At 46.1% G+C, this 144179-nt stretch overlaps 2 protein-coding genes, 1 non-coding gene and 1 pseudogene across 14 annotated transcripts; 1 reads left to right on the top strand and 3 right to left on the bottom strand.

Annotated features, from left to right (window-relative positions):
- Positions 1 to 57278: 57278 nt before the first annotated feature.
- FAU (FAU ubiquitin like and ribosomal protein S30 fusion) lies at positions 57279 to 68706 on the bottom strand. Its single transcript, XM_069208735.1, has 5 exons — positions 68550 to 68706; positions 59670 to 59751; positions 58616 to 58760; positions 57786 to 57841; positions 57279 to 57457 (listed from the first exon to the last, which is right to left on the bottom strand). Exons 2-5 carry the CDS (start codon positions 59742 to 59744, stop codon positions 57332 to 57334), a joined length of 402 nt encoding a protein of 133 aa, XP_069064836.1. The 5' UTR covers positions 59745 to 59751; positions 68550 to 68706; the 3' UTR covers positions 57279 to 57331.
- On the bottom strand, positions 58191 to 58318 carry LOC138260614 (small nucleolar RNA U109). Its single transcript, XR_011198919.1, has one exon. It is a non-coding gene; the product is annotated as a small nucleolar RNA U109 (small nucleolar RNA).
- A 70-nt stretch (positions 68707 to 68776) lies between the features above and the next one.
- On the top strand, positions 68777 to 127587 carry LOC138260331 (uncharacterized). Of its 12 annotated transcripts, none has more exons than XM_069208734.1 (5): positions 69136 to 69337; positions 89986 to 90174; positions 90977 to 91191; positions 116375 to 116538; positions 125284 to 127587. In XM_069208734.1, exons 4-5 carry the CDS (start codon positions 116426 to 116428, stop codon positions 126836 to 126838), a joined length of 1668 nt encoding a protein of 555 aa, XP_069064835.1. In that variant the 5' UTR covers positions 69136 to 69337; positions 89986 to 90174; positions 90977 to 91191; positions 116375 to 116425; the 3' UTR covers positions 126839 to 127587. The 12 variants fall into 12 exon arrangements, with proteins under 12 accessions (XP_069064828.1, XP_069064833.1, XP_069064830.1 ...); XM_069208733.1 differs by lacking the exon at positions 69136 to 69337 and adding an exon at positions 71137 to 71284; XM_069208727.1 differs by lacking the exons at positions 69136 to 69337; positions 90977 to 91191 and adding an exon at positions 68777 to 68900.
- On the bottom strand, positions 70481 to 83211 carry LOC138259789 (cyclin-A1-like; annotated as a pseudogene).
- Positions 127588 to 144179: the final 16592 nt, after the last annotated feature.

Below are 144179 nucleotides of genomic sequence, written 5' to 3'. Positions count from 1 at the left end.
TACCTGAAAAGAGTGCAAAGGGTGAACTTTGCTGTGTGTCCTGCTTCAGAAAGTTCTCAGAGGGCTTGGAGTAGAGCTTGCCTCCTGTTGGAAGTATCAGGGACACCAAAGACTTCAGTTTCCTCGACCTGCGGCACTGGGAACTGTGTTTTGTGCTGTTCAAGAGGAGAAGCCACTGCGGTGCCGCCAACGACGCTGCTGGCCTCAACCGTGAGCTGCCAATGCCGCACGGAGCAGCACTGCCCTGCTGTGCATCATAACCCTGGTCTCACCGATGCCGTCATCGGATGACTTCACTGAGCCGCTGCTCGCACCACGACCTGTGGGCCCCGCACTCTGGCATTGCCTGCGCACACCGCAGCCTGGGCATCCCTGACAACGCTGCTCCTGCTGACACCAGCGTCGCTGCCTGCACCGTGGCCTGTGGACACCGCTCATGAGGTACATGAGGAACCATCCCGTCCCGCACAGCAGCCCCAGTCCACCAACACCAGCATCATCGACTCCAGTGTCGTTAGCAGGCATCTTTCCCGCACTGTGGCCTGTGGACGCTGCTTGTGAGGGTTACGAAACACCGTCCTGTCCCGCACTGCTGGCTTGGGCCTACCGACTACAGCTCTTCAGCAAGAACGACACGCTGCCTGCACCATGACCTGGTGACACCGAACGTCACACCACCCCGCTTCACACCGCAGTCCTGGTCTCACCAATGCTGCTGGGTGCCGTCACGAGCCGCTGCCTGCACCGTGACTTGTGGGCACCTCACGTCGCATCATCTCGCTTCGCACGGCAGCCCTGACACCATCCACGCCAGCGCTCCTGACTTCATCAGCCTGGAGCTCGATCCGCAATGCATGTGACTTTAAAGGGCAGGACGATCCATGCACTGACTCCGGAACAGACACCGTGACACCACTCTGCGGAGTGCACCGAGAGGATCACGACAGCCTTCAAATCCAGGGTACTGTTTGCGGGTCTTCCCGACACCGTACCTTGCCCACAATGCCGCGGCCGGACTGAACTCTTGGTTTTGTTGATCACAACGCCGTAATAGCCCCAGGTGGAGCTATCGACTTCAAGGTACTGTATTTTTGAGTAAATCTTGCAGAATTAATATATCTATCACTGTTTGGTGGATTTTTTGGCGTATTTGGTCTCGTCTTATATATAGATAAATATTGGCTATTTTTCTGGTGTGGTGTCCTTTTGTAGTGTTTTCATTTATTACTGTGTGTTATGCGTAAATGCTTTACACATTGCTTCTGAGATAAGCCTGACTGCTCGTGCCAAGGGGGTGAGCATGGGTTATCTGAGCGGGTATCTCCCTTATCCTGAATAGAGTGAGGATCCCTACTTGGACAGAGTTCAAACTGACTGCCAACTAGAGACCCCATTTCTAACAATCTCCGTTCAGAGGAAATTGGCTTGCAGGATTTCTTGCTAGGTCCCAGAAAGCCCTGCTCTAAAAGATTCCTTATGCCATATACAATGAGATATGGAAGCTTTCGCAAATGGAAGCAGCTGCACATTTAAGGCACATAAAGAAAATTTAGAAAAGGCTTCAGGTGTTGTCGATAATGTCATGAATACTCTGTCCAACAGAACATACACCCTACATAACAGTGTCACCTACGATTGACATCATTCAGAATAACATGGCCTCGTCCCATGGAAATACGGTAACAGTAGTGACTTCTATGCTGCTTTTACTTTATCCAGGAAACAACAGATAATGGCTAAAAAGGAAGCAAGTTACACCATGCACAGCATAGAAAAGTTAGAAAAGCTGCCTTTCACCGTAGCAGAGACACCATCAACAGTATGGCTCGTTCATGGCATTATAATCTGCCAGTTTCCACCTTTTGTTTCACAAAATGCTTGAAACATCTTGCTGTGGGCAGATACGAGCCGCTAAGAGATAGCTATATTAAAGAAGAGTTGGAGTTGCCTTTCGAGTTCAAATGTCTGAACAGTAAAACAGAGGTCTTTCTGAGCACAAGCGAATGTGAGACTACTGTTAGTCATTCAGTGATCTGCAAGCAGGTGTCCCTTAATGGCCTTTGCAATGCGGGGGTCACAAACTTGGCCTGTTTTCTGAAGGGTACTCCTGTCCCTTTGATTCGTCTGGCATTTCATATATTTTGAATGGAAGTTATGTGGTTCTGAACGAACAGAGGTGTTGTGGGATGAGACCAGGAATTGCCTACGCAATTTCAGTCCCTCAAATTGTAGCTTGTTGTGGACATAGTCTATATGCTCCCCAAATAAGAGATAAGAGTAGCAGAATTGTGGCCTCAGATTGATACTACTAATGTAAATGATGACAAGGTGAGCAGACTAAGGCCCATATTTATACTTTTTTAGCGCCGCATTTTTACGCAAAAACGCCGCAAACTTACAAAATAATTGTATGTTGTAAGTTTGTGCCATTTTTGCTGAATGCAAAAATGCGGCGCTAAAAAAGTATAAATATGGGCCTAAATGTGCTACTGTTCCAAAAACAAATGGGGTTGACATCGGCTAGAGAGACGTATGCTCTCCAGATAGAATGATCATCAACTGAGATGCAATCCCTATTAGATAACAACTTCCCCAAGCACTTTGGAGAGCTGGTTTCCAGAATATTTAATGCATCAAGCACTACAGGGGATTGTGTACTTCTTTTAGGCTGTTGGGTCTGGATTCGTTTCCATCTTCCAGACTGTCTTTGGAGTCATTCCATCAGCTATCCATTCACTCTTTTCAAGTGTGTTTGGCAGCTTTCCTGCAACTTTCGCACTGATTGGTGGGATACTGCTGCTGCTGTTCCTAATATGAATGGGTTGTGCCTTTTGCAGCTGGTGCCTCTTCAAGTGTCTACCATTGGTGTGCCTTGCTGTTCTGCCAGTGCCTGCTATGGACCAGGAACTGATGATGTTCCCAATGAGGGTTCATTCACTGTCGTGCCCCATGAGACTGAGGCTGATTCACAAAACCACTTACGAGCCACCACTCGTCAACTATCTGCCTCCACTAGGCAACATGGATGATACTGCCTTCACGGGTGATCCTGCGCTTGGGGCTTCTACGCATTTCTGCCCCGTGGATCTGTCTGCCAATTCAGTCATCAATCTGACATCAATCTGACATCTGGCGATGTGGAGTAATTCCTGGATGCACTTCTTTTCGATGATTTCAGAGACATTCTTTAAGATCACGACTATTGTTAACTGATTTGACCATTGGCCTTATTCAAAAGTTAAAAGGTATTATGCCAAATTGCCTTATTAGTAAGATTAACTTTGGCCTGCTGTGCTTGTCATGGTCGTCATTTTCTTTCTTTCTATGTTTTAACTAGGTTTAATAAGATTTTAGCACGTTTTTAGCTTAGAGCATTTTAGCTGGGGCTCGTGCACCTTCCATGATGTCATCATTATGTCGTCATCCTTGTTCCGGCAATGGGGAGGGTTAGTGGATCCTACTTAGTTTTAATGGCAATCAGGAGTTTAGCTTAGCCTTCTGGCTTGCAGGCTTGTGCCTCTGTCACCCAGTGACTTTTAACCTACTTATCCTGCTCTGTTTTAGCTTATTTATTTTATTATTTCTTTTAAGATGGCTGCCTTTGTTTACAGTTTAGAGCAATGTTTTGATTTGCACTATCAGTGCCACTCTGTGAAGGCATCACTATCAGCGTCATAATCAAGTAATGTATGCAGGTAGGCACATCATGTCCCTTTCTCACTTATGGGTGACAGTAACATAATGTACACTTGTTGATGATTGTTTACATAACCTCCGTCACAAGTATGCCTCATTATTTATTCTTTTGGAACATGCCTGCATCAGGGGTCCTACATGGCCTGTATAAATACACCTCACACAGAGTTATCAGAGGGATTCGTACCAGATGACGTTGATGCTATCTATGCTGCACGTCGCTTTGATGCAGACCGAGCCTTTGTGTCACCACGAAATCTGATCGAGAGACCTCATTCTAAGGTAACGAGGGTTGGGGGGCTTCTCATGGACATGGTGCTGGCAGATTAGATTTATCACACCTAGCTCTCGCTAGGTTAGAGATTAGGTTCTCCATGCTAAGGTTTTTACATCTCATGTTCATTGCAAGATGGTGGGGGCTTTGTAGTCACCACTCTCCTCTTCACATTTCTGCTTCTTTCATTATTCATTATCCTAATAATTGCAGTTCAAGCATTTTACCGTAGATTGCAGTCATTTCAATAAATATATTGAAAACCTTCCTGCATCTTCTTCATTGCCTGTGTGTGACAGAGACTTATTGCTAGTGTGAGACTGAGACTTATTTCTAGAGTGAGAAAAGGGTACTCTCCGTTCCGCCACGAGTTCCCTGAGATGTTGCATGCTAGGGTCCAAACGTAAATGCTGCCAGAAATCACCTTTTACTGTTTGGGTTTTTGGTGAGGTACTGCTTGTGTACCACTCCAAGCCACTTCACTAGGCACAAATCCACTTTTCACCACTCTATGCCACTGCACTCTGCGCCAACCACTCCAGGCCACTGCAGTCTGCGTCACTGCAATCTACTCCACTCTACACCTTTCTACTCTACACCAGTGCATTTTACACCCCCCTATTCTACACCACCGCACTCCGCTACTGCACTCTACACCACTCCAGTCTAGGCCACTCGACTCTGTTCTGCACAACTCCACTCTACTCTACACCACTCTGTGCCTCTGCACTCTACTCTGTACCACTCAACTCTATGACCCTGCACACTAACGCCAACCCACTGTATGCCACGCTGATCTACACTACACTCTATCCCACTGCACTCCTCACCACTTTACTCTGTGCCATTACACTGTACACAACTCTACGCCACTGGAATCTACCCTGCACCACTCCACTCTGAACCAATCTACTCTATGCCACTCTACTTTACGCCACTGCATTCTATGCCACTGCATTCTACTCTGCACGACTGAACTCTGCCATTTCTCTCTATGCCACTCGACTGTGCACCATTACACTTTATGCAGCTCTACTCCACTGCTCTACTCTGCAACACTGCACTCTACACTACTGAACTCTATGCCATTCTACTCTGCACTACTGCATTCTATGCCAATGCACTCTACTCCACGCCACTCTAATCTGCATCACTCCACTCTACACCACTGTATTCTGCAGCACTCCATTCTACGCCACTGCACTGTGCACCAATCTACGACAATGTGCTCTCTGCCATTCCACTCTACTCTAATCTGCACCACTGCACTCTGTCACTGTACTCCAAGCCACTGCATTCTGACACTCTACTCTGCACCACTGCATTCTACGCCACTGTACTCTACTATGCACCACTCTCATCTATGCCACGACATTCTACAATGTAGCATTGCACACTGTTGAATTCTATACCACTGCATTGTGTTACCACACTCTACACCACTATACTTTGCAACACTCCACACCAATGCACTCTACACCCATCCACTCTACGCCAGACCACTGTATGCCACTGTACTCTACTCTGCACCACTCTACTGTATAACACCCGCTGCACTCTACTTTGCAGCACTGTATTCTATGCCGCTCAACTCAACACCACTCTTCTGTATTCCACCACACTCTACGCCAATGACTCTACATCACTGCACTCTACTCTGCAACACTGCAATCTACGTCACAAAACTCAACACCACTCTACTCTGCACTACTGCATTCTATGCCACTGAACTATACAGCACTCTACTCTGCATCTCTCCAATCTGTGCCACTGCTGTCTGCAGCACTCCACTCTATGCTACTGCACTCTGCAGCACTCTACTCAACCCTGCACCATTCTATGCCACGCTACTCTGCACCACTGCACTCTACACCACTGCACGCTACACTCCTGTACTCCACACCACTGTACTCTACGATGCAGCACTCTAATCTACAATACTGCATTCTACGATGCTGTACTGTACACCAATGAATTCTGTACCGCTGCACTCTACACCACTATACTCTGCCACACTCTATGCCAAAGCACTCTACACCAGTCCACTCTTCCCTATGCGACTCCACTGTACGCAACTGCACTCTGTGCCACTCCACCCTACCACACTCTACTCCTCTCTTCGCCATTCCACTCTATGCCATCCCATGCCAATCTCCTGTACGCCATTAACATTTAGCTATGCTGAACAACAGGCACGCTGGTGTACAACATGGTTGAAGCACATTGGCAAAGCCAATAGCTCTTGCATTGGTGAGACCTTTTGGCTTTGCCAATGCTTGTTTGAAGGGCTATCAGACCTCCTTTTGCTCAAGTATAATTCTGGATGGCAGCTAACTGGAGCCAACACCTAGATGACAAGACAATAGAAAAAAACAATGTGCGCTCCATCTTATCATTTCACAATTACTTAAGCGAAACTGATTTGGAGGCAGTTTTTTTTTTTACTTTTTCAACTCCCTATGTAAGAGATGTGCCCCCACTGCGATGTAATATATATAAATGGCACCAACTATTTATTTTTTTATTCTTTCATAGCACTATTCATCCGGGTGTAGAGTGTCTGGGCACTTTACATCACACAAACAGCCACAAAAAAATCATAAATGTGTGTAATTCAGTGTAGAGAAAATGTTACATAAGACAGTCGGGTTATAACTTATAAGGTGTAGAAATAACACGTCATCCATACTTGTAGGTATTATATGTTAAGATGAGACGGTTGGGAGAAACAAAAAAGTCAGGATATAAAAACTAATGTAATGATTGTGGTTGTCTATGCTAATAATAATTTATTAATTCCCAAAGGAACCATTGTTTGCAATCTTAGAATAACAAAAGATTAAGAAAAAAAAGGATCTCATTGCATGAATTACAGTTTGCATGCAGCTCCTTGACGCTGGTAAATAAAGCAATGTGCTATATTAGAAGGCTTGCAACGTATGAACTGGAAGTAACAAACTGATCTCAGTGCCACGCAGTAGCTCATTTACCTATCTAAATAAAAAACAGATCTTTGATCTGCATGTTACATAATGTGCTTTGCAGCAGGCACATGTATGCTACTTTTTGAGTCAAAACTGTGACTAGAAAAAACACAGAACTCTCCCAGAACTATGTTAACCACAAGTGTTATCTTACTGCTTTTACTGCTCTTACCACTATTATTGTCCTCTCAAAATGGCTGGGTAGACAATGATCTCTGCAGCAGGTGTCTTAACTCAGTAAGATATTTTAACATGTAGACTCCTTTTGACCAAATAAGTAGCCTAGAACAGATTTACTGTCACATTTATCCTTGCGGTCAATTTCTTTGCAGCAGATCTTTTTAAAAATAAAAGTAAAAATTGGCGGCCAGACTCTACTTTTCAAGCTCTACATTTCATGACTCCACCCTCTTTTTTCCGCCACACCTTAACCCCCAATTTATGGGTTCCATATTTTTTTTTTCAATTCCAGCACTGCTTGAAACGACCGACTAATGTGGCTAGTGGTCAGCCTTTAGCAGCTGGCACACAGGTTACGTGATTCTATTTCTTCAAACTAGAAATTAATGTTATATCAGCGAAGCTCTGCAATACAATGATCCCTCTCTAACTGCTACCTGTAAAATATTCAAGGTACAGACTCTGTACCTCTAACAAAAGTAACATATATCTTAATGAGTTTCTGTCACTTTCACTTTTCTTTATTTAACTATGCTTAGCTTACAAATATATTATCTATCAAGGGAGCACATCACAATGTTACCCCTTTGGATTCATGCTAAGCCACACAAGGTTAGTCACAAAACAAAGCCTCAATTAGATAACCCTCAACTGAATGCATTTGTTGGCACTTATGTGAAAACAGTAACCATCCTTCTTTTAATGAAAATCAATTTTCCTCACAAAAGATCATATTATTAGTTACAAACAACGCACCCTCTATGCGTCAACAACATGTAATACTTAGATATGCTACCCCTTGAGTGAAAGCATTTCTAACAAATTAAATATGATTCATTGAAATGAACTAGGCTAACAAACTGGTATTCAAAGAGACCAGCCCTGTACAATATCCATGTGAGCGTGGGCCAAGCAAGATGGGTTATAAAGCATGTCACTAAATATGCCACTCTGAACTCCATGCTTTCCTACAGAGTTATTTCCAAATGAGCCCACTCCTTTTTTGAAAAGTTATATGGCTCTCGAATTTTCATATTGTTATTTTCGTAGCAAAATACAAGTCTACAAATTTCATACAGATTTCACTTGAGCCAAAAACTGATTGTCAATAAATATGGTACCTAATGTACAAAACGTTATTAAATTTATTAGCACACATTTACATTTTAATGTGAAACTTTACAGCCCAAATTTACAAATATTTTGTGCCAGGTTTGTGGTACTTTTGTAATGTAAATTAAATGCAGTGTTGGGTGTGGTATTTACTAGGGGTAGGCAGAGTGCTGCAGAATTCCGTAATCGGGCAGAATTGCTAAACACACCTGTTCGCACTCCGTTTTTCACATTCAGGAGCGTGATGGGCATTCTCACGCTGAAAATATCATGCAAACAGCACCATGCAGTTCACATGGGCATGGCCATTTTGTTTTCTCTGTCTCGCTGTGCATGGTGCTAGGCCTAACTTTAATCCCCCCTTAATCCTTTCAATCCCATCCTTTTCTGAATTATTCACCTCTCAATTTCCTTTATTTCATTAGTGTGTGTCTTTGTGTATTTTACCTTTCTGTCATTTTTTTGTGTTTTTGTGACTTTTTTGCTTTTCCCTTTGCTTCATTAGTTTTTCTTTCTTCCTTCCTTCCTTCTATTTCTTTCCCTTTCTTTTTTCCACCTAGCACCATGGCCCAGCAGAGTGCAGAGGGTGTGGCAGCGCCGGTACAGCTGCTAGTCGCTTACCTTGTAGACATCAGTGCCTCCACTAGGTGCAACTCCACCCCATTTTTACTGAGGCAGAGGTGGCAGCAGTTGTGTTTTTTGTGCAGCGTTGCCTCCCCTTCATGCTGGCATGAGGCAGAAAGGTTGGGAGCAGTTACACCCTTCAGGAGCATCGACTGCTGTGGGTGAAGGTATGTCAGTGCGTGCATCGCAACACTGGGGTCCAGCGCACCCAGCAGCTGTTGATGTACCATTGGGCGGCCATAGAGGACCGCAAGCAAGACCTGCTCGGTGTTGAGGTGTTGGGGCTTGGTGAGTAAATAGTGTTGTGTGTGTTCCACAATGCTAATTTCTTTCCTGACAGCAGTGCTGACTCTCAGAGTTAAGTTAAGTTTACGTTACAACGAATATTATGTGATCCAGTTTTGGCTAGCCAGGTGCTAAGTCAGCGCTTCCTAATTGTACTTATCAGCATACATTTGGGCTGATTATTTAAAAAGTCATGCAGAATGAGAGTCCACCTGTCACCAAGAATAAGATAGTGGTAGTCAGTCATAGTAAGTAATATCAGTGACTTAGCGTTCCCTTCCCTGTGCCTCTCTTTTTGTAGCTTATGCAGTCCCTCACAATCGCAATCTTCTGGTGATGTGTAGTATCATAGAATGCATCTATGCATTGAACTAAAAGGAGACTGAGTTGGCCCATCGAAGGTGGTTGAAAAGCAAAGGTCATTTGTTGTAGTATGAATGCATTAGTAGTGGCATATAGTTGCAAATGTAGTTTAGGAAATTTGGAGTAGTGCTTAGGTGTAAAAAATTAATAGGTCAACTCGGGTCGATAAAAGTACTATAGGCAATCTTAATTAGAAAAGTACAATGTTACTGTGTTTGCCTTCGCCTGTGAACATATTTTTGGGAGATTAACTGTACAACCAATCTATTTTTTATCTTCTTTATTTCTTACTTCAGCACCCAAGGGGAGAAGAGGGCAGCATCGAGGTGGGTCCAGGAGAGAAGGGTGCCACTGCCACCACCAGTGCTGCATGATGCAGCCGGCGGATCTACTGGCCCCAGTAAGTCTTTCTGTTCTATTATTATTATTTCCCTAACTTTCAACTCTCTTCATTTAGAATAATTTTTCTTTTATTTTGACTGTGCCTCTCTACCTTTTTTTTTTTTACTTATTTCTGTTCTCTCTCAGCTTTTTTTTAAATGTTTGTTATCCCTGCAATGTTCTACTTTTCATGTTTCTGTACCTGGCTTCCTCTTGTCTGTACTAGTATGTAGATTTCTTCTGCTTTGTTACTAAGTTTAGCTTTGCTTACTCCCCTTACATATCTTGCGGACTTGCACTGCAATATTAAGAGGACAGATTTTTAGGACAAGTACTCTACTGACAAGATTACATGCTCAAGTCAGCTTTTTTACCCATGTTTGTGAAGATTTTCTTTTCCGTGCTCATGTCCATTACTTCAACATAGACTTCAACATAGGTCCTCCTGTATTGACCAAAATATTCCACCCTCATTGTGCTTAAGTGACTTAGCTCTGCCCCTCAATTACGAAACGTTTGCGGTTGATTGGACTACCTAGCTTTTCTAACATAGTTAACCAACAAAATTCCTAAAGAGAATGATAGAAGAAGATAGAAGAGATGGTTGTATTTTGTTAAATTAGTTCTTAAAAAATAACAAAGCCAGGTGTAAACTGGCATCTAAAAAGTGTAACTTTTTTCCAGCTACACCAACAACCAGTGCAGGGGCCAGCAGCAGCACCAGTGCAACTCATCAGACAAAAGTTTATAATGAACGGGCACTACAAATGATGGGTTGATGGAAAAGCGAATGAAGGATGGACGGTTAAAAGAAAGAATGGGTGAAATGGTATATAAGTGAAAGAGTGGGTGGGTGAAGGGATGCATAGGTGAGTGATAGGAGATGCATGGGTGGGTGAAAGGATAGATGAAAGGGTATATGGGTGAAAGGATGCCCTGGTGGGTGAAGGGTGGATTGGTAAAAGGATGCTCAGGTGGGTTAAAGGATGGGTGGATGGTAACAAACAATGCATGGGTAAATGGATGGAGAGGTTAAAGGATGGTTGATAGAGTGGATACTGGATAGGTGAGTGTATGGATGAATGGTTGGAAATATGGATGGATGGGTTGGAATGGTGAAAGACTGGGTGAGAGAGAATGTAAAGCTTAAATGGTGGGTATCAAAGAGTGAATAGATGAATGAAAAGATGAATGGATAATTGCTTGGATCAAGAAATAAAGGAGCTCTCTGGACAGGGAGGGTCTGGTCTCTTACTTTGATTGGTTTTAATGATTAGCAAAGCTTTGGTTCAAAGTGGGGCTATTTTCATTTTCTGTCTACTCCCTTAACTCACTGTAGTTGTTAAGCAAGGCAGATATGTATCCTCCTAGCCATCATTATACGTCCCTCTCCATTAGTCGCCCGTACTACTATGACGTAACTGCAGTGTGGTTCAATTCGGTAGTACAATAGTGTTGTCTGTGTAGTGTGCATCTGCTTCAGTTAATGCAGCGTTTACAAAGTTGTCAGTGCACTGTAAACTAAAAACAAAAGTGTGTTTCTCTTCCCTCTCGTGCCCACTCTTTCACCTCCTAGTACTTCAGCCCTTTATTCTTTCCAAAGTTCTGTCCCAGCCACCTAAATGGAAAAAAAAAGAAAAATTCCTTTTTGGCATGTGTCACATTTATGTATAAGTGATTAATATTTCATGGCTTTCCTAACAGATTTATGCCAGTTCAAATTTTATCCTTTTATCATTCGTCAACTAAAGTGAGGCATGTGTGGGTAAAAAAATGGCCCTGTGACTTGTAATCAGCTACATCAAATTCCAATGGCCCTAGGGGACCGGCAATGTACTGCTACCATGCCACTCTACTTTTTTTAAAAATTGTCTGCACACAGCACTGTTTATAATTTGGCATTTTCCTTTTTATTTCTTGCTATAGCTGTTCCTGGTGGACATCCCCCTACTCGCCAGGAGATAGCAGCCCGGATGAGGCTGGAGGCCATCCGCACAGACTAAAAGCAGCTTGTGGCTCCTGAAGAGGAGGAGGATAAGGCCCAGGCAACTGCCAACAAGCCTACCAGTCCGAGCTCCTCCAACCGGCTGCCAGCGCCTCCAGCCTCACAGCAGCACCGTCCACGCCGCCGCCAGCTGGCATCAGCCTGTCCGTGTCCCATCACTGCTGCCCCCTTCACGCTCGCACCGTATTTACCAGCACCGCGTCCTGCAACACTTTTCTTGCCAGGACCGCTGGGTGGCACGTATAGAGGCAACCCTCAATGATCTCTGGACCCGTGTGGATTCACACGGCATTCCCCTCTTTTGACCCCTTGTTAAATTTTGTTTTTTGGGTGAGAGGGATACTTGTTGTCAGTGGAGAGGGTGGGAAAAGGAGGTGGAACATGGTTATTTTCACTTTGGACGTTTTCTTTGGACTTTGGTTGAGGACGGGGCAATGTGTTTTGGGAGGAGTGTGGCCTGTTATGGGTGGAAAGGGTGGGTTTTCTATTTGTAAATTAAAAAAAAGGGAAATGATTTATTTTACTTTATTTATGTGTCAAATCTTTATTTTGTTATGCACTGCTGTCTCTAATTACCAGGCTAGAGCGCTAAGAGTGAAGACACGAGGTGTCACTCCCACCTATGTGAACTCTAACTGTAGGATTAATCAAAGAGTATATATTACTGTCCACTAAAGAAAGCAGAGCGTTATGGGGTTATATTATATCATTACTTTAGAAAGACAAAGACTACCACTATCACAGTAAGAAACACAACAAAGAAGACTTCATATGATAGTAAAAACTAGCAATATCAACTTCTTGTGAGCAATGGGGAGCTAGTATTTAATAAAAACTAAATTTAAGAAATTAAGGCCCGTATTTATACTTTTTTTGCGGCGCATTTACAACATTTTTTGACGCAAAATCGGCGCAAACTTACAAAATACAATTGTATTTTGTAAGTTTGCGCTGCTTTTGCGTCAAAAAACGACGCAAATGCGGCGCTAAAAAAGTATAAATACGGGCCTAAATCTTCAAGTCCGGGGAATTGGGCTCAGAGTCAGGAATGGTGTAGACAAAGTTGTGTTTATCCAACACACATGCCTGAATGATAATGTTGACGAATGATGCATGGGTGGGTAAATTGGAGCGGTGCGGGCTATTGCTCAGGTAATACAAGATCATGCAGTGAGTTGGTGTTGCTTTCACCCCATCCACCCCACCAGGAGTGTGTGATCCATGTATGGTGTAAAATTAAGTCACACCTCAATAAAAATCATGCAGCCCTGGGGAATAGAGTTAGGGGCTTGACAACTGGGGGGGGGGGAAGGTGTGACAAAGACAAACACTACACAAACAAAACAACAACAATATTCATTGGGGCACTGAGCAGCACACCATCATCAATCTGCTGTGGAAGGAAATGAAGGAATGACCATGAACAGTTCAGTTAAATGCATTGCAAACAGTCTTTTATCCCCAGAGAGACCCAAGATAGTATGGGGGTCATTCTGACCCCGGCGGTCTTAGACCGCCGGGGCCAGGGTCGGCGGGAGCACCGCCGACAGGCCGGCGGTGCCCCGCAGGGCATTCTGACCGCGGTGGTAAAGCCGCGGTCAGACCGGCAACACTGGCGGTCTCCCGCCAGTGTACCGCCGCCCTTCTGAATCCTCCAAGGCAGCGCAGCTAGCTGCGCCGCCGAGGGGATTCCGACCCCCCCTACCGCCATCCAGTTCCCGGCGGTCCGCCCGCCGGGAACCGGATGGCGGTAGGGGGGGTCGCGGGGTCCCTGGGGGCCCCTTCAGTGCCCATGGCACTGGCATGGGCACTGCAGGGGCCCCCGTAAGAGGGCCCCTACAAGTATTTCACTGTCTGCTTGGCAGACAGTGAAATACGCGACGGGTGCAACAGCACCCGTCGCACCTTCCCACTCCGCCGGCTCGATTACGAGCCGGCATCCTCGTGGGAAGGGAGTTTTTCCCTGGGCTGGCGGGCGGTCTTTTGGCGACCGCCCGCCAGCCCAGGGAAAAACTTAGAATACCCTCCGCGGTCTTTCGACCGCGGAGCGGTATTTCGGAGGGGGAAGTCTGGCGGGCGGCCTCCGCCGCCCGCCAGACTTAGAATGACCCCCTATATCTCTAAATGTTCTGTCTTCTAGGTTTGAAAATTACAAATTATGGAGGCGTGAAGTTAACCCACCAAGTTCTAAAATTTATGATTGTTAAAAGGAAAATGATACTGTATTGCAAACCTGGGCAGTGCATCTCCATTCTTCTCGGATTGTCCGTCACTCTTGGATGCCTGGCTGAACCTATCAGGTAGGTAAGCTGGAGTGTTGAGCTTTCATCATGTTTTGTTTGTGCAGGAGAAGACTAGGAAAAGGCCTGCATATTGAAAAACAGTAACTGTATTACAGAGTAAAGGAGAAGGACAGAAGGAAGCAAGGTGAGCTTCATGAGGAGTCAGGTGTATACCAAGAAGACTCGAACTCAGAGCAAGAATATAAAGAGGAGTTTCACTTTTGAGCCAGCAATGCAGCAAACACACACTCAGCATTTCCCACATCAACGCACCTCTCTACAGTCCACAGAGCTCAGTGAGTACTAGGCCTCAGAGTCATCATCATCATGCTTTCTCTTTGAAATCAATAACTTTCTTCTTCTATCTATTGAGATAGTCCTGGCCTGAGTCCTTCTATCCTCCTCCTGATTCCGAGTAACACCGTCCCAGTCACAAACTGAGCACGTTAGACCTGTGTAGTGCACTGCTGTTGAAGAACAAACAGAGAAACAGAATTGGAGTATTTTGTGTTTGATAACTAAAGTGACTGGTCTGGGCTCTGAAGAACCAGAAGAAAGGAGTGGACCCTGCAGGTAAATTTCGCCAGGTTTGAAAGGCCAATCCCATTCAGGAACAAATGATCAACCTCCAGCCCCCAAACATTGCAGATCATCGAAATGAAGTTTAGAAATTTGCTAAAGTCCCTCCCTCAATGTCTGCCACCACATACATCATCAATCATCACTAACAATCACTCAATATATCATCAGTCATTGGTGCAATAGTTAGTAGTTACTTCTTCCAATCCAAGCACACTTGTAGATACAAAATTGTATCTCCTCTTTGATGTTAGCAACACTGGAATTTGGCATTGGCACGGGAAGTCTTTTAATTAATGATCTTCTGGGGAAACCCTGCTGGTGATGCAAAAAAAAAGATAGGCATATGGCATGGGAGGGAGGCAGGCATTGTTGCCAATGTTCTGAAGGGAATGTGGAGGCTTCATCACTGGTCAAATTGCTGTCCCGCCATATATGTGACTAAACAAATGGTGAGTCAGCACAAATCTGACAAAAACATAGTGTCTCACTTGCTATTTTTTTTTTTTTTGCAAAGAAAGAAGTTCAATGAGAAATAATTACAAGGTTATTTGTTGGCACTGGCATACTCAGCCTGGGAAGTAGAGTTTATCCTCAAACTCAGGAGGTTCACCCAGACGTTGGACAGCTAACACACTTGAGTTTGACCAATCATCCTCTTCCTCCTCCTGTGGTGTTTCGGAGTGGTCTAATAAGGTGATATGAAATGTTGGTCCATTTTGATCATGGGCAATGGTCCTTCTCACTGTAGCAACTGCGCCAGCTGCACTAAGCACACATTCAGCAGACACACTGCCTACAGGATAAGCCAAATACTTTATTGCCAGCCTGCTGAGCTGTGGTCATCGGTACATCTTCCCACATCAATACACCAATGGGTTTTTATCCATTTATACCTCCTTTGGGTCATCTAGATATTCCTGGAACATCCTCTGAATGGTTATTGGTGCTGCCACTTGTTCGACCTGTTCTGCCTTTGCCTCTGCACTGGACTTAAGACCTGTCACCTGAAACTAAGCCAATGCAGAGGTTGGGTCTGATCTTTCTTCTGCTGTTGTTGCTGGTGTTGGCTGCGATGAGACAAGCCTGCCCTCTCTGGAAGTTGAAGGTGGCACCCCAGAACTGCAGTGTGGAACTCTAAGTTCCAGCTGTTCTTCTTCCAGGTCTTAGGCTTGCTCCACAATCCACCTCATGTATTTTGAAACATCCCCTTCAGAAAAAGTAATGAAAGTGGTAAGACTTTTTTTTGTAGTGTGGATCAATTAGGGTGGCACAGATGTACTCTTTGGATGAGATAATGTAATTTTGCGGCCTTGGATTACAAGTCAAGTGATAGCTAAACCTCTCAAACAAGGAATATGCTTTTGTGTTTTCGTTCACATGTCCAAGTGTGAACCTTTCAGAAACCTTCTTCAGCTGGTCCTGTAAGTAGATCCAACAACAGGATAGCTTGGCCCATCGTGTTGTCCTCCTTGCTAACTTCCTGTTTGAAAACCTCAAAAGGGAGAAGCATCTGTGTCAGGCATTTGACTAAGCCCCCTTTGTCCGCATCCATGATCATAGCTTTCCCAATTGCATCCCCTCCTCTTTGAACGACATAGTCATTGATCCGCTTGTACTGCTGAAACAGACATTGCAACATGTAATAGGTTGAGTTCCAACGTTTTGGCACCTTCTGTATCAGGGCTTTAACTGCTACTCTATTAGCACACTGAATAATCCGCAACTGCTTCTCGGCTTTAAAAGAATGGGATAAAATTAATGCAGATTCATCTGCAGGTGGTCAGTATGTTGCGGACTATGTCTTCATTCTGGAGAAAGCATTGCACAACCAGGTTGATGGAATACACCAAAAGCAGGACCCTGAAATAGCCACTGTCAGCCAAGGCCTTGATTATTCTACTACCATTGTCTGAGGCCACAAATCCTATTCAGAGACCTCTGGGTCGCAGTCACTCAGACACCTTGCTGTTAAATTTGGCTAAGTTGTTTGCAGCTGTATGTGATTTCACCACAGCGAACATGGCTACTGTTGCATGCAGCCAAACGTTCTTAAACCTTTCTTCAGGCCAAGACCTGTAGATAGATTTTGCTTTACCCCCGCAAAAGAGATCCAGTGTGCAGTGATGCACATGTAATCCGTGAGTCATCTGACAACTGGTCCACATGTCTGTTGTCAGGTGGATAGGGTGGCCAACACTTTGCTGCAAAGCTTGTCCAACCAATTGCAGCACATTGGAATGCAGCGCTGGAATAGCAGCTCTGGCAAAATAAGTCCGACTTGGAATCTTCCATTTTGAGCAGATGGCTGTGACAAATTCTCAGAATCCCACTCCTTCCACAAAAAAAAAGGGAGGAGGTTCTGCGCTAACATTTTTGCAAGCTTCCCATTGTATAAGTGTGCCGTTGGGAGGTTGCAGTTGTACGGTACCCTTCTGCCTAAAATGGCCATAATATTAACCTGGATTTTCTTCTTTTCAGTGACCACTGATGCAGGCAACTTTCAAGAAGTAGGTGGTGGGAGACACAATGTGCGTTGTGGGACAGTCACTGTATGCCGTGGTGGCTGCATCTGACTCTGAGTCTTCTTGTGCTACTATGAGGATGCTGAAGTGGGTGATTCTGGTGCACTGCTGGGGACACGGCTACACTGCGTGAAAATGTCACCCTCTTCTTCATCATCTGCCACCGTGATTGGAAATGTAGCCGATGTTTCCCAGCTCTCCTCACCACTACCATGGTAAGCAGTTTTTTCTAAGGTGCTCCTCCCACCAGATTTCGTGATCTTTTTTCATGTGAGTCATTTAGCCTCCAGTATTACAATGTGAACCAGGCTTACTTCGACAAACACTCGTGGACCATATTGCAATGTTTTCCTCCTGTTTGCTAATCGTAAAAAAATCTCAAACAGGGGAGAGGTTCTTTCTTAGTGGGCCACTGCCAATGCCTGAAGAAAAACTGGAGGTAGGTGCGTGTGTTGTCAATTGCCTCTCTGCAGTGCATACTTCTGAGGTAGGGGCTGGTGCAGGTCTCAGCTGGGGCTTTACAAATATGAGTGCTGGCTAAGCTACCTGTGCCACATCCCTCGGAGCAGATTCAATAGTAATGCCAGACTTCTCTGTGCCAGCCTGCACAATGACATCATTCCATTCATTCTCTTCATCATCCCCTTCCATGATTCTAAGGCCCATATTTATACTTTTTTAGCGCCACATTTGCGCCACTTTTTGATGCAAAAACGGCACAAACTTACAAAAAACAATTGTATTTTGTAAGTTTGTGCCGTTTTTGCGTCAAAAAGCGGCGCAAATGTGGCGCAAAAAAAGTATAAATATGGGCCTAAGTCTTTCAGGAACTTTTCTTTTCCCTTGCCTCTCCTGGCATTTCCTGTATTTTGCCAGGGTCCACTCCATGTCCTTATCATCAGATGCTCGGAGAAGATGGTGGAGGAGTACCCTTCATTTTCCTTGCTGGAGAGCTGGGAGCCAATGGTTCTAAAAGAGGAAGGTCTTGCTCTGCAGGAAGCTCAAACTTCTGTTCTATTCCAACTTAAGAAATAGCTACTATTGCCGGCTGCTGTCCACTTTGCGCTATTTCCTGAAACGATTGGGTACTAATTAGTGAAAAGGGACAAATCCAATTCAACATCACTACTCGTCGGCGTTGCCAAGATTTTAGTGGCTACCTCACTGACAGATATGGTCTTGGGCTTAGGTTAGGGTGGTGCTGTTTGTGCAGGAGTGCTGCTCCCAGGTTCCTCCCTTGAGGCAGTTGCGGTCGTCACACCAGTGGTGGAAAGCTGCTTCTTCCCACTGACCGCTTTATTCAGAGCAACTTTCTTTTGAGCCATCTTAAAGCTCTCAGTTGGCAGTGGCACTAAGCCATACAAGCAGAAGAGATTGGAGGACTAAAATTACTGTACGGGAATTCTCTTTAGTAGTACTGCGGGTGATGTATCTTCTTCTCTGGTGCACCTAAAAGCAACCAAGCAAGAAAAACATATAGTTAGTGAAACATGGCATTTTTGCAGGTTGAAATAGTACAGACAAATGCATTGTTAGTGTGGTTGGTTACTTATGTAATAAATAACAATGTCTCCAAACACTGTAAGGTCAAACCACACTACCACCATACAATAACATTGCATTACAAATCAGGCAACACAACATACAGATATACCTCTTTGTTTTATCTTCATCTTAGGAGACACCTTTGGTAGTCAGGCGGTGCATGGGTAAATAGAATAATATTTAAAAGATCTATGACTGCAAGGTGGTCCAGGGGAAATGAAACAATCATTCAAAAAATGAATGATGCTTCTGATGTGTCTGCAAAGACACACTGGCTGGATGCACAAAATGGCCGCCAGCCACATGCTTAAACAACAGCAGCGAGCAAGGAGGCGTGGAGAACAAAGAACACAGACACATGGTCAAACAACAGCAGAGAGCAAGAAGGCGTGGAGAACAAAGCCCACATGCAAACCTATGGCAAAGTCACACTCGCTGGATGCACAAAATGGCTGCCAGCCACATGGTCAAACAACTGCAGCAAGCAAAGAGGTGTGGAGAACAAAAAACACATGGAAGCCTATGACAAAGGCACACTGGGTGAATGCACAAAATGGCTGCCAGCCACATGGTCAAACAACAACAGTGAGCAAGGATGCATTGTGAACAAAGAACACATTCAGGCCTATGGACACAGACTACACAAAATGGCCCCTGGCCACATGGCATGGAGAACAAAGACAAATGGTGGCTGATGACAAACACACACTGGCCAGAAAAAGGAAGTATGGTAGTAACGCTGAAGAAAACACTAACATTAATTCAGCAATAAAAAACACGAAAACTAACTGAGCTATGACAATTTTGCAACAACACACATTACATTAAATATTACCCCACACATATACCTTTTGCTGAAAATAATGAAATGCAAACAATAGCCAACAATTTTTATTTAATCCAATGCCATCCCTGCCCTGAATGAAGTTTTAAAACCATACACCACAGAAACATTTCTTTCATGCACTGATGACTAGTACTGGGCCTACTGGCTAGTTGGCCCACTGGAAGTCTAGGCCACATAGTAAAATAAATGACTATTGCAAATGTACCAAAAGTGGAGAAAAGGTACTGAGCTGTGCAACAATCTTCCTTTACAAAAGATGAAAAATCAATGAAATGCAAAAAAATAACTAGGCCCCTACTTAAACTCCAGGCCAACCTCCACAATGAAATTTAAAAATCAAATAAAAGTACAAAGAAATACTGGTGCATGCCCTAGCAAGCAAACACCCCCCTTATACAATAGTTTTTTTAAACTTACTTTTGTGATATCACAAAAACAAAGTCCTTAAATCCAAACAGATATATCCAGAAGACAAAGAAAGTAAATCCTTTCACCTCAAAATTGAAGTGAAAAGTGGCCACAAGATGGACAAAGCACTGGAAGGAGCATGCTGGACAAGAACAGGAGTCTTTGAGGCACTTTCTTCCTGTTGGAAAAAAAGTGAAAAAAGGCTTCTCACGCTAAAAAACAACTTGAATGGTCCATTAGAGAAGAAAATCCACTCGAAAACCTATTTATGAGTAGATTTAGCTGCTTCTCGAGTTGAAAATTTACTCGAGGTGCATTCGCGAGAAGCACCATATAGGTGCCGTTGCGGCCAGAAAATGTGTGGACGGGCACGAAATCACACGTGCTCGCTAGTGGCCAAAGAATATTGTGGTGCACGCTCGCGCAACAAAAAAAAACTCTGTTTCGTCCTGGATGATGGAATTCTGGAATTCTACGCCACTCCATGTAGTGCGAAGTGTCCAAATGTTGAAAACTCCACGAACGGAGCAGATTTTTTTGCCCGGGTCTATTATTTACTTTCCAATGCAAATCAGGATTTGAATTGGAAAGTTGCCCAAAATCATGCAAAGTAGTGATATTCACTACTTTGTGTCCAGGAGGTAATCCATGAGTAGTACATAGCCATTTTCATGCACCCACCAACAGGATTTGAACTAACATTGGTCCACAGGGATTTGTGCCAAAAACCTATGCCTCCTTGAATCAGGTGTAACTGTGGAGCAAGTTCTGAAACTCTCAAAATGTTTCCAACTTCGCACGAGTGTGCACTGTATAGCACACTTACAAAGTGGGAAAAGTGTAAAAGCTTTTGCACTGGAAGGGTCCCTTCCAGTACAACAAAACCTAAGCTTGATAAAATGCACATACCCTTCCACTACAGTGCAAGGGATGTGTGGGTGCATGACAGCCTAAGGAGTGGATAGATGTGGCACTGCTGTCTTCTCTTCCTTTCACACATCACAGTGAATGTGGTTACTGCGCTGCATGAAAAGTTAGTCAATTTGCCCATACCTTCCTTCTATGTGTTAATCACCTTCATGAGCAAATCTTGATGTTTTTTTTTATAGTAGCTACATCTAACCACAAGACCCATCTGAACTTACCCTGAATTAAGCACAATTTGTAAAGATACACAGCACCATATGTTTGGACCTCAAGTCAATGTATTCATAGTGAGTTAAATTCAAATCAGTACCCATGTTTGTCCTTTGTGAAAATCAGTTGTTGGCACACACCACTCCATAATGCAAATGAGATGGGACTTGCCTGAGTGTATAAACTGTCAGAACATCAAATATGTATTCAGTGCATCTTCACTACTTTCATACATGCAAACCAACGTTGCTATCAAGGTTTTCATTGACAGTTAAATACAATGGACTGTTCTACGTGATCTTCTAGATTAAGCCCGAACTCAGCTAAATTTATTCCAAAATATGGCACCATATATGCGGGTGGGAGTTGGGCCATATGATAGTTTTTTGTAGCCATGTTTCTTTATTGGGTTTCAAACAATATCAAGTGGCATCATATTTAGATGCTAAGTCTGTGCAAATGAGCATGTCGAGCATTATATTAATAAACATCCACCAAGCAAGATAACTCAATAAAATTAAGAGCAAACTCGAAAAAGCTTTCACCATGATGCCCCACCCCCACGCCTAGTTACACTAATGAAAAAGATTTCAGAGCTTTCAAGCTAACTGGACAAGACACCTCAGGTATACCTCTGTACCAGTATGACATCAATGGTTCCCATTTCAGTTCCAAAGAGTTCTTTGGGGGCAGATAAACTCGCCGACATATAATCTATAGCAAGATTATTCTAAAGTCTTAAGTAATAGGCTACTATGGAGGGCAACTCTTTTTTTTTTTTTTTTAAATAGGAAACAAGACCACATCAGAAGATGATCCCGCTTTGTTCGATGTTGTCGGACAGGGAATCGTAGGCCCAGCACCACAAAAGAAAAGTTCAGGGGTAGCAGGTAGTCCAAGATCGTTTTCATCACAGCCAAGATTTCAGCCCATAAAACTTTGATTAATGTGCAGTCGTATTAAAAGAGTTTAAAATCCTCCAGATGTCCACTTTCTCTCCAGTAAAGTGCTCTGGGCCCCAGGAAGAACGATGCTAGTTTGGTGGCACAGTAGTATCAGCCTAAAATCACTTTACAACGAGCCCTCTGCAGATATACTGTGGGAGGTCTTGCTAATAGCATTACACAGAGCATTTTAGGTAGCTTCGGTTATGTCTATGTCTAGTAGCGTAATCCAACGCAAATGAGTGAATGGCGGCACACAATGGCTCCCTCCAAAAAGTGGTGCGCCCTCTAAAACCATCCTCTGTGGATGGTATGAGGACATGTAAGAGCCAATGTCTGGAATGTGTTTGTTCCCTGATATGAAATGTTTGCTATACAAAGACAAGGTAGCAGTGGTGCAACAAATGTTTCACCTCCCTTATGGCAGGCAAAGTTAATTGTGATAGATTAGGGTAAATTGCTCGGCAGGTGAAAGCACTATGCTACCAATTTAGGTGCATATTTGTACTTTTTTAAACAAAACTGCACTAACGCAGTTTTGCATCAAAAAGTTTAGAACGGGCTTGCGCCATCCCCGAGCACCAGCAGGGCGCCATATTTATGGAATGGTGCAAAGGGTGGACAAGCATTAAAAAAAAATGATGTTAACCAGGTGGGGGTGGTGGTATGGAAGAAGGGGGTTTTGCACAAAAAAATGATGTTAGGTTGGTTAGAGGCAAAAAAAATGCCTCTAACCAGCCTAGTGTCATTTTCTGATGCAAAACCATCAATACGACTTGACTCCTGTCTTAGAAAAGACAGGAGTCAAGGGTGCCCACCACCCCAATGGCCAGCACAGGGGACTACTGTCCCCTGGGCATGGCCACTGCACCCTGTGCCATGCAGGGGGCCCAAAGTTGGGCCCCCAATGGCATTTTAATGTAAAAAAAAAGAATACTTGCCTATACTTACCCTACTTACCTGGGATAGGGTCCCCCAACCGCTGGTGTCTTTCTGGTGGGGGTGTTCCTGGTGCTTGGGTAGGGCACCTGTGGACCCATTCCCTGGTGTTTAACAATGGAAATGGGTCCACAGGTCCCCTAACGCCTGGTCTGATTCAGGCATTAAATAATGATGCAAAGCAAGCTTTGCATCATTATTTAGCCCCTCCTCCCACCTGTGTGTCATTTTAGCACGTGGGATAAATATGGGGCTATGGGGTTAGCACCATTTTTTAGATGGGAACACCTACCTTGCATCTCATTGTCGCAAGGTAGGTTCATGCATCTAAAAAATGGTGCAAACCCAATATTTTGACGTTAGACGTGTCTACTGTCAAAATATAAATATGGAGTTAGTTTTGCACCGAATTTGCATTAAAAAATGACGCAAATTTCAAATGAAGTATAAATATGCCCCTTAGTGCCACAAACAGTGGGAGGAACTCCCACATGAACATAAATAATACAACACCCAGAGCAGCGCAGTATTATTCAGAAGTCACTCAGAAGAGTCCAATGAATCCAGTCCAAACAGCAAGTCAGTAGATAAACACGATGTTTAATCCATAATGAGAAAGCAACTCATTATGGATTAAACATCACATTTATCATTTTTGTTTCCAGGCTTCAGATAACAGGATATTGCTACTTCTAAACATATCCAAAACAGTGAAGCACTCCCCAGCCTTTCTACTGTCAAAGGGTCCCAGATGTTAAGGAGGAAGGTAAGACCTGTCCCTCGGAGTATCTAAGAAGGATATCCCAGACATCTAGCATGATATTCATTGGGATGCTACGATAAACGTGGTATGTATGTATTTTTGGGTTTCTATATAAAATATTACAAAGCTGTGCTATTATGACACATTCCATGTGTACCCACAGTTTTACGTATACATAACCAATCTGCTATAACCGTTAGCTGTGGTGCCTTACAAGAAAAGAGAAAAATCAGGAAGGGCCAAGTCACCCTCCATTTTATGGCTTGGAAAAGTTTGTAGTTTAACCTCGGGCTTTCTCCTCTCCTTACAAAGCAAAGCTTAAAGATTTTAGATCCCGGAGGAACGTGTCTTGGAACGTGTCAGGTGTATTGCCATCTTGATTGCATTAATTGTACCTAAGAGAGAAACAGTGAGGACCATCTTCCATAGTTGTCGTGCATGCATGTTAACAATTTGGGATAGTTAGCTAGGTAGAGGGCTTCTAATTAAGTGTAATGTAGATGCCTGAGTACTTGATGTGTTTCCAGACCTAACCGCACAGAGACAATGTTGGGATCCGATTACCCACTGTCAGGGACTAACATTAGATTGTGAATCTTAGATTTATCAAGCTACTAAACCCACCCTTGATGGGCTAAACAAAAAAAAAAAACTGTTGTGGTATGTTTGTTGTGATACCTGGTCTGTTTCTATAGAGGCAGAATTTCAAAGCAGGTATATCCCGCAACTTAGAAGAGTGACTTGGACAGCATTAATATGCATCTGAGGAACCTGGTATCTCCAAGACGCAAAGGTCCAGTAAGACAACTTACTGCGCTGTGTGAAAGGGAGAGGGCAGGAATGTGTCGTATTTACTAACATATGGCACATTTTTGCTCTCTGCCTGTGCTGGCGCACAATCTGCTGCCTAGTGCCAACGCAGGCACTCTTACGCAATGGTGCAGATAGGATTGTTTTTGGGAAGGAAGGGATATTTACCTGCACAAACACAGTCCTCTGAGGGTTTTTCCTCTTTTTAAGTGTGCTGCATTCTGCTTGTTCTCCTTGTTGCTCCTCCCCCTGAAAGGCAAAGCGTTTTGATGCATTCCTGGTTTTACCAGTCTTAGTAAATCTGGGTTTGCAAAAAAGTCCATGGCTGGATGCATAGGAACACCCATGCTCCACCCATGGAATGCCTTTCCAGGGCAGAGTAATGAAAGGCACTGCCCTGCGCTGCCTTGCGTTACTCCAGATTTACCAAGCAACGCAGGGTCATACAAGGTGGCCTTGCGTTGCTTGACAAATCTGACTTTAGTATTGCATTGCCTTTGCAACACCACATGTGATGCAAGGGAAACGCAATGCTATGATAAATCTGGCCCGAGTGCCCACACCCCGCCGTCAACACATACCAAGAATATTAACTTGACAATTGTACCAGGAAACATAGTGTTGTGAATAAAAACATTAAACAGAGTTTAGGGTGCAAGCCTGGAGCCTACTGTGAGTTTCCTTATGTATCTAACTCAATGGGTCCAGCAGCTTAAGTAGTGACCTGTCAAGCTTTGAGTGTGGCAGTATTTCACCACTGTCATTGAATGCGGGATTGCTTCCAAGTGAACACCTGGCTGCAGTCCAGAATAAATCATTGGCAGTGTCCTACTCTTCCAGAATATCATCTGCGTCTGAAAGCTGTAAGCTCAGGAGTTGAGACACATAAGCTCTAATCATGAGAGTGATAGTTCTACTCTACTAATCAAATGAGATGCCAAATGGAAATGACCATTGATACTTTGCCTTGCCTTGTCGCAGCCTTCCAGGAATGGGTCTGAATGTCTGTCATGTGAGGGCAGCATCTTGATATAGTTCACGTGTGGTCCTGGAAGGCGAATTTGTCCAGTGTCCTGGCTGTTGCCTTGGTTTTGGAGCTTGGAACCTTTGCTAGAACATCGTGGGATCCAATGGATTCTCCTGTTTGTCTTGGTTTGTTTTGTTTCAAAGCTGTGCAATTGTCTCTTCCAGGAGTTGTGCAAAGGTACTGTTAGACCTGACAACCTTAGGGTGGTCTTTCCCCAACTTTGTGCCTGCTGAACAGTGCTAAAGTGCTTGTGTTCTCTCCCCTAAACATGGTAACATTGGCTCCTACTCAGTTGGCATGTTTAATTTACCTGTAAGTCCCTAGTAAAGTGCACTAGATGTGCCCAGGGTCTGTAAATTAAATGCTATTAGTGCGCCTGCAGCACTGCTTGTGCCACCCACATCAGTAGCCCCTTAACCAGGTCTCAGGCCTGCCACTTTAAGGACTGTGTCTGCAGTTTCACTGACACTTAGACTTGAGATTTAAAACTACTTGCCAAGCCTTAAACTCCCCTTTTATTACATATAAGTCACCCCTAAGGTAGCCCCTAGGTCAGGCTGCTGTGTAAGTAAAAGGTAGGACTTGTACTTGAAAGTTTTTCATGTCCTGGTAGTGAAAAACACCCAAAGTTGTTTTTCACTATTGTGAAACCTGCTCCTCTCATAGGCCAGCATTAGAAATTGCCTTATATACTTTTAAGTGGTAATTTCTGATCTGAAAGGAGTGGCATTTTCATGTTCTGTATGGTTGGAATGGTAGTGAGAAATCCTGCTTGCTAGTGAAGTTGGATTCAACATTGCCATTTCAGAAATGCCAACTTTAGAAAGTAGACGTTTCTCTGCACTTACTGCTCTCTGTGGTTTATAGCCTGTCTCCAATCCACGTCTGGTCTGTGCTGGTTGACAGCTCCCCTTGTGCATTCCACCCAGACAGCCATAAACACAGGACACTCAGCCACATCTCCATTCATCTGCATACTGATGGGCCTTCCTGAGTAGGTAGGGTGGAGGGGCTCTCACCTTTCAAAGGCTAGTGACCTGACGCCACATAAAGGACCGATAACCCCCACAGATCTCCTGGCACACAGGACTGGCTGAAAGGGAACTGGTGCACTTCAAAACCACTCTTTGAAGTCTCCTCCACTTCAAAGCACATTTGGATACATATCCAGGGTCTGTGACCCCCCTACAATCAGACACTTCCGGACCTACAACTGACCTCTGTCAGAAGGACTGCAGTGCTGCCCAAAAGACTCATCAGGACTGCTTTTCTGGAAGGACTGCTCCCTTGCTGCCTGATGCTCCCTGACTCTGCTGGAAGGACTTTGCCTTACCACCACAAGTGATCTCCAAGGGCTTGTCAGCTTGCCTCTTTTTAAGAAGTCTTAGGTCCATCAAAGACTTCACATAAGAGAAAATCCACTGCACCTGAAAAATCAGTGCAACGCCTGCAGAACTGACACAGCTCCTGTCTCGTGGCTGTAAATCGACACAGCACCTGCAGAACTGAGGCAGCACCTGTTTCACCATCACATTGCGTTTGGATTTTCCGTGCATCATCTCTGGGCGTCAATTTGTCATCACACTCCGCCCGCAGTAAGAAACCAAGGCTGCATATCTGGAAATCGGCACATCACCTTGCCTGTGAGAAAATAATCAACGCATCACCTCCGCCGCACCAAAAAATAAATGCATTTCTTTAAGACGCCTCATCTCTACAGCCCGCAGCGTCTTTCTTTTTTGACGCATCCCAGGCACTTTGTGCTAAAGAGACACATCCATTGATTCTTAGGGATTAAGACTTACTTAAACCTCTAAAATATATCTTGACTTGTGCATATTGGATTTTTGTCGTTTTGGTCCTGTTTCATTCAGATAAATATCTATTTTTCTAAACTGGTGTGGAGTACTTCTTGTGGTGTTTTCACGGTGTTACTGTATAAGTTATTGAACAAATACTTTACACATTGCCTTCTGAGTTAAGCCTACCTGCTCTGTGTCAAGCTACCGGAGGGTGAGCACAGGATAAGCACACACCCTCTATTCCCCCTCACATCACCACAAATTGCCTAATGTGTATGTTTAATCCTAAGTGGTTCTCCAAATGTATGCACCTCAGGAGTAAAACATCAGAGTGCACTTTTAAGCAGGTAGGTTTCCCTTCCAGGGCCTCCACTTTGCCCTTCAGTGAAGTCACTTCAGAATCCACTACGTGCTTGCCCACTGAGTCAACATCAGTCCTGTCTATTTTACAGCATAGTTCAGATCTGAAGTTCTGAAGACTCTTAGATAAGGCTGCACATAATTCTTCCTAAATTTCTCTTTTAAAAGTCGCTAGACTCTCCAGCAAGTCGCGTTTGTAAGATTTATTTCTGCTTGTGTGGCTGGTTATGGTTGCTGCTGTATGTCTTCTCAGAGCGTTTCGGCATTGCGGAACAGGTGGATATGGCGGTCACACTCTTCTGTATCTAGTTCTTAGGTTGCACAGATATTTTCTAAAAGGGTAGATCCATTACTGTGCATTTGTATCCATAGCAGTGTATGGCTCCCAGGCCAATCAGCACCCCGAAATGCTGCTCAGTCTCACAAGCTAACCACAACTTGCCTGGGAGAAGCACCAACCATCCTCGGGTAATGGTCTCGGAAACGCCAATCCATATGTTTGTACCCACAGAGAAATAAAAGCAGTGTCAATGCCCTTCAGCTTAATAGATATAGGCTCTGAAGGGCCCGCTGCCTCACACAGCTCAGGAGTCTGCCAGGACTTCTCCCATTCCCTATGACTCACTAGCTGTGCAGAGGGTGATTAAGAATGCACTGCGCAGATCTGCATATCTTAAGCTGTGGGTCCTTACCAGATGTCTACACTTGGAATACTCCCAAGGCCCCAGATGTCAGATGTGCCTGTTATATGGAGGTGCTGCCTCTCTCAAACAGCTCTGTTCTCCTCCATTTGGCCTACAGTACCATGTCAGCAGGTCCAGGAGCAGACCGCACTTCTTCAATCACCTGAAAACTGATCCCCCCTAACAGACACCCCTCTTCACCCAAGCAGGGGAGCCGTTTCAACCATCAACAGTGGTATAGGGATGCATTATGTCAACTATCATAGCCGGGTCTTGCCAGAGTTGCCATGGAACGTGCGTAGTCAGATATCTTGGCAAGCTATACCTCCTGGCACTCATTTTATCATTGTGGCAGCCCTGTTTTTTTCCTGGCAGGATAGTGTCCAAGTCTCCATATGTTCTACAGTGATTGTGTGTGTTGCTCACATAAAGAGCACAAGCCTGATATGGGTACAACCCAAAGTGGTGTCGTCTCCTTTTGACATAATGGGTAGGTCCCCAGTAGCCATGACACTACTAAATATTTGGTGGCAGTTAATTATAGTGGTGACACAGCTTACAGTCAGTATAGCATGTCCAGCCAGGACCACTTGATGCCCCCTGACTGTATGCTGTGTGAATGAGTATACCTTCCCAGGAACGCACTGGTTTGAAGACAAATTTGACACTATTGCACATTGTGTAAATGAGGCTGAATCCACCTATAATTCTTATATGTATTGAACTTAAAGTGGCATAGTTAGTGCTATGTATAACATCAAATTATATCTGGTTCTGGGTAAATCCAATAGAGTACATTGGTGCTGCATTTATGAAAGTATCTAAATTTGAGACTAAACTTGATTTTCATTCCAGACAGCAACAGTTCTCTTCCCGGTAGCTCCTCATCAATAGTCATAAGCACTGAAATGGCCCTCCCACATGCGAGATCCCAGAGCACTCTGCCAAACATATACAAAAAGTTTACGTATGTATGTATATATCAACAACATTCATGAAATACTTCACAAACGACCGCACTCCGGGATCTCATATTTCACAAAATTCATTTATTCAGGCTCCGTTAACTTCGTTTACAGCTCAACAATCACCCGCCCATATATATATATATATATATATCCACAGAAACCAAACGCTGCATATAGGCCCAAAGCTTTTCAGTAGAAAAATGTGCTTACATATAAGAAACAATTGTTTGAGCAGCCTATTAAAGGCAAACAATAGGCACATTTAATTGATTTCTCCTTTCAAGAATGTATTCAGTTACTATAGTCACTATATTAAGAAAAGTGACCAGAAAACATCTTTCATAAACTGTGCTGAAAAGAATATAGAGGAATGAAGAACAATGCAAGCATTTAGGCTGCAACAAGTAAGGAGTAAAAAACAGTCACTTTGCCTTTAAGGGCATCACCTTTCCTCCAATGTCCCATCACGCCTCAGAGGTGGCAATTAGGTCAGTTCTTTTTCCCAGCTCCTAGTAACAGGATATTGGGGGCATTGAGCTCAACCTTTTTTATTTTTTTAGCTGAAGTAAAAACTTTTTCAAACTTCTGAAATCCTTCTCTCTCAAAGTCCTGTAGGGCTAAGCGTGTTGTCAATTATTTTCTGACAGGAATCTTTTTATTTTCCAGTGAGGATGCATTCACTATTTGAGCCCCGCCAGTGGGAAGAAAAAACCCAGACAGACCCACATAACGTCTCTATTGTCTGCCTCCTAGAGGATTACCACCTTGAAGACTGCTGCCACTGCTAGATGTCCACAAGGACCCTAAAGCACAGGAGGAATGGCCTGGGAAGCCAAAAAGGTGGGCGTCTCTTTATGAGCTCCTGGGCTGACGCCTGACTTGACAATCATCCTGACGCTGGCTGCTTTGTCAGCCCCCTTGAAGGTGCTCTGGCAGGTTATTTACTGAATGCGCATCCCAGGTAGCTGACAGAGGGGATGCAGGAAGTCAGGAGACTGGACGGCCTGTCCCTCAAAAGTGTCAGCTGCCAGCGCACAAGATAGCAGCGGCCATAAAGTAAAGCTGGGAGCTGCTCTCTGGGAGTGGTTGCTTCCTAAGAGGTAGCTGTCAGGGCATTATGGCGGTGAAGACCTTGTGGTACACCTCAATGCCCGCATGAAGAGCATCCGCCGGACCCAGCAGAGATGCTGAGGGGTAGGCAGTGGCTCCGCCGGTCAGCCTAGCCACATGCGTGCCAGAAGAAGTGGCTTCTCCTCGTGGGACCAGGCAGCACTGTCTGCTCTACTGAGGGTGCTGTGGAGGAGAACTGTATTGTGGTACTTCCCAAAGACCTGACAGGGCATCCTTAGTGGTCCTTGAGGCCAGCTGACCTAGGCCCTGAGATCGACCAGTGGCCCACATGCAGGTAGGCAGCAGCCGCAAAACCTGTCCCTTGAGAGCTAACATTGCCACTGGAGCACTCGCATGGAGACAGCAGGAATAAAAGACTTGTTGACTCTAGCTATCATGCAGAGAGCTTCCCTGAGGACCAAGCATTGGTGCTGAGGGACGGTGGGAGAACCTAGTGGTCGTCCTGGCTGCGCAGCCACCTGCATGGGGGCGAGTTTGCCTCGTGGGCCCAAAGACCCAAAATCAGAGCTGAACAATCTGGATCCTGCAGGTGCCCTCACCTCGGCACCCCTGTTAGATGTATTAAATTATTAATATCATCTAGAGGGAAGGATTTTTAACTCACCAAGACCCCACCACTCCTATCCCTTTTAGCATTCACATTGTTGAAACCAACAGTGCTACTATGTATTACGTCGGTCGCAGAACGCCTCTTTCTGTAGCAGAACGGGAGGAAACCCAATGATGAAGCATGCCACCAAGGAGTAACCCTGGTGGGTGAGGGTTTTTCATAAAAAACTGTGGAAGTTCCTTCGGACCGGCTTTTTTGTACAATTACCGAAGTTCTAAGGAGGACAGTCCCAGTCCCATCAAACCCTCCTTCTCCCCTTCTGTTAGCACACTAAATGCCCCTGCCTGCCCCAATATGGTTATGATATGGTCTATCACGGGCTACATGCAGTGATCCAGAGGTGTGGTGATTATATTCCACACGAACTTCCCATTCACGGTCTCCTGAGTGGTCACAGATTCCACAGGTAGGTAGGTGACAATAGAGGGATGCTGGAAGGTCAGGTATATAATCTATTTAAGGCCAAAGTGACAAAGATTTGGCGTACGGCAGCACCACAAGTCTGTTAGCTGCGCTGCCCTATGCCAAATCAAAAGGGCAGAACTGAGCCATATCTATGAGATACGTTGTATTCCGGTCCTTTCAGCCACTGCAATAATTGCTGCCTACCTCCAACGCAGACACCCTTGCACTGTGTGCAAGGGTGTCTGCGTTGTTGGCAGCATTGTCTTTGTGCAGCACACATAGGAAGAGGATAAAACAAGGAGAAATTAAAACATTTCTCCATGTTCCACCTGCTCTGGGGGGGACGTAAGGATTTGGCGCTGCTCCAGGTTTAAATGTTTTTGTGCATCTGGGGCAGCATCAAAGTCCATGGGTGTTGCATGGGAACACACATAACATTATATGGCACAGTCCTGCTCTGCCTGCACAAAATGCTGCCTAGCGCCAATGAGGCATCCTTGCACCATAGTGCAAGAGTGCATGTGTTGTAGGCAGGATTGTTTTTGTACAGTAAGGGACACCTTCCTGCACAAAATCAATCCTAAGAGGCATTTTGCTCTTTCTATGTGTGCTGCAGAATGCAGTACATGTAGAAAGAGGAGAAAACGAGGAGAAATAAACAATTTTCTCCTGGTTACGTTTCACCTGGGGAGGTGTATTATTCCGGCACATTAACAGGTCTACCACTAATCGTAAATCTGGGGATGCGTGGAAACACCCACTCTTCACCCATGTAATGCCTCACTGGGTATGAGTAACGCAAAGCACCAACCTGCTCTTCACTGCGTTACTCCACATCCACTCAGGGCTACGCAAAGAGGCCTTGGTAAATATTATTCAAGGTTTGCGTAGCCCAAGAGAGACGCAAACCCATGATAAATATGGGCCCTGGTGCCAATTCAATAAGGAGTGTTCACGCTTCTTTGCACAGGAGATACAAGCATATTTTAAACTGAACTTACATTCTGCCCAGTTTTACTGTGAGCAGCAATGAAGGTCTATATTATAGAGGTTGGTAGGTTGCAACCCAGGGTGATTCCAAGGGTGGTTGCACTCAGCTGATAAACCGTTGTGAAGACGGTTTCTATTGCCTATATGTTCTACTATCAAACCCTTTACACCCAGGGCTCTGGACCCAAAAGGGAATCCATCCCACCCCTCATCACAGAAATCCCCCTGCTGGTTCTCTTCACTATTGACAGACATTCCCTGAAACGCTCTCTGGGCTAGAAGAGACACTGAGGGACATAAATCTAGGCAAGACCCTAGGCCCGGACGGCTTCCCTCAGAGTATTACCGAAAAGTTCCATAGACACATCTTGCTGCCCGCTCTCAATGGTCAATTAAGCCATTCAAAAGGGGAGCTTCACTCCGGACATAGATCTGGCCACGAATGAAGTATTACGTAAGGCGACGAAACCCCGTTAGAACTGCTTCTCCTACTCGCCAATCTCCTTGCTAAATACTGAACTGAAACTCAATACCAGAGTGCTAGCTAATAGGTTCCTCAAAGTCCTGACGGTGCGCACCCACTCTGATCAATACAGGTTTATCCCTCATCACAGCCCAAGACATTGTATACTGAGAGTGTAGGCAGACTGGCATACTGCCTCTGGCTGCCTGATCGAAATGACTCATACTTATTGACTTCAAGGAAGCATTTAACTCCTCTGACTGTGATTTTCTCACCATTTTGGATTCAGGCCACGATTTATCTCCTATGTCTGAGTACATTACGCCCACCTAACAGCACAGGTGAGGGTAAAACAGGGCACTCTGTGCCCTCTTCTAGCTTCAAAGAGGCACCCAAAAGTGATGCTTGCTCGTGCCCCTATCATTTTCTCTGTCGCCTACATGCCACCACCGAGGTGGAAGGCAAAGAGGTGAACTTCACCCACATGCTTTTGGTGTCCTGAGCCTTAAGGAGACTTTCTTCCATATAGTGGAGACCTGTTCAGCGACTGTGACCTACTAGTTAGCTATTTTTGCCATTCTATCCCACATGTTGGAGACACCTGTCGATCCTACACCCCACATGGCACTGCTGGGACTCTAGGAGGACGCGGGGGGCTCCTGGGGGGATCAAACACTGGTTGGCCTGGGTACCCTGCTTGCAAAGAGATACAGCATGCCACCGGAGCTCCCCAAACCCACCCTCACTGACAGAATGGCTCAAGGCCATGGATTGGTGTGCTAAACTGGAGGGCTCGGTCTGTGAAGCAAGAGGATGACCCCAAAAGCATAGTAAGATCTGGGGTAAATGGTGGAGTCATTACGGACAGGAGGGGCAGCAATATGAATTGGACAGCTGGAGTACGCGTGCTGTTAATATAGCACATTATTACATTACATTATGCATGTGTATGGCTTGCATGCTTGTTTGCTGTAAAAGTTGTAAAATTAATAAATGTGTTCTATTAAAAAAAAAGCACAGGCAGAAGATCATGCTGCGTGGCTTACAGAACGGACTAAGAGGCGGCTTCAGGGCACTCTCTCTGCTCCCTCTCCAAACTCTAAGGACACCCAAATGGGTACAAGCAAAGAGGTGTAAGCAGGAGAAAAGGCAGCATTTCTGTTTGCATCGGGCCACCAATGGCGAGAACCCTTACAGTACCAAGCTGTTTACCACCAAAACATGGGCCTCCCTCAATGTAGAGGCATTTGGTGTAAAAAACAAAACACATGCACGATCAATGTTGAGATCTTTTGCCGTCAATACATCTTTCGACCTTGCCACCTAAAGGGAAGACCCCCCCCCCACCCCCCCCCCCATCAGCCTCAAGAGCACCTCTAAGTGGAAGACATTATTTTCTTTCAGTGTCAAAGCACAGGGGACCACTACACCCTCTGGTACATCGCCTTAGAGATAAAATATTTCACCACAGTGGTTTCATCTTCTCAAGAGGAGAAACGTGCTGAGGCCTTCTGGCTCAGAATGTTCTCCCCACCCGAGAGATCTCCCATGTGGTCAGTATGTCACCTAACCAGTCCCCACAGAGATCAGTTCATCTGCACTTCTCTCCAGCACCACCTGCATCTCCAGTGCCCTTGATGTCTCTATACCTTCCAAAGTCTCCAGCAGTGCCCCATATAACACCTCTGCTATCAAACCCACCATTAGCCTGAGACTCCATGCAGAAGCGCAAGATTTCAATCTAAGTCAAAATCCTAAAGGTGGTCTCTCATTCAAGGTGCTCCAGACATTATATTGGATAATCTAGCTCTCACAAGACCAGTAGACAGCAAGGACACTATTTCTTGGTCTTTGCATACATCTGACTGCTTCTCCATCAGGCTACTTGCCAACATTAGCTTATTCCCCACCTTCCCGTGTGACAAAAATTAAAGATACCCATTCTGACTCCCACTTTGTTGAATATTTTTGAAACTTTACGTTAGGGAACCTTTTCTAGGCCCTTCTTACTATTGGTCCCAAGCCTTACAAAACCGACAATGCAGTTGTTCTTGACTCTCGCTTCTGCAACATCTGCCCCATCTAGGCTGCAGTAAAAATACAAGGCGCCAGACCAGGATCTGCTGTTTCGAAGGATGGACCCACCATCAAACTTTGACATTATCAGCACTAAGGAAGTCTCATGCTGTTGCACTTGACTCTACTGTCTCCCTTGATAAGGAGAGCAAATGGATAGGCTCATTTGCAAGGAAAAAAGCATATCACTGCAGCCACAGGCATGAACAGCAATTGCCACAGAGTTATTGACATAACCCTCTGGGATTCTTTACAAAGATAGTCTGGAACTTGCAGAGCAAGTTTTTCAGGAGTTACCACAACGGGGGGTACTGGTGTCCAATCAGCTAACATGCACAACAGCAGACTCTTCAGACCTGTTTGCTCATGGTTACAGCCATCTGTTTCAGGGGCTGATCCTGGTTACAGCTTACTGTATTGAAGTCAGGAGCTCAACAGAGAATTCTCAACCAACCCTTAGTGGATCTTCTTGTTTATATTTCATGCTGATGACAAGATGTCCTGCATGCATTTTGAAAAAGAACCGTAGAAGACACTAGAGGCATAAAACAGAAGGTCTTTCCAGCAGAGGGTTCAAACCGCTTTGTGGCAGCAGCAACAAACATAGATAACCATCAAAGGAGAACATTAAAGGGTAAACGAGGCCAGCAACTATCAGCAGCCACAGGAAAAACCCTAAAAAACAATGGGTTGTTCCTTCACTCTTTTCCATTAGTCGTTCCGGTGGTGGAAGTATCTCCAATTATCTGCTAGGGTGGCAAAATATAACAAAAGACAAGCTGGTCTTTAACATTGTTCAGAATAGATATTATTTCAAGGTCAAACACCCTCCACCAGTGATACCACCAAAGAAATCCTACCATCATCCAAATTTGCTTCAGAAAGAAACAAACACCTTGCAGTGGAAGGAAGGCCCCACGCAAAAAAACGAAAGAGAAATGTATTCCCGTTACTTTGTGGTTTGAAAGAAAAGGTCATAGATTTCAGACCCTTTCTTGACCTCGGATTGACAAACAAATGGATCAAGAGAGATTCATGATGAACAAGTTACTTACCTTCAGTAATGCATCATCTGGTAGAGTCTCTAGCTGCAGATTTCTTACCTTTGATTTTCCAGGCGTCAGGCTGGATGCTGAAACTTTTGCTAAGCAATACTCCTTGAGCGCACTGGTGTTGCTTCGTTGGCACCAGATGTGATGTTGCAGCGACCTATATTGGCGCCTCCCAGGCACGCGGGCTACAGTTACTTTTACCTTAACTTTCCACACCAGAAGGGCAGAGCCATAAGAACTGCTGCAATGTGTGTCAAAAATAGGGCCTTGAAAAAGGGATCATCTTAGTAACAAGTCCGCAGAACATAGAGGCATAGGTGGGTTTTATGAATCTACAACTAGATAAAGTCTCTACCAGATAATGTGTAACTTGTTCATCTGATGGAGACTTCTAGCTGCAGATTCCTTACTTTGATTAAATATCCAAGCCATATCCTCCTGGCGGTAGGCTGCCAATAATATTTCAGACTAAAATCCTGCATGACAAACATGTGAAATGCCAGTCACTACAGACCTGATCGACCAGGCAGTAGTGTTTGGCAAATGTGTGCAGGGATGCCCACGTTGCTGCCTGGCAGATGGCCAGGACTGGGACTCCATGTTCTAACGCCATGGTTGCAGCTTTTCACCTGGTGGAATGGGCCCTTAAGCCCTGTGGAGGATGCTTCTTAGCCAAGTCGTAGCAGATCTTGATACAGAGAACGACTCAGCGAATATGGTCCACTTCTGTACTGCCCATCCCTTCTTTGCTCCCACATACCACACAAAGAGTTGATCGTCCACCTGGAACTTTTGTGCAGTCAAAGTAGAACAACAACGCTCTTCTTGAGTCCAGCCTGTGGAGTCACTCCTCTTCCTCTGCGGGATGTGGGGGAGCAAACAAAGTGGGCAAGGTGATAGTTTGACCCATATGGAATGGGGTCACCACTTTGAGGATGAAAGAGGCGCAGGTGTGTAGTACCACTTTTATTTTTAAACACACTGAGCTTTTGTAGTTTAGACGATTAAGGCCTGTGTCTCACTCACCCTCCAGGCAGATGTTATGGTCACTAAGGCTGTCTTGATGGTGAGCTGCCGGGGAGGACAGTTGTGCAATAGCTCGGAAAGAGAGCACATGAGGTATGTGAGAACGAGATTGAGATCCCATTAAGGCTTTACAAAGGGCTTAGGGGGAAACAGTTACAAGCCTTTTAAGGAACCTATTTACAATAGGGTATTTGAAAAGAGAGGTTTGATCAGGCAGCCGCTAAAAGGCTGACAGAGTAAAGATAGCCCTTCAGTGCCCTCAGAGAGGAACCCTGTTGGGCCAGAGAAAGAATGAAAATAAGAATATCAGATAAAGAAGCTGAGAGAGGATCTTTAGACTTCTCTTTACAGTCTTACAAATTTTTGTCAAGAGCAGGCGTGTACCGTTTTTGTGAAGGAAAGCCTGGCTGCCAAGATAACATTACGGACTTCGGGAGGAAGGCTGAAAGCGGTCAACTGCCACCACTCAATCTCCACGCATGAAGGTGCAGAATTGACAGGTTTGGGTGGAGGATCCTCGCCTGCTGCTGCAACAGGATATCCTCCCGAAGGGACAGCCTGATCAGAGGATCAATGCTCATTGTCAGTAGCTCGGCGTACCAGACTTTTCGTGCCCAATCCGGGGCCAGAAGGACTACTTAGGCCTGGCCGTTCTTGAGAACTCTGGGCAGCAGTGGTATGGGCAGAAAGACATACAGGAGGAGTCCGCTCCACTTGCAACAAAAAGTGTCACCGAGTGCTGCCTTGAAACTGCAACCGCAATACTGCTGACATTGCACGTTCTCTTCAGAGGCGAATAGATCTAACCAAGGCTCTCCCCACTTTTGAAAGAGTCCTTGTGCCACCTCCAAATGGAGACACCACTCGTGATCCGCTAGACATCAGTGGCTGAGTTAGTCCGCTCTGGCATTCAGAGATCCTGCCATGTGTTAAACCACCAGGGTTATGCCCTGCTATTGCAGACATGTCCAGAGACGCAGGGCTTCTTGACAAAGGGTCCATGACTCCACCCTGCCCTGCTTGTTGCAGTACCACATGGCGCTGTGTGTTGTCCGTGAAAACCTGCACCAACTTCCTGTTGACAGAGTGAAGAAATGCTTTCCACGCTAGTCGGATCGCTGCCAGCTCTAACATGTTGACGTGGAGCTTGGATTCCACCGAAGACCAGAGTCCGCTGGTCTCCACCTTTCCCAAATGGCCGCCCCTTCCCAGAAATGACACGTGTCACTACTGTGAAGTATTTTTCGAGCAGGAACAGAGGTCTGCCTCAGACCCAATCACAGTTCGTAAACACCCACTGCAGGTCTTTCGCAGTTCTCTCTAAGATCTGGGCCATGTTGGAGAGATTTCACCGATGCTGCGCCCACTGGAACTTCAGGTCCCACTGCAAAGTCCGCATATGCCACCTGGCATATTTTACCAGCAGGATACAGGAGGCCATAAGGGCCCATCAGCCTCTGTAATTCTGATCGAAATCCAGGACAGAGGCAGAAACATAGGTATCATTGCCTGAAATTCCTGGACTCGCTGCACGGGAGGATAAGCCCGAAACTGAACTGTGTACAGAACAGCTACGATGAAAGGGCGCGTCTGAGAGTGAGTCAGGTGTGACAATTATAGTGAACTCCAGTGAATGCTGTAGTCTGGAAGTGGGAGACGACTGCCTGGGAAACTTGCCTTCAACAGCCAGTCATTGAGGTAAGGAAAGACAAAGCCATGTGCAGATGAGCTGCAACCACCACCATCACCTTGGTGAACACTCAAGGGTCACTGGTAAGGCCAAATAGCAGAATGGTGAACTGAAAGTATTTGTGGCCTACCTTGAACCACAGGTAACGACTATGGGCCAGCAGGATTGAGATATGGAAATACACATTCTGCAAGTCTAGCGCTACCAACCTTGGGTCTAGGGCAGACAAGACCTGAGCCAACATGAGCATCTTGAGCTTCTCCTTCTTGAGGAAGAGATTTACAGTCTAAGTCTAGAATAGGCTGAAGATCTTTGTTCCTTTTGGGTATAAGGAAGTAGCGGGAATAACAACCGCAGCCTACTTCTGATATCAGGAAACTTTCTATGGCTCTCTTGGCCAAGAGGCCGAAATGTACCCTCAGAGCAGACACAAATGATCCTCCGCCAGCCGCTCTAACGTAGGTGGGATAGGAGCAAAGGATTGAAAAGGCAGGGCACAGCCCTTCCTGGTGATCTGCAGTACCCATGTGTAGGAAGTTGGCTCTGTATGTGCTATTTCAAAGTAAGGAATAGCATGCACAGAGTCCAAGGGTTCCCCTTAGAGGTAAAATAGTGGTAAAAAGAGATAATACTAATGCTCTATTTTGTGGTAGTGTGGTCGAGCAGTAGGCTTATCCAAGGAGTAGTGTTAAGCATTTGCTGTACATACACATAGACAATAAATGAGGTACACACACTCAGAGACAAATCCAGCCAATAGGTTTTGTTATAGAAAAATATCTTTTCTTAGTTTATTTTAAGAACCACAGGTTCAAATTTAACATGTAATATCTTGTTTGAAAGGTATTGCAGGTAAGTACATTAGGAACTTTGAATCATTTCAATTGCATGTATACTTTTCAAGTTATTCACAAATAGCTACTTTAAAAGTGGACACAGTGCAATTTTCACAGTTCCTGGGGGAGGTAAGTTTTTGTTAGTTTTACCAGGTAAGTAAGACACTTACAGGGTTCAGTTCTTGGTCCAAGGTAGCCCACCGTTGGGGGTTCAGAGCAACCCCAAAGTCACCACACCAGCAGCTCAGGGCCGGTCAGGTGCAGAGTTCAAAGTGGTGCCCAAAACGCATAGGCTAGAATGGAGAGAAGGGGGTGCCCCGGTTCCGGTCTGCTTGCAGGTAAGTACCCGCGTCTTCGGAGGGCAGACCAGGGGGGTTTTGTAGGGCACCGGGGGGGACACAAGCCCACACAGAAATTTCACCCTCAGCGGCGCGGGGGCGGCCGGGTGCAGTGTTAGAACAAGCGTCGGGTTCGCAATGTAAGTCAATGAGAGATCGAGGGATCTCTTCAGCGCTGCAGGCAGGCAAGGGGGGGCTTCCTCGGGGAAACCTCCACTTGGGCAAGGGAGAGGGACTCCTGGGGGTCACTTCTGCAGTGAAAGTCCGGTCCTTCAGGTCCTGGGGGCTGCGGGTGCAGGGTCTTTTCCAGGCGTCGGGACTTAGGTTTCAGAGAGTCGCGGTCAGGGGAAGCCTCGGGATTCCCTCTGCAGGCGGCGCTGTGGGGGCTCAGGGGGGACAGGTTTTGGTACTCACAGTCGTAGAGTAGTCCGGGGGTCCTCCCTGAGGTGTTGGTTCTCCACCAGCCGAGTCGGGGTCGCCGGGTGCAGTGTTGCAAGTCTCACGCTTCTTGCGGGGAGATTGCAGGGGTCTTTAAAGCTGCTCCTTTGGATAAAGTTGCAGTCTTTTTGGAGCAGGTCCGCTGTCCTCGGGAGTTTCTTGTCGTCGTCGAAGTAGGGCAGTCCTCAGAGGATTCAGAGGTCGCTGGTCCCTTTGGAAGGCGTCGCTGGAGCAGAGTTCTTTGGAAGGCAGGAGACAGGCCGGTGAGTTTCTGGAGCCAAAGCAGTTGTTGTCTTCAGGTCTTCCTCTGCAGGGGTTTTCAGCTAGGCAGTCCTTCTTCTTGTTGTTGCAGGAATCTAATTTCTAGGTTCAGGGAGAGCCCTTAAATACTAAATTTAAGGGCGTGTTTAGGTCTGGGGGGTTAGTAGCCAATGGCTACTAGCCCTGAGGGTGAGTACACCCTCTTTGTGCCTCCTCCCAAGGGGAGGGGGTCACATTCCTATCCCTATTGGGGGAATCCTCCTTCTGCAAGATGGAGGATTTCTAAAAGTTAGAGTCACCTCAGCTCAGGACACCTTAGGGGCTGTCCTGATTGGCCAGTGACTCCTCCTTGTTATTCTCATTATTTTCTCCGGCCTTGCCGCCAAAAGTGGGGGCCGGGGCCGGAGGGGGCGGGCAACTCCACTAGCTGGAGTGTCCTGCGGTGCTGTGACAAAGGGGTGAGCCTTTGAGGCTCACCGCCAGGTGTTACAGCTCCTGCCTGGGGGAGGTGTTAGCATCTCCACCCAGTGCAGGCTTTGTTACTGGCCTCAGAGTGACAAAGGCACTCTCCCCATGGGGCCAGCAACATGTCTCTAGTGTGGCAGGCTGCTGGAACTAGTCAGCCTACACAGACAGTCGGTTAAGTTTCAGGGGGCACCTCTAAGGTGCCCTCAGGGGTGTATTTTGCAATAAAATGTACACTGGCATCAGTGTGCATTTATTGTGCTGAGAAGTTTGATACCAAACTTCCCAGTTTTCAGTGTAGCCATTATGGTGCTGTGGAGTTCGTGTTTGACAAACTCCCAGACCATATACTCTTATGGCTACCCTGCACTTACAATGTCTAAGGTTTTGTTTAGACACTGTAGGGGTACCATGCTCATGCACTGGTACCCTCACCTATGGTATAGTGCACCCTGCCTTAGGGCTGTAAGGCCTGCTAGAGGGGTGACTGACCTATACTTGCATAGGCAGTGAGAGGCTGGCATGGCACCCTGAGGGGAGTGCCATGTCGACTTACTCGTTTTGTTCTCACTAGCACATACAAGCTGGTAAGCAGTGTGTCTGTGCTGAGTGAGAGGTCTCCAGGGTGGCATAAGACATGCTGCAGCCCTTAGAGACCTTCCTTGGCATCAGGGCCCTTGGTACTAGAAGTACCAGTTACAAGGGACTTATCTGGATGCCAGGGTCTGCCAATTGGGGATACAAAAGTACAGGTTAGGGAAAGAACACTGGTGCTGGGGCCTGGTTAGCAGGCCTCAGCACACTTTCAATTGTAAACATAGCATCAGCAAAGGCAAAAAGTCAGGGGGCAACCATGCCAAGGAGGCATTTCCTTACACAACCCCCCCCCAAACGAAAGAGGATGAGACTAACCTTTCCCAAGAGAGTCTTCATTTTCTAAGTGGAAGAACCTGGAAAGGCCATCTGCATTGGCATGGGCAGTCCCAGGTCTGTGTTCCACTATAAAGTCCATTCCCTGTAGGGAGATGGACCACCTCAACAGTTTAAGATTTTCACCTTTCATTTGCATCAGCCATTTGAGAGGTCTGTGGTCAGTTTGAACTAGGAAGTGAGTCCCAAAGAGGTATGGTCTCAGCTTCTTCAGGGACCAAACCACAGCAAAGGCCTCCCTCTCAATGGCACTCCAACGCTGCTCCCTGGGGAGTAACCTCCTGCTAATGAAAGCAACAGGCTGGTCAAGGCCATCATCATTTGTTTGGGACAAAACTGCCCCTATCCCATGTTCAGAGGCATCTGTCTGCACAATGAACTGCTTAGAATAATCTGGAGCTTTTAGAACTGGTGCTGAGCATATTGCTTGTTTCAGGGTGTCAAAGGCCTGTTGGCATTCCACAGTCCAGTTCACTTTCTTGGGCATTTTCTTGGAGGTGAGTTCAGTGAGGGCTGTCACAATGGATCCATATCCCTTCACAAACCTCCTGTAATACCCAGTCAAGCCAAGGAATGCCCTGACTTGAGTCTGGGTTTTTGGAGCTACCCAGTCCAGAATAGTCTGGATCTTGGGTTGGAGTGGCTGAACTTGGCCTCCACCTACAAGGTGGCCCAAGTAAACCACAGTTCCCTGCCCTATCTGGCATTTGGATGCCTTGATAGAGAGGCCTGCAGATTGCAGAGCCTTCAAAACCTTCTTCAGGTGGACCAGGTGATCCTGCCAGGTGGAGCTAAAGACAGCAATATCATCAAGATAAGCTGTGCTAAAGGACTCCAAACCAGCAAGGACTTGATTCACCAACCTTTGGAAGGTGGCAGGGGCATTCTTTAAACCAAAGGGCATAACAGTAAACTGATAATGCCCATCAGGTGTGGAGAATGCTGTTTTCTCTTTTGCTCCAGGTGCCATTTTTATTTGCCAGTACCCTGCTGTCAAGTCAAAGGTACTTAAGAATTTGGCAGCACCTAATTTATCTATGAGCTCATCAGCTCTAGGAATCGGATGAGCATCTGTCTTGGTGACAGAGTTGAGCCCTCTGTAGTCCACACAAAACCTCATCTCTTTCTTTCCTTCTTTGGTGTGAGGTTTGGGGACTAAGACCACTGGGCTAGCCCAGGGGCTGTCAGAGCGCTCAATTACTCCCAATTCCAGCATCTTGTGGACTTCCACCTTGATGCTTTCCTTAACATGGTCAGACTGTCTAAAGATTTTGTTCTTGACAGGCATGCTGTCTCCTGTGTCCACATCATGGGTACACAGGTGTGTCTGACCAGGGGTTAGGGAGAAGAGTTCAGGAAACTGTTGTAGGACTCTCCTACAATCAGCTTGCTGCTGGCCAGAGAGGGTGTCTGAGTAGATCACTCCATCTACTGAGCCATCTTTTGGGTCTGATGACAGAAGATCAGGGAGAGGTTCACTCTCTGCCTCCTGATCCTCATCTGTTACCATCAACAGATTTACATCAGCCCTGTCATGGAAGAGCTTAAGGCGGTTCACATGGATCACCCTCTTGGGGCTCCTGCTTGTGCCCAGGTCCACCAGGTAGGTGACCTGACTCTTCCTTTCTAGCACTGGGTAAGGGCCACTCCATTTGTCCTGGAGTGCCCTGGGAGCCACAGGCTCCAGAACCCAGACTTTCTGCCCTGGTTGGAACTCAACCATTGCAGCCTTTTGGTCATACCAAAACTTCTGGAGCTGTTGGCTGGCCTCAAGGTTTTTGGTTGCCTTTTCCATGTACTCTGCCATTCTAGAGCGAAGGCCCAGTACATAGTCCACTATGTCTTGTTTAGGCTCATGAAGAGGTCTCTCCCAGCCTTCTTTAACAAGAGCAAGTGGTCCCCTTACAGGGTGACCAAACAGAAGTTCAAAGGGTGAGAATCCTACTCCCTTCTGTGGCACTTCTCTGTAAGCAAAAAGCAGACATGGCAAGAGGACATCCCATCTCCTTTTGAGTTTTTCTGGGAGCCCCATGATCATGCCTTTTAATGTCTTGTTGAATCTCTCAACTAAGCCATTAGTTTGTGGATGGTATGGTGTAGTGAATTTGTAAGTCACCCCACACTCATTCCACGTGTGTTTTAGGTATGCTGACATGAAGTTGGTACCTCTGTCAGACACCACCTCCTTAGGGAAACCCACTCTGGTAAAGATACCAATGAGGGCCTTGGCTACTGCAGGGGCAGTAGTCGACCTAAGGGGAATAGCTTCAGGATACCTAGTAGCATGATCCACTACTACTAGGATGTACATATTTCCTGAGGCTGTGGGAGGTTCTAGTGGACCAACTATGTCCACACCCACTCTTTCAAAGGGGACCCCCACCACTGGAAGTGGAATGAGGGGGGCCTTTGGGTGCCCACCTGTCTTACCACTGGATTGACAGGTGGGGCAGGAGAGGCAAAACTCCTTAACATTCTGGGACATATTGGGCCAGTAGAAGTGGTTGACTAACCTCTCCCACGTCTTGGTTTGTCCCAAATGCCCAGCAAGGGGAATATCATGGGCTAAGGTCAGAATAAACTCTCTGAACGACTGAGGCACTACCACTCTCCTAGTGGCACCAGGTTTGGGGTCTCTGGCCTCAGTGTACAGGAGTCCATCTTCCCAATAGACCCTATGTGTTCCATTTTTCTTGCCCTTGGACTCTTCAGCAGCTTGCTGCCTAAGGCCTTCAAGAGAGGGACAGGTTTGTTGTCCCTTACACAGCTCCTCCCTTGAGGGTCCCCCTGGGCCTAAGAGCTCAACCTGATAAGGTTCAAGCTCCAAAGGCTCAGTTCCCTCAGAGGGCAGAACTTCTTCCTGAGAAGAGAGGTTCTCTTTTTCTGACTGTGTTGCAGTTGGTTTCCCAACTGACTTTCCTTTTCTCTTGGTAGGCTGGGCCATTTTTCCAGACTCCAGCTCTACTTTTTCACCCTGTGCCTTGCACTGTGCTCTTGTTTTTACACACACCAGTTCAGGGATACCCAGCATGGCTGCATGGGTTTTTAGTTCTACCTCAGCCCATGCTGAGGACTCCAGGTCATTTCCAAGCAGACAGTCTACTGGGATGTTTGAGGAGACCACCACCTGTTTCAGGCCATTGACCCCTCCCCATTCTAAAGTTACCATTGCCATGGGATGTGCTTTAGTCTGATTGTCAGCGTTGGTGACTGTATAAGTTTTTCCAGTCAGGTATTGGCCAGGGGAAACCAGTTTCTCTGTCACCATGGTGACACTGGCACCTGTATCCCTCAGGCCCTCTACATTTGTCCCATTAATAAAGAGCTGCTGCCTGTATTTTTGCATGTTAGGCGGCCAGGCAGCTAGTGTGGCTAAATCCACCCCACCCTCAGAGACTAGAGTAGCTTCAGTGTGGACCCTGATTTGCTCTGGGCACACTGTTGATCCCACTTGGAGACTAGCCATTCCAGTGTTACCTGGATTGGAGTTTGGAGTGGAACCTTTCTTGGGACAGGCCTTGTCTCCAGTTTGGTGTCCAGACCGACTACAGTTTCGACACCAGGCCTTTTTGGGATCAAAGTTTTTACCCTTGTACCCAGGATTGTTTTGTGAAGAGGCTCTGGGCCCACCCTCCTGTGCAGGTTTTTGGGGGCCTGTAGAAGACTCTTGACTATTTTTATTTTTGGCTGTCTCACCACCTTTCCCCTGGGGAGGTTTTGTGACCCCTTTCTTTTGGTCACCCCCTGTGGAAGTTTTGGACACCCTTGTCTTGACCCAATGGTCCGCCTTCTTTCCCAATTTTTGGGGAGAAATTGGTCCTAGGTCTACCAGATGCTGATGCAGTTTATCATTGAAACAATTACTTAACAGGTGTTCTTTCACAAATAAATTGTACAGCCCATCATAATTACTTACACCACTGCCTTGAATCCAACCATCTAGTGTTTTTACTGAGTAGTCTACAAAGTCAACCCAGGTCTGGCTCGAGGATTTTTGAGCCCCCCTGAATCTAATCCTATACTCCTCAGTGGAGAATCCAAAGCCCTCAATCAGGGTACCCTTCATGAGGTCATAAGATTCTGCATCTTTTCCAGAGAGTGTGAGGAGTCTATCCCTACACTTTCCTGTGAACATTTCCCAAAGGAGAGCACCCCAGTGAGATTTGTTCACTTTTCTGGTTACACAAGCCCTCTCAAAAGCTGTGAACCATTTGGTGATGTCATCACCATCTTCATATTTAGTTACAATCCCTTTGGGGATTTTCAACATGTCAGGAGAATCTCTGACCCTATTTATGTTGCTGCCACCATTGATGGGTCCTAGGCCCATCTCTTGTCTTTCCCTCTCTATGGCTAGGATCTGTCTTTCCAAAGCCAATCTTTTGGCCATCCTGGCTAACTGGATGTCCTCTTCACTGGAGTTATCCTCAGTGATTTCAGAGTTGTTGGTCCCTCCTGTGAGGGAACCTGCATCTCTGACTATTATTTGTGGAGTCAGGGCTTGAGAAGCCCTGCTCTCCCTAAGTAGTACTGGAGGGGGGGAATTTCCCTCCAAGTCACTATCTTCATCCTCTGAGTTGCCATCCTCAGAGGGGTTGGCCTTTTCAAACTCTGCCAAAAGCTCCTGGAGCTGTACTTTGGTAGGTTTGGGGCCCATTGCTATTTTCTTTAGTTTACAGAGTGACCTTAGCTCTCTCATCTGTAGATGGAGGTAAGGTGTGATGTCGAGTTCCACCACAGTCACATCTGTGCTAGACATTTTGCTTCTAAAAGTTGGAATAATTTTTAAGAATCTAAAACTGGTTCTAGAATCTAATTCAAACTTTTACAAACTTTTAAACTCTAAAAGAAATGCTAAACAGGATCTAACACAAGACCCTAGCAGGTCTTTTAAGAATTTAGAAAACTTTTCAAATTGCAAAAATCAATTTCTAATGACAAATTTGGAATTTGTCGTGTGATCAGGTATTGGCTGAGTAGTCCAGCAAATGCAAAGTCTTGTACCCCACCGCTGATCCACCAATGTAGGAAGTTGGCTCTGTATGTGCTATTTCAAAGTAAGGAATAGCATGCACAGAGTCCAAGGGTTCCCCTTAGAGGTAAAATAGTGGTAAAAAGAGATAATACTAATGCTCTATTTTGTGGTAGTGTGGTCGAGCAGTAGGCTTATCCAAGGAGTAGTGTTAAGCATTTGCTGTACATACACATAGACAATAAATGAGGTACACACACTCAGAGACAAATCCAGCCAATAGGTTTTGTTATAGAAAAATATATTTTCTTAGTTTATTTTAAGAACCACAGGTTCAAATTTAACATGTAATATCTTGTTTGAAAGGTATTGCAGGTAAGTACATTAGGAACTTTGAATCATTTCAATTGCATGTATACTTTTCAAGTTATTCACAAATAGCTACTTTAAAAGTGGACACAGTGCAATTTTCACAGTTCCTGGGGGAGGTAAGTTTTTGTTAGTTTTACCAGGTAAGACAGACACTTACAGGGTTCAGTTCTTGGTCCAAGGTAGCCCACCGTTGGGGGTTCAGAGCAACCCCAAAGTCACCACACCAGCAGCTCAGGGCCGGTCAGGTGCAGAGTTCAAAGTGGTGCCCAAAACGCATAGGCTAGAATGGAGAGAAGGGGGTGCCCCGGTTCCGGTCTGCTTGCAGGTAAGTACCCGCGTCTTCGGAGGGCAGACCAGGGGGGTTTTGTAGGGCACCGGGGGGGACACAAGCCCACACAGAAATGTCACCCTCAGCGGCGCGGGGGCGGCCGGGTGCAGTGTTAGAACAAGCGTCGGGTTCGCAATGTAAGTCAATGAGAGATCGAGGGATCTCTTCAGCGCTGCAGGCAGGCAAGGGGGGGCTTCCTCGGGGAAACCTCCACTTGGGCAAGGGAGAGGGACTCCTGGGGGTCACTTCTGCAGTGAAAGTCCGGTCCTTCAGGTCCTGGGGGCTGCGGGTGCAGGGTCTTTTCCAGGCGTCGGGACTTAGGTTTCAGAGAGTCGCGGTCAGGGGAAGCCTCGGGATTCCCTCTGCAGGCGGCGCTGTGGGGGCTCAGGGGGGACAGGTTATGGTACTCACAGTCGTAGAGTAGTCCGGGGGTCCTCCCTGAGGTGTTGGTTCTCCACCAGCCGAGTCGGGGTCGCCGGGTGCAGTGTTGCAAGTCTCACGCTTCTTGCGGGGAGATTGCAGGGGTCTTTAAAGCTGCTCCTTTGGATAAAGTTGCAGTCTTTTTGGAGCAGGTCCGCTGTCCTCGGGAGTTTCTTGTCGTCGTCGAAGTAGGGCAGTCCTCAGAGGATTCAGAGGTCGCTGGTCCCTTTGGAAGGCGTCGCTGGAGCAGAGTTCTTTGGAAGGCAGGAGACAGGCCGGTGAGTTTCTGGAGCCAAAGCAGTTGTTGTCTTCAGGTCTTCCTCTGCAGGGGTTTTCAGCTAGGCAGTCCTTCTTCTTGTTGTTGCAGGAATCTAATTTCTAGGTTCAGGGAGAGCCCTTAAATACTAAATTTAAGGGCGTGTTTAGGTCTGGGGGGTTAGTAGCCAATGGCTACTAGCCCTGAGGGTGAGTACACCCTCTTTGTGCCTCCTCCCAAGGGGAGGGGGTCACATTCCTATCCCTATTGGGGGAATCCTCCTTCTGCAAGATGGAGGATTTCTAAAAGTTAGAGTCACCTCAGCTCAGGACACCTTAGGGGCTGTCCTGACTGGCCAGTGACTCCTCCTTGTTATTCTCATTATTTTCTCCGGCCTTGCCGCCAAAAGTGGGGACCGGGGCCTGAGGGGGCGGGCAACTCCACTAGCTGGAGTGTCCTGCGGTGCTGTGACAAAGGGGTGAGCCTTTGAGGCTCACCGCCAGGTGTTACAGCTCCTGCCTGGGGGAGGTGTTAGCATCTCCACCCAGTGCAGGCTTTGTTACTGGCCTCAGAGTGACAAAGGCACTCTCCCCATGGGGCCAGCAACATGTCTCTAGTGTGGCAGGCTGCTGGAACTAGTCAGCCTACACAGACAGTCGGTTAAGTTTCAGGGGGCACCTCTAAGGTGCCCTCTGGGGTGTATTTTGCAATAAAATGTACACTGGCATCAGTGTGCATTTATTGTGCTGAGAAGTTTGATACCAAACTTCCCAGTTTTCAGTGTAGCCATTATGGTGCTGTGGAGTTCGTGTTTGACAAACTCCCAGACCATATACTCTTATGGCTACCCTGCACTTACAATGTCTAAGGTTTTGTTTAGACACTGTAGGGGGACCATGCTCATGCACTGGTACCCTCACCTATGGTATAGTGCACCCTGCCTTAGGGCTGTAAGGCCTGCTAGAGGGGTGACTGACCTATACTTGCATAGGCAGTGAGAGGCTGGCATGGCACCCTGAGGGGAGTGCCATGTCGACTTACTCGTTTTGTTCTCACTAGCACATACAAGCTGGTAAGCAGTGTGTCTGTGCTGAGTGAGAGGTCTCCAGGGTGGCATAAGACATGCTGCAGCCCTTAGAGACCTTCCTTGGCATCAGGGCCCTTGGTACTAGAAGTACCAGTTACAAGGGACTTATCTGGATGCCAGGGTCTGCCAATTGGGGATACAAAAGTACAGGTTAGGGAAAGAACACTGGTGCTGGGGCCTGGTTAGCAGGCCTCAGCACACTTTCAATTGTAAACATAGCATCAGCAAAGGCAAAAAGTCAGGGGGCAACCATGCCAAGGAGGCATTTCCTTACACCATGTGTCTGATGTTATGAACTTCCAGTGGAGATGATGGTATATTCTCCATCCCACTGGGCAAGCATGGTCTTGCAGGTATTATCTAGAAGGGCTTAGAGGCTGCAGCTGCCCGGGGTGTGTGGTAGACTACTTCTGGCCGGCGGATCCTCTAGATCTAAAGACAACGCGCCCATGTCCTTGCATATCTTGGGTTGGTTGCAGTAGCTGGCATAGGGCTGGCGTGGTGCCACACTCCTTCTGTAGCCACAGAGGGCAGACTATGCACAAGGGGTCGCAGAGAGCCCAAGGACTTAGCCGTAGCACGAGTAGCCTTAAAGCGCTCCAGCACAGAGTCTGCCTTCTCAACAAACGAGTGCCCTCGGAGGGCATCTCCATCAGATCTGCTTGGACATCCCCCAAAAAAACAAATGTCCTCAGCCAGACGTGGTGCCTTAAGGCCACTGTTGACGCAACCGCTCTGCCCAGCGAGTCAGTCGTGACTAGTCCACACTATATGGTGAACTTAGCTGCATCTAGTCTTTCTTCTTTGGGTAAGTATGGCCTAAGTCTCCTCCGAGACCTGAGGCAGCACTTGCGCAACTGTGTCCCAAATGGTATGGGAGAAACAGCCCACTAAGCATGAGGTGTTCCCCGACGTCAAGGCCAGGCTGCAGAAAAAAACTTCTTCCCAAGATGGTCCAGTCTCTTGGATTCCCTATCCGGGGAAAGGAATGCACTGTGGGACGTAGAGGCTTGGACAACCAAGATCTCAGGGGTGGCGTGTTGGCTGAGAAAGCTAAGGTCACACAGAGAGGGCCGATGGTGGTGAGCAATTGCCCTATTATCAAGAAACCTGATGCTGGACTTGACCAAGTTTCCAGCAGGACGTCTGTAAGTGCCTCATTGGAGGTCAAAAGGGGTTCAAATGTGGAAGCCCCATGTTGGAGTTCAGTCAAGATGTTGGTCTTTGACCTCCACTGCCCTATGCACCACCATCACATAGGATGCTCCCTCCCCCGTGGCCACACAGGGGGGGAGATAGCAAACCAATGTCTGGAGAGGTGTCCAGACCACTGGCTTGACCTAGATCCCCATACCAGTCCATGGATCCTTCCAGCTGGTGTTTTAAAGCATCCAGCGACCCCTCACACTCTTTTCCCCATGCCTAGCATCCTAAAATAAGGGTCAGGCAATGATCTAACACCTGTGGGCGCCATCAGTGTTGTGTGATACAATTCCGACTCATTGGGTATAAGAATGGGACTGGCACTGACAGAAGCCTCAGCCACTTCAGTAGTAGGCAACAACCATTACCAAGTCAATGTCCCACCTCCTGGCATGAAGTTGACCTGTTGCTCTTTCTCAAAGTTGATGGCAAAAGTGGCGGGTTACTTGAGAAAGCAACCGATTTTAGTCTATACTTACTTAGACTGACTGTTAAAGGATGTGCCCCAAGAACGAATAATGAAAGACTTCGAACAAACAGCCTGCGACACCTGGGTTTGCATATCAGTATGCTAAGGTTGAGTGCTACTCCTGTGCAAAGAATTCACTACTTAGGAGCAACCGTAGATTCCCAGTCCACTAAAGTGTATCCTTCAGAGAAGAGGCTCATTTCTATCAGAAAAGCTGCAGCCTATTACACACTCCACTGAAATGCTCAACAGATTTATTCATTACAGAGGGCGGGGGAAAGAGAGTGGGAAGGAGCGGTTGGTTCTCACTCAGTTAACAGGGTCATACATCTTTCTAGGTTTGAAAAACCAGCTTTTACATGAGCCCTTTACAACAGTGCCTATTAGACCATTGGAACCAGACTTCAGGCAGCTGGGAGAACAAGTTGAAGGTAACTCAAGAAGTGATTCAATCATTCCCATGGTGATACCAGTTTATTGAAAGGTATCCCTTTACGTCGCGACATTCCAACACATACCATAGTGACAAATGTGTCCCTCCTAGACTGAAATGCTCACGCAAGAACGATCTGCAAATACAAGGGAGAAGGAAAGATATTTTAACTTGCAGAAGCTGAGAGCTGTCCATCTGACTCAGATACCATTCCTTCCATCAGTCTGATCAAAATCCCTCTTTGTTCAGACAGTCAATACAGCTCCAGTGCAAGCGCAAAGATCATTGGAAACAATGGGCAACCCTACTCGTGCCCTTACCAAAGCTAAAGATCTGTGACAGAATTTTGTTAACCTTCACCCTCGCCACCGGTCTTGTATGCAAGGCTGAACCCAAGCCGTCAACTTAGGACCAAAACGTAGGCAGTCAAGGACCACAGAGATAGTTCAGTTCTATATTATTAAACACCATCCTGCCGGGTCAGCAGATTTCTCCTGGATCATGTAAAGTACCCCATACAAACATCTCGGATTGAGATGAGTTCCTCTACGTGACAAAGCCCAATTGATCAGAGTGGATTACTGTGGTTATCACCCTGCGACACCACATTGCCAGCACTTTGGCTAGAACATTCTCTTCTCCATCCTTAACCTCTATGTAAATCCCACAGTAACCAAAAATAAGAAAGTGAGGTGAAAAGCAGCATTTGGCAGTGGCAGCTTAGGCAAAAAGGTTTTGCAGAACTTCCTGGCCAAAGTTTGCTTCAAATGTGGGGTACCTCCAGCATAGTGATGAATACCTGTGAGGCAGCTCAAGTAGCCAGTAGACACGTACCTCTCACAGGTACAGACCTAGAGAAGTCCTGATTCACTGCGGACACCAGATAGAGATCTCCATGCAGGCTGGAGCCAGGGGTTATGCATGAAGTTATACGTCTGGCAATGGTAGCCTTTAGAATCGCTTGGCTGCGATCATTGCCTTCAAACATACAGTCTGAGAATGTAGGCTAGTTACACAAAAAAAACTGGCAGCTAAGCAAGGAGAGCAAGGTGTAATGGAGCAGACATGAAAGGTAAATGACTCATCTTGTAGTCCTTCTTAGTCCTCCTCCTGCTCAAACACCTAGGTGAATATGCCAAATACCCCACAATACTCTCTTCATCCAAAGTACTGTCAACTCTGCTGGTTCCAACGAATAGCCATCGCTGCATGTGCACATCAAAATAAACCTGCTACATTCAGAACGAATTGGGGTAGACTGATAAGGCAGATGGGCTGGAGACCTTCAGCTTCAAACAAACTCATCATTGTGATAAGGCAGATATTGAGGGGAAAAGGCATCTTGAAGAGCAGAGAGAAGGGATCACACAAGGCAAGTTGGAAGGAGGAGAAAAACAACTCCCTCTTCACAAGACCAGTAAATGACATGCATTGGGCAACATGGCCCACAAACCTACAAGCCCCACCTCCCCAGAGGCACTAAACATACTAAGTAGTAGAGTGGTAGAAAACAAAAAGTAAACTTTCACTCATCACTTCTTCCTCCCCAGTTTCTACCATATCCTCATATGTCCCTGTTCCTACTCTTAGTACAGTAAATATCCCTGAACCAATAAGACTCATTGCGTTAGTGAATAGGCAGTTCTAAATTGTTAGGACCTGATGCGCTTCAGCCTCTAAATGTCAGAATACTGGGAGCAATGCATTTAAAAAGGATGGTAGCCCTTTCCTAGAATGCACATATCTCTAGACGCTCCAAAAACACTCAATTACACGCATTTTCCACTGGTCTCCATACTAAAGTCTGTTTTGACTTGCTTCAGAAATTGCAGAACCTCGCTATTCCTTAGCACTATCATGTCACCCATTTGGAACTTTCTAGAACACCTACCAGGAGAAGAAGGGGGGTCTCTATCCTCACCACTGTCTGAACTAGATGTGCCTCTCCACCACCCGTGTGTCAAGTATGACCACTGCGATGCTCAATACTTTTGGTGGTGAGACACTGGACCTTTTCTAGCTGCACACAGTTTCAGCTGTTTGGACCTGTATGCTCGATGGTGGAACTTCAATACTCAAACAGAGCTGGTGCATTACCAGAGACTAACCGACCTCTAGCCCGAGGGAGAAATGCTTGCCACTTGCAGTCCAAAAGCCGTAGCCAACTTCAAATGCTTAGCAGTCACCCAACCAAACCAATGGCCGACTTATGATTCGCTTGGATGACTGAGCATTTTGCAACAGAACAATCAACAACAAAATTTACCTGTTCCATATTAATATCTTTAATGATGGTATACCTCTGTCCTTTCCTTGATTTCATTCAAGATGTGTGATTTCTCCAGACCACCACCATCCTGTTTCACACCTTCTGCATCTGCAGATTCAAACATGCAATTCCCCTGCCAATCTAGTCTGGTCGTCATTTCCTTACCTTCAACATACATACACAAGAGGTGGCCACTGCACATTTTGATAACTAAGGCACAACAGGTAAGTAGCATTGGGCAACATGTACAATACTTCCAAGTATGGCCTTGTTTGAGTCTCTTAAAAACCACCGTGCTGATCTACGTGACCAGCCATCTGTCAAATGGATGAATTTTCAATAATTCTGTGCTGCCCCCCAGTAAGGCAGGATGTAAACCATCACTGTAAAGTATAACCTAAAAGACCACTGCTGTGCTGGAAGAGTGCTTTTGTCTCATTCATTGGAAAGAAAAAGGGGTCTTTGGAAGCCTTACGAACCCCACCCCTATGTTTCCAGTGATTACATGCATGTCATTGTAGACAGCCAGCTTTGAGCATCATAGGTGATCCCTATTTTGCTATACTATTCCGTTTGTTGGTTCAGTCACCTTGGTTTCGAGACAGCTTGCCTGTGTGCAGTTATTTCTGTGGAATGTACTATCCGTTTGAACCGTCAGTTAATCTCTAGCTCGTTGCTGGAGATACAGTTGACCAGTATCGTTCTTTCCACGGTGTTATAAAAACAAAAGGGGATCATTCTTTTGGTGCCAGAATAGGAAGTTGTGATGGAGGCAGTTTCTGGTTCAGCGGCGAGTGTCTGACTAAATGGTTGAACAGGGATTATGCTGCACCCGTGAGACTTTGTGACACAACCTAGTTTGATTTGCCTCTACAATTTTGCAGTCCCTAGTTTTTGAACCCCTATACCTCAACCTAGGATGTTTTGACCTAGTGTACACACCCTTTTGGCTTAATTTCTTTGTTTTGTTTGTTCGAACCTACCACGTTTTTTTATAACACAATTTGTCTATATTATTATAAGCTCTTTTGTTACCTTTACATTAGGCTTATCATAGCCCTTGTTGCTGCTACCTGTACTTGCACTTGATTGGCTCATCAGGAGCCATTCTTCTTGCATATGAACTTTCGGGACTCCAATGCATTTATCTTCATCCTAACATGTCCACATAGCTAAAGGTATTTGACCTTTTACTTTCGGTTATGTCTTCACTTATCCACCCATGCACTTTCTTTGTGGCAGAAACTTAATTAGCAATACTCTGCACAATTAAAGCATGGTGCACGCACCGGGTAGGTCTTCCGTTCTGGCTACAATCACTACTCCTAACGCCAATTTGTTTTGGGCTTTTCCCACTCTTATTTTGCATACGCATTATTCTCATACTGTGCACTTCACCTCAAATATAATTCTTCAGTTTGTGTGCGCAACCCGCTAAGCACGATGTTCTAGTGATTTTCAGGCTATATATATATACTAACCCTTATGTGACTACTCTTTGTCACACGGAGCACTGGTGGTTGCGCATTTTACCCCATCGCTTGTTTTTTTTCTGTATGTTGGTCATCCCTGTGTTCACGTTCCACTTCATACATTGGCATTTATGTTCATCTATTTCACAGCCTTGACAAAGTCTGGAAGACGAAACACGTGTCGGCTGTCTTGGACCTGTATCATACACGGTCATCTGACTGGAACTGTGACCATTTGCTTTCACCTTCAATAAATGTGTGTCACCTACTTACCTGGACTTCGACTGAATTCTTGAATCACCACTTGGATATACTACATGAAAATCATACGTTTAGTGTGCCCTGGCCTTTGTTTTCTTTTTGATTAAGTTTACACTCACTGCCTTCAGTGCGCGAGCCTGTTGACACCTGAGGTGGCAGGTGTTTGGCTAGCCTGGCACCAACTACTAACATTTGCTCAAGTAAAGGACTACTACTGATGGACATTTGTTTAACATTTGTTGATGTGCAAGCACCTTCGGCATTATCCACCTTTTTCTCACTTTCATTTCAATACATCGTTAGATGCCGGACCTGTGTGGCACGGGGAACAGGCGTAGAAACATTTGATCAAGACGTCCGGCAGTGGGTCTACATTGAGAAAGTCATCCCGGTAATTCTAGAAGAATGCATTTTGTGCGGGGACGTGTCTGCAGCAATCAGTTTACAGAAATTAGATGTGAGTGATGTGTACAGGAGAAGTTCTTGTTTGAGCTGGAAGTTAGACACAGGAAATAAGAGGGAACAAATAGGCTAAAAATGTATTATTAGCCCATATGAATCTTAAGTAATGGTAAAGGGGAGGAAACTCAGAAGTTTCCACACCGCTGAACAAGTTCAAACTTTAAAAACATTTGCTTCTTAGTGCATGCATATCCATCCATCGGCCCACAAGCGGCAAAAACTTTTTTTTTTTTTAATCCCACCATCGGAAGACCAAGAAAACATTCACATTCCTGAGCTACCAACAAACCCAGACTTTGATGGCACTGGTATTTAAGTATATTCTGAGGCATGCAACAAAAAGGTCATACATTCCAAAGTAGTGGAAAGAGATTGCCCTCAAATTCTGCACAACTTAACTTGATGGTAGCCTATTTGAGAATGGCAATGTCTCTTCATTTTAAGGCACGAAAGTGAAGACTGTTCTGGCCATTGGTGCAAGACTGAAGATCTAACCTTTTATTACAGTTTTATCTAACCTATTTAAAAAATGCCTGGGCTGAACAGTGACAGCGCAAGAAATCGTTTTTTTTATTAGGGCCAAGAGGACACCCCCCGGAGGTGATGGGGGCACTTTCAGATAATATTCAACACAAAATAAGAACGGGAATTTGACGGCACAACGCCAGTAATGTTCATGCAAGAATTCAGGCAATATCACAAATTCCCAGTAACTAGTCCCTTCGAGGGCAAAGTATCAGGCGCTATCAAGGAAGGGCTGAAAGTAATTACAAGCATAACAATTGCCCAGAGTAAAATGAAGCTATTAACTCGCTTCAAATGGGATGACTGAGTGCCTAGACCTTTCAACTTGCATAAAGCACCCGTTTAGCACCGATATCCATGCATTTACCGAAGAAATGCTTTAGAACAAACATACTTACTCCAAAAAGGATGGAGTATTTACCCACTAAAGCAACAATCAAGGGATTAATAGTTGGCTTTCATCTCCTTCATATGGTTAAATGTTTATCGCTCAGAATTCAACTGGACAAGTGTAGAAGTTTATTCGCTTTTATTAAACAATCATTTTCAAATCACTGAGCCCAGAAATTAGGAGTTTGCATTGGGTCCCTTCTTCTTGCCGAAGGTAGGAACAATGTTGACAAAGCGTCTGTTGTATTGCATGCGTCTCTTTGCTCGGCCAGTCTTCTTTTTCTTCTTCTCTTGCTTAGCCACCTACAAGAGTCAGTTTCAAATTTATTTTAGGGAACATAATGCTGGAAGCAGCCACATAAAAACTGGTACTAAGCTATCTAAAACGTAAAGATGTCTCTGTATACTGTTGCCCCAAATGCCTTGACCGCTTTATGACACGGTCAACTAACAAAAGTATTTAAATTCAGGTTACCAAATATTCTAATGTAAAAACAATTTTTAAAAAATCTACTGCAGTTCAGCTCGTTAAATTAAAAGGACTGGCTTATGTAATAGGCTACAGCATAAAGCACAGAACTAACTCGTTTGTAAAGAAAAGCATACTTTGCATTAGTCCGTTCAAACGTACCTTTGGTGTTTGACCTCTCACTTTCCCAGCTCGCGCAAGAGAACCGTGCACCTTGCCTATTGTAAAAGATTAATGATAAAAATTAACATGCTTTGGAAAATGCAAGGACATTAAAAACAAACATTGAGGCAACCATTGCCTAACGAAAAAAAAAGTTACTTCATTTCAGTCATACACATGAATCTGTACTGCTAACCACAACCATCCTCTGATCCAGAGCCATCGCTTAAAGTTCAGAGGGAGCACAATCTGGCATGACCATGGTGTTCGACAGCTCAAACCAGATCAAAGAGTCATTTTTATCTAGAAGTTTAAATTTCAGCTCCCTATGACATTTTTGTCTTAACAGTCCAAGAGAGGCTGATAATGTGTTTGGATTGAATGCCCAATGTGAAGTAAACTGGGTAATGTAGGAGATATATACTACCACTCAGCCTGTACTGGAAGACTGGTAGCCCTGATAGCTCCTTACTTCATCTAGCACTTTCATGGAACAGTCGCACTTTATGGAAAGAGGACTTGTAAAAGGGCTGCCCTGGTGCAGACCCCATCCATTCATGTGCATCAGATGTTCGCAATTCTTAAACAAATCGTTTCTGTGGAGATGTAAATTTGGTTGAACAGAGAAATGCTTCCTAAGAGATTATGGACTTTTTTTTTTTTAAAGGCATGCACCAAATTCCCGACTTCAAAGTATGTCAACCAGACGTCACCATATGTTTGATCCAATTAACTTCAACGCAATTTCATATGCGGGCATACACTAAGGCCATCCCAACGAACTCCGCAATAAAAACATTTTAGACAGTCTTCTCACAACTGATACGTACCACCAAGCATTCGGGCTGTGATTCCCAAAGTGCACTGTTCAGCGAGGCCGCATTCACCAATAGCTGCCTCATCATCCAAAGCTGCCCCAGCATATGTAACCACTTGGTCGGCTGCAGGGATTCCTTCCAATTGTTCAATCCGTGCCTAGGATAAACAGATGTTTTGGTTGCTTTGTAACACTTGCTTAGCTTTTTTTTAAATAAATTAAAATATAGGCAATAGGACTTGGGCCATCGATTTTTCGCTGTGAAACAAAATCTCTCAGTCTAGTTATCCTTTTGCACGGCATAGGTCAGGACAAACGTTTGGGCCCTGGGGTTTATCAGGGTACACTGCAAATTAGATAAGGTGTGTATTTGGAAAACAGAGTTTGGCACACCGAGAAGCCATTAATGTTAATGTCACACATGCCTAGATCTACGGTTGAAGGGCGCAACAGTTTAGGAGTAACAACCCTGTCGTGTTTGAATTCAGCTATGAGGGTGCCCTACACTGGTTGGTGTCAAGCCATGATGAAAGTGGTGATTTTTAATGGTATAGTTGTCTATGGAGAGAAGGTTGACAGGCAGGATTGATAGACAATACTGCAACTTTTTTGGGGGGGAGTGGGTAGGAAACGAGGCATGTAAAGGCAGTCAAGTATGTGAAAGTGACATAATTGTGTCGAAATCTCCTGGTAGACTGAAGTCACAGATAGGCGATACTAGAGGCTGTGATAGCAATGATTGGAGGCATGCTTTTTTTCTACAACCAGAAAAGCGTAAAACTAATATAAAGGCGAACAGAAGGTCATCTAAAATAAGAAGTGATTTAGTTACAATCCAGGTCTGTGATCAACTGAATCTATAGGGAAAGGAGGTTATTGGGCTCCAAATGTTTGTTGGCTAAAGGTGCGCCTAGAATGACTATTTGGTGGAATGGTCCTCAATGGATGGGTAGTGTGCACTGTTTCAAGTCTGGGGTGATATGAAAGGACAATGCGTCCAATAACAGACGGATGAGTAGCTTGCAGTCTTTATATGCAACAGCGTTAAAAATACATGAATTACATACCTTAATTGAATGAACAGTATCGAGATCAGAGATCTCTAGAGAATGCAAATTCTGCGCAAGTACGAAGAGCTGCATGGTTGATCTGCAAAAGAAACAAAGGAAATTATAACGGTCCTATCATTTTGTTGGAATGACTATTTAATGTCAGTAATATGCCATACATATTAGTATATATTACACAAGGGTATGGCTAGTTTAGCACTACACATACATTTGCTTGCCTTTCTTTTCATGGTGGGTTGATGTCTTGAGTTTACTCCACTCAGGTTTAAACTCAGGACTTAAGATCACGTTAGGTTGCGGGAAGAATGCTACCAAGTAGACCTGGTTGTGCTAATGACGATGATTTAGAAATCCACCGCTATCACCTCTTCACAAATACTGAGCATGTATTTCATAATTTTTTTTAAAAAAAATCGTAACTCCGATTAAACTACAAACTTCAGTCACCCTGTAAAGTGTAAAGAGATACAGCCTAACACATTCACCAATATTCATACGGCACATGCTACAGTCATATTCCACCCAGCAATGCACAGACCTACAAATGAGATCAATAGGAGAGGTCAGCTTCACAATATCAATCTCGTCACCCTGAATACTTATGTACAGTCAAGGATGGCTTCTAATAGTAAAGGGGAACCTGGCACATGTATTCCGTGCCGTTACATTTAGCTCCTACTCATTTAGATTTTACCTGATCAAAAAAGCTTCTGGGAATCCGGCCAGAATCAGTCACATACATGAATTCCCACACCATAAATGTGCCCAACTGCTAACTTACCTTTGCATACTATGTGAAAAAAGCATGATGGACTGGCGTTTGAATCAATAGGGCTACTAAAGATAGCGTACCACCCAACATAACCCCAAGCACCAAGAAAGGCACATGTTCTTTCAATACAGGCCAACAGTGCGGGCACACAAAACTGAAGCAAAAGCACATACTTGAAACTGTAGGGTCTTATGTTCCAACACAGGTAAGACGTGTGAAACACCAATGAATATTTCTCCAAGTGCTCACAACCAGTTTAGAACATCCACATGATGCATGTATTTCAAAATACTACCCAAAACACCTCACTCACCTCCAATGTATTAGACTTTCATCGATAAGTTCGTATGCTATGCAAACAGTTCCTATCGTACATCAGCTCAAACCCAAGGTTTGGACTTTGGAGTCCTACGGGGCAAGTGGGAAGCGTACTTTGTTTTCTAGCACAATTGTCTTAAAGCAGGTCAAAACCTCAAAACTTGTAGTCACAGTTGAGAAAAAAGTTTAAAAAAACAACAAAAAAAACTACTGAATGTTACACAAACAGCAACACTAATTGTGGACTGCTGTATCAAAGGGTTTTACCCATTCTGTGCCTGTGAGAAAAAAATATGAAGTCTTATTGTATATGGGACATAGTTTACAACAATACCAAAAGGTGCATGTTATACTATTCAACAACTGCTAGTTTTTTTTTATTGTTTTTTTTTTAGGCAGTCTCTAACTGGGTATTTCATGTGGTTGCTTCCATTAGGAGGTTCAGAGCAACGTTCACTGAACTGTGGGCTGCAAGACGATTTTCGGTAGGTTGGTTTAGTTAAGCCCAAGCAATAAATACATATTCCTTTAAATTGTTTATCTTGTCACAATTTCGGGTGCTTCAAACCGGGCTCAAATAGGCCATGCAGTCTCAGAAAGTGTTTATTCTCTGAACAGAGGGATTGGTTTGCTTTTCTGACTGCAAAGTTAGTTTTTTTTTTTTTAAACCCGTTCGCTGCCAGGCCTTTTTACCCCCTCCTTTTTTGCCTATTTGGAATAGTTCTTGCTTAGGCCCTCATAACTTTTTGTCCAGAAAAGCTACCCACGCCAAATTTGCGTCCTTTTTTTACCCAACATCCTAGGGATTCTACAGGTTCCCAGACTTTGTGGGTTCCCCTGGAGGCCAAGAAAGTAGCCAAAATACAGTAAAAATGTTGTTTTCTTCAACAACAAAAAAATGGGAAAAAGGGGCTGCAGAAGAAGGCTTGTGGTTTTTTCTCTCCTGAAAATGGCATCAACAAAGGGTTTGCGGTGCTAAAATCACCAGCATCCCAACTTTCAGGAACAGGCAGACTTGAATCAGAAAACCCAATTTTTCAATACAATTTTGGCATTTTACTCAGACATACCCGTTTTTTAAAAAAAATTGTGCTTTCAGCCTCCTTCCAGTCAGTGACCGAAATTGGCGTGAAACCAATGTAGACAAAACTCTAAATTCAGCAAGGGGCAATTTGTGTAGATCCTACAAGGGTTTCCTACAGAAGATAACTGGAAAAAAATATATATATTGAAATTGAGGTAAAAAAAAAAAAAGCAAATTCTCTCTACGTTTTACACCAACTTTTTCCTGCAATGTCAGATTTTTGAAAGCAATATACAGTTACGTCTGCTGGACTCTTCTGGTTGCGGGGATATATAGGGCTTGTAGGTTCATCAAGAACCCTAGGTACCCAGAGCCAATAAATGAGCTGCACCCTGCAGTGGGTTTTCATTCTATACCGGGTATACAGCAATTCATTTGCTGAAATATAAAGAGTAAAAAATAGCTATCAAGAAAACCTTTGTATTTCCAAAATGGGCACAAGATAAGGTGTTGCGGAGCAGTGGTTATTTGCACATCTCTGAATTCCGGGGTTCCCATAGAAGCATGTGAATTAAAGGGCATTTCTCAAATAGACATCTTTTTTACACACTCCTATTTAGAAGGAAAAAATGTAGAGAAAGACAAGGGGCAATAACACTAGTTTTGCTATTCTATGTTCCACCAAGTCTCCCGATAAAAATGGCACCTCCTTTGCGTGGGTAGGCCTAGCGCCCGTGACAGGGACACAACGTGGACACATCTGTTTTCTGCCCAAAAATGGGGTGTTTTTTGCAAAGTGCCTACCTGTAGATTTTGGCCTATAGCTCAGCCGGCACCTAGAGAAACCTACCAAACCTGTGCATTTTTTAAAGCTAGAGACCTAGGAGAATCCAAGATGGGGTGACTTGTGGGGCTCTGACCAGGTTCTGCTACCCAGAATCCTTTGCAAACCTCAAAATTTGGCTACAAAAACACAACAAACAAAAAATGTCCTCACAGTTCTGGAATCTGAGAGGAGCCACAAGTTTCCTTCCACTCAGCGTTCCCCCAAGTATCCCGATAAAAATGGTACCTCACTTGTGTGGGTAGGCCTAGCGCCCACTAAAGGAAATGGCTCAAAACACAACGTGGACACATCAAAATGATCAAGTACAAAACTACCTGTTTTTGCAGGGGGGGGGGGGGGGGGGGGGGGGGTGTCTGCGTTTTTTGTCCTGGGCTCAGCAGCCTTCTAGGGAAACCTACCAAACCCAGACATTTCTGAAAACTAGACACCTGAGGGAGTCCAGTGAGGTGTGACTTGCGTGGATCCCCCAATGTTTTCTTACCCAGAATCCTCAGCAAACCTCAAGTTTAGCTAAAAAAAATAATCACATTTTCCCCACATTTCTGTGTGGGATCACAGCACTGGGACACATTTCATACCACCCAATGTTCCCCTCAGTCTCCCGGTAAAAATTATACCTCATTTGTGTAGGTGGGCCAAGTGCTTGTGAAAGGGAAGAGCCAAAAACATGTCTATATTGAGGAGGAACAAAGGGGGCCCAAAGGGGCAGTTTGCAAAAAAAAAAAAGAAGATTTTAGGCTGACAAGTGCCGCAGAATTTTTATCGGTATAGATGAGACAACGCTGGGTGGTAGGAATTTTGTGGATTTCTGCAGATTCCGGAAGGGTCCATCACAAAAATGTGAGAAAAATGTGTGATTTCCAGCTAAGTTGGAGGTTTGCAGGGGATTGTGGGTACAAAAATGGTGCGGGTGCATGTGAAACACACCAGTCTGGAATCACCCAGATGTTTAGTTTTCAGATGTGTCTAGGTCTTGTGGATTTTTCTACATGGCAGCGTCCCAAAGTCCAAAAAGTGCAGCCCTCACCATTCCAAGTGGGACGATTGAGGGTAAGACAAGTTCTCATGGCCCAAATGAGAAACTAAAACCCAAAATAATCAAATGCCTTCTTGCTTGCTGTGGGATAAGATGTTTTAGAGTGCGGGGAGAGCTGAAAGGCTGTTACCCCCTTCAGTTGAGGTGGGGGTGTAACCAGGCCCATACTGGTTGGTAGCCACCACCCCAATATTTAGTTTTTTTCTAAATTCCCTTGGCATCTAGTAGAGAATTTCTGCCCCCCCCCCCCCCCCCACACCCAGGGTGTGGCTCAGGGGTAATTGCCCCATCTGCCCAAAGAACAACTTTGGCCCCATTTGGGGTGGGGGTATGGCCATACCCCCACCCTCATTTTTTGGGGGGGAAAAAAAACAAACAAAAAAAACAAAACTTCTCTGGTGCCAACAGTAATGTGCTCCCATGGGGAGCGACCCTTGCCCAAAGGGCTGTCTCCCTAAAGAAAACACACGCATACACACACACACATCCCTGGTGCCTAAGTGGCTTCTGCCCCCATGGGGGCAGATTGGCCTAATAGAAATTGGCTGATCTGCCCCCAAGGGGAGCAGAAATGGTCTAAATACAATTTGCCCTCCAGGGGACCGACCCTTGCCTAATGGGTCGCTCCCCATCTCCCAAAAAAATAAAAAGTTTGCCCTGGCGCCTAAATGTAATTTGCCCACTAGGGGAGTGACCCTTGCCTAAGGGGTCCCACCCCACCCCTAAAATCAAAAATTAAACAAAATGATCCCTGGTGCCTAGAGGTTTGTTATAATGCACTACTACACAATGCTTTAGTTACTTTCAAAAATCGCCCTGGCTCATGCCCATTAAAATGTAGCTGGGTCGCAAACAGCTGTCATTTTAAAAATTGGGTTGTTATTAAAGTTTGGGAAGCACTGGCTTAGAGTGAAAACCAAGGAGGCCGTTGATGCATAATATGGGAGGTTTGTTTCTTATGAGACAGAATCGGCTACCTATGGTGAATTCAGTTAGATGACAAGTGAAGTCTAAGAACACCAATCTCCGACAGTGTAAAACTTAGGTCAAACTCCAATACATGTAGAATTTGGTGTAGAACACATATCTGTTCTTCGCACAATTCCCCATTTTTGTTGGGAATACTTGGAATCTAAGTATTTATCTTAACAGAAGCGCTTTTTCCATAGCGCTTAATGATGCAGTTCTTTATCACATGAAACATGCAGAAAATTATGTCTATTGTCCAATCCCAAACCTATGACACCCAAGCAAAATCCTGGTAACTTTATGGAATTTGCAAATGCTGACACCTGTTATATGTTAAGTGTTGGCCTTTTCCTGCAATTAGGCATAATGTTGTTCTTAATCTCCATGATGTTCAACAAACCGATTACGTTTGAGGCATTTTACACTCTTCAGTCATGAAAACGTATACAAGCTGAACAAGTTTTAACAGAAGAGAACTGAGGTTAATCTAATTATAATTTTGGATTTGTATGGTTTTAATGATTTGCTGAACAGGCATCAAGATTCTGTTTAGGACCAGTCAAATAAAATATATTTAGAAGAAGAAAAAAAAAGTGACTAGGTTAACTACTCTAGTGAATCCTTATGCTACTCAAAGCTTTTTCTACCCCTCTGCATTTCATTCCTTAGAATTTAAAACACCGATTACGTTTGCTACATCTCAAATTTGGCATTAGTTTTATTAGCTTGTTTGAAATTTGGGATGGCCCTATACCAAAAGGTGTATGAGATGTTGGACTATTCTTTAAGTTTTGCTGCTAGGTAGTTCCCTTCCCCTACTGCTTTTCAGTTTGGATGACTTGGCATATCACTGTAGCTTGTACTACTCACCCACCACCCCAGGAGTTACGTTAACCACGCTAACATTTATCAATTGATTTACGCTATTATAAAACATTTATAAGATACTATACTACTAAATAAGCAAAAAACTGTCACTATCTCGACGTCAGAGCAGAGAATTTTTAAAACATGGGCAGTTGCCCAGGGACTACCAACCTCAAAGCCCTCCAATAAAGCGAATGAGTTGAAATTCCTCAAATAAGAATGCTGCCCATAAAAAACAGCTTTCCATGTCAATTTGACAGCTCACCCTGGGTAATAGAAACATAAGGGAATTTTGCACCACAGGACTTTCATGCAGAGACAAGAAAGTGTACTTTCCGGTGTAAAATGTATTTAGTGTTGAATAAATGCCCTTAGCACAACCAGCGCTCTGCAGCTGCACCACTTTGCGCGAAGAGTGTTAGACTTGGTTATAATTTGGGCTGATCAGCGCTAGACCGGCGTGGAATTTAAATTACTCCATCTTAATTCATGAAATTTCAAGGTGCGCTTGTTCTGAAAAATTCCCAAAATGTGCTACTTGCTGTAAAACGTGTTGTGAATGACTGCAAAAAGAACAAGTGCGGTCGTTTTCAGTGTTCTGTTTAAATACATCCCCATGCCAAAAAATGTATGTCTGGGCGCATTTTGCACTGAAATATATTATAAAAAAATACAAAACTATGCTTTTGCATAACTGTGTGAATTTTAGCAAACTACGTAAATTTTGCACAACCCTAATTAGGGCAAGCACCCATAGTTTTGGGGCATGAAAATAACTCCTTGAAGCAGGCGCTAACATGAAGAAATGTTCTAATTTCTCCAAACACACCACATACTGAATGCAGTGTACAGCACAGAAACATGCAGAATGTTTAATAATCGTCTAAGCGTAAGATTTTGTACTGAAGTGTATTAAAGTACAAATCGTGTGCTAGACACCATGCTCATACCTCTCTGGCAGTCTGTTAGTGAGCCAACACAGTGGTGGTCAGCAGTAGACTTTATATTTTTTTTATAAATATGGATTTGCTTTCACCCCTTAATAAATCTGCCCCAGTGTACATGCGTGGCCCGCCTAGAATTGGCCCTCACACTTTCAGTTAACTGGTGGCAATTAATTTAATCAACTCCTAGTACCCTATGTACATGAATCCTCTTCCCCACCTCGGCATTCTTTACCTCGTCTCCTCACATTTTTACCATACCTTTGTCTACCTTTCCCAATATACCCCATAAACCTCACTCCATTGTTACAGTGAATCTCGATGTCTTCACTACCTCCTCTCTGCACATTACACCACCTAACCTACCATATACCTCCCTTACCTCTTCACATCCTGTTCTCTCAATACCTAGCCTCTATATTTACCTCACCATTAATTCATTACCTCACATTTCCATCTCCCTTTCTCTGTTCCAATTTCAGCCCTCTAAATATCCCTTCTTTTGACTATCTTTTACTGTCTCAATTCATCTTTGCCTGTCTCACGAGATGTTCTGCCTTTCAACTCGCTCCCTTCAACCATCTATCGCAAATTCTCTTTATAGATCAATTTACCTCAGTTTCTTCCTCACAACGTTACCACAGTATAAACCTCACCTTTCTCCGTTTCACATTTCTGAGCTTCCCGTTTTCGACCACTTGTTTCCCTCCCCTTCACCTCCATTTCTCTTTTTGCCACTACTCCTAACGTGACCCGATTTTTTAGTACTACTTACGTTTTGCTCCCTTTATATTTTTCTGAAGGTTTAACTATCACTCTTTATTCCCTTTAGTTTACCTCGTATTAGGTTACACCTCTCTACCTATTACCGTGCTCCTCTGCCTCACTCTACATTCCATCTCACTATCAAACTAAAACCTGCCTCTATTTAATTTACTTTTCCACCCACCTCTCAAGTCATTCTAAGTCTACCACTTGAACCTGTACCGTCCAAAGCCTTATTCGGCGTTATCAGAGGTAGTAATTTAGCTGGAAAAGTGTACACACAGAGGGACAAGGCATGGGGAAGAGAAATGTATTTGTTTCTAACCAACGATGATGAAAATCTTCAAAGCAGTGCTTCTATTTTCACTCTTCCAGTAATAACTCCAGTGCCAAAAAGGGGCAGGGTTACATTTGTAATTACAAATATTCAGGTACTAAAGTTTTAATTTCAAGCGCTGTGTGCATGTCTGGTGGACACTAAGCTTGTAGTTCTCAGTTTCTGAAGGTTTAACAGTTCAAAACTGATTGGAACCATAAGGGCTTTAAGGAACCCAAAGGGGGAATTGTAAGTTTTCAGAGGACCTTAAAGTACAGGCTGCCCGGTGCCCCACAAATCCTTGGGATGTCACTGCGTCAGGGAACATATCTGAAGGTGTCAAAGATCGTAGCGCTTTGGCACGTCCAAGGGGGTCACAGGCAACAAGTATTGCAAGGTTTTGGGACATGGATCGCCAAATAAAATATAGGATCCTCAGACTTCTACAGCTCCTTTATACAGCCACAACAGATTACTGCTTTAAATAAAAAGGACCAAAACTTGCAATTACTTAGAAAAAATAAACGTCAGGGTATTAAAGTTTACCTTAATGGTGATTTAGCATGCGTAAAGAACGGGAGAAGATAAATAACTTTAATGGAGTCCCGGTAGGTGCCACAGCCATTTGGCGTCCACCGCCACGGGTAACATGTGCGCGCGGTCACTCCCCAAGACTTGTTTCAAAAGTATTATTAAACATCAGCCAGGCGTCGACTCCGGAACACGGACCACGGCGACAGAGCCATTACACTCCAATGCACCGCCCAAGGCCCAGCACGAACAACGCAACAACCGACTGCCCAGATCGGAAGAAACCAGACAAGAAGTGACGGCCTACAGATTCAGAAACTACTACCTATCGGCGGATACGGACGTTAGGAAGGCGCGCCCAGCAGCTACTTCTTTTCATTCACAATTCGTAGAACCGGCGACGCGCACTCACAGGGCGGCCTCGCCATCTAACTGGAACGAGTTCGCCGTCACACTCGGGCCTCAATCCAAAGTAGTACAACACGTACCCGCTTTCCTTCTAACGATTCTCGGAGAATCTACTGGAGGAAAAACATCCACTGCTCTACCCTCTGCGGTAGACGGTGCGAAAAGGCCGTACCCTCTGCGCATGCGGCCGATGCTACTGTGGTAGGCGGAGCGACGGTCCGCGTGGACAGCGATGAAGGAAGAGCGTGTGCGTAACAGAAGTGTAAAAATAAACAACAGACTAGTACACGTTGAAGAGACAAACCGTACATAACCTTTTACTCAAGAAAACGTAGTTCCTGCTTGGAAGAACAATGGCGCCGTCCTTCCTGATTGAAAGTTTCCCAGCAAGTACTTTAACTCTTGGAATTGGAAATAAGAAATCAGATGGTGTGCGTGTTTTTTAACAAGTTCGTGTGTGTACTAGGTGGTAACAGGTAGCTATTTCTAAGGGGATCCGTCTTTAACATATCATGTGACGCATTTAATCTGACCGCCGCCCGAGCTGTAGACATGTTAAGGTCAGGAACAGAATATTTCTTGACTCAATACACAGCTTTTACTAGGAGTACCTAGCGCCTGACTCTAAAGTGTCTGCCTTACGCTGCAAAGTGTTGCGCAAGCGCAGTCCGTTTCCTTTCTCTAAACGTAAGCAGAGGTACCCGTTGGTGTCAAACGTTGGAAGTATCCGCGAGAACGTGGACTCGAAGAGTAGCTACGTGCACATGCGCACTTGCCTTTAGTTCTCACAGTTGTTTAGACTGTCCTAGAGTTAGGCCTTGTGATCAAACGTTCGGTACAGTGAGCGCTGCCAAAAGAGGGGATGAAGGTAAGTCATTGGGCGGCCTATATCTGCAATACTGTCTCGGTTCTCCCTCCTTCTGTTAGTTAGCAGCGACGTAGACCAGTTAGTGTTTCAGGTAGTCTCAAGTTTTTATTTGCATTATGGATAGAATGAGGGTGTAAGCAGAGGCCACAAGTTTTCATATGCAATTTATGCCTATGCGTTCGCTTGGTTTGCCAGTGGCTCCGTGCGAGGGTGACCTTCAGCCAGAAATGTTGGGTCCTTATAAACCCACATCATAGACGTTTTACTACAGAAAGAGGGACGCTTTATGGTCCAGTTGACCTGCATTGGCGCAATGGTTATTTTGTCGGAAAAAAAGTAAATAAACGCCTCAATGTTAGACTAATTCTAGGCAGTCGCTCTTGCCCATACCGAGAGTTTCAATTTTATATACATTGTGCTGTTTTCACCCACATGTGCGTTAGGCTGAGTGATGTTGTGGATGTGTTATCAATTGCACGATGCAACCGTATTATGTTGACATTTGAAATGGGCTTTGCTACCACTGGTGTGGCTTGGTAGCGCTGTGCTTACTTTGACTGTTTTCTGACACAAGTTGGAACTTGTACGATAGTTGCGTTAGCCAGTTTGGTCTAGGCTCGAGTTGGCTGTCCTGTCCTGTTGTCCTGTCCAGTTTGATACAGGCCTTAGCTTGCATGTGTGGTTGGTCAGATGGAATGTCGTACAGGAGCCAGTTTTGGCACATCTAGTCTTGAGCAGAGAGCTGCTCTGATCTTGCCCCAGTTGCGTGACACTGCGCGTATGCATGCTGGTATCTTGAGGAGGTGCAAGGGTAGATCACCATTTTTGTGTGCAATATATGATAACTCCTCCTGGTCGATGTAGTAACCCTTGGTATGTCTATTTAAAGTACGTGGTTCCTCGTACATCTTACATTGATCAAATGCACTTTAACTGGATGAAGTGGATAGAGTTCATATTTCTACAACTAGCCTCCTCTATGAGAATAACGCTCAAAGTGGCAAATTAAGATTCCTTAATCGTCAAGCATACACGTTCAATATCAAAGAACTTCCGCATGGCATAGAGTTGCAACCCATTAAAAAACTGTTATGTAACAGGTTATGTAAGACACACTTGACTTGCAGCTACCTGTAGGTCAACTCTTTTCCTCACGAGGTAAGCACAGTATGGCGGTTTCAATGTGTCCAAGAACACTGGTTGAAGGCCGGTCTATTGATTTATGGTTAATTAAAAACAAGTACTGTTGGAGTTTCTATAAGCAAGATCCTTTAGTACTTTGAGTTCCCGCATTTCTCCTGCATTACGTGTTGAGTTAGATGGGTCGCTCCAAGGCATGCTCAGTGTAAATCGCTCAGGCAAGGCACTGTCTCAGTAAGCAAATAACGTGTAAAAGCCACAAGCTTCTTAGGCCAAAACATATTATTCATTGTGTAGGTCGACAGACAATAGGCAGCTGCCGCCAGCAATGATGGACCATACTTCAAAAATTGTTGTGCATTTAGAAACTCAGTTCAGCTACACATGTCAACTTTCTCCAATTTCACAGAAACTCCATGAATGCAGGTATTGAAGTACGAAGTGATTAATAGTTGCCACAGTGAGGTCAACAGCCAGAACTTAAGGAGCAAGTGTTTCATTTTCAGCTACTGTTTCTTAGAGTAAGCTTCTACTTCTAAGTAAACAAACTCTTCCATTTCAGGGGACAATAACTTCATATTTTGAAGGAAGACGAATAGTGACTGATCCTACAAGTTGCAGCTTCCCATTAAGGATGGACATGCACAGAAATGCGGGCCAAGAAATAGGTGGCTAGATCTGCTTGAGATTACAGTCCTCACCAACTTCATCCAGCCAGTCAACCAAGATGGCGCACGTACCTGCCGTGAAATCGAGCTGCTTTCATATGTAGAAAACTATTTTTAAGTGTCTCATTTCTACTTGCTGGTACTTATAAATGCATTTTAGATCTTAAGTTCTTCGTATGCTGCTAGGTTCATATTATGCAATGTAAGAATATGGTGTCTACGCTACTGATTGCCTAATGCAAAGTGTCTTGAAGGAATTTTATTAGCTGCTTAGAGCCAGTGCTGACCTTGTAATGACAGAATACTGTGAAACCAAGTTTACTTATAGTATCAATTGTGCTTCCAGTTTATTGAGATCCCTTTTAAACACAATGATGAATTTGTTGCTTGTTTGATCTAAAAGTTGAGTTCAATTTTCTTGACAACTTCACAGATCGTGGTGTTGCTGGTTGCAGTCAGTGGGGTTCCAAGCTGCGTTTGCCATTGGGTGACTGACTGGATGGACACCCAGTCGCTCCGGATGGGTTTAGTTTCAGATAGTCATAAGCATAGTTGTAGTAGGAGAGACCAGAAATATTGAAAACGAACCCTTGACTTTCTAGTTACGTGAGGCTCTCCTGTAGGCTAGAGAGTATACATAGGTAATTCCTGTTGGAGGCCCAGCATTATGACAACTGCTTCTCTATTATGGTCCATGGTAGACTTATAGCGTGTCTTTTTAGTTTGAAAAGTTATGATAGTTGCTTCAATGCCTCTTTCTCATTCACGCTGCGTAAGGAACGTTGTGTGGTGATAGTTCTGTAGTTTGCTGGGCAAATTGGGTTCTTGAGCAGTGGTTTGATGTGTGATGTCCATATTGCATTAGAGAAGATTCTGTTGAACAGGGAAAACATTGCAATGGTTTTAATTGAATACAGTATAGAGATTGATAGGATGTTTTGAGAATGCCTGATGAGGGGTCTGCAGGAAAGATGGATTTAAAAAAAAGAATCTTTTTATCTATTTTCAATCTATCATTGATAATCTGTGATACAAGAACTTGGTGTTCTCCAAGTAGGGAACACATTAACACATGGGTATAAAGACAGTGTATATTTATATTTCAGGGCACCAATGGTGTAAAGAAATGGCTCCCTGTTGCAGTTACCCCCCACTTTTTGCCTGATACTGATGCTGACTTGACTGAGAAGAGTGCTGGGACCCTGCTAACCAGGCCCCAGCACCAGTGTTCCTTCACCTAAAATGTACCATTGTATCCACAATTGGCACACCCTGGCATTCAGATAAGTCCCTTGTAACTGGTACTTCTAGTACCAAGGGCCCTGATGCCAAGGAAGGTCTCTAAGGGCTGCAGCATGTCTTATGCCACCCTAGAGACCCCTCACTCAGCACAGACACACTGCTTACAAGCCTGTGTGTGCTAGTGAGAACAAAATGAGTAAGTCGACATGGCACTCCCCTCAGGGTGCCATGCCAGCCTCTCACTGCCTATGCAGTATAGGTAAGACACCCCTCTAGCAGGCCTTACAGCCCTAAGGCAGGGTGCACTATACCATAGGTGAGGGTACCAGTGCATGAGCACTGTGTCCCTACAGTGTCTAAACAAAACCTTAGACATTGTAAGTGCAGGGTAGCCATAAGAGTATATGGTCTGGGAGTCTGTTTTACACGAACTCCACAGCACCATAATGGCTACACTGAAAACTGGGAAGTTTGGTATCAAACTTCTCAGCACAATAAATGCACACTGATGCCAGTGTACATTTTATTGTAAAATACACCACAGAGGGCACCTTAGAGGTGCCCCCTAAAACTTAACCGACTATCTGTGTAGGCTGACTGGTTCCAGCAGCCTGCCACACTAGAGACATGTTGCTGGCCCCATGGGGAGAGTGCCTTTGTCACTCTGAGGCCAGTAACAAAGCCTGCACTGGGTGGAGATGCTAACACCTCCCCCAGCAAGAAGCTGTGACACCAGGCGGTGAGCCTCAAAGGCTCACCCCTTTGTCACAGCCCAGCAGGGCACTCCAGCTTAGTGGAGTTGCCCGCCCCCTCCGGCCACGGCCCCCACTTTTGGCGGCAAGGCTGGAGGGAACAAAGAAAGCAACAAGGAGGAGTCACTGGCCAGTCAGGACAGCCCCTAAGGTGTCCTGAGCTGAAGTGCCTCTAACTTTTAGAAATCCTCCATCTTGCAGATGGAGGATTCCCCCAATAGGGTTAGGATTGTGACCCCCTCCCCTTGGGAGGAGGCACAAAGAGGGTGTACCCACCCTCAGGGCTAGTAGCCATTGGCTACTAACCCCCCAGACCTAAACACGCCCTTAAATTTAGTATTTAAGGGCTACCCTGAACCCTAGAAAATCAGATTCCTGCAACTACAAGAAGAAGGACTGCCTAGCTGAAACCCCTGCAGAGGAAGACCAGAAGACGACAACTGCCTTGGCTCCAGAAACTCACCGGCCTGTCTCCTGCCTTCCAAAGATCCTGCTCCAGCGACGCCTTCCAAAGGGACCAGCGACCTCGACATCCTCTGAGGACTGCCCCTGCTTCGAAAAGACAAGAAACTCCCGAGGACAGCGGACCTGCTCCAAGAAAGGCTGCAACTTTGTTTCCAGCAGCTTTGAAAGAACCCTGCAAGCTCCCCGCAAGAAGCGTGAGACTTGCAACACTGCACCCGGCGACCCCGACTCGGCTGGTGGCGATCCAACACCTCAGGAGGGACCCCAGGACTACTCTGATACTGTGAGTACCAAAACCTGTCCCCCCTGAGCCCCCACAGCGCCGCCTGCAGAGGGAATCCCGAGGCTTCCCCTGACCGCGACTCTTTGAATCCAAAGTCCCGACGCCTGGGAGAGACCCTGCACCCGCAGCCCCCAGGACCTGAAGGACCGGACTTTCACTGGAGATGTGACCCCCAGGAGTCCCTCTCCCTTGCCCAAGTGGAGGTTTCCCCGAGGAACCCCCCCCTTGCCTGCCTGCAGCGCTGAAGAGATCCCGAGATCTCTCTTAGACTAACATTACAAACCCGACGCTTGTTTCTACACTGCATCCGGCCGCCCCCGCGCTGCTGAGGGTGAAATTTCTGTGTGGGCTTGTGTCCCCCCCGGTGCCCTACAAAACCCCCCTGGTCTGCCCTCCGAAGACGCGGGTACTTACCTGCAAGCAGACCGGAACCGGGGCACCCCCTTCTCTCCATTCTAGCCTATGTGTTTTGGGCACCACTTTGAACTCTGCACCTGACCGGCCCTGAGCTGCTGGTGTGGTGACTTTGGGGTTGCTCTGAACCCCCAACGGTGGGCTACCTTGGACCAAGAACTAAGCCCTGTAAGTGTCTTACTTACCTGGTTAACCTAACAAATACTTACCTCCCCTAGGAACTGTGAAAATTGCACTAAGTGTCCACTTTTAAAACAGCTATTTGTGAATAACTTGAAAAGTATACATGCAATTTTGATGATTTGAAGTTCCTAAAGTACTTACCTGCAATACCTTTCGAATGAGATATTACATGTAGAATTTGAACCTGTGGTTCTTAAAATAAACTAAGAAAAGATATTTTTCTATACAAAAACCTATTGGCTGGATTTGTCTCTGAGTGTGTGTACCTCATTTATTGTCTATGTGTATGTACAACAAATGCTTAACACTACTCCTTGGATAAGCCTACTGCTCGACCACACTACCACAAAATAGAGCATTAGTATTATCTCTTTTTGCCACTATCTTACCTCTAAGGGGAACCCTTGGACTCTGTGCATGCTATTCCTTACTTTGAAATAGCACATACAGAGCCAACTTCCTACAAATGGGTATTACACTAATTTAGTTCATTGTCCGGCATGGGCTGCGGGGATACATTCACTACCCAACATCTTAAACTACGCATGCGGACACAGTGCTCCCCCCCCCCATCATCATTGCAGATGTCCTCTGGAAGTGTCCATGAATACTTCTCATGGACCCCATATTTCGGAGTACTTTTGGGAGCAGCCCTGAGTCCAGTAGATTGCCTCCTCGGTATGCGTGCAACAGTCCATAGTGGGTGCGCAGCAGGCCATCCCTAGGAGATTTATATTGTCCCACAGCCAAACAATGTGTCTGTTCTCAACCATTGAAGCAAGATTATAGAATAGTAGGATATGTTTGGAAAGGGTGTGAACAGTTCAGATCCCCAGAGTATTTAGCTGCAGAGTAAGCTTTAGTGACAATCCCGGGACTCCGGATATCTGCTGCTGAACTCCCGCCCAGAAACTCTGGATCTTGGGGCAATTCCAGAGGGTGTGTATAAGTGACCCTGGCATTTGATATCCCCTTAAACAAGTAGCAGTGGCTATTCTCCCCATTTTAAACAGGCGTTTTCTAGTAAAGTAATCCACATGGAGTATTTTAAGTTGCAATAGTTGAAAGCCTGCTCTAATCACTGCCTCACTGGGGTACTGGCAGGCTTTCCCCGTAATCTCTGTCCTCCAGAGCTACAAGATCGGCCCCCCATTTATATTTAAGGTTTGCCAAGGAGTCATGGTGTTGGTGATCAGTGTCCTGTATATTTGAGATATTGCATGTTTATGTACTGGGGCCATCCACACTCTGATCTCCAGGGGAATTCGTCTTCTGTCAAGTCTAGGAGGGTCTATCCTCATTTAGCACACGTTTAAGTTGTAGGTAGGGAAACCGCTGGACCTAGTTTATCTCATATTGCCATTGGAGGTCCTCATATGGGAACATTTCTTCAGGAATCCATATGTCCCCCAGTTTTGATATGCCTAGAAGGTCCAATTTTTGCAAATCGCCCACTGTCATTAGGTCTGCCAACAGTGTTGAGTCCTACAGTGGCATTTCTAGTGTGAGTTTTTTTCCCCCATCCCAGTTCCATGTTTGCACCCCTCTGTTGTGGTCTGTGTCCGGCGCAGAGTGGCACCATAAAGTTCCATGAGATACCCCTGGGCAACATGGCCCTACATTACACTGTCACTGACAGCTCTTGCTGATTGGCGAATGCAGTCATTAACAATCACAAGGTGAGAGGCCGAGTAGTAAAGCCATAGGTTTGGTAAGGCTATACCCCTGTTGTATTGGAATCTTGTCAGAGTGTAGTGCTATTGTGGGGATGCCTCCACCCCACAGTGATCTGGTGATGCTATCCAGGACACCGAAAGGAGGAGTCCAGGAACCTGTAAGGTGTATTTTGCAGCATATACCTGAACCAGGGCAAGGACATCATTTCAGACAGGACTGTCCAACTCATTAAGGACATGTGGGGTTCTTCCAGCGTTCCACGTATGTCTTATGGTTCTCCAGTATTCTACCCAGGTTCCTGACTGGTCTTGTGTGATATGCACCCCGTGGTATGTGAACTCCTCCATTGTTCACTGTAGAGTATTCCCCCCTCCTCAAGTGGCTATGCCACTGATTTATGCCGAATAATACAGACCGCATGTATTCCCAGAAATGTGTAGCATCTCCAGTAACTTGGGGGTAAAGCGCTGTTGGTATGTTACATAAAGAAGCATGTCATCTGCATAAAAGGAGACCACATCCTCCCAATCCCTGTCCCACTGAAGACGTCTTAGGTGCACGTCACAGTGAATTCAGTTGGCAAGGGGATCCACCTCCAGGGCATAGAGTGGGAGGAGGGAACATCCCTGCCTTGTTCCATGCTGCAAGCTAAATTCTCGGGGCACCATCCCATTCACCCTCACCCTTGCTATGGGATATATATTTAGTAATTTAACTCATGCCAGAAAATTCACCCGACTTCTTTTTTGCGTAGGACTGCCATAAGGTAAGGCTATGCCAGGAAGTCAAAGCCCTTTTCTGCGTCAAGGGCCAGCACTACTGCGCTGATTGGTGCCATCCGCTGTGCTGATGAGCCATTGGTAACTACTTAGGTAGGCATTAATGATGCATTTCGGGACTTCAGCGGCACATTGTATGCTTCAATGGGTGCTCCTGATTCCCTCCTCATGTACAGGTTCCCACATGGACTGGCCCTACCTCGATTGTCCCCACTACATAGGGCTGAACCTGATAAACCAATCCACCTGGAGGAGGCTAGGCCATCCATAACTCAAATCGCCAGAAACAAAACTTCGGGCATAGATGGACTACCCATTGAATACTACTCCACTTTCTCAATGCAAATCTACCAACACTTCCTGGATGTATTGTTTGAATCCCAATCGACTGGCCAGTTACCTGACTCGATGCATGAAGCATTAATTGTGGTCCTTCCTAAGCTTGGGAGAGACCCTCTGGATGTGCGCTCATACCGGCTGTTATCCCTCCTTAATCTTGACTGTAAGATCCTGGCAAAAGTGGTTGCCAGTAGGCCACTTAACACGATCAGCACCTTGGTACACGCTGACCAGTCAGGGTTCATTGCTGGATGCAACACATTCCTTAATATCCGTCAGCTTCTGAGACTTGTTCACGACATGTCCTCGGAGACGCAAGGCAGAGTGGCAGTCTCTTCTGATATCAAAAAGATTTTCGATACACTGAGCTGGAACTTCCTACTGTCCACGTTGAACACCATGGGCTTTGGATCCGTGTTTCTGAGCTGGATTTTCACTGTACTTGAGACAGATGGCCTGGGTCAAAGCAGGCCAGCAGATTTCAGAGCGCTTTCCCATTCAATGAGGCACTCGCCAGGGGTGCCCACTCTCAACGCTGCTTTTTGCATGTGCCATGGAGCCCTTGGCCTGAATTGAATTCCTACCACATAGTATCTCTGTGCGTGGATGATGCATTGATACTCCTCCGTGATGTGGGTACCTCACTCGCCACTGTGATGTGACTACTGGATGACTTTGGCAATGTTTCTGTCCTTAAGGTCAACTAGTACAGGTCCTGCATCGTGCCCCCCCCCCCCCCCCCCCCCCCCCCCCACACACCTCTGAAATCCACAGAGACTCCTTCCGGGAACATTGCCTCAAATGGTGCTCTGACACCTTCAAATACCTAGGTGTCTAAATATATCATACTAATTGGGCCCTCAAAGAAGGTACAATTCACAAGGAAATATGATAATTTCGGGGATCTCTTCCCTTTTGGCACTCGTTGCCCCTTTCCCCATTGAGGCACATGGCAATTGCTAAAATGTTGATACTGCCTAGACTAGTATATTTATTTGAAGCACTACCATTGACACTGTCAAAGGGCTTTTTCTGCAAACAGAATGGTTTATCACAACAGCTGATATGAGGGACTAGCTTGCGCCGAGTGGCTCTTTCTGTGGTACCGAGGTCATTAGTGGAGGGAATGCTGGGCGCACCCAACTTTGAACTGTATTATGCAGCAGCACAACTTCAAATGCCTATGTGCTGGCTGGATGCAACCCCAAGCGAGTGGTCATTTACAGTGCCCTAAGAGAAACAAATATCTACACTTGGTTGACGGAGAGGAACTTCTGACCCCAACAGGAATTGGGCCAGATAACAGTAGCATGAAAATGCTGGCAACACTTTATATATGGCAAGAATCAATATATTCCTTATTCACCGTCTATGCCACTGACACAACTTTTGGGTATTCCCACCACAAATACGGGACACCACTGCAGGCTTCAGAGGCAAACCAAGTTGGCGACTTCTTCAATGTCCTGCGCAGACATAATGGGCGCTTACAATGTGGCTGCTAATTATTTTCTGATGTATCATGCTATTCAGCGGATTGTGTGGAACACCTTGGGCGCAGCTCCATCAGTACACCGCAGTTAACACACTCAAAGCCCTCAGCCGTGCCAGTGCCAGGAACCCCACACACGCTGTCTGCCGTAGCACCTCAGTTCTTGCAGTCCGTACTTTGATGCTCCAACACTGGGACCTCGGGCGCAGCTCCATCAGTGCACCTCAATTCACACACTCCAATCCCCTCAGCCACCCCACACACTCTGTCTGCCAGAGCACCTAATTTCTTACAGTCAATACACTCTGCTGCTCCAGTACTGGGACCTCAACTGTAGCTCCATCAGTGCACCTCAGTTCACACTCCAAGCCTTCAGCTGTGCCAGAACCCCACACACACTGTCTGTCAGAGCACCTCAATACACCTCCGTTCTACCCAGCCCAGGTCACGTCCTTTCTTATACTGGGACCCTGCTCACATACAGTTCCATTACAGCAACTCAATTCTAAAATTCAGTCCCACTGAGAAGCCAATACTGACCCAAAAGAACATAGCTCAGCTAGTGCACCTCAAGTCTAACCTCCAACCCCACTGTTGATGGGAACCACCACAGCTCCACCAGAATCCATCAATTCTAACATTCAGCGCACATTTATTTTTCAGTACTAAGGCTCACACACTACTATTTCAGGAGTTCTCACTTCTGTGATTGAGGCAATGCCACTAGATACTGGGCCCCACTCGCAGCTTCACCAGGTCACCTCCAGGCTAACACTTGGCAACACCTGCACGCCAATGCATAGCTCCATTAACATACCTCACTTCTGACCTTGTGTGCCCGTTATTATTCCAGTTGCAGCCACATACAACTCTGTTAGTGCATCTGAACTCTAACCTACAACACTCCATTATTCCAATACCAGGAATTACACAGCACTCCGTTTCTCACCCACTGCCTTTTCTGTTATTTCAGCATCGAGCCAGGACTCAGCTCTGTCTATAGACCCAATCCTGATCTGAAGCGCCACAATTTTGCTGTATTGGGGTTCACATACAACTCTGCTGGTGCACCCACTGCTGTTCCACACTAACTTCTGTTTGAGGGTGTGGGGGAGCATTAAATCTGTTCTTAACTGCCATCTTTATTTGGGAGAGTCTGTTTCACCTATCTCACTCCGTTCTTTCCTTTACTACTGTTTACTTTCAATGTTATCTTTCTACCCCACTTTTCTCTTTCCAGCTCTTAATATCCACAGGTTAACAAAATCGCTCTTTCTTTCAACTGTTTATTTATACTTTCCCTTTTTTTTAATTTCCCTCTTCCTCTTGCTACTGCCTCTTTGAAACTCGCAAAGACGTGGTTATTTCTTTCCTTGTTTCATTCCTGGCTTTTTTTCTTCATCAGACGTTTATTCTTTCACTATTTTTAGGTCGAGAACGCAAGTGCCCTGGTGTGTTGTAATATGTTTGTGGGCTTTTAACCACACCCACTGCACTATCACTCTTTCATGGGCTTGCCTTTCAAAAATCCTTTATCATTGGTAAATGCTTCGCGTTTGTCCCTCCTTGGGGCAGTTTTGTTACCGCTTTGGCCATCGACCCTGTTACGTGGATAATTGCATGTTTGCCAATACATTTGACTGCAAGCAAACTTCTTTTTCCTTTTGTGTCTCTCCTTCACGCTCGTGGTGGCCATGGCACTTTGAATTGGCTTGCTTATGTCAACTGTTTTACTTCTTGTTTTTAAATTTATGTGGTAAGAAAAGTCCAGTTAGGAATTTACCACGCTAACTCGAGCAAACCTGAGACCCATTGCATTGCAAATGCTTGTTATCTTATGGTGTCGGAATGCCTGCCGCTGCGAACGACCTGAATGAAAGTCACAACCACCACAGCTGAATTGGCAGACCTTGCCTGTTGCGCCTATGTCCCAAAGCCAAGGGGGACAGACACTTACATAAATTCATAAATCTTGCCTTCGTCCTTTTAAACATCAAATAGCCCTGGCATGAAAGGCAACTTCAGTGCCGGACACACAGACTTGACTTCATATTCTACAATGGGCGCACGCAGAGGTCAGCAACTTGTGTTCCAAATGGGGGAGCAGAGTGGGGGAAGGTTGCTGGGGCACCTGTATCAAGGCCAAAAACGACACTCAACCATCATGAAGGGGCACACCACAACTATCATGACTGGGTCAAGAAAGCATCTACTTGGAATTTCGCCAGAAATGTACCTGCTCTGCTGGATGGCTCTAACACTAGTTGTCCACACAAATCACCGAATCCTGTGATGTGTTATACTTTTGATGAGCTGTCACGCTGTCCTCCCTCTCTTTGTCCCATACTGCTGCTCCGCTCCAGCTCTATGGTCATGCTGCGCCCTGCTGTCGTGATACACAAACCTCAAGATCTACATACCCTACTGCACGCACAGCTGCTTTGATTCTGCTCCTACCACCCACACTTGCAGATTCTACTCCTGTGAAGATGCAACTAAATGTTTTATCTGCTAAGGAACTCTATACCCATGTACTATTTAATATGCTATTTCTGTTGTATGTACTTGTATGGCTATTCGCGGTTTCCGCTGTTACTGTTACCAAATAATAAAAAATAAATTAAAAAATGGGGGGACAGTTCCCAGATCTTCCCTGCCTTGGCCAAGAGGCACTTCATGTTATGTTGTGTCGCCCTGAAGGGAATGAACCCGACTGGTCTGCATGGACAAGTTAGTCAATCACTTAGTAGAGGCGATTGGCAAGTACTTTGACCTGTATCGTGGTCCCTGTGTTCAATAGGAATATTGGTTCGTAGAATTAAAAATTCTCCGGGGACTAACCATGTTTATATATCTGGGTGATTATGACCAATCTAAGGTTTTGTGGGGCCTAGAGTTACATGTAGGACCAATTCCCCCAGTAGGCCTCCCATGCACTTGGAAAATTCTTCAGAATAACCATTGAGGCCCGGGGTTTTCTACAAGTGCATTTGCTTAATGGCTTCTCGAATCTCCACCTCTTCCAATTTTTGGTAGAGCCAGACCTCATCCATTGGGGAGAGGGCCTGAGTTGAAAGGCCGTGCCCCAAACTCCTCTGTCTCCCAGGGAGTCCACCGCACCAAGGAGAGATACAGGGACTCTAGATGAGAGATACAGGCCTCTGCTATATCAGGCTCTGTTACAGTGACAAACCCATCGGATGTCTGTAGGTTTCGGACCCCGCGTTGGCCTTCTTCCCTGTGTCCTAGCCAGGCCAGTAACTTGCCCACTATATTGCCAACCTCAAAGATGTTATATTGTTTGCTATGGAAGAGTGCTCCTGCTTCTTCCTCTACCACTTGTCTGTACTCCTCTCTCAGGAGTTTCTATACAGTGCAAGAGCTTGTCCCTCTGGCCTAGATGCATTCTACTTCTTCCATCTGTAGATATTGTTCTAGGTCCCTCGCCCTACATTTTGTTTGCCCGCACGAATGGTGATAAGTTATCCCCCGTTACACGATTCCCTTAGAGTTACCACCAATACCACTGACCCTACAGTCTCTTTCAGGTAAGCCTTGATGGTCACTCAGCTGTGTCCTTGTGTTCCTGATTGCAAGAGCCAAGGATCAAGCCTCCAAGCTGACCTACCAGGGATGGGAGGGGTCAAAGCTTTGTGTGTAATGTGGTCATGAGTGGGGAGTGATCGGCGATATCCTGGAGCAGAAACCTTGTGTTCACAAATCTACCGGCCTGTTTGACTGGGGTAAAGAAGTAGTCTAGTCGAGATTGGGGATGTCTGTAGGTGGCCGCATACAAGTACTCTCAAGGAAGTGTAGAGCAGTGAGAAAGTTTTGCAGGAGTTTGTCTCACCCCAGGGAGCTGGTTGGTGCAAGTCTGTCCAGGACATGTCGCAGGGTTAGATTTATGTAGCCCCTTAATATCAACAGACCCCTTGGGGAGCCCACCACCCCTATATTGTTACATCACAATCTGTTTTCTTCATCCTCAGCCCTCACTTCTAGTGCCTGGATTTTCGCCTCCATTGTGGATAGTTGTTTGGTCCCCTTGTGATGCACTGGGGATATTTTGTGCAGGTTCTTTTTCACTGTGGTGACTCGTTCTGCCAGGCGGTGGTGATCATCCCTTAGAATCTCTGTGTCAGTCACCAGAGTATCAATTTTAGCCTCAAGAACCTCACAAGAAGTTGTTCCTGCCTGCAGGATGCCTTTAAGGGTGGGGCCCCCAGGGGGCTCAGGTCCCAAAAGTCTACCTCCGTCTTCACGAGGAGATTTGCCAACCTCCTCTGCAGAAGAGCCACCAGCCTCCGGGTCCTTTTTCCTGAGGTGCTTTTCGCATGGTTTTGGAAAGAAGACGGGCCCCTCGAACAGATGGGTGGGACAAACCTCCCGCTGCAGCTGCTGAGTAGGGGAAATCCCAATGTTTGTCTCAGGGGAGGCCATGAGTAGCCGCAGGGTGAGCCAGGTAGCAGTCCGCCAAAGCTAAGATGTGCAGCAAGTATTGGAGTGGGGGGGAAGGTAGTGCTCATCCCAGTTCGCAATGGCACAATCACTCCCCTGCAGCCTTATGTCCACCAGCTGAGAAGATACAGTGCATCAAAATGTGGTACCTTTTACAGTATAGGGAGCTGTCGCAGGGAGCCCCAAGCGAAGTAGGGTTAGTTCCAGAACAAATTGTGCTGCTGGTCTGTTGCACTTCCCTGTGGTAGGTCACTACCATGCTGTCCTTATCATAGTGCCAACATCCTGCAAGCATTCTCCTAATCTAGCATCTCTTCTAGGTCTGTGTTCTGTGTGCCTGGGCTTGTGGGCGCTTGTGTCCTTGGCCGTTGTAGTGAGGCAGCAGTTAACAACAATTGTGGTCACAGTAAATCGGGAGCCAGCAGGCAACGCCATGAGAGATCTCCACACTGCACAACACTGCTCTCAGTGGTCTCCTCACCGTGCCCTCTGGCCTAGCAGACCCGGCTGAGGGACTTGTCAAAGCCTGAAGCATTAGTAAGCAACAGAGGTCTGCGCCATGCCTCCAGCCGCAGTGATGGAAGTCAGGGCACTTTGTGTGCGTCTCCAGCAGCATACCCAGTGAGAAGTAAATATAGGGAGTCCCAGGTGTGGCAATGAGATGCCGGCTTTCCCCCTCCGACCGCCGGTTGTGGCTTGACAATCCCCCAAGGCACGGTGAGATATCTACTGGGGGCGGGGGGAGCAGTGCAGATCTCCATGGTCACACTCACCACTCAGTCTGGCGAGTGGAGGGAGACGACTAGCAAGGATGGCAATGGTCATTACGCCATCTCCTCCCAGCTCCTATCGCACAAGGGCAGGCAGGGGTACCAACCGAGCATGCCTGCGGGCCAACCTCTGGAGACCTGGCCATCCCAGACAGTGCAGTCACTGTTCTCTTGCTTCTGAAGGACCACCCGCATCATAACAGCTCCGGCGGGCCGCTGTGCGTTTTGCAGGCAGTCATAGGTGTCCCCACCAGTCTTTCCAGCTAGAAACGTCTCTATTTCTCACGCCCATTGGGCGCCCATAATGGCACTCTGCAGTATTCAGAGAGGTAAAGGGTGTGTCGAAGAGGGTTGAGCGCTGGCAATGTAGGCTCCTGGACTCATGTATGAAAGGCAGGATGGCGCTGGATGAGGGTTCAATGCTTCTCACGCCATCCTTGTAAGGCCACGCTCCGTTCTCCTTCACTAAGTCATCTGGCAGAGGATAATACCTAGAAGGTTTCTCCCATTAAAGGCATTAGAAACACCATGTAAAGGAGAAGTTCTCTTCTTTGAGGAAAAAGTCCCGGTACTAATCTGAGACTAGGTGGTGCTGTTCCATGATGGCGGTCCCTTCTTCTGCCTCTTAAAATTCAATCCTGGTTATCAAAACACTCAAATCTGTGTTACCGGCTTCATCTGCTGGCCCATCTTGGATCAAGGCCTTTCGACAAGCCATTTTGGACACCTTCAGGACTGTCTCTCATCTCCCTTTGTTAGTCTGAAAGGATGGCACAGATTCTGCGGGCTCTGTAACTCTGATGGCTTTGACTCAGCTGTCATCTAATTCCATTCCCACTCATATGTCAGCCAGAACACCAGGCCTAAAGTAACCACTGCCGGTCCAGTTGTACTCAATGCAAATTGCAAAGCTATGCCCAGTGCCACTCTTAAAGACATTTTTGGTGCCACATCAGTCCCTGAAGACTGCATATGCAATTTGTGTGGTGAGAGAAAAAGAAAGGCTTCCTTGAACGAGCAATCTCTTGCTGACTATCTTGCCAGAGCCCAGAGATTCACTCAAACAGAAGTACTCTGTAGCTCAGATTCAGATGCCCTCGACATGCTTAAGCTTGGGCCCACAGAGGAAGAAGATTTAAAGGCTGATGGACTCCTCCTTCCTGCCGGTACAGGAGCTCAGCTATGTTTTTTTACCTCCAAAATAGAAGTGGTTTTGATATGTACACTGAAGGTGATATTTCATACCTATAGACCCTTCCTCTTGAGATGTCTTTTGTTGAGTCTTTTATGAATAAGGCAGCCCTTTCTGGCATTTAATGAGGCTTAGTTCGAACCATGACTGGCTGCTTGACATAAACTCTTTTCGGGCCAGCAGTTCAGACAGAGCACTAGGTGCTAAAGGCCTCTTGCCTTTTGATTCCAAGTTCTTGTCAACGCATCCTGCTCAAACGATCTGTGTTTCAAGCATCTTCTGCGGAATTTAACAGCATGCTTTTCCCGTTTTCTCACTGCACCACTCAGGGGTGTGGAATTGAATGAAATATTTACTTGTCAATGGGACAGGTTGCTTCATAAATCTACTTGTCTTGTAAAAAAAATCACTTGTTCCTTTGGTGTCGCATAGTGCCATGATAAATTATGGCAGCAATCTCATTATATAACACCTGATAATAGCCTCTTTGAATGTGTCCAGGTAGTACAGTAGGGTTTGAATTCTAGCAATTCCCACATTTTGCCATCTTTCCACAGTTCTACGTACCGGGGCTGGAAGTAGTGTTAAAGCAATAGTTCCAGGGTTGGAATGCGCTTTGGAGTTTGTGCAAATCTACTCATTTTCATGTTTTAGGGATTTTTACCAGCGATTTTCTTTTTTTAATCTTTTCCCATACTGAGAAAAGTTGGAAATGTACTCCTGACAAGGGCAGATATAAAACATCTTCTACGGTTGGGGGAAAAAAGTGCTGAGGGGGTGGGGGGTAAACTTGTAAATTCTCACAGATTTTCCCATGAGCAAATCTACACATGCATGTTTACTTGTGCTAAAATGCTTTTTAATATTTTTCAGGAGTGCGATTTCCTGGCCTACTTCTGTAAATTATTGTGAATTGTTGAAAGCTGTAAATCTGCACTAATGCAAGGGCATATATCATGGGCACTTTTGTGACTTAACTTAAGAATTACCCCTTAATTAGGTCCCAAGTTAACCAATACCTTTTGTTTTTATTAAACTTCTGTTTCTATCTATAGACTGGCTTCACTGTGAGTGACAGCATTCTGCTTTTCCACAAGGAGCACATCAGCACACAAAGTAATTTTTTCAGTGCCAAGAACAACTGTGGGATTGTGTGTTTTTTTTTTTTTTAGACCTAAAATATTATTGCTTTTTCTAAATTTTTCTTTAATATTGGTGAAGGCCTTGCAGCTCCCGCAACAATACAGTTTTACAAAAACATGTTGAAACAAAGACATATTGACAAAAACAAAAGGCTGAGCACCAATGTCAGACCTATTGATTTTGCCACTGATTGTTTATTTTCATGTTTCCCATAATCTTGTTGAAACTGGTTGCACTGACTTTCCATTATGAGTATCTTTGGGAACACTAGTATGCATCAACACTTTAGTAGATGGTGCTTAGAAGAAATGATACCTACAATTTCACAGTAGTTTAGCAAAACGTTTTTTCCTATTTGCATTTGTTTGTGAACCTTTATTTTGAAAGCAAAGACACACCAATCTTGTTTTCAAGCGTCTGTAAATATTTGCATCTAATCAGAGAGCTTTTTGAGAGCATCATACGTAGCCTCATATTTATTCAACTTTGCAAATGTCTGTACTTATTCTTATACTGGGATCACTGTCGGCAGTGCAGTCTGAGCTTACAACATTTCCTTAGAGCACTCACTCTTATAGGCTTTGCATTAATAACCCATAAATACAAGTCGAACAGCATTAAGATATGGACATAAATATTACCTTAACTACAGACTGTGCCCTTCCTTGGACTATAATGTGGTAAAGTAAACTGGCAGCCAAAGGGTTTGTGCTGCAAGGGCTTTGGCCTAGTTGCCCCCCAGGACAAAATAAACACAAAAACTTGTTGTCCTTGACCCTAAACAATACGTTCTGGGATTTCCCAGCCGGCTCAGACCTTCTAACATTCTACTGATCCTTTAGGTGTAGAGCTCAACCTAAAGGATGGCAGCAACAGCAGCTTTGGTTTCTCCACCTTTGCTGGCTCTTCTACTTTGATTCGTCCTCCCTCCACTATCAGCATCTGACAGGGAAAGATCTCCAATTTTGTGGCCAACTGGGAATCCATTAAGACAGATTGCTGGTTACTTAAGCTCACCTGCAAGAATTGCATCCTTCCTTTTGTGGCCACTCTCTCAGACTGCTCACCTTTTGCAAGGAAGTGCACCCCATCATATGTGTTCAAATTGAACAGGAATTTCACACCTGTCATTTATAAAACACTGCTGTAAAATTGAAGCCCATAAAAGAGAGGGGCCCATGAGTTTAATCCCTTTTCTTCTTCGTTCTTAAAAGCACTGGGGTTTCAGATCCACTCTGGACCAAAGCTTTTTGAATTTTTTTGTTAGGACAAGTTTAAATTGCTGTCTCTGAATCATACCCTCTTGGCCCAGAATGCACTGACACAATCCACAGGCATTACCTCTGCTTCACATTTAGGTTTTACACTGCAAACCCACAATTGTACAAGACCATTACATGAGTTTCCACCAAAGTGCTGGCTGCTGTGTTGGCCTCACTCAGGAGGAAGAAAAGTCCATCTAATTTCAGACTTGGAGGGTTGGCTTGTGAAGGCAGGCTCCCCGGCACTGGTCTTAAATATATAGAAAGTGCACCTTCACCTTAATTAATCAGATGAGCAAGCTAAACTCCCGTCTTGCACTTACTCAGAGATTGAACTTCAATGGAGCAGTCTTGGACACAGCCTACATGAGCACTTTCCTCTTTCGAGGATCTCGGATAATCGGAATATGATTGCCATGTGTTGGGGGCTAAATCCAGTTCTGCCTGCTCTTTACCTGCAAGCTTGATTGCATTGGGCTCCCATAGGATGGCGGTAGGGGATGTGGTTACTCGTGTGGTGTCTCAGGCAGAAGTAGCTGTAGCACGCTGCTTATGTGGAGAGCTTCTGAAATGTCACACCAGACCTCCATTGGTGCGTGTGCCAGTCTAAGTTTGTACTATGTTTTCCCTTCAGTCCTCTGAATTTGCAGGAAACCAGTGTTACAGTTGCATTCTTATTTTAATGGAGTCATATCTCAGGGCAATAACTGTGCTAGGTCATTGGACCCAGTCTGAACAGTGCACATAGCGCTGACAGTAATATGCCCCTAAGGTATTTTACTGTTCTGCTATTTTATTGTCTGTTTCTTGTGTTTGAAGTTCATTCAGTTCCTTTCCACATTTCTTTAAATATTTTAATTAACATTTTAAATTCTTTCAAACACAACAGCACACCCAAGTGGGTTCAGTACTGGCACCCCACTATGGCACAGATAACTTACAATCCAATATGTTCCAGCGATACAGCTGCAACAAATTTGCAGTGAAGATGAGGTCCAGCCTTCTCGGTAATGCTGTCATTGGGACTCCCCCTGCCATGGTACTCCTACCCATTGGAGGCAGCGAAACTCGCCCTTGAGTACCCCTCTGAAATATCAAAATGCTCTCCCCATAGCTCCCAAATCATTTGGAACTTCCTCTGGCCTGATACGTCACTTTTTCCGCCATCATGTACATGTCCACCCTGAAGCTCCATTCCTCAAGTGTGGGTGGTTCCTGAGCCCCCCAGTGTTGTGCCACATCCCACTTGGCCACTACCAACCCGAGGTTTGCCAAGAAGAACTTTGATCGCGGGAGATCCACTTATGTGGTAATCCCCAAGAGCACATACACTGCATCTGTGGGGATCTCCACCTCCAGTATCCGCCCAAGTTCTCCTAGTACCTTGGACCAACATTCCTGGATAACGGAACAGTTCCAGATTGTGTGATAGTATGTCCCCCTGTGGGTCTTGTATCTCAGACATTCAGGTGGCTCTGCCCTTGTGGTATACCCAGTGTAGGATCTTACATATTATTAATGTCAGGTGAATTCCATTTGCTACCTCCGGTGGTCTTTTCCACATTTCTTGGGTGCAGAAACATGCACAAAACTGATGCCAGCATGCAAGGCAGCACCATATATAGGCTCATGTCAGCCCGTGGCATAATGCAGGCCTCTGCAGCACAAGGGGTCCCCAACCTTCCAGGGGGGCTCCAATTTAACCCAAGACCAAGGAGTATATGGAAGACTCCTATGCCCCTCTTCATATTCTGCAAGGGGGGGGGGAGGGGGGAGGGGGATCATTTTGTGTTACGCCACTGATGTCAGCACATCTTGGAGGGCTGCAGAGTCGTATGGGAACACCTGGTGGAGCTGGAGAGTTGCTACTGAGGGACACATTTTCCTGTTCCATTCTGGGGTCTGTAGTACTCGTAAGGGCTTCTATATTAATTTTCATGAGAGCCAAATTGGATACCAATAGAAGACAAATTGCATCAAGCACATCGGCTGACTGGTGGTAGATTATGCTTAGTAGACTCTTGATAGAGGGACAGGTGGGACCAGTGTTTGTATTAACCAAATGTGTAGCCTCTAAAAGTATGTGATTGCTGTCACCATTGGAACACTGCATTGCAGTTTATAAATGTAAAAGGTATAGATAGACAATATTTGGAACCTTCCAAACAATTGTAAGAGGTGCAAGATATATTAGGTCCTCACAGTAGAAAACTGGACACTTTAGGGCAGAGTTGGGATTTGATCTTCTAAACGCTATGCCATTTAGCACTGGACATCTTTGTGGTTTGCAATTTCTTTCTTATTGTAACCCTATTCTATTTTTATGCACATGACCTGTCAGTTCATATACAGTTTGGTCTAATACACCTATATTTGTTTTGAAAAGCAGATAAACAAGTACCTGTGATTGGAATAAATGGCGGCTTACCACTGTTGTGTTCCATTCTGTACCAGCGACTCAAGATACAATGTAGGCAAGAACATTTCTTTTCATAGGATTCCGGCTGTCCATGTTGAACCTAAAAGGCACCAGGAGTGGCTGAACAGGATTCGTCGCGACCCAGGGCCATATTTCAAGGTATTTCAAGTTACTTCTGAAATTCACATTTCAGAGATAGGCAAATCGCTCTGGTTGATTATTTGTATTAGCTATATACTGTTTTATTAAAACATTAACCAGAATGAAAAAAGAGAAGATTATTAATTCCTTTTGTCAGTTTCTTATTGCTTAGCAGATAGTTTTCCAAAATTCAAATCAGTGATGGTTGACATAACTTGACAACTTGTTTTTTTGTTACTTAGTATCTAATACTATAGTTTTAAAGTTTCCAAGTGATGTAAACATTTCACCCAGTTCATTAATATAAATTCATAATCTATGGAATGCGGAACGGTTCACCTGGCCTTGCCAGATCGCCTTTAAATTAACTCACAAAGGTCTGCGATGCTCAAAGGTAATTTTAACTCCTAAACAACAGTACTTCTGATGCAGCATCAATATTAGCACATAATAATGGTGTGGTTATTGGCATGTCGACTCATGCAGAAATGGAATAATAGGACAGGACAAAACAGCAATCGGTGATGTTACTTCATCCTACCATTTGATGTATGAATTAGTTACTTTTTCACACCACTGTTGGAATTTTAAACTTCTAGGCCCTCATATGAATTTGCCCGTCCATGATACTAAAAGAAAGAGCAAGTGGGCGGTCACTGATGTTTTCAATGTATGTGTGAGGATGCTATTGACAGAGTAGAGGATTAAGAGAGGCAACAGTCTTGCCATATTTTAGCTGAACTTCCACAGCACGTATTAAATTCAGTTAATGATAGAAATGGGCTGAAAGCTCCATCAAAAATGTGTATCTTCTCTTTAGGTCACTGACGGAGGTCAGCGTATACCCATACCAAAGGTACTGTGAATCCAAGGATCCACAAGCATGATGCAATTCAAGCAAGAGATAAAAGATTTCTGCTAGATTTATGGTAGTGCCTCAACCTTCTCCACATTCACCCTTGGCTTCTGATGATCATACAGCTCAGAAGCCTAGCCATAAGAGGACTTCTTCTCCATCACCTGACAGATCTTTAGGTGAGTGGAATTTTAGTTCATCTTACACTCCCACATGGATTACTGGCTCTGCAGCTGGAGCAAAGTTCTCCAAAAGGTAGCATGAGAGTTAATCATAGCTTTCCAGTACCCTGGATGTAGCTCCTAGAATTGCAATCCAGATGAGTATGTAATTCAGAAGGTCTAGCCACATTGAATAAGGCAGCACTACGCATCTCTAGACCCAGAAATGAAAGGCCCAAATCTCCACTACACTGCAGCTACATAGACCACACATAACTAACATCTCTCCAGCATGAGTTTGGCTGGCTGTCCGCAGGAGTTTTTAGAGAAAAAAACATATGTAAAACCCTCACATTCTGAACTTTAGTATACTCACTCAGGCTAGGGATGGTAGTCAAATAGCTAATGTTTCTGATGGATACAACTACCTGTGGATTCCTCACCTCATGAATACTCCCATGGTGCCAGCATTCGACGGAAATCTTCTTACTAGTCTCTGCACGTCGACCAGGACGTCACTGTCTCGCACGCGACGACGTGCAGACGTCAGTTCCCTTTTTTCCGTGCATTCGAAACGGTTATCTTCGAGGGAGCAACTGTTACTCTTGCGGTTACAGTGTATATCTTGCTGCGTACTCTTTCTCTGTGGAAATAATGTCGCAGAGAAAGTCTGGATTTAAGCCTTGTCGTGAGTGTGGAGGCAAGATGTCGGTGACGGATCCTCATTCCGATTGCCTTTGGTGTTTGAGCTCCGACCACGACGTCTCGACTTGTGATTCATGTCAGCACATGAATCCGAAGGCCCTTAAAGAACGCGAGGCGAAGCTGTTTATGGCCAAGTCAAAGGAGAAGCATCACAAGAAAAAGTCTTCTCCAAGACATCGGCGTCATCGAGACTCCCGGCGCCGTAGAGAATCTCGGCGTCATTCAAGGGAGGCTCGTTCCAGGTCTCCGGATCGGCGCCGGAGGACATGGGAGGTCAGCCCCACGGTGACGCCGCATCCTTCGACGCCGTTGCTCTCTCCGGCGTCTCCAACTTCGCCTGGACAGGCGTCGGTGATTGAGGTATTGGAGCCTCAAGTGTTTTCTCCGGCGCAGACGCCGAGGCCGGCGTCGGGGTCGCCTCCGAGTCAGGCACCCCAGTATCCGGCTTTTCCCACCCCTGGAGCCGATAGTTCCGCATTCTTGAATGCGATGTATGCCATCTTCCAACAGATGGCTCCAGGGGGTGCTCCGGCTGGGCCTTTGGCCTTTTCTTTGGGTGATCCTGCGCCTCTTCGGCCGGCACCCTTTATGCCCTTTCTCCCGTTTGGGAACGTGGGCTCGGCGCCAGTGTCGGCGCCGGTGGCCGCTCCGGTGGCTTCGGAGGGATTGGCCCCAGGGATTTCCATCCCGTCGACGTCGAGATTTCGGCCTGTGACTCCGGTGGGTCCATCCGTTTCAACTGCTCTTCAGTCGGCGCCGAAGTTACCTGTGGCGCCGGATGCGGCGTCGGTGGCTTCGGAAGATCGGCGCCGATCTCCGACTTCGGCGGAGGTATTGTCGACTCCGCGGATTGAGCAACGACTGCATTCAAGGAGGCGTGCTCTCCGGGTACTAGAGGAGCAGGAGTACCAACGAGCCCTAGAGGAAGGAGAGCTAGAGGACTCGGGTGATGGGCTGCGTGGACTGGAGTCGGCCAGTGGGCTGGACACTTCCCCTGAGTGGGACCTTTCGTCCCCGGGGGAATATACCGAGGAAGCTGCTTCCTTTCATACAGTGGTACGGAAGGCAGCTAGTTTTTTGGACCTGCCTTTGCCGGTGGTGGAGGCGAAACAAAACCTTTTGACAGAGGTGTTGCATCCGGCCTCAGCCGCGGCGGAGCCTCTATTACCTTTTAATGACGCTCTGCTGGATCCGGTTTTAGAGGTGTGGAAGAAGCCGGCATCTTCCCCAGCAGTTCACAGAGCCGTGGCCAGGAGGTATCGGACGGCTCCAACTGATCCTGGTTTCCTATCTAGGCACCCTACGCCGGAGAGCTTGGTTGTGCAGGCCTCCTGTTCGTCCAAGTCAGCGCCTGGTTCTTTTCCGACGGTGCCGGGGGACAGAGATTCAAAAAAGCTGGAGGCGCAGTCGAAGAAGATTTTTTCGTCCTGCAGTCTGGCTTTAAAAGCCACCAATGCAACCTGTATCCTGGGGAGGTATATTCATGCTCTGATGGATGACATCTCCTCTTCGTTTACAGAGCTTCCCCAGGGTCTTTTGGATCTTGTCTCTGATGCCCAGGCTGCTGCGACCCAAATTATCCAGACGGGACTGGATACCACCGACTCGGTAGCCAGAGCAATGGGCACAACTGTGGTGGAAAGGAGACAGGCCTGGCTCCGTAACTCGGGCTTTTCGGCAGATGTACAGTCCACATTGTTGGATCTCCCGTTTGATGGAGACAAACTGTTTGGGGCTAAGGCTGATTCGGCCTTGGAACGGTTTAAGGAGAGCAGGGCCACGGCTAAGTCGCTGGGACTCCAAGCTCCTTCTTCCACGGCCTCTTCCAGATTCTTCAGGAGGTTTCGTGGATTTGGGCGTGGCTCTTCCTCCTCTTCCTTTCGGGGAAGATATCAGCAACCTGCCTCTTCCCATCCCTATAGATCTTTTAGGGGGAGGGGTAGGGTCCGCACCAGGGGAGCTTCTCAGCAGCACTCTGCCTCTTCCTCATCCTCTGGCGGGGTGCAGCAGGGGAAGCAGCCTTAGGCTTCCACCATTTCCCACTCACTCCTCTCCTGTAGGGGGAAGATTACAGCATTTTCTCACCAAATGGGAGACTGTTACGTCGGACACTTGGGTTCTCAGTGTTGTGGGAAAAGGCTACACCCTTCCCTTTCGGGAGTTTCCGCCCCTCATCCCGCCCCGCCCTTCGTATTGTTCACAAGAACACCTCCTGTTGCTAGAACAGGAGGTAGAAGTCCTCCTTTTAAAGGGCGCGGTGGAGTTGGTCCCGGAGCAGGAAAGGGGTCAAGGAGTTTACTCAAGGTATTTCCTGATTCCCAAGAAGGATGGTCGTTTGAGACCAATTCTGGACCTGAGGATCTTGAATTGGTTCCTCAAGCAGGAAAAGTTCAAGATGCTGACCCTAGCACAGGTGCTTTTGGCGTTGAACATGGAAGACTGGATGGTGTCTGTCGACTTGCAGGATGCTTACTTTCATATCCCGATACTCAAGTCACACAGGAAGTATCTCCGGTTTGTGGTGGGATCGCAACACTACCAGTTTGCGGTCCTTCCGTTTGGTCTTACTTCAGCACCTCGAGTCTTCACGAAGGTGATGTCGGTGGTTGCGGCAGAGCTCAGAAGGAAGGGGATAGCAGTATTCCCTTACTTGGACGATTGGTTAATCAAAGCCAAGTCCCCGGAGCTTGTGTTGCGTCATCTGCAGTCAACAACCCAGTTGTTGTTCGACCTGGGCTTTTCGGTGAACGAGCCCAAATCTCACCTAGAGCCCTCTCAGCGCCTCCTGTTCATAGGGGCAGTACTGGATACAACATTGGGTCGGGCCTTTCCTCCGCCTCAGCGGATTCAAGATATTCAGGATTTGGTTCCAATGTTTCGAAATGGAGCGGTAGTTCCAGTCCTCAAGGTCCTTCGTCTGCTCGGTCTTTTTGCCTCCTGCATTCTGTTGGTCACGCATGCTCGCTGGCACATGAGGGCTCTTCAGTGGTGCCTCCGAAGGCAGTGGTCTCAACATAGAGGGGATCTAGAGGGTACTGTCAATATCTCCAGAGATGCTGCTGTGGATTTGAAGTGGTGGATTGCAAGCAACAATCTTTCACAAGGAAAGCCGTTCCAGCAGTCGCCCCCAGTGGCCACAGTCATAACGGATGCTTCCACTCTGGGGGATCTGGAGATCAAAGGTCTTTGGTCTCCAGAGGAACAGATTTTTCACATCAATCTGTTAGAGTTACGGGCTGTACGTCTGGCTCTCAAGGCCTTCCTCCCTTCCCTTCGTGGTCAGTCGGTACAGGTCCTAACGGACAATTCTACCACGATGTGGTACATAAACAAGCAGGGAGGAGTGGGGTCGTACCTTCTCTGCAGAGAAGCTCTTCGACTATGGTCCTGGGCAAAGGACCATCGGATTTGCTTGATAGCAAACCATCTGGCCGGAGTTTTGAACGTGCGTGCGGACAGTCTCAGTCGCCACTTCTCGGCAGACCACGAGTGGCGTCTCCATCCAGATCAAGTCCGTTTAATCTTCCAGAAGTGGGGGTTTCCTCGGGTAGATCTGTTCGCCACTCGAGAGAACACGCATTGTCCGTTGTTCTGCAGCCTTCAGTATCCGATGCAGGAAGCGTTGGGGGACGCGTTTCAAATAACCTGGTGCGGCCAGTTGCTTTACGCGTTTCCTCCCATACCCTTGATTCCTCGAGTATTGAGGAAGATTCGCCAAGACCGGGCTCTAGTAATCTTAATAGCTCCGGATTGGCCAAGGAGGGTGTGGTACTCCGACCTTCTCCAACTCTCAACGTGCCCGCCGCTCCGTCTCCCTTTCAGGGCAGACCTCCTCTCACAGTCGCAGGGGCAGGTTCTACACCCGAACCTCCAGAGTCTGCACCTACATGCCTGGAGATTGAACGGGGCAACCTGAGTTCCTTCCCTCTCCCGCCTGAGGTAGTGGATGTTATATTAGCGGCCAGGCGACACTCCACTAAATCTATCTACGCTAATAGGTGGTCTAAATTTGTTGCGTGGTGTGGAGAGAGGCAGATTGATCCCTTACATGCTCATCTATCGGACGTTTTGTCTTTTGCTCTATCTCTGGCGCAAAAAGGTTGTGCAGTGGCTACCATTAAAGGTTATTTATTGGCCATGTCAGCCTTCATATGTCTTCCAGACCAACCATCTTTATTTAAATCCCCTATTGTTATCAGATTCTTGAAAGGTCTTCTAAATCAATATCCTCCAAAGCCATTCGTTATGCCGCAATGGGATTTGTCCTTAGTCCTGACTTTCCTTATGGGGTCCCCTTTTGAACCTATGCATTCTTGCCCCTTGAGGTATTTGGTTTTAAAAACAGTCTTCCTGATAGCTATAACATCAGCAAGGAGAGTGAGTGAGTTGCAGGCCTTATCAGTAAAACCCCCTTATACAACTTTTTATGGGGATAAGGTGGTGTTGAGGACCAAGGCTGCTCTCCTCCCGAAGGTTGTTTCACCCTTCCATTTGGCTCAGGCAATTACTTTGTCCACGTTCTATCCTCCGCCTCATCCTTCCAAAGAGGAAGAAAGACTGCACCGTCTGGACCCAAAGAGAGCGTTGAGCTTCTTTATCGATAGAACAAGGGATTTCAGGCTGGAGGATCAGCTGTTTATTGGATACGTGGGCAAGAGGAGAGGAAAGGCAGTCCACAAGAGAACACTATCCAGGTGGGTTGTTCTTTGCATTAAAATATGTTACTCTTTGGCAAAGAAGGATCCTCCTGAGGGCATTAGAGCTCATTCCACCAGAGCTAAGTCGGCCACTTCGGCCTTAGCCAGAGGTGTTCCTGTGGTCGACATCTGCATGGCCGCAACTTGGTCGTCCCTTCACACTTTTGCAAAACATTACTGTTTAGATTCTGAGGTTAGAAGGGACGGCCATTTTGCACGGTCAGTGCTGCAGGATTTCTTGGTTTGACCATTTAGGCACCCACCGCCGGGCGTGGTACTGCTTTGGGACTCTATTCATGAGGTGAGGAATCCACAGGTAGTTGTATCCATCAGAAGAACGAGTTACTTACCTTCGGTAACGACTTTTCTGGTGGATACATTAGCTACCTGTGGATTCCTCACGGTCCCACCCGCCTCCCCGTTGCCTTTATGGTCTTGCCAAGTAATCCTTGAGTGCGCTCCTCTTGGTCTTTGAGGGTGCAATAGATGTATATATATAATATATTTATATATATATATGTGTATATGTGTATATATCTTTATGTATATACTTGGTGTGTGTATATATTTTAAAAGAGAGAGTTTTATATATATATATGTATATATATGTACATAAAAAGATTTGCAGTTATTCATACAATGTGGTGTATTTTACAATATAATGGATGTTGCCTTGCTCTTTCATTGCATTGCCTGGTTGTTCTCATGCACGTAAAAAATGATTGGTACTGACGTCTGCACGTCGTCGAGGACCTCTTATTGCCTGTATGACGTCAGACGGCGTCGCGTGCGAGACAGTGACGTCCTCGTCGACGTGCAGAGACTAGTAAGAAGATTTCCGTCTAATGCTGGCGCCATTGGAGTATTCATGAGGTGAGGAATCCACAGGTAGCTAATGTATCCACCAGAAAAGTCGTTACCGAAGGTAAGTAACTCGTTCTTCACAGTCATGGAATTACATGTTTTGAAGATACTTATAGTGAAAATCTGCAATCACAGGCTTGAAATCAGGAAGTACTAAGAGGTCATGTTCAAACAGTGGCTGAAAAGGGCTGTACACACTTGTGTCTTATGCTTGTCTATCTAGGAGCACATTTTTAATTCCTGTTGAATGTCTCTCAAAGGGTACAGGTCTGTGTTGAGCTGTGAACTGGCTGTGATAGATTCCTGTTAGACTCTTTCAAGACGGTTTTGCTGTCTTACTAGTGGCAGATTTTGTGTTACACAAATGATAATTAAAAACAATACCAAGAATGAAACCTTAACGATACAATTTTAGCAAAATTAGCATGGGGGGAGACACATCATGATTCATTCAAGACTTTACTTCTCTGGAGTCATGGTACCTCCCCACACTCAACAATAGTAATAAGTAGCATTTTACAAACAAAAGGTTAAACCTTAGTTATGGTAAGTAACACTTTATTCAGTCTTTCTAAACAAACTACACCTAAACTACACTACTATTACAAATTCTGAAGTTCTAATTCAAATTTAGAATTTATGCACCACCTTTAAATTACTATAACATTATTCTTTACATACAAATCAAACTTAAACTACACAAGTTATAAATTCTAACCTTGGGTAGAGCAGAGAGGGGTAGAGTCGAAAAGGATAGATTTGAGTGGTGTAGTCTTGTTGTGTACTGTGAAATAATGTGCAGTGGGAGTGGCACACAGTGGAGTGAGGCAGAGTGGAGTGGCATACAGTGCAAAAGTGGAGAGTGGAGTTGCATTCAGTGGAATGGCTTAGACTGGAGAACACAACAGTGGAGTGGTGTAGAGTGCTGTGACATACAGTGGAATACCGAAGAGTGGAATAGTGTAGAGTAGAATAGCATATAGTAGACTTTAGTGGAATAGCATTTAGTGGAGTGGAATGGCATGGAGTGGGGTAGGGTAGAATGAGGTTGCGTAGAGTTGAATAGCTTGGAGTGGGATAGAGTATAATAACTTAGATTGGAGTAGAGTGGCGTGAGATGGAGTGGCATGGCGTACAGTGGAATAATGTAGAGTGGTGTGCAGTAGACCGTAGTGGTGTACAATGGAATAGTGTAGAATGGAGTGACATACAGAGGAATAGCATAAACTGGAGTGGCGTAGATTGGAACAGCTTACACTGGAGTGGGGTAGAGTAGAATGGCTTACAGGGTAGTAGTGTACACTGCAGTGGGGTATAGTGGTGTAGACTGGAGTGGGGTACAGTTGAGTGGTATAGTGGAATAGCATACACTGTAGTGGGGTAGAGTGGAATAGCATACACTAGAGTGGGGTTGAGTGGTGTAGAGTGGAATAGCATACACTGGAGTGACGTAGACTGGAGTGAGGTACAGTGTAGAGGTGTAGACTGGAGTGGCATACAGTAGGGTTGTATAGAGTGCAGTAGTGTACAGTTGAAGAGTGGACTTGCATAGAGTGGAAGGGCATGCAGTGGGGTACCATGGAGTGTGGATTAGAGTGCAGAAGCATAGACTAGGTACTTGAAACAGACGTAGCGTCAAAGTGGGTGAATTAATGTTGATGTAATGTGGCAGGAACATAGAGAAGGTGTAAATGTTCATTTCCATTGTACTAGGTGTAAATAGTGTAAGCAGTGGTAATTTTGTGGTATACAGAGGTATGCCAGTGAAAATGCAGGATGTGATAGGCTTATGGCTGTCTTTAGGGAATGAAAAAGGCAGCCATGTTTTCTGCATACTTTCGCTGCCTTCTGGGGTAATACCTTTAATATAGGTAAGTAGTAGGTTTTATTGAAAATAGACTGTACTTCACTATATTTGTAAAATATAGTGTAGTACAGTGTATTTTCAATTTTTTTTTACATTTATTTATTTTGTTTAATTTCTGTAAGTACCGCAGTACTTCCAAGGCGGTACCGTGTTACTTCATACTTTTTTTAAAATATATTGAAACGTATAAATATTAATAGGTAGGGAACAAATAGCAAACCTAATGCGTAAATCTAGCACGTATTGCAGAACACAGCCACAGTGTACTGAAAACAACATGGCTGCTTTTAGTTTTTGTAAGGAAATCATTAGCCAATCACATGATGCCTTGTCGTTGCTGTATAGTTTAGTACTTGCACCAAACTACCACGAATGTTTGTGAAACTACTGCAACAACAGATATCACCAAGTTTAAATGCTGTATAACCTAAATAATACTTGCCCTATTTACCTGTAGTACCCTAAAGGATCATCCGCTCAACATAATGTATAATCCTGCCAAATTTAAAGGAATTCCATTTATCTCTTTCCTCGCTGTGGAATACAAAAGTCTATGAAAAAATGTAATACTGGAAAAATATGTTTTGGGCCCCCCCCCTTTTATGGGCGAGCACAAAGTGCTCCGTCCATTTTGTAATCTCTGTTTGGGCTTGAAACCACGCCCATGCAACATCAGTCTCTTACATTGGTTCGAGGGCTTGCCTTTTAAAATCCACTTGCTATCATTTGTGAAAGGCATGCATACGTCATGCCTTTTCCGGTGTTTAGCCCACCTACACAGCAACGGTAAAGTACCAAAAACATACAAGGCTCGATGTTTTCAGCCTGGAGTCCGGACTACTTTATCTGTTTATTTTCCACACAGCGCGATCGCGCTGCATTTTACATAGCGCGATCACGCTGCGTGTTTTTTTTTTTTTTGCTTCACAACGCTAATAGCTCTAACTCAAACAAATGCGAGACCCGTTGCATTGAAAATGCTTGTTATCTTTGCAATCCTGGGGCCAATCACCAGAAACTTTGCATTCTCTGCCAATATAGAAAAAGCTATGGGGCCTGTAAAGTTTCGTAGAGTTTCATCTAATGGGGGCAAAGTTAATAGCAAGCTAAATTCACCGGAATTCTTATACTTGGGAATCTGTATATGTACATATAGTACAACAGCGGTGTAGGTATAGTCCCAGACAACTTTTAAATGAAAAAGCATTTTTTTATTCGCTTATAACTCTGGTCACCATAGATGTATTTGCATGGCACAAAATCCAACTCTCACATAGCTTATGCGGCTAAGACCTGGATCCTCAATTTTTGTACAGTTGCATACATAGGAAATAAAATTTATTTGGAGGGGGGAGGTCCAAAAAATGACTTTTCCATTTTAGCTCCTGTGGTAAATTTATCTCACTGCTACAACTAAAACTGCTGACCATATTTAAGCCAATATTGCCATAAATGTGGCATTACATTTAGTAAACGTTTTGTGGTTTGGTGTAAACCCATCCAGTAGATTTTGAGATATTGGAGATACAGAAAGCTACTGCGTGTATTTTTTCTTTTTAATACGGTCTGTTAAATTCAGAAATGTGCAATTTCTGTCAATCACATTTCGCTGATTCGAGGGCTTGAATTCATTTTTTACTTTCAGTTTTGAATTTGTGAATTTGGTTTAATGTGTACAAACATCTCAGAGAGAAAAGTTTAGGTATGATGACAAGTTCTAAGCATCAAGTAGAGGCAGATATAAACACATGGCATGGAAAAGGTGATTGGGGAAATTGTTAAAGTTTTTGCAGTGCTAAATTCACAAGCATGTTGACACCATTCATCCATAACATGTGCCACTTGCCAAATTTGCTAATTTCAGAACATTTGTGAATTTCAAAACCTGTTAGCTTAAGGAAGTTTGCTATTTATTTTTTAAGTTAAAAATAAAATAAGACCATGTTTGAGTGCAGGCCCTAGTGGAATGCAAGGGCAGATCGCCTCAGGGTACCATGTTATAAAATCCTGAAAAAAACACTGCTAAACCCTAGTTATGATTCAGAGAATACAAAATGTAAAAAAAAAACGAACATTTGTTTGCCTATGATAATATTATATGCAATGCATAACGTGTCACACACCCTGCCCTGTTTAATACAGACAATTGCAAAACCTTTTTTTCTTCCTAACGGCTTTACTGTACCTTTTCCTGTGTGATCGATTCATTGTCATGCTGGAAGATGAACATCTGTCCTCATATCCCCTTTCTTGCTGAAATTGTCAGGTTCCACTCAAGGATGTTTCTGTACCTGGCTTTATTTCTAATCCCATTTATCCTGACTATATTCCCTGTCAATGAAAAGCAAACTCATAACACATTAGGCAGGATTATTCGCAGGATAATACCGGAAGAAGTGGAAGGTCAAGGGGAAAAGCTCCAGTTGAACATGCCATCAGCTTCTGCATCTTTTAGTGGCATGAGGGGTCTCATCCACTTACAGAATTAGACCCCCGATTTTGAGGTTTAGAAGGTTAAACCCTACATGCTACTGTGTGATTGCATACCAAAACCTGAATGTTCCTGCTTTATCTCGAACTAACGCGCTTTAAAAAAATATTAACTTGTCTTGAACTGCTTATGTGACCCAAACTAATCCAGACGGTGTATAGAAAGGAGGAAAGGGCAAATAAGGCACCAGTGAAACCATATTAGACAACCATATTAGACTGACTTTAGAGAACTGAATAAGGTGTTGCATCTGGCAGCTTAGGTGGTTCTGGCATTTTACAAGCTGTCTACTAAGATTGTGGTAAAGGATCATATCTAGTCCATGTTACACATTAGCAGTAATTTATTTGCCCAGGGCAGATGACAGTATGCATTTGACATTTCACTTGTGATAGGAGATATGTTTGAGTGGTGGATTCTCCCACAAGTGTTCAGGACAACAACACCATCTTCTGCCATCTAGTAAAATAATGAAAACGTTGCCCCATGAAGATAAAGTTATTCAGTTTGTGGACGTTAGCCTCCTGACCTCCCTCCTGTCCTCAGTGGTTACTGAAAATGATTTAGAAATTTGCTGAATCAAGTGAGTATAGGGGCCTTAAGGTGAAGAATAGGAAGGCCCAAATAGCCAAAGACGTCGTCCCATTTATAGGACTCTGAATATCTGCTAGAAGAAACTCAGTCCAGGAGTAGAGGTTAGGCTTGAAGATGAATATTCTCATCCTGCACAACATCCCTTTCTTCCCCTCTTTCCTCTTTCTCTGAATGAGTTGCTGCAAAATACCAACTGGCGACAGGCGGAGAATACCAAACATTGGGTCAGTTACTGAAGACCATGTTATTAGTCCTCTCACTGCCTAGCCTGGATCCGAGTTTGTGTTCCTTTTATGCCTATTAGTGAGTAACTACTCCAGAGCATACATGCAATCCTAGTGGCGTGGGTTTCTACTTGAAACACAGATGAAGCGTTCATTGTGTGAAAAGACAATGTCGCAGCATTCTGGGCTCTCGGTTGTAGCCCGGAATAAGGAAATCATGCCATACATCACTGCAGGTGCTGTTTGATTGGAAGCTGTCTGTAGGCAGCTTGGGTAGTACGAGAATAGCAAAGTGACTAACTCTGCTGGGAGGGCACAGTGTGATCTCCTTCACTGGTCAGAGACATTATGATGTTAGAACATGTCAACTAACTTTCAGCAATGTAGTAAGTACCTATGCGTAGAGTGAACTTCTCCACATATGATACTATTCTGAGGAAGAATTTATATCTGGAGTGAAAGTTTGAGGTATAATGTTATACTTGTACAACTAGGGATGAGGGTTCTTGCAGAAAGCTAATACAAATTAGGACATAACAAAAAACAAAAATGCTAAGCCAGTGTCCAAATAGGCTTCCTTACCACAGGATTTGCAACTCTTTTGACTAGTCCTGGTTTAAGAGATATATGGGTGCTCAGGCACGAACATGATACTCTCTATTCTTTCTGTTCTGTTGCAAAAATGTAGTCTTCTCGGGTTAAATTACTTTTTATCCCCAGTGTTGGTATCTTGGCTATCCACAGCATAGAGTACCTGGCTATGGAAATCTCTAACCACTCCCCACTGATGAGGGCCAGTTAAGATCATGAATGAGATGTGGCAATAAACGTTTTGCGTTCAAAGACACAGAAACTGATGCCTATGTACAAATGGTGGCACCCCACTATTTCTAGGAAAATTAAGTCTAAGTATTCTGGTAGGCCTTTATGACATCTTCTGGCAAGAATTACATATTAGTGATAGTCACAGGGCCAACAAGCTGGGACCTGGAAGCAGTGCTCCTGGTGGAGGAAAGGGAACAATGGGCCCCCTGTGATCAACAGAGGTAGCAATGACTGGGGCACTTGAGAAATCAATACTGAGGTGGTCATTACAACCCTGGCGGACGGTGTTAAAGCTGCGGTAATACCGCAAACAGGCCGGCGGAAAAAAAAGGGAATTATGACCGTGGCGGAAGCCGCCAACAAAGACAGCCACTTTAACACTCCAACCACCACGGCGGTACAGACAAGCAGCGAGGCGGTCACCGCCAACAGACAGGCGGAGGACAATGTACCGCCCACACTATTACAACCCACCAATCCCCCACCTTTTCCGGGGTGGATTCACCGTGGATAAAAACACGGCGGAAACAGCTTTTGCAATGGGAAAACGCTTCACCTTAACACACTCCACGAGGAAGGAGGCCACCATGGAGCCGGAACTCCAAATACTCCCTGCGCTTGTCTTCCTGCTCCTCTACGAACACCAGCAACGGTGGCGCCGAAGACAACTGTGAGTACTGCACCTACAACATAGGGGAGGGGGGAGGCAAAAGTCAGGGACACACACACACGCAACTCCCCCACCCTCAACCCGACCCTCGCACACTACAACACACACACCAATGCATTTCCAAACATCACATTAACAACCCCCAACCTCCCCGAAGAATGCAAAGACAAAACGAAATTAGTTGAACTATTGTAATGTATCCAAATACAGTAAGCTCATATATACAGAAATATATACACATTCCAAATATATACATCACGATTAGTAGTGCAGGTATGCACAATTCAATGTCCATGGACCACTGGGCCCACAATGCATGGGCGAGGCCCACACTAGATACCTGTCCACAAACAGAGAGAACACTGCAGGGGCATCAGATAGAAATACAACAGGCACCTCAGAGGGAAGGGAAGGGGGGGGCACATCAGCCGGATGACAGCACCACACCAGATCCACGACGGGGCTCCATGCCCGTTGATGTATCGTGGGGAGTGCAAAGCCACAGTCTCTCAAGTCTCTACAGTGGGTGGGTTGCCCCCTGCTGCATCCTGGGGAGTGCAAAGCCACAGTCTCTCAAGTCTCTACACTGGGTGGTTTGCCCACTGTACCATCCTGGGGAGTGCAAAGCCACAGTCTCTCAAGTGGATAACAGTCTCCACTGGTTCTGGAGGGGGACTGGTGCCCAGAGTGCTTCATCCTGTGAAGGATTCAGGTAGTGGATGCAGTTCTCCACTGGTTCTGGAGGGGGACTGGTGCCCAGAGTGCTTCATCCTGTGAAGGATTCAGGTAGTGGATGCAGTTCTCCACTGGTTCTGGAGGGGGACTGGTGCCCAGAGTGCATCACGCTCCCAGTGACGGTCCCAGTTCCGTCACTGTCCCAGCTGCCCATGGGCTAACAATGCTTGAGTTGGCAGTGCTTGCCCTGTTCAGCGGTGTTTGCCATGGCGGTCTTTGCCCTGTTCAGCGGTCTTTGCCCTGTTCAGCGGTGCTTGACTTTGCAGTTTCTGACCTGTTTAGCGGTGCTTGCCAGGGCGGTCTTTGCCCTGTTCAGCGGTGCTTGACTTTGCACTTTCTGACCTATTCAGCGGTGCTTGCCATGGCGGTCTTTGCCCTGTTCAGCGGTGCTTGCCCTGTTCAGCGGTGCTTGACTTTGCTGTCTCTGACCTGTGCATCTGTGTTTGCCATGGTGGGGCTGTGGCTGCCGGGGCCCTCCTGGGCACTGACACTGGCGGTGGTCTCCTGACCAGTGACGATAGTGCTGCCCTCCTGGGCACTGACTCTGGCGGTGGTCTCCTGACCAGTGACGAGTGGACTGCCCTCCTGGGCACTGACTCTGGAGGTGGTCTCCTGACCAGTGACGAGAGGACTGCCCTCCTGGGCACTGACTCTGGCGGTGGTCTCCTGACCTGTGACGATAGTGCTGCCCTCCTGGGCACTGACTCTGACGGTGGTCTCCTGACCAGTGACGATTGGACTGCCCTCCTGGGCACTGACTCTGGCGGTGGTCTCCGGACCTGTGACGATAGTGCTGCCCTTCAGGGCACTGACTCTGGCGGTGGTCTCCGGACCAGTGATGATGGGGCTGGCGGTGGCGTCCTGGCCAGCGGTGAGGATAGCGGCCTTCTCCGCCGTGCTGCTCTTACCAGACTTTGGAGACTTCTTCTGCCCCTTCACCACCTTGGGAGGAGTCACAGCTGACTTGGCACTCCCCCTGGGACCCTTGTGAGCGGCTTTGCCGGCAGGAGTCTTCCCCCTCTCCCGTCGGGCACTGTCCATCTTCTGGTGCTTTACAGGGGGTGGACTGGCAGTGCCTTGGCTCCATGTCACACTGGCTGCCCTGGTGCCCGGTGCACTCCATATACCTCTAACAGGCACCACTGGAACCTGACTTTTTTTGGCTGAGGTGCTTGTACGGGACCTATGAATTGGAAGGGGGGGGGTGGGACAGAGGTCAAGGTTGCTCAGGAAAAGTTTCTGATGAACACTGGGACGGGTAGCTGGAGGGGGTCTGGGAGTGGAGGAAGAAGAGGTGGTTGTAGGAGGTGTAACTTTAGATGATTTGGGTGCAGGTGCATGTTCTGGAGGCTGTCGTGAGGTGGATGGATGTTGGGTGTGTGTGTGCCCGCGTTTGTGTACTTTGGGAGGGGGCGTCACAGACACACTGGGAGAGGACACAGGGGATGTGTAAACGGTAGTGGGGGTGGTGAGTGCAGGTGAGCGGGTGTGGTGCTGGGTGTTCTGGTGCGAGTCCTATTCGCTGTAGATATAGTGCATGCAGGTGAGAGTGTAGACGACACTGGGAGGGAGGAGGGAGACGATGAGGAGGGGGACACAGTGAAGGCAATGGATGTTGCTGTGTCTGTATGTGGGTGATGCTTGTGTGAGTGCCTGTGGGATGTGTGGTGCCTATGTTTGCCAGAGCCACTTTTGTGTGTTGAGGTGTGTGCATGCTGGTCTGATGGTGTGCTTGGGATAGGTTGGGGTACAGGGGATTGGGTCTGGGTGGAGGAAGTTGGAGGGGGGAGGCTAGACACAGGGACAATGGCTGCCATCAGTGCTGAGGCCAGAGATTGCAGGGTTCGATGATGGGCAGCCTGACCAGAATGAATGCCCTCCAGGAATGCATTAGTGTGTTGCAACTCCCTTTCTACACCCTGGATGGCATTCACAATGGTAGACTGCCCAACAGTGAGTGACCTGAGGAGGTCAATGGCCTCCTCACTGAGGGCAGCAGGGGTGACGGGCAGGGGCTGAGGTGCCTGGGGCAAAGGTGATGCCCACCCTCCTGGATGAGCGTGCACGGAGCGAAGACTGAGGGGCTGCTGGGAGGGTGGTGCTGGTAGGGGGGGGGGGGGGGTGGCGGCTGTACCTGTAGAAGTGGGGGGCACAGATGGTGCCGCCACCACAAGGTAGCTCCCATCGGAGGACGAGTCCGTGTCGCTGTTTGCTGATCCGGTGACCGACGTGAAGCTCCCCTCACCCTCCGTCCCACTGGTGTATTCTGAGTCTGTGGTGTGGCCCTCCATGGCCATGTGGGATGCAGCTTCCTCGTGCTCCGGTGCCACTGTACCTCCGCTTGATGATGCTGATGCACAAAAGAACAGGGAGAGCACAAAAAGGGATGGGGAAACAGCAAAAAGACAGGTTGAGTGCATGGCTTACCGCTACCGTTGGCGGACAATACAGACACAGCAGCCCCCTGCACTATGCCGTGCTCTTGGCCTCTACAGATGCAGTTCCTGGGATATGGCCTACATGGCTATGAGTGTCATCTGCCCACATAGATGACACAGGGGCATGTATACCTGTACTTGGCACTCTACAGAGGTGGGGTGGAGTGGCACATGACCTGCATTCTGGAGGGGCCTAGCCTACAGAACGCGCCCTGGCCTAGGGAAACCCACAGCCCTCCTCCCCCACCCAGACCCCTCCACTGCGCGCAAAGTCATCAGAATGTGAGTGTACTAACCCCATGTGTCTGCTGTGATGCCCTCATGCGCCCATCCAACTCAGGGTAGGCCACCTCCAGGATCTGGAACATCAGGGGGGTCATGGTGCGACGGGCACCCCTCCCACGTTGGGAGGCCATCCCCAGCTGAGCCTCTGCCGTCTTCTTCCTCCAGCGGCGAATGTCCTCCCATCTTTTACGGCAGTGGGTGCTTCGTCTCTGGTGGACCCCCAGGGTCCGGACGTCCTTGGCGATGGCACGCCAAATATCCTTCTTCTGGTGGGCGCTGGCCTACATGACATGTACAGGGGAAGAAGAGAAGTCATTAGCAACATGCTCCGTCGAAGTGAGTGGCCCACATCTCTACCCTTGCCATGTGGCACATGCATTCACAGTCCTTCATGCTCGCAGAACGCTTCCCCTTCCTACTGACATCCAGCCCTCTCCACCCAGGCATAGCCCATACAACGTGCTCCCTGTGTACTTACCTGTTGGTCTGGAGGAGCGTAGAGTAGCGTGTACTGGGGGAGGACCCCGTCCACGAGCTTCTCCAACTCCTGTGCAGTGAAGGCTGGGGCCCTTTTCCCAGACGCACCAGCCATTGTCTCTTCCAGACCGAGGTCACAGCAGCACTTGCAGTGTTGGTCCTCTCCTGTCGAAGATCAGGTATTGAGTGATTGAACAGATAGAAAATGGCGGTCACGTCCGCGGCGGTGCGTATCATCACCGCCGGCGCACTTCATCATTGGCTCCTGGGACCTATAGGGTCCAATGTTAACCAATGCAGCATTGCGCCGCAGTCTACGACCGCCTACCGCGACGGTGTACACCGCCAGCGCAGTTACCTCACATCCCATTGTCCCAGTTTAGAGGTCAGGCAGCCGCTATTTCAGGGGCCCACATGGCTTCATTTACAACTGCGTCACACATACCTAGGCCTAGACTCAACACACATACAGGAAGAATTTTGTATTTAATGTCGTGTTCTGTGTAGCTGTGGGTACATACCTCAGAATTGGTTGACTCTGTGGTCGCTGTTGTCCTTCTTAGGCATCGTCAGCTGGGACATTTGAGGAGATGGCAGAATCCTCCGGTGTACCGACCGCTGGTGGACCTGTTAACAATGGAGGAGCGACATTTAATCATCACCTACAGGTTTGACCGTGCCACAATCCAGGAACTGTGTACCCAGTTGGAGCCAGACCTGATGTCACCAATCCGCCATCCCACAGGAATCCCCCCTCAAGTGCAGGTGCTATCAGTGCTCCATTTCCTAGCAAGTGGGTCATTTCAAACAACAGTGGCCATGGCATCAGGGATGTCCCAGCCTATGTTTTCCAACGTGTTGTCCAGAGTGTTGTCTGCCCTGCTGAAACACGTGAGGAGCTACATGGTTTTCCCTCAGGTGGAGGATTTGGCTACTGTTAAAGGTGACTTCTATGCCCTGGAGCATATCCCTAACATCATAGGTGCCATTGATGGGACCCATGTAGCTCTGGTCCCCCCCGCAGGAGTGAACAGGTGTACAGGAACTGAAAGAGTTATAATTCGATGAATGTACAGATGGTATGTTTGGCAGACCAGTACATCTCGCAGGTAAATGCTATGTTCCCTGGCTCAGTGCATGACGCCTACATCCTGCGGAATAGCAGCATCCCGTATGTGATGGGTCAACTCCAGAGGCACCGTGTGTGGCTATTAGGGGACTCTGGTTACTCCAACCTGTCATGGCTACTGACCCCAGTGAGGAATCCCAGGACCAGGGCAGAGGAATGCTACAATGAGGCCCATGGGAGGACTAGGAGGGGGATCGATCGCACCTTCGGCCTCCTGAAAGCCAGGTTCAGGTGCCTCCATATGACAGGTGGATCCCTATTCTACTCACCAAGGAAGGTGTGCCAGATCATCATCGCCTGCTCTATGCTTCACAACTTGGCTTTGCGACGACAGGTGCCTTTTCTGCAGGAGGATGGTCCAGATGATGGTGTTGTGGCAGCTGTGGAGCCTGTGGACAGTGATGAGGAGGAAGCAGAGGAAGAAGACATTGACAACAGGGACTCTGTCATACAGCAATATTTCCAGTGATACAGGTGAGAACACATTCCTGCCTACTACAAGTACTTTCACACTTCTACCTCTATCCTGTCTGTCAATTTGAAGTAGTATTTGCTAACTGAGTGATACATTTCCATTACGGTTTCACAGGTGTGGTTACCAACGTGTGTCATCTGCTTGCATCCTTCATGGGCTTGTGATGTGTAACATAGGTATGTTGACATTACATTTTCGAACGGTTTTTGTCATTGTCCTAGATATTACAATTTTTCAAAATCACAGACTGACTTCAGATTGTTTTGTGGTTCAAGGGTGTTTATTGAAGTGCTAATTATTGGAGGGGGTGGCAAAATGGTGATGGGTGATGGTGGAGTAATGTCCATGGCAGAGTCCAGTCTATTAGTCTCACAGGTGCTTTGCCCATATGGGCATAGGAAGTGGAGCTGGGGCAGTTCCAATCTGGACAGGGTAACAAAGTGGGACAGTGGGAGGATGTAGGAAGTTGGCTCTGTATGCAATATTTCAAAGTATGGAATGGTATGCACAGAGTCCAAGGGTTCCCCTTAGAGGTAAGATAGTGGCAAAAAGAGATAATACTAATGCTCTATTTTGTGGTAGTGTGGTCGAGCAGTAGGCTTATCAAAGGAGTAGTGTTAAGCATTTGTTGTACACACACAGGCAATAAATGAGGAACACACACTCAGAGACAATTCCAGGCCAATAGGTTTTTGTATAGAAAAATATCTTTTCTTAGTTTATTTTAAGAACCACAAGTTCAAGATTTACATGTAATACTTCAAATGAAAGGTATTGCAGGTAGGTACATTAGGAACTTTGAATTAGCAAAATAGCATATACACTTTTCATATAAATCACATATAGCTATTTTAAAACTAGATACAGTGCAATTTTCAACAGTTCCTAGGGGGAGTAAGAGTTTGTTAGATTTTGCAGGTAAGTAAACCACCTACGGGGTTCAAGTTAGGGTCCAAGGTAGCCCACCTTTGGGGGTTAAGAGCACCCCCAAAGTTACCACACCAGCAGCTCAGGGCTGGTCAGGTGCAGAGGTCAAAGTGGTGCCCAAAACGCATAGGCTTCAATGGAGAAGGGGGTGCCCCAGTTCCAGTCTGCCAGCAGGTAAGTACCCGTGTCTTCGGAGGGCAGACCAGGGGGGTTTTGTAGGGCAGCGGGGGGGACACAAGTCAGAACAGAAAGTACAGCCTCAGCAGCACGGGGGCGGCCGGGTGCAGTGTGCAAACACGCGTCTGGTTTTCAATAGGAATCCATGGGAGACCAAGGGGTCTCTTCAGCGATTGCAGGCAAGGAGGGGGGGGGGGCTCCTCGGGGTAGCTGCCACCTGGGCAAGGGAGAGGGCCTCCTGGGGGTCACTCCTGCACTGGAGTTCGGATCCTTCAGGTCCTGGGGGCTGCGGGTGCAGAGTCTTTACCAGGCGTCGAGATCTGAGGAACAGGCAGTCGCGGTCAGGGGGAGCCTCGGGATTCCCTCTGCAGGCGTCGCTGTGGGGGCTCAGGGGGGGGCAACTCTGGCTACTCACGGTCTCGCAGTCGCCGGGGAGTCCTCCCTGAAGTGTTTGTTCTCAACAAGTCGAGCCGGGGGCGTCGGGTGCAGAGTAGCAAGTCTCACGCTTCCAGCGGGAAACGCAAGTTGGTTTAAAGTTGCTCCTTTGTTACAAAGTTGCAGTCTTGGGTGAACAGAGCCGCTGTCCTCGGGAGTTCTTGGTCCTTCTAGAGCAGGGCAGGCCTCTGAGGATTCAGAGGTCGCTGGTCCCTGGGAAAAGCGTCGCTGGAGCAGTGTCTTTAGAAGTGGGGAGACAGGCCGGTAGAGCTGGGGCCAAAGCAGTTGGTGTCTCCGTCTTCTCTGCAGGGTTTTTCAGCTTAGCAGTCCTCTTCTTCTTAGGTTGCAGGAGTCTGAGTTCCTAGGTTCTGGGGAGCCCTTAAATACTAAATTTTAGGTCTGGTGGGTTAGTAGCCAATGGCTACTAGCCCTGAGGGTGGGTACACCCTCTTTGTGCCTCCTCCCAAGGGGAGGGGGTCACATTCTTATCCCTATTGGGGGAATCCTCCATCTGCAAGATGGAGGATTTCTAAAAGTCAGAGTCACCTCAGCTCAGGTTGCCTTAGGGGCTGTCCTGACTGGCCAGTGACTCCTCCTTGTTTTTCTCATTATCTCCTCTGGCCTTGCCTCCAAAAGTGGGGCCGTGGCCGGAGGGGGCGGGCAACTCCACTAGCTGGAGTGCCCTGTGGTGCTGTAACAAAGGGGGGTGAGCCTTTGAGGCTCACCGCCAGGTGTTACAGTTCCTGCAGGGGGAGGTGTGAAGCACCTCCACCCAGTACAGGCTTTGTTACTAGGCACAGAGTGACAAAGGCACTCTCCCCATGTGGCCAGCAACATGTCTCTAGTGTGGCAGGCTGCTAAAACCAGTCAGCCTACACGGATAGTCGGTTAAGGTTTCAGGGGGCACCTCTAAGGTGCCCTCTGGGGTGTATGTTACAATAAAATGTACACTGGCATCAGTGTGCATTTATTGTGCTGAGAAGTTTGATACCAAACTTCCCAGTTTTCAGTGTAGCCATTATTGTGCTGTGGAGTTTGTGCATGACAGACTCCCAGACCATATACTCTTATGGCTACCCTGCACTTACAATGTCTAAGGTTTTGCTTAGACACTGTAGGGGCATAGTGCTCATGCACTTATGCCCTCACCTATGGTATAGTGCACCCTGCCTTAGGGCTGTAAGGCCTGCTAGAGGGGTGACTTATCTATACTGCATAGGCAGTGTGAGGTTGGCATTTCACCCTGAGGGGAGTGCCATGTCGACTTACTCGTTTTGTCCTCACTAGCACACACAAGCTGGCAAGCAGTGTGTCTGTGCTGAGTGAGGGGTCCCCAGGGTGGCATAAGATATGCTGCAGCCCTTAGAGACCTTCCCTGGCATCAGGGCCCTTGGTACCAGAGGTACCAGTTACAAGGGACTTACCTGGATGCCAGGGTGTGCCAATTGTGGAAACAAAAGTACAGGTTAGGGAAAGAACACTGGTGCTGGGGCCTGGTTAGCAGGCCTCAGCACACTTTCAAATCAAAACTTAGCATCAGCAAAGGCAAAAAGTCAGGGGGTAACCATGCCAAGTAGGCATTTCCTTACAGAGGACTATCAGGGTGGTCTCATTTCCTGGCAGGGGTCTTGCCATCTTGCTCTGTCCTGTTCCTGGATCTCAGGGACCGCTTGCGGGGTGGTTCACCGTCTGCAGGGGGTGGGGTGCTGGTGTGGTGGTCCTGTGGCGGGGCGTCCTGTCCACTAGCGCCGGCGGAGGTGGTGGGCAGTTCATCGTCCAGGCTAGTGTCAGGGGCCCCTTGAAGTGCCACGGTGTCCCTCATGGTCTTTTGTATGTCCTTCAGCACCCCTACGATGGTGCCCAGGGCGCAGCTGATGGTTCTGAGCTCCTCCCTGAACCCCAAATACTGTTCCTCCTGCATGCGCTGGGTCTCCTGAAACTTGGCCAGTACCGTTGCCATCATCTCCTGGGATTGGTGGTAGGCTCCCATGATGGAGGAGAGGGCCTTGTGGAGAGTGGGTTCCCTTGGCCTGTCTGCCCCATGTCGCACAGCAGCCCTCCCAGTTCCCCTGTGTTCCTGGGCCGCCGTCCCCTGGACCGTGTGCCCACTACCACTGCCCCCAGGTCCCTGTTGTTGTTGGGGTGGTGGGTTATCCTGGGTTCCCTGTAGTGGTGGACACACAGCTGATTGACGTGTCCTGGGGACGGAGGTATGGGCCCGCTGGGTGGGTGCTGTGCTGGTGTTACCAGAGGGTGGAAGGTCAGTGTTGGGCTGTGCCTGTGCGAGGGGAACCGACTGTCCGAGGTCCACGATGGTCCGGGCTGGTCATCTGGATCCAGTTGGCCAGAGCTGCTGTCGTCACTGTGGGCCTCTTCTGTGGGTGGAGTGGAGATGTCTGGACCCTCCTGTCTGGTGACGTTACGTAGTGGTCCCTCAGGGGTATAAAAGCATGACTATTGCATCTGTGTGTGTCATGGTGTGCAATGGGTGGGTGTGCGTGTACCCCAGTGCAAGCATTCCTGTGTGGGGGCTTGTGTGAAGATGGTTGGGGGGGGGGGGGGTGTTATGGGCATGTGCAGTGGGCATGCTTTAGTGATGGGTGTCCATGCTTTGTTGTGTCATGCAGGGCTAGGTGTAGGAATGGGTGGTTTGTGTTATTAGTACATTAGTGAGGAGTTGGAGTGATAGGGGAGGGTGTGAGGGTGGGGTGTGTGATAGCATGCAGGTAGGGTGGGGGATATGATAGTTAAGATTTGACTTACCAGTGTCCATTCCTCCACCGACTCCTCCGAGGCCCTCTGGATGCATAATGGTCAAGACCTGCTCCTCCCATGTTGTTAGTTGTGGGGGAGGAGGTGGGGGTCTGCTGCCAGTCCGCTGAATCGCGATGTTGTGCCTGGAGACCACTGAACGCACCTTCCCCCGTAGGTCGTTCCACCTCTTCCTGATGTCCTCCCGATTTCTTGGGTGCTGTCCCACTGCGTTGACCCTTTCCACGATTCTTCGCCATAGCTCCATCTTTCTAGCTATAGAAGTGTGCTGCACCTGTGATCCAAATAGCTGTGGCTCTACCCGTACAATTTCCTCCACCATAATCCTGAGCGCCTCCTCCAAAAACCTGGGGTGTCTTTGGCGTGCCATGGGGTGGTGTAGGTGATGTGTGGGGTGGTGTATGTGTTGATGAGTGTGGTGATGTGTAGTGGTGGGGGTGGTTTGTACGTGGATGTTGTATGGGTGATGGTGTTGTGTGCCTCTGTGTGGTGGGGTTGTCTATTGCTGTCTGTCGCCTTCGTCTCTAATTTTTGGTCGTAGGGGTTTGTGGGTGATGTGGGTGTGTGTTTTATATTGTGATGGGTGTGTGGGAGTGGTGTTTGTATGTGTATCAGGTGTGTGTATTTGGAATTGTCCAAAGTGGCAGTGGTTTAGAGATGTGTGTGTATTTTGAGTGCAGCAGTGTGTACCGCCAATGGAATACCGCGGTTGAAAGACCGCCGCGTGGATTTGTGGGTTGTAATAGCATGGGCGTGTTTCTGTTGGCGTGACGGTGGAGGTTTTGTTTTCGCCAGTTTATCACTGACCTTTGGTGTGGCGGACTTGTGTGGGTGTCTGAATTTCGGCGGATTCCCAACAGTGGGTCGTAATAGCTGTGGCGGAATTCCACGGCCGCGGCGGTGTGTTGGCAGTCTTCTGCACGGCGGTAAGCGGCTTTTACCGCCACTGTTGTAATGAGGGCCAGAGTCTTGTGCCGAATGTTGCCAATATTCAGTGTGTATGAGAACACTGAAAATAATAGGAAGTGGGGAACTTGTTCACCTGGCTAAGCTGAAGTGATGAGAAATTCATCTTGATAGTCAAGACAAAAATTGTGAACAGTGAGTAAATGTCTAACTGGTAGACAGCACATACCTTTTCATGCTACTACAAAGTAAGGTATCAACCCCATTTTGATAGAGACAGTAAGTCTTCCTTGGCAATTAAAGACTGCCCAGTATGTTGTATGGAAACAGAGTAAAACTGGATGAGAAAGCCATACAAGAACGATTGGGTACTGGCATTAGCTATGTGCAATGGGGAAAGATGCTGGGTTCCATTGGAATGCCTGCAGATTTTTTTTTTAAAGACAGTCACTCTTCAAAGGTTGTAGGATCCTAAAATTGTTGAAATACCAAGAGTTGGTTGCAGGTGAATTTACAACAGTTCACCGTGACCCTAATACACCAAAGAGGAGAAATTAATAGTTAGGTTTCCTTTGCATAGACCTGTATCCTTCTTCAGTACTGAAGCCATGATTTAGTCCAAAATCATTGCTAATAAATTGCTGGCCTTTATCACATCCCTGGTGCACTCGGACAGTCCATGTTCATACCTCGGAAATTCACCAAGCGTAACCTATGCTGAATATCTGATTGCATTAATTAAGCAGATGGAAATCTAACCCTGTACAAGAATCTTATGATAAATAATGATCTGTTAATCTCTTGCTTGGATATTATAGGACGTCCTGTAGCCATACAGCATCTTTCAGTTAAATATGTCTTATAAATAACCCTGGTATAGAAGTCTGGGATAAATTAGTCTTGAAATGTGGCTTGACTACCTTTCCTTCTCAATGGCTAATCATGAAGAACCACCCTAATTCCCCTCATTGATTGATAGTAGATTCTCCAGAATGATTAAGCATCCTGTTTTTATTTGCTTCCACTCTTCAGTGTTTGGACCTCGGAATTTCAAGAGTATAAAGGAGATTTAAATAAATAAACACATTTGAAGTACATTGCTTTTTTTTAATTGTTTAGATTAGCAGGTGAAAATATGGCAACAAAACATTTTGGATGTTTCCTTCTCAGTGCTGCAGTGCAAGGTGAATTGGGTCACATAGCCTCTAAAGTTTGCATCAGTCAGTGCCTTGGCTTTTTACATAGTGGTCTGCACAGATTTCGACAAGGGCATAGCTCAGCCTTATTTTTCAAGCAATGCGCTTACCTTTCAAGGCAGACTTATCTTGTGTTCTTGCAATTATTTTTGGAGTGCAAAGACAGAAAATTGTTAATAGTGAGAGTAAAATGGGGATGGCTTTCAGAGACAGGGCTGTGTGTCCTTTAATGATTCCATGACTGTGTGAATAGAGTATGTGCTGAGAATTTGGTATTCCTATTTACACTTTTCTTTTCACAATTTGTTGTAGATTTCCACTTGCACTAGAGTTTGTTCAAAACACTTTCTTCCCTCTGATTTCATGCGGACTCTCACCGGAAAAAGAAATCTGAAGCCGGAGTGTGTACCATCAGTATTCCAGTGGTCTGAAGATGCACCAGCACAACTACAGCCCACAAAGAAGAAAAATTTGGGGTATGGTCCCTTGCAGTGACACGTATATACTATTGCTGTTTGTGTATCCAAATCATTGAAGTTATCGGGACAACATTAAATTGAAATGATGCTTAAAGTTCAGCAACTATTCAAAAATATACTTAACGGTAATATTGCAACCTTCACCATTACTCGTAAATAACGTTTACAACTATCGATATTTTTTGAAAACCCGGAAACATTAAGGCAAATAACCTCTGCCATGGAAACATCATTTTAAATATCTGCCATATCTTTTTCTTTTACACAGAAGGAACATTAAATCAAAGTTCCTCCTGTACAGCCTCTTTAAATCCGTTAACCCAGGCGGGGCGCCATTGCTAGATTATGAAACAAATCCTTGCTTTCATACGCATCCAGTGTGGTGACTGAAACTTACTAGTTTTTGCAACAGGAATTGTATTGTTTACATTCACTGTTGGTTGCCACTTAGTTTTCTGTCTAAGTGGGCTAGGATACACAGAATTTGACTCCTGATAATCAACTTCTTCCGCATTCACGTTCCCAACCCGCTATGCTAATCCAGTATGGAACAAATGAACAAACGTTGCTTCTTTTTCTTGTGCTCCAAAAATATCTTTTTGGTAGATACTTCTGGTTTGGTTGGCTGAAATGCTCAGCGCTTGCACACTCCCTAACCCTTTTATCATTGATTGAATGCATCAGTCTCCTCATTGTTTCTAGTTCAAAACCCAGTATACGCCACTATGAAAATTCTTTATTTTCCTTAATGCCCACCCCTTTTAAATACTAACATGACCCCTTCATCTTCTAGTCTATCATTGTAGGAAGCTGGCTCTTTATATAGTGGACCAAAAAGATGTACACTGTGCAAAGAGTGAAGGCAAATCCCAAAGGTATCACAGAGGCACAAATGACATCCCAAATGCTCTTTTTTATGGTAGTGTGGTCGAGCAGTTAGGCATATCAGAGAGTAGTGCTAAGCATGTAGGGCACACACACACACATACAGTAAATGAGGCACACACCCAATAAAGAAATCCAACACCAGTTTATAAAAACAACATTACTTTTATATAAATTTAGATAACAAGATAACCAGAATCAGGTGAGTACTTTTCGGGATATGAATTTGCAGAGGTGCTGTGGTCAGGGACTTGCTGTGGGTCTTGGTGACCTGGTGAGGAGGGGAAACAGGGCAGTGGGGCTACTCATCTGAATGGCCTTGTGGGTCCGGACGCCCCCTCGAAGATAGTTCTGCTTTGGTGCTGTTGGAATCTGGATTGGACATCCAACAAGCCTTGGTTGCTGCAAGGGGTCAAGTACCCCAGGTATAGCTGTAGGGAGCCTCTGGATGAAGGTAGCGTCTCAGGACTTCAGTGAAGTGGCAGGGCTCACGTCCTGGGCTCCAAACAGTCTTCTCCTGGCTCGTTGATCCCTCAGAGAGCCCGATGGTCAATGGGCCAGAGAACTAGACGTTGCAAACAGTGCCTGCAGATGCAGGGAAGCAGCTCCTCTGCTTCAAGGAAGTTCTTGCCGATTGGCAAAGCACTGAAAGCTCTCCCGGTTTCTTAGAGGCTGCAGCAGTGGGACAGATCAGTTGCTCCTCAAGGGTTTGGTGCAACCGGCAGGCTGGCAGGGTTGGCGCCATATTAGTCGTGTACCTAGTATCTCAGACGCAGCAGACCTCTTGTCCACTCCTTCTTTTATGTCCAGCGAAAATATGTGGTCCTGGTATCGGGGGTCCTCTAACTACTCAATTTAAGGGACATTAAGAGACGTGAAGGGTAAAGGGCGATGGACTTTTTACCCTTGGGGTTACTAAGTCCCTAGATGACCACTTCCTTTGGGAAGTGGGCATCACTCTGTCCCAGAATTCCTAATTCCACCACACACAAGATGGTGGAATTCCTTAGGCTATGTTCATTTCAGGCTGGTCGCCATAGGGCTGTATCCATTCTGGAAATGCAACACACCTTCTACATAGCTAATGTTCCTACCTGTCCAGGTGCTAAATGGGCCATGGAGGCACGGGTGGGGGTCGGCATCTCCTTCCGAGGAGAGCCAGATCTACATCTTCTTTGAAGTTTCCTGCCTTGGAATGGTGATTTGCAGGTCATCCTGTTGGGAAGGGTGTGTAACACCCCTGCCAGAGCAGGCTTTAGTTCCTGACCGTCAGAGAGCAAAGGCTCTCACCCCTGGGGGTCAGAAATTCGTCTGTTGGTGGCAGGCTGGCTAAAACTAGTCAAGGAGCTCATCAGCAGTTGGTAGGTTTTCAGGGGGCACCTCCAAGGTGCCCCTGGGTGCATGTATTAATAAATCCATAACTGGAATAATTGAGAGTTTATTAATACGAGATTTTTTAGAACAAACATCCCTAGTTTCAGTGAAGCCATCATGTAAACTGGGGAACTCCTATCGATCAATGTCCAGCACATACTTAAAATGGCTTCCCTGTTAACTTACTATGTCTAAGAATCGTCAAAGACAAAGCAGGGGTATGTCTGCTCTTGCAGATATACCAAGTCATTTTATATAATGCACCTTGTCTTAGGGCTGTAAGGCCTGTTGTAGGGGCTGACTTACAAATATTACATTTAATGTTTTGGGAACATGGCACACAGACTGTGTATCATTTCGTTTTTTCACTTTTTAGAGCACCTTATCATGTGGTCTTCAACGGCAGTCTGCATGAGGTTGCCGCTGGGTCCTTTAGAGTGCAGAAGCTGTGCTGCAGCTCTCAGGAACCCTCTGTAGTCCGGATGCCCTAGGTTCCAAAGTACCATCTACAAGGGACTTACAAAGGGTGCTACAGAGCCACTTGGGGATCAAATGACCAGGGGCCAGATGTAGCAAGCAGTTTTGCCCATTCTGTTTCTATGGGAAAATGTGTTCGTACATATGGCCCCAGGTGTCTTGTTTTGGGAAAGGTACACTGGCACGGGGGACCTGGTTAGCAGAATCCCAGTGCACATCAGTCAAAGTTGCATCAAAAACAAGGTCAAAAGTGGGCTGGGGGGAGGGTTCTTCCACAACCAGAACTCAAGTTCCTGACCTCTAGTGTTTGCTGCTATATCAGCTGTCCACCCAGAGGTGGTTAACCCTCCCCCCGCTCCTCAATGATCATTTAAGAGCAGTAGAGATGTGGACTCTGGCCTGATATAATCATTTTGAGTCTTCTAGTACAAGAAAGGTGAGGAGGCACAGTAGTGTGACAAACAATTCTGACTCAGATTTTGCCTCTATCTCTTCTATAGATTGGAGGGCTTTTTCACCAGTGGCTATAGTCTGCTCCGTCATGAGGTTCTTCCATGTCTCTTTCTACAACCTTTCCAGTAGGGCTGCAAGGAAGTTCAATATTGAGCTAGTAACAGAGAACGTACAGACATTGTGTTTAAACGCTGTTATAAGCTCACACTATAGTTTCTTTTACTTTCAGGACCTCTGGAGCCAATAACAAAGGTGCTTTCCAATCCATACTCCATGCTCACAGGAAAATCATGGAGAAGAAAGTACATTTGTCAAACACTGATGCAGGACTTCTGAAAGAGATCACTGTGGCAAATTAGTTTGTGGTTTCTGATGCTAAGAACACAAATCAGTGCATTAGACTTAGACTGTGCATTAGACTGTACTTCTTCTAATCCCTCGGGGGGCAGAAAAGTAGGACTTCTCTGGAAGAAGGCTTTTCAAACATCTGCTGGGTTTGATAGAGACATCACAAAACAAAATAAAATGAAATGATGGCTGGAGTGTTGAAACTTTTTAAACACTCACCCCCAGTCACAGATCTGGGTTTAATGCATCGTTCTTTTGCTCACCACGTCACCCCAGTTTAGACCCAGCCATATGCAAATCAGTCTTGAGCATGTTCCCCATAGGAACAGTCTAGCCTGAACTGCTAGGCCAGGTCCTGACTGGACAAGGAACAAGCATCCTAGGACCGGTTATAGGGTATCACCTTTCATCAGCCAGGCTAGCTTGAATCCAGTGACGCAACGAGCAAGGGACTACGTCTGGGCATACCCCTGCCACTTAGGGTTTGATAGAGATGCAAGTTCTACCGCTGTCAGCAGCCAGTATCATGAATCCTTGAGGATTTATGGAATCAGTTTGTGGAACATTTCTTGAGACCAGAGGATTTTCAAGAAAGTATCAAAGAGGTCATACTTTAATCTGACACTCTTATTGGTCCTGCTAGGGGCACAGCTGATCTGGTTGTGGCTGCATTTTAAATTCAGGATCCATCAGATGCTCTACCTTCATGACTATCTTCATGACTGAGGCTAACGTACCTAAACCATCAGCACAACAGAAGATGACCGAGCTATCTTTTAACGGTGCTACACTTTGTGGGTCACAAACTAATGAGCAGATATAGAAAATGAAAATCAAAGCAGAAACCCTGAAATCTGTAGGGTTGAAAAAGAGGAAAGAATTTTCAAAAGCCCATTTTTGTGGTTATGACATGCAACATTCACTCATTTCATTCTGGAACTACAAGAACAGAAACCGGCAATAACAACTCAGTCTTTGTAAAGACATAGGTCTTCCTAAGGCAGAGGGAGTGGTCAACATGCTGCAGCGGGTCCCCAGCATTTCACACCAACCTTACAGCTTGGCAAACTGTCCCAGAGGATTCATGCCCTACCTGATATTACAAAGAATAAATACAAAATCAAGTTTTCTGTTGCTCCTACAAGAGTACCACCCAAGGGGAATAATTGTGCTATGCTCGATTAGTTGGAAAAAAACAAGTTACTTCGTAAGAAGAATGCTATCGAGCCAGTTCCAAAACATTAGTGGAACAAAGGTATTCTTGCTTCTTTCTGATCAGGAATAAGAGACTCAATATAGAGTTCCATGTAATTTGAGACTTGAAAAAAGCAAACAAATGGGTCAACAAAGAACACTTTTGAAAGCTAGCCCCCTATTTATTTTCTCTATTATTCTGCAAGGGAATTGGAGGTGTGCCTTGGGCCTTCAGGATATGCATTTCCATGTACTCATCTTCTCCAGAAACTGGAGTTTCTTTTGTTTCAAAGTTGGCAATAAGCTTTTGCAATACAAGGTACTGCTTTTTGGGCTAATATCAGCTGGTAGAGCATCTTTGAAAGTCATAGCAGTTGTCCCAGCTACACCTCACAGAAAAGGTGTCTTCATGTATCCATACCTGGATGACTGGTTGGTAAAGACAAAATTATGTCAGACCTTTTTGAGCAATATCCAAATGACAATGGAGCTTCACCATTAGCTTGTTATTCAAATCAACTTCAAAAATCTGCTCTTGAACCTACTCAACTGACCCAGTTACCCGAACCTGAATCTAGACATGTAAGACCTGAGACACAAAGGTAAACTTATACTTTTGGGTAGGTTTACTATTTTTCCATTATTTATAAGCTGTCACTCAATAGTAAGTTTGTAACAGCGCGAGACCCTGCAGTAGGGACTGATAATTCCAGACAAAAAAATATTGGCCTGCTGCAGGGTCTCCACTATTAAATCATACTTTGTGAATATCAAACCACCCGAAAAAAGGTTTGACTGCCCTATCTTTTTATGTGCAGAGTTCTTCGTGCCATTTGTGGAGTCTCGACAATCGTTAAGTTACTATTAATCGTAGTTTGTGAATAACTAAAAATAAATAGTATACTTGCACATTTACCTTTTGTGAATCGGTTGCAAGTGGTGTCTCTTTTGCTAGAGAAGTTTATGTGTTTATATTCGTCAGAAATTCCTTGAATTTCAACAGATACAATATTTATCAAACAGACGCAGCCACAGAAAACATCTTGTTGTCACTCTGAGTTGTCCGGTTCGTGTGGTAAGACTGGAAGAAAAAGGAAAGGATCTGTGGGCCTTATGTATTGTTTAACGTCCAGATGACCACTTGGTTCAGTGTGCAGTGTGCACCATATACTAATAACGTCTGGGGGAACTTGACAATATGGCGAACAATTTTGGCTAGGAGGTCAATAATACTCCATAGCGTTCAAAAAATCTGTAGCTGTGGTTTTTCGGTCAGCAGAAAAACCAGTCGGCAAGGATCTGCACTTTCAGGATATGTACATCTTCTTCACATACATTTCCTGAAGTGGTGTTTTGGTTGTGGCATGCTATTATAGAGTGGGGCAGGTTGCAGTGGGCGAAGAGTTGGATATTCAGAGGAATGATTTATTAGAGTCGGATGAATGTAATCTGGCTTATCGTATATTGTGGAATCCGTACAATTGTAGTGACATTGATAAAACTAAAGTGTCACAGTTTCCTGTGAAAACTTGAGAAAGGCTTGTGTAGCTAGGATTCATTCAGGTGATACAATCTGTTAAATGTTCATCCAAATGCTCAGACGTTGGTGAGTGATACATAGAGGCTGCATAATGAAGAAATAACTTGCTTTCAAATCTATCCCACCATATAAAGTGGATACATTTCTACACTAAGAGGAGAGGCAGTTTATTCAAACCGAACCCTGGGTTATACGCAAGCTAGCTTTCAGTCTGTAATGGCAAGATATGTCTTCCAATTGTGGAAGGTACTTTAATGTTTTAAGCAAGCTATTGAAATGATCTTTATAAAATGGCTAATGGAATGAAGTTGGTGTACAAAAAATAAAATGTTAACTCTGACAAAGCTGAAAATCTAGAAAAATGTGTGCTGGTTTAAACTATTGTTTGGACTTGGGTCTAAAGTTTTCTATATTAGCTTAAGAAACTGAAAAGTAAGGCATGGGCTTATGTTTATAGGATAGGGCCTCTTTAACATTACATCTGAAAACTACTTAGCCTTCCAAACATATGGACAACAGCCCCCCTCACTTCTTGAAAAATGACAGTATTTCTTACTAGATCTGTACTCTGGCAGGTGTATCTAGTAAGATATACTATCCTTGTTCAAGAAGAAAATCCAGGCAAGACTGTAGATCTGAAAACCAGAGATAGAAGTTCTGTAGGTATGAGAACAAAAGTTTCATTTAGTCTTCATCTTTTGATTTATGGACACAAAAAAGCAACATTTTCTCTCTCTCTACTTTGGGTCAGCCACTAATTCAAATCAAAAAGAACCTCACCAGTGAGGCAAGGGGGGGGCAGGATTTCTGTATGTAGGTAATCATTTGTAAATAGTGAGAGTTTGTGATTTGCACACACCATTGTACAAATGTGTCTTGGACACATTTTGCGATTCCCAGCGGGTCGCAAATAGACCGATCTCATGAATATTAATGAGGTAGGCCTCTGTGACACATTAAAAATCACAAGAATCACAGGGATGGTGGCCCACTGGGGTCAGCAAACCACCATATCTGTGATTGCTTTTCAATAAAGCAATACATTTTTTTGAAATGCAACACATTTGGAAAACTGGATGCGTTAAAAAAAAAAGTTTTATTTTCATTTTATAAGAGTGGGCTGTGGGACCACTGCCTGCTCTTATAAAAATGTCCTCTTGTGGACCCCTTTCTGATTGCGAGTGGGTTACAACCACCTTGATGGTGGTAAATTGCAAATATTTTGCAACCACATTTCGGTTGCAAAACATTCATGCATACCACTGTGATTAATTTTTAAGAAGAGACACCCTAAACACACCATTCCTAATACCGAATCACAAATCCAAATTGCGTTTCGGTAACAGGTTACCGAATCACAATTTGGCCTTTGTAAATCTAAAAACGTGTTTTTGCATTTGCAAAATGCTTGATTCTGCGAATTGGACTGGACATTTGGCCATTAATCTCTCTGCCTTTAAAAATTAAGGGGGTTATTACAACTTTGGAGGAGGTGTTAATCCGTCCCAAATGTGACGGATATACCACCAGCCGTATTACGAGTTCCATAGGATATAATGGACTCGTAATACAGCTGGTGGTATATCCGTCACTTTACCGTCACTTTTGGGATGGATTAACACCTCCTCCAAAGTTGTAATAACCCCCTAAATCCTGAGCCCTACATTTGCTCCCTGGTCAGCGATCAGCATCTTGCTACCTATTTCCATCCGCATAGTGCTAGTATAAGATTTAGGAAAAGGGTACTTCTCCAAATTCTTTTCAGTCAAAAAGAAAAAGTCTTGATATTAGACACTTCAAAAAATATGTTACGAGCAGGACACTTCATTATTGTATCTTTGGTGTGAATCATGTCATTCTTTTAGGAGAGTGAAGTATTTTGCCCCTAGGTTTGTGGGCTCTTGTTTACACCTATTTCGTCAGTTTCTCCAAAGTCCACGGCGTTGGTTTACAGTGGGTGGCTCCATTATCAGTAGCAAGTGTGTATATTTAGTATCATCTCAGTCCTTAGAGTAATCACCGGCCAAATGTAAAATCCACTTTTGAAAGTGCTTGTTTTCAGATTCCACGTCAGGCATGCCATTTCATAATTATTTCTTTGTTTCATCCTTGAACCTCGGTGGGTATAGAGGGTTTAACCTAGCATATCCCAATATACCCACATTAGCTCTGCTATTGGCTAAAGAATTAGGTGTAATTTATCACTAGGTCTGGAGCACTATTTTTGCATTGTTGTTATGAATTACTAGATAGTCTCAGTGTCTGCCCAAAACATTTCATAGCACATTTGAAACCTCCCAGAACCTCAAATAAATTAGGTAGCACGGGCAATTTGTGCTTTAGATACAATTTGTGAAGTTCCCCTTCAACAGTGTTCTACTACCTGCCTGCAAACTGTTGATTTGAACTAATTTACTTGTGCTAATACATTGAGATCAAATACTAAAATGTAATTGTCTTTTTGTGTACAGGACAAATAAGAACACTCTGAAATCTGTTCAGCCTGTACTGCAGACTCAATCCGAACAGACGAAAACAATGGAGACTGTCTCCTTCTTGGATCACTGTTATGACATTCCTCCCATGTCTGATTCAGAAATGCTGGTGGCCGCTCGTGAGGAGATAGCAAGGTTGCAGCAACGCACAGCCTTACTGGAGGGCAAATTATTTTTTTTGGAACGTTTTTCAAATGATTCTAATATGATTTATTTCTACACTGGATTTATGGATTATGTTACATTGAAAGCGATCTTTGAGTCTCTGAGACCATCTTCAGCCAATGCAGTGGTGTGGAAACAGTGTCAACAGGATGCAGAAACTATTGTAAAGAATGATGGGACCAGCGAGGATACACTATCTCTCATTGATCAGTTTTTTCTATTTTTGTGCAAAATTCGCCAAGGATTCCTTGAGGAAGACCTAGCCATAAGGTTTAATGTTTCACAGTCTACAGTAATTAAAATTATAATTACTTGGGCTAACTATCTGTACATTTTGTTTAGAGACTTGGTGGTATGGCCCAGCAGAGAGATAATTGACCAACATATGCCAGACGTTTTTCAAGCTACATATCCTCGAGCACGAGTGATTTTGAGTTGCATTGAATTAAAAGTACAGGCATTCAGTTTTCCTAATCTGCTAGCTAGACCTTTTTCAGTGCAAAATAAGTACACAGTATTTAAAGGCCTTTTAGGGATATCCCCTCACGGTGATATCATCTTTAAAAGCCCTCTATATAGTGGTTCTACATCTGAAAAAGAGATTACAAAGTTGTCTGGTATTTTGGAATTACTTGAGCCTAATGATATTGTAATAGCAGCAACGCATTTTGAAATACAAGAGGACCTTCAAGGTGTAAATGCACATTTTGTGGAATACCCATTTCCAATTCATGTGAGTACATCTTCACAGGAAATGGATGAGGAAATCGTGGCAGTTGAAGAGGTACTAGTGGGAGAAGCACAGATATCTACAGAAGAGCCAGTAACGTCAGTGGAGGAGGCACAAATATTGGTAGAAGGAGCAGGCCCAGTTGGACAAGTGTCTGATGCAGTGGTAGAAAAGTTGCCAGACACTGCTGTGGAAGAGGTACCAGAACCAGAGGAAATGATATCAGAAACGGTTGAAAAAGAGGTGCCAGAAACTGTTGCAGAAGAGATGTCATCCACAGTTCAGGAAGAGGTGCAAAATACAGATGGAGAATTGATGCCATCCATTGTTGGGCAAGAGTTGTCAGTAACATTTCGAGAAGGGATGCCAATAGCAATGGAGACAAAGGTACCAAACGAAAGTAGGGAACAGACATCGTATGCGGAAGAAGTACTGATCGCTCTGGAGTCAGAAGAGGATCACTTTTTGGAAGTCAGTCAAATGACCCCGTTAACAATCCATGTCGAAGAAGTTCTAAGTAGAATGAAGGAATATCATCTTTTGGACTCAATTATCCCATTGACTTTAGAAAGCATAATACATCAGTTGTGGGTGGTGTATGCTGGACTCACAAAATTAAGTGACTCGCAGGGTTAATTTGTCTGCATTTTTAAATTTTATTTATGTGGCATTCATTGGACGGACACCTGATAGGCAGTGAGAGAAGCTTGTGAGCAATTAACTAACGTGATCATATGTTTGACTAAACATCACACTTCTTGTAGGTTACTTTGTACTTCACATTAAATCAAACTCCTGTGTTTCTGCCCAAGCAAATGTTTTTCTTTCCAACATTTACTGCAATATCCTTTACAGAAGACTATGGAGAAGAGTCTGCAAACTAGAACAGAGGATTTTCCTTCCTCGGGCAAAGAGAAGTTTGTCTTTTACCATATACCTAACCACCCTTCCAACTGAAAACAAAATGCACTGTACCTAAAACAGTATTGTGCTTCCACTGCTTACAATACATATGTGAGCTTGAGCATGTTATCGCTTTAACATATATTTATTGTGTTTAATGAACCGGTTTCTTTTCAACATGCTCAGCTAGATTGAACACATTACTGTTCATATATTATTTAAATATCTTTTATGATATTGTATCAATATTAAATGAAAGATTCATCAGCAAATGTCCATGATTCCTTCTTTCAATTCAAATGCTGTTTTATTCCCAGTGGTACCACCCAGGTATGGTATTACTTCATTTGAATTTCTACGATTCAACAGTTTATACAATTCTCCTAGAAAACCGATGGAAAACATAGCGCATGTAAAATCCCGTAAACCGAATGTGTTGTAATAATCTCTATATGTAAATTAAAATATATATATTTATTTTATTCATTTTTCGTTACTACGTGTACAGATTCAACAACAACTTTACACCAGTAGATCCACTGTGTTTACCCCCACCCTGAGACCACTGATTGACCAAGTCTGCCCACCCCTCCACACTTCGCTCTTTCCAAGTCCAATTGGGGGCTTCGGGTTTAGATGCCCACCGTTGTATATATGCATTCCAAGTGCCCCAGACCTTTGTGGATTTCTTAGCTCTTGATAAAAATTTCCTAGATGATTTTGCAGCTGTTCGTACCCTCCTCCCAGTGCTGGGAAAAGGGAGCCCTCTCACTTCCCCATAACTGTGAAATATCACATTTGGCCACCAAAAAGCCCAACTTAGCTAATAGGTTTTAGTATCTGTTGAGGTCCATGGATGGCCAGACACCCAGAAGGGAAAGGAATGGTGTTAGATCTATGGTGTTAGCTACTACTCTCCCCAGGTATACGGCCACTTGCTCCCAAAATCGTCATATATGGGGGGGAGTGCCACCCTGTGTGGGTGAAAGTACCCTCCAGCCCACAGTGTCTGAGGCAGACAGCGTCCGTCACCTTAACAATCTTATGCATGAGCTGATATAATATACCCTGTGTAAAGGTTTTAGTTGGATAAGTCTGTAGCTGGACTTTATTGTCCCTATCGCAGCAAAGCTCAAAGCATCGCTACAGTCGCCTTCTTCTATTTCTCTGATGTCCGTAACCCTTTTTTTTTTTAGGTGTCCTAGGTCTCCCTGGGTGTTTCTCATTAGAGTCCCATATGTCAGCAAGATCAATTGTTGTTTGACCTTCCCTTCTAGGAGTCTGTTCTCTAGGCGGGACTTCTCCTTTGTTTCTGTGTGTTGTGGGATGCAATGTAGAAGTGGGGGGAATGTGATACTTCTCTAAGTGTGTGAACGGTGCTATACCATTAGCATCCCAGACATCCTCGAAATAGCTAATGCCTATCCTGTCCCACCCCTGAAAGCCTGTGCGGGCCGCCGCCGTGTGCAGTCATGCACCTTCCTACCATGGTGTCACCGGCTTGAATCTCGCGTCCTGGTGCATTTCCTGGAGTAGCTGTTGCCAAATTTTTACAACTACTTCCGGCATGCTGTCTTCTCCAGTTTGCCTCCGTATGGTGTGCGCTGATAGCTATTCTCACCCATCCCCCACCTATCAATCCCAATTGCTGGGTCATCGGTGTCTGGGTAGACCTAGTCATTGACCACCCCTTCCTCTGTGGCTTCCTAATATTTTTTCACATTGGGAAGTTCGACTCCGCCCTCGAATTTTGAGCGCTGAAGGGTGGTTAATGCAATCCTCAGTTGTCCCCTTCCCCACAGCAGCGACCTCAGCTGGGAATCCGGTCTGTTAAAGGAGTTTGGCAGTGGGTATGGGTGTTTTGTAGGATGTACAAGAGCCACAGGAGGGCACTAATTTTAAACAGAACTGCCCAATCTAATCGGGACAGGGGCAGGGTAGACCAGTGCCTTATAGCTTTCTCTAGTCACTGCAATAACTTCCGCACTTCACCCACTCCAGAATCATAGTACTTGTAAACAATGTGTAATAGTTGTAGCATTCATGCAAACAAAGGACGTGGCACTGCTTAACGGTGGAATAAAATGGCCGCATTTATTGATTTACAAGTGGATAGCTGCCTGTGAAATATTACATTTCTCTTTCTTTGGTTCAGCGGTCATTTCAATTTTACTGCGCTTCTAGTTTGTGCATCAGACAATGCTGTCATCGCGCCTAGTCATACACAGAGCTCCAAACATTTAAAATTGCGTTTCAATAATCAATCATATTTGCGTGAATAGCATTGACTGATTGGCCTTCAAGTCCTGGCCTCCGTTTGTCATGTCTGTTCTCGTCCTTGGGTTTGTAGGCAGTCCCATATTATTGTTTCTTGGAGGGGGCTTACTCCATAGGTTTGTTTTACCATTTCTCTTGAAGGGGGTAGGATCAAGTTCTTGGATTAGGCCCAACTCGCTACCTGTCGTGTACCTGTGCCCAGCCATTCGACCTGGCGGGTCTGGGCTGTGAGTGCAGTGCTCCGCTTACTCCTCTTGGTTGGCCTCCCTTCACCCTGCCGTGAGGCATCCCCAGGTGAGTGGCCTTTCTATGCACACCGCCTTACTAGGTGCGCTTCCGGTCCATTTTGGTAAAACTTTCCTTAACTACCGCCATGCTGCTTGAGAGGCTTACGTCTCCGAGCAGCTCCCCTACCCCCACCACAAAGTTTTTTTTCTTTTCTTTTTCTAATACCATCACCGCAACCTCATTCCTTCTTCTGATAGATGTACTCCGCCTGGTGCATATAGTTCTGGTCGTCTTTGGTGTATCAAGCCGCGGCGTACGCTTTCCAGCCTGTTAGCCTTACAGTACTTAGCGACTGCGATGTTCAGTTTACGCCTGGAGTTGTCAATTGCTTTGTTTGATGTGGCCCCCGCCACAGTATTCTGGGAATAATTTCGGACGATAGTGGTGTTCCCGCACCGTCTTGTCATAAGTAATAATGATTGCCTGATTTCACTCAGGAGGACCTTTCGTCCGACCGTGTTTAGATCGTTGCCGCCCAAGTGTATAATTATTATGTCGGGAGGTCTTAATGCCGCTTCCAATAAGCTAAGTATTGTCTGCTCGAGCTGTGCCCATTTCATGCCTGGGAAACCCCACCAGTTGACTGACTTCGTGGATCGTTTTCTCTCTCTGGTACTAGCGTTCTTCTTCCACAATGCTTGAAGTCTGGATACGAAAGAGTGCCCGATCACCCATATAGCCCTGGGTAGAGCCCCTGTCAAATGTAATCACAAACAACACGCCTACATAAAATGTGTGCGTATATACTTTTTGTATGCGTTGGACCGCCACCTGCCTACGGCTTTGATGGTGCCTTCGTCTAGGCATGAGACTGCCGCTGTCGTGGCCGCCCCTATGCGAAAAGAGTGGGAGCCAAAATCTGCTGGGGCCAGACCTCCTTATTCCTTAGAAATGTGATGTTTCTGGTGATCCCCATATTGTACCACCTGTCTGGCCATTTACCATTGCACCAGTCGCTGCCTAATATGGCCCCGAAACCGCAGCCCCTGCGGCATCAGTATACAGTGCGATCTCTTTGGCTGATATCCAACCCTCACGCCAGATTAGTCTGCCGTTGAACTCCGTTAGGAATGCGTCCCACATGGTGAGGTCTCTTTTTACTGCTCCGCCTAGTCTGACGCGGTGGTGTCTTTCGCGCAAACCTGATGTAAGTTTGCTTAAACGCCTGGCGAAAACTCTCCCGGCTGGGATCACCCTGGTCGGGAAGTTAAGTTTACCGACCATGCTCTCCAATTCCCCCAGTGTGGCTTTCTGCTTGCCCTGCAATGTTTTGATCTCTTCCCTTAGCTCCCTCACCTTTGACTCGGGAATCCTTGTGGTTCCCGTGGCTGAGTTTAGCTCGATGCCCAGGAAAATTAGGGACGTTGTTGGGCCCACCGTTTTGTCTGAGGCTAAGGAGACACCCAAGTCTTTTTCCAGGTGCTGGAAGGAATTCAGTAGGCTGGCACATTCGCCTGTGCCTGCCTTACCCACGAATAAGAAATCGTCCAAGCAGTGCATTTTCCCCCCCGCCGGGTGTTTCTTATGTAGGGCCCATTCTAGGAAGGTGCTGAACTGTTCGAAATATTCGCATGCGATGGAGCAGTCCATGGGCATTGCCTTGTCGATGTACACTTGACCATTGTGCTGAAAACCCAGTAGGTAAAAACTGTCTGGGTGTACTGGTAGTAGCCTAAAAGCAGACTCTGTGTCTGCTTTTGCCAACAGTGCCCCTCTGCCCGTGGCCTTGATTATGTCGATGGCGTCGTCTACTGTGGTGTACCCTACGGAGCAGGCGTCTTCTGGGATATTATCATTTACCGAAGTCCCCTCTGGGAACGACAGGTGATGTATCAATCTGAACTGGCCAGCCTCTTTCTTGGGCACCATGCCTAGTGGGGAGATGATCCGATCCTTTGGGATTGGGAGGGGTAAGGGGCCTTCAGTGCGCCAGAGCCTCAGTTCTTTATTGATTTTTTTTTTTTGGCAAATTACCTGTGGGTGTTCCTTTGCTGATTTCAGGTTCTTTATGGTGCCCCCTACTATCTTTCCTTTCACAGGGATTTTGAAACCTTCTTCAAAACCCTTAACTAATGTTTCTGCATCTTTCTTATTTTAATACTCAATGGCTAACTTCCTCATGACTTTGGTATTGATTGTGGAACTGGCAAGGTTCCATGTCTTTTGATATGCCACTTGTGTTGTTGACAGCTTGGGACTATTATTTCTTTCTCTCGTAGGGGATTTCCATGTATAGTCATAAGCACTGAATAGTTCCGCGCGCCTGCGGGGACCCCGGAGCACTGTTGTGTAGTATATTCTTAAGTGCAATCATCAGCTCCTTGACAAAAAGGTCTGTGAAAAACACTTAAGAATAACAATGTGCAGCCTATGTGAACAGCTACACAGGCCAAATTGTTAGAAGAAAAAAACAGTTGTAGTGTAAATTTCACGTTTAAACCTCTATTTATTCTATAAATACATAAATAAATACATTCTCATATTTTATTTACACCTCTCATGAGAATAAAACAATGTAGGGCAGTGTAGCCCATAGGCTGCCATTATACAGAATGAAAATAGAGCTGTGCCTTTAAGAAAGTAAAGTCTTCCTGTTTCCCATCATGCACAGCAAAAGGCAGTTGCCTCAGTTCTTTTTTCCGGCTCCTTTCTGACAGGACCCTGAAGCATTGAGCTCTACCTCACAAAATCCTTTTGTGACAGAAATTCATTTAAAATCTTTTGAATTTCATTTTCACTCGACGTTTTTAACATTGAGTGATAATTTTCTGCTTTTTTCTGTTAGATTCTGACAGAATTTTGAGGTTTTTCTACTTCAGAAATGCCTTCACTGTTTGACAAATGTCCTTCTTGTGGCAGAAAAAAGGCCAAAACAGATCCACATCGGGTCTGCATAATTTGCCTTCCATCCAGCCACAAACCGGAGTCGTGTGACATCTGCAAAACCTTCTCCAGAAGGACCCTTCGTGACAGGGAGAAGATCCGACTCCAGGCGAAAGAGGACAGGAGGAAAAGTGGTCATTCTACCACAGAGCGAGGAGAAGGTCAGTCTTCTACCAGGGCTCACACTGGTTCCTCTATAACTCCGACCAGACCGGCTCAAAAACGGCACAGGTCTCCGACGACGTCGAGGGCGTCGACGTCGAGGCAAGGAACGGCGCCAACATGCTCGCCGTCGAGGAGTGGTTCGCCGGCGAGAAAGAGACATCGCTCGCCGTCGACGACGATTTCGCCGTCGAGACGGCGTGGACTTTCGCCGTCGAGATCTGGGTCACCGTCGACACGGCGAGGACGTTCCACGTCGAGGAGATCTGAATCCGGTTCGCCGTCGAAACGGCGAGATCGATCAACGTCGAGGGGTGCTCGACGTCGTAGACGTTCACCGTCATCACGGCGACGTCGAGGGTCGTCGTCGAGAGATTCTCAACGGCGAGAAGAATCGACGGCGAAGGACACTCGCCGTCACCGTACTTCGACGTCGAGGAGTGTGTCGACGTCGAGACAATCAAAAAGACCTAGGAGGGTTTATACAACCTCAGAATCCTCGGCTTCAATCATCCTCCTTCCAGCGTCTCCACAACTCTCTCCTCGACAATCACCATTGCCACAGACGCCGGTAACACCTACGGCGCCTCTTCCGGCTCCGCCTGTAGAGTCTGTTTTGAGGACTCCAACGCGGTCTGTAAGACGTTCGGGACATTCCTCTAGACGCTCTTCTTCCTCTCGACACCGTCATGACCCACAGAGATCTCAGCATTCACATCACAGGCGTTCTTCTTCGTCTACACGGGACTACTCTCCAACCCTATCGGACTCACCGTCCCCGAGAGTGTCCCCCATAGATGATGTGAATACGTTCCAGGAGGTCTTAGTACGAGGGGCAACCAAGCTGAACATCCCGCTGGCGGTACCTGCCCCATCGACGTCAGTGATCTTCGAGACCTTGCATCACAGGACATCTTCCAGACCTTTGCTTCCACTGGTTCCAGGTCTCCTTGAACCAGCAATGGATATTTTCCTTGCACCGGCCGCAACAAAGTCTGCTCCTTCCAGACTTATTAAAAAATATCGTCCACCAGAACAAGATCCTCTATTCTTGAGGTCGGACCCAGTTCCTGATTCGGTGGTCATAGTAGCGGCAAAGAAACTGCATTCAACCTCACCATCTTCTTCTTCACCTCCAGATAAAGAGAGCAGAAAGATAGATGCTGCAGGACGAAAAGTATGCTCTACTGCAGCCGTCACGATGAAGGCAGCCAGCGCTACTGCGTTATTAGGGCGGTACGATCGTGCCCTCTGGGACTCTTTAATACAGTTTGCGGAACATCTTCCTAAGGATAAAAGGGAAGATTTCCTGGAGGTCGTGGGTGAGGGATCCATGGTGTCTAACCAAATTATAAGTGCTGCAGCTGACTCTTCGGTGCTATCCGCACACAATTATGCACACGGGATAGCGCTCAGAAGGCATGCATGGTTGAGACTTACATCACTCAAACCTGAAGCGCAGCAGAGAATACAAAACCTGCCTTTCTCGGGCTCCACCTTGTTCGGTTCTCATGCCGATGACGAGATGGCTAGAATGAAAGCTGAACTAGATACCTTGAAAGCGGTAGGGATGGAAAGACCGAAAGAACAAAGAAAGGTTTTCCGGCCATATCAACGACGACTTTTCACCCACCGGTATCAGTCGCCACACTGGATGTCTTCGCGCCCCCAGCAACAGCAACAACAGCAGTATCAAAGGGGTTTCTCTACTCAGCGAAGGTCGACAAGGGGTCGTTCAACACCTCAAACTCAGGCAACTCGACAGGCTCCCACGTCTAAGCCCTGAATCTTTGCTTCCCCCTCCTCCGTTATCCACTCCGGTAGGGGGAAGTATCTCAAATCATCTGGACGAGTGGCTACGCATCACAACAGACGCCTGGGTATTGAATATTGTGAGACATGGTTACGCTCTCAGATTCACCAGTCCTCCACCATCTGTTCCACCCAAAACAGCCAACCGCCATCTCGAAGCTCTACAGTTAGAGGTCAATATCCTATTGCAAAAAAGAGCCATAGAACCCGTTCCCATCAGCCAGCAAGGGAAGGGGATTTATTCGAGATATTTCCTTGTACCGAAAAAAGACAAACAAGAGTTTCGTCCCATCTTAGATCTGAGGACAGCAAACAAATGGATTCGCAAAGAAAAATTCAGGATGTTAGCCTTACACCAAATTTATCCACATCTACGTCAGGGCGACTGGCTATGTGCGATAGATCTTTGCGACGCTTACTTTCACATCCCAGTAACCAAGAAACATCGAAAATTCCTAAGGTTCACTGTCGGAAAACGCCATTACCAATTTGCAGTTCTACCTTTCGGCCTAAAATCAGCGCCAAGAACTTTTTCCAAATGCATGGCGGTAGTAGCCGCCCACTTGAGGAAACAGCGAATATTCGTCTACCCCTATCTAGACGATTGGCTCATAAAGGCCTCCAGTTGTCTCGAGACACAGCAACATTTCGAATGGACTCTACAACTGCTGCAAAAACTTGGTCTTCAAGTCAATCTCCTGAAATCTACAGCAACACCTGTTCAGAGGTTGCATTACTTAGGGGCCATTGTAGATACCAGGCTAGGAAAGGTGTTTCCTTCGGAGGAACGACGGTTATCGATTCTCCAGAAGTGCAAACAACTGCAGGAAAGACCTCAAGCCACTGCAAGAATAATAGCTTCTCTACTGGGCTCGATGGCGTCTTGTATCCATCTGGTTCCCAATGCTCGCCTCCATATGAGACCATTGCAGGAAAACCTGGAGGATCAGTGGTGTCAACTGAGGGACGATTGGGAGAACAAAGTCCTTCTTTCTCCTCACACCCTACAATCCCTCAAGTGGTGGTGTTTACCCAGCAATCTCTTGGTGGGGATTCCGTTCCAACAACGGCCCCCATCTCAAACCATCGTAACAGATGCGTCACTGATCGGATGGGGGGCGCACATGGAACATCTTCGAGTCCAAGGCGAGTGGTCACAGAGAGAGAGTCTCTATCACATCAACCTGCTGGAACTTCGCGCAGTCCACCTTGCGCTCAAAGCCTTCCTTCCCTCTCTGAGAACGGAAACTCTCCTTCTCCAGACAGACAACGTGGCCACTATGTACTACGTGAACAAACAAGGAGGCACCAGGTCCAGAATTTTATCCAGAGAGGCTCAGACAATCTGGCATTGGCTTCTAGCCAGGAACCTGTCACTAGTGGCAACTCACCTGCCCGGCATCCAGAATGTTCAAGCGGATGCCCTCAGTCGGGTAATGGACGAGAACCACGAATGGGTACTACACGACGACGTCGTTCATTCCATTTTCGCACTCTGGGGTACCCCCTCTACAGACCTATTCGCAACCCCAGAAAACAAAAAATGCCAAAACTTCGCCTCCAGATATTACCATCCAGGGACACTGGGGAATGCCCTGTGGATAAGCTGGTCAGGAGCATTTCTTTACGCCTTTCCACCGCTTCCCCTGATTCCGGCGGTCCTCCAGAAGCTGTCCAATGTTCAGACCAAAATGATCCTAATTGCTCCGGAGTGGCCACGCCAGTGGTGGTTCCCAGACCTTCTTCACCGGTCACTCAAACCACACATCAGGCTACCATATCGTCCGGACCTTCTCACGAAGTTCAGAGGGCAGATATCTCATCCCAACCCCTCATCGTTGAGTTTGGCAGCATGGCTCCTGAGCTAGTGCAATATGGACACTTGAACCTACCTCAGGATTGTATGGAAATTCTGAAGGAAGCAAAGCGCCCTTCCACACGATCAGCCTATGCAAGCAAGTGGAAGAGATTCTGCATTTGGTGTTTACACAACAACATTGACCCGGTTTCCTGTGGAGAACAATCTATCCTGCCATACTTGTTAAGTTTGGCAAAATCGGGCTTACAACTGTCGTCAATAAAAGTTCACTTGGCGGCTGTCACAGCATACAGAAAGAGTCCTTCACAAACTTCCTTTTTTCGGATTCCGATTATTAAGGATTTCCTAGAAGGTTTAAAGAAGGTTTTTCCCCCCATTAGAAAGCCTTCTCCTCCATGGGAACTGAACGTTGTCTTATCACGTCTGATGCTGCCGCCATTCGAGCCAATACATAAGGCATCGCTGCAACATCTCACATGGAAAGCTGCTTTTCTGGTGGCAATCACTTCAGCGCGTAGGGTCAGCGAAATCCAGGCCCTTTGCGCTCAGGAACCCTACACGGTTTTTCATTCTGCAAAAGTGGTAATGAGAACTCATCCAAAATTTTTACCTAAGGTAGTCTCCGACTTCCATGTGAACCAAACAATTTCATTACCGACTTTCTTTCAGAATCCAGCTACTCCTGCTGAGAGAACTCTGCACTCTCTGGATGTAAAGAGAGTATTGAAATTTTACTTGGACAGGACAAAAAGCTTACGAAAATCACAACAGCTTTTTATTAACTATGGCCCAATCAGAACAGGTTTGGGTACATCTAAACAATCTTTATCCAGGTGGATTGTTTCATGTATAATGTTATGTTATCAGTTAGCAAACAAATCCCTTGGTGGTAGGCCAAAAGCCCACTCTACCAGAGGGAAAGCAGCTACTGTAGCCTTGATGAGAAATGTCCCTTTGGCAGAAATATGCAAGGCTGCCACTTGGAGGTCGGTCCATACCTTTACTAAGCATTACTGCCTTGATACAGACGCTAGGGCAGATGCTCAGGTTGGGCAGGCTTTGCTCAAGAATTTGTTTGCATGATTCATGTTTTTCTCAGTATTCTTATATCTACTCCACCGCGGTTATGGGGATGGGCTTGCTACTCTATTCAGTGCTTATGACTATACATGGAAATCCCCTACGAGAGAAGAAATGGTTTCTTACCTGTAACTCCAGTTCTCTCGTAGGGGTATTTCCATGATAGTCATAAGCAACCCTCCCTCCTCCCCGGTGGAGTTGACATAGAACATGAATATTATGGAGGTTGGTACTCCAACAAATGTTTTGTTTTTTCTTCATGTCAGGTTAATAGCCTCCAAAAAAGAACTGAGGCAACTGCCTTTTGCTGTGCATGATGGGAAACAGGAAGACTTTACTTTCTTAAAGGCACAGCTCTATTTTCATTCTGTATAATGGCAGCCTATGGGCTACACTGCCCTACATTGTTTTATTCTCATGAGAGGTGTAAATAAAATATGAGAATGTATTTATTTATGTATTTATAGAATAAATAGAGGTTTAAACGTGAAATTTACACTACAACTGTTTTTTTCTTCTAACAATTTGGCCTGTGTAGCTGTTCACATAGGCTGCACATTGTTATTCTTAAGTGTTTTTCACAGACCTTTTTGTCAAGGAGCTGATGATTGCACTTAAGAATATACTACACAACAGTGCTCCGGGGTCCCCGCAGGCGCGCGGAACTATTCAGTGCTTATGACTATCATGGAAATACCCCTACGAGAGAACTGGAGTTACAGGTAAGAAACCATTTCTTCTTTTTTGTCTGCTCAGTGTCTGCTCTATTTGCATGTTGACGCTGGGTGATTCCCCCCCTCCCCCCCCCCCGCATGCTGAGCAGCTGTGTCTAAATTTGCAGCTTTGTCCCCATGTGCACTCATCTGTGTCAAATTTCCAGCAGATTGCTTGCGCTCCTTTATCGCCTTGCCCTTTACTGCTATGCCAGTGTTTGTACTTATGGTAAGCTTTGTGTCTCTCGTGCTTCCCCTTGGGCTGTGTGTTGCGAAAGGGCTGATTTCCCCCCCTCCACGCCCAGGAGTTGACTTCCCTGGCCACCATAATTTTATGTATGTAACTGGATACATCCTCTACATTCCATTCCATTTCAGGGTGCGCCTGAATTTTTAGCCTGAAACTCCTGTCATATTCTAACCAAGCATCCTCTGGGAATTGACGGTGTGCCTCATGTATTTTGGATTCATACAACCATAGGTCCGCTGCGCAGCGCAGCGCGGGAATTTCTCAGCTATTACGCAGGCCATTATCCTGAAAGCGCTCAGCCAATTTTCAAAATTCCTCTCTTTCCTGGCCCTCTTTCTCTCTCTCTCCTGTCCTCTTTTTTGTCACATATGATAAGATCTAACTCTTCCACCTGGATTTCTAGTAAGGTGAAAATATCAATGAACTATTTTCTCCAAATTCTTTCCTTTACAGCTAGCGGAATGGCTGTGGTTAGCCCAGCTGACCTAGTTGTCATAGCTGGGGGGCCCAGTGATGGTCTTACGTATGACTCTGGGGGGTTACCTGTTGCTGGGGGGGGGTTCTAGTACCTTACTTGCTGCCCTTGCTGATGTGTCCCATGCTGCTGTGGGGTCCCCTATGGAGGTTTGACCTTTCCCGTTTGTCTGCCAGACTGGTGGGTCGCTTTTCTCTGCGTGCCCTGGGCTTGCCCCCTTCTCTGCGTTAGCTACACTTAGCCCTGCGCCGCTCCCTCTTAACAACAAAGTTGCAAATTATTCTAAGCATTTTTTAATTATTGCGCTGATATGCTCACCCTCAGCTGGTGTGTGCGGCACGCTGCTCTTAGGTGGCTCCCTTGTGGATGTGGCCCAAGAAGTCGGTCTGTCCCCCTCGCTTTCTTGGGTGTCTTCTTCGCAGGACCGCCCTCCGTTCTCTGGCACTTGCTCGCTTTCCGAGGAGGCAGTGGTGAACCCTTGCCGCTTGCTTCGATCACCGGGGGAAGATCACTTGTGTTGGGCATGTCTGTGTTCTGCATCCCTTGTCCCTTGTCTTCCGTCTTGGCGCGCAGCCAGTCCTTCCCCTGTTTTAGAGCTTCTGACCTCATATGTGCGATCATCCTTTCCAGGTAGTCTTGTGGTTCCACCTCTTGATCCTCTTCCATTCTGTAGCCTTGGGCTTGTCTTTGCCTATGTAGCTCTGCTCTGGATTGCTGAGTGTCTATTGCCTCTTTGCTTGGTGCCTGTTGCAGTAACTCTTCTTCTTTTCTTTCTGTTTTTTTAATTTTTTTTTTATTGGGTGTGGTTGCGTCGCCCTGAGCAGGCGGTCCCACCTCCTAAAGTTCCTTGAGTTAGTGGTTCAGACGCCGAGCTGTTCGGCAGGCTCAGTTCTTCATTAACCCAACTTCCTGTGGTAAGAGGCAGAGAAGAAAATGTTCGCAGAACCTTGAGGTTACGGTGCGCAAAGACGTAGGTCAAAAAGCAGGGGGGTGTTCTTTGAAATGGATTGTGCCCGCGGGGTCGCGTCACCCGTGTCGGGCGGGCCCCCGTAAAAGCAGAAGTATTTGAAACAGTGCCTGCGGGGTCGTGTTGCTGAACAATGTAACCGTGCTGCTTGGGCTGGCTCCGGGACGTTTCTTCCCTACCGCCTGTGGGGCCACGTCACCCGACTTGGGTGGCCCCCCATACAGGCAAGGGGTTGCTAAGAATCTGTTTCCGCTGTTGCCTGTGGGGTCGCGTCACCCGTGTCGGGTGGTCCCCCTTGCAGGTGGGAGTCGGAATCGGCTCCCGGACGTTGTTGGCAGTCCCCCGGACGTTCAGGCTGTTTCCGCTGTTGCCAGCGGGGTCGCGTCACCTGTGTCGGGTGGTCCCCTTTGCAAGTGGGAGTCGGAATCGGCTCCCGGAAGCTCCCGGATGTTGTTGGCAGTCCCCCGGATGTTCGGGCGCGACTGTTTGAATGTCCGCCTTTGCCCCCTGGATACAGCTGCGAGCAGCACCTGCGACGACGCGTCCTCTTCAGGATTCCCAGGACACGTTCGTTGACAGACGCGTGGCACCGCGTGGGATGGAGGCCGGAGTTCGTGGAAGATTACGGGTAAGGGGGGGCTTCGCCGAGCAAGTGTCCTTTTTGCTGGGCTGTACAGGTGATCCGCTCCGGTGAAGGACGGAGTGGAGCGTGCAGCTTACTTGTTGAATGCAGCCTGGTCGATCGTAGGAGGCCGCAGCTCCGGCAGCAGGGTTGCGTCGCCCGGTCGGGCGGTCCCCTGTTCGATGCTTGAAAGCTGCTCGCTAAAAAGTTTTTGCAAGGAGTGGGCGATGTGCCGGAAGCAGGGTTGCGTCACCCAGTCTGGCGGTCCCCTGTCCGATGGCGAAGGAGCGTGGCCAACACGAAAATTGGGAGAGCTTATTCTGGGCTTCGACGAGGTTGCGTCTGGTCTTAAGGGTAGGGGTTCAGCTCCGTCGTCGTTGTTTTCCTCCTTGGTGATAGCGCGTCGCTGTGGGTCATCTGCATGCCCACCTGGCTGACCTTGCGCTTTTTATCTGTCTCCCCTCTTGCCCCTGCCACCTTCAGGGTGGTGGGGGGGGCCCTTCCTTGTTGGCACATCATTGCAGGGTTTGAAAAATTCAATACCCTCATTGGCCCACTTTTCGCGCCCTCTCCCCTGACCCGCTGGTCCCGGGGGGGAGGAGAAGGGCGTGGGGAGGGGGGGGGGGGGGGACAAAACCGGCCTAACCTGTTCTTACGGGTCTAAGCGGCCGTTATGGCGCCAGCCTTTTGAGCCCCCTGCGGTGGCGGCCTTTGCTCTAACGGATTTAATTTGCCTTCATGTATGCATCTGCTGTTGTAGTCACCCACATGCTGAGATATTTAAAGGTGTCTGGTTCCACTATGGGGAGAGATTCCTCTGTGCAGGTCAGGTATAAAAGTATGTTGTTTGCAGACAGTGAGACTCCCTCCTTCCATCCTGCTCTGTCCGTCTAACCCCATATTCTCGCGTCAACGTGCACCAGTACCGCTGGCGTGGCAAGAGTGGGCATCCCTGCCATGTGCCTCTGCCGATGGGGAGGGCTTCGGAGAAACAACCATTCAATTTGATCCTGGCAGTGAGTTTCTAATACAAGAGCCGGATCCGCTGTATGTATTTGGGCCCAAATCCCATCCTCTTCAGAAGAGAGAATAGGTATGGCCATTCGACCGAGTCGAAATCTTTGTTCCCATCTAGCGATAGTATCACCCAGGGTTCACTCAGCACTCAGTTTTTCCCTGTGCCCCTAGAAGGCCTACGATCTCCCTTCGCAGCCTATTTGCAAGCACCTTCGGTAGTATCTTCACATCCGTATTAAGCAGAAAGATTGGCCCATAGGATTCAAACTTGTCACAGGGCTTCCCCCCCCTTTGAGATTAATATGTACATATTTAATAAGCATCCGCTGACCTTGACTAGTTTTCTTTTTTCACCTTTTGTGTAGATGTGCACAACCTCTAATACAGTAGGCCTAGTGCTCACTCAAGCCTTTATTACCGAACATACAGGATGCAATTTATTTATGAATGGCCACACAGGTAGCCTGTGCTAAAGATTGGCCTCTTTGGCATATTGTGGGTAGCTTGGGCATTAGGGTGAGACTGACACGAAGTAATCCGTTTTGGGTATATTCCTGGCATTTTATGCATAATAGTTGTGGCTTGGCAGATGATTAAAATTCCGGGTATATTGGCGTTCCTGAAATTCCTTTGGGATTTTATGGGCATTCTAGGTTCCTCATTATGACTGACCGAGGTGTGGATGCTTTAATTATCGCACATAGTAACATCCGATACCACCGGAATGTGAATTTAATAGGTCTGGTAATTATTGCATATTACATGTTGTGCCCTTTAACATAGAGCGTAACATGCCGATTTTCCCCATAGTAAATTTCAGCAGCGTTGGTAATTACCACATCACTAATAATCCTGAGTAGTTTATACAGGGATCAGAAAAGAATGAGCCACTCCTAATGAAGTAGCAAGTGTTATCCTAGCTCACGAACAAAGTAGCCATAATTGGCATATTATGGCCATTGTAGACATTGTGGAATCTCTAAATTAAGGTGTACATCACAATTTTGGGGGTATACTAGACATTTAGTACCTGACATTACACAAGCACTGCTGGTCCTGCCTGCCCCACCAACCTGTGCCTAGTCCTCCGACTAGGCCTGGCCCTTGCTGATTCAGCTCTGATGCTGTGTTTAGGCTCCCATCCTCACGCCTGCACTTGGTACTTCTCTTTTGTCTTTCTCTGAGCCCTCCGTTTGCCTTTTTAACCTTTTCTCTTCACATTTTTGCTTTCTCATTCTTATTCAGCATTTTGACTTTCTGAACACTTTTTTCCTTTCACACTCCGCATAGCCACTCTTGCTCAGCTCTTCAGTCTTTTTTTCTTAGCACTTTATTTTCCTCCGCCCCACGTTTCCCTCTCACTCTTTATACACTCATTCCCGCTCATTAGCTCTTTTTTTCTCTTTTGTCTGTTTTTTCTGTCACTCTTGTTTTCTGTCTTGTTCAGCTCTTTGCCTTTTTGTCAGTTTGTTTCCACTCACTCTTTGCTCTCACTCTTGCCCGCTCTCCCTACTGTTTCCCTCCGTTTTTTGCTTCTTTATTTCTTTTGCTTTCTGCTCCATTTTTTGTGCCTGTTCCACCCTCAGTGGACTCTCAGCCTTTTTTCTATGTGCCTTGGTCTTACCTGCTTTCCTGTCTCTACTCCCAGTCCCCCCCTGCTCACTTCTGCCCTACCTACTGGCCCCAGAACTCCTCCCCTCTCCAGCTCCTACTTAATGGCGCCCACAACACAGTGCAGACAAGCTGCTGGTGCGCCAAAGGTAAGCCTATCTAAACCAACCGCGCCCAGCACCGAGATCCATGATCTATCACCAACCCATTGTACCCCTAGACGCTATTGCGCCACAGCCCCCACACCTCAGCCGCATCACACAACATCAAAGATGCACAATTCATCACCAAGTTTAATGCTTGGATCACCTCCTACTCCAAAGCCCTGGCCCCACTCAACATCACCACCACCAGGACACGGTTGCAAGCAAACTGGTGCGCAGAAAATTAAGACTCACCAAACGCCACTGAAAGCAACTCAAACACAGTGGGAACCCGAACGACAACAAAAAAAGCACTTGCATTCTACCATCCACAAATCAGATCCACAAAGCAATCCGCAATTTCCAAACAAATCAAAAACAGCACAAACAACGTGAAAGAAACCTTTGCCTTAGTTAAGGATTTCACCTCACCCATCGCCACTCTACAACCATCACCCCTTCAAAGGACGTCAGAACCCAGCTCTCCCATTTCACTAACAAGGTCAGCTACATCAACAACAACTTCAGTGCCCAACTGGACCCATCCACCCTTGCAGCCCTCCTGCTCATCCATGAGTCCCCAGATCCCAACCATGACCACTTGGCCCACCATCTTCACAGCGGAAACAGCATCCACTAAGTAGCACCATCGGACCAGTACCCACACTACATCTTCACCAAAACATTGGACCCCATCAGCACAACTCTAACCCTGATTCTCAACAACTTCAACAGCTCATCCAATCAGACACCAAGAAGCATGTCACTTTACTTTCCCTTCTGAAGAAACCCTCAACAGGCCCGTAGTCACTAGCAACCCACAGCCTGATCACCTTACTTTCCTACCCTGCTAAGATCGCGTAGAAAATAATTTACACATGATTACCTGACCACCAACACAACACCCACCTCCTCAAACCCACCTAATCCGGATTCAGGCCAAACCACAGCACTG

The sequence above is a fragment of the Pleurodeles waltl genome, chromosome 9 (assembly GCF_031143425.1).
Source record: "Pleurodeles waltl isolate 20211129_DDA chromosome 9, aPleWal1.hap1.20221129, whole genome shotgun sequence".
NCBI classification, from domain to species: Eukaryota; Metazoa; Chordata; class Amphibia; order Caudata; family Salamandridae; genus Pleurodeles; species Pleurodeles waltl.
This window is presented reverse-complemented; position numbering and strand designations above follow the sequence as displayed.

Bases quoted from the DNA above. Each gene is read 5' to 3' on its own strand.
- LOC138260331 (XM_069208727.1), top strand. From the start codon at position 90,013: ATGGCGGCTTACCACTGTTGTGTTCCATTCTGTACCAGCGACTCAAGA. The intron at 90,175-116,374 runs GTATTTCAAGTT...AATTTGTTGTAG, and splicing joins ACCCAGGGCCATATTTCAAG to ATTTCCACTTGCACTAGAGT. The intron at 116,539-125,283 runs GTATGGTCCCTT...TTTTGTGTACAG, and splicing joins ACAAAGAAGAAAAATTTGGG to GACAAATAAGAACACTCTGA.
- FAU (XM_069208735.1), bottom strand. From the start codon at position 59,744: ATGCAGCTCTTCGTACTTGCGCAGAATTTGCATTCTCTAGAGATCTCT. The intron at 58,761-59,669 runs GTATGTAATTCA...TGTTTATCCTAG, and splicing joins ATACTGTTCATTCAATTAAG to GCACGGATTGAACAATTGGA. The intron at 57,458-57,785 runs GTACGTTTGAAC...TGACTCTTGTAG, and splicing joins TGAGAGGTCAAACACCAAAG to GTGGCTAAGCAAGAGAAGAA.